Genomic DNA, 144,179 nt, shown 5'->3' with positions numbered 1-144,179 from the left:
CCTTCACTTTGTTCCCGCCTTGAGATGAGGTTTCTCGTCCCACCCACGCAGACAGTCCCATTCCCCCAGGAGAAGAGTGACACCTGTTGATACAAAGCACAGCCCTCACCTCAAAGCACATAAGAGAGGTAGTTTGTTCTGAAGCTAAAATGCGTGGCTCCAGTCTGGGAACAAGGATCCGGCCTGCTCAGAGAGCATGCTCTCCTGTGAAAGGCCTCGGCAAGTTGTTATAATTACAGAACAGAAGACAGTCATAAATCAAGGTACTTCTCAAATACACGGTGGGAACACCAGGTAGGCGGCTTACGGCAGACTGGGAATCCCTGCTGTAGGCTTCAAGATGCTATCTAATGACATTCTTAGTGTTAGGGCTCACAGGAGCAAGCAGCTGTTAAGACTTTCCAAAGGTTTCATCTGCTCGTCACAGGATGTTAGGGCAGGCAAGTCCTCAGGCAAAGGGTGGCTATTACAAAGGCCAAAGAAAGCCCAAGATAATTTTGTCTCTGCAACATTCCAACTCTGCTCAGTCCGGATGATCTAACTAACCAATCAGCCTAGTAGCATCTGTAACACAGGAGCAGCTTTTTTTCTGGACACTTCAAGTCATACATTTTACTTCACCCACGTTATATTTGTAATTTACAGCTTGGCTAAGTTTCCCATCTGTTCTCATCATTGGTTCCCAAACAATTAGAAGTAGTGAAACCAGGTATTTTATAGAGATCTATTTTTATTATTTTTCAAATGTGTGTGTACGCTTCTATCTGTATGGATATGTACACATGCGTGCAGTGTCTGCAGAGGCCAGAAGAGGGCGTCAGATCCTTTGGCGTTACAAGCAGCTGTGCGCTGCTCTCCTCAGGTGCTGGAAAGTGAACTCTTCTTCACAGGCACGCTTAACTGCTGAGCCGTCTTTCCTGGTTCTGGAACCAGATATTCATCTTCCTTTTTAAACCAGGAAGTAATTATCTCATGGACATACTTTTAGCGGATGATCGTATTAGGACTTAAACCTTCAGCTTCCTTCTTAGGCTCAACTCTGATAGTGCCAAAATTGTATAAGTTTCAGGGGTTATAAAAATTTCCTCTTGTTCTACTAGTCTGAATGAACTGCATATTTAGAATAGACTGTTTGCTTTGGTAATCTTTGAATGAGGCCTAATCTCTGCAGAGAAAGAGAAAGGCCACACACCTTCCTGGATCGCATTTCCCTGTGTACAGACGCCAAGGTGAGGATTTAGTGATAAACTACAACACTTTGTTTGGGACATGGTACTAGAAGGATCTGGAATGGGGATGTGAGACAGAAGAGATGGAAACTCATACAGGGTGTAGTGGTTTAAAAGAAAATGGCCCCAAAGGGCACTATTAGGAGGTGCGGCTTTGTTGGAGTAGGTGTGGCTTTGTTGGAGGAAGTGTGCCACTGTGGAGGCGGGCATAGAGGTCTCATACATGCTCAAGCCACACCCAGTATCTAAGACCACTTCCTGTCGCCTGCAAAAGACGTAGAACTCTCAGCTACTTCTCCAGCACCATGTCTGCCTGCATGCCACCATGTCCCACCATGATGATATGGACTGAACCTTTGAACTGTAAGTGAGCCACCACAGTTAAATGTTGTCCTTTATCAGAGTTTGCCATGGTCATGGTGTCTCTTCCTAGCAATAGAAACCTCGAATAAGACACAGAGTGAATCAGTTAGTAAACTACCATCATGCGAACCCTCGCCAGGACTGTGGAGCTCCAGCAAGTTGTGGAGGGAGCTCCAGGGCTGCAGTTTCCTGAATCATCCCATCCTAGAGTGCAGCTTTTCTGTGACAGAGCTGAAGTGATTCCATCCAAATCTAGATTGCTGGACCATTGTGTTTGCCGGAGTTACTTGTGGGATCACCATGGAGAAGTCCCATCCGCAGGTGATGGGTCAGAGAAGCTATATCACTGGAGTGTCCACCTTGGTCAACCGTCTGTCTAGTCTCTCCCAGCACCCTCAAGACCGTGTAAACCCAGAACATGATTACATGCAGGCCTGATGGTCTTCTCTCTTCTCTCCCTTCTAACATGACGGGGTGTTAGGATGTCTGTAGGAAAATTGGAACATTTTGTAGCAGTTCTGTAATTAAATTTTTAGAAAAATCTTTATTCTGTGATTTTGCTAATTAGATTGTGGTTATCAAAAATAACACCTTATCTTAACATAATGAAATATTTAGGTGGCAATGGAAGCATTTTGTGTGGAATTTACTTTCAAATAGAGAAATGTTTTATATATATATTATAAAATAGAAAGATTAATAATGACTCAAATAATATAAACCATGACAAAATTCTACCATTTGATAATATTATCACTTTGATATCATTGTGAAAGAGTTTTAGAATTTACCTTTACAACTTTCAAGCAAGTCAAATTGCTTCAAAATTAAAAAGAAGAGATTGTTCAGGGTGTAGAGAGAGATGTGCTTAGAGAGAGGACCAAAGCGTATACGTGTAGTTATTTTGCAGGCAGTATAGCCATCCGAGAAAATACTACTGATAACTTGTTTGGTGACAACAGCCATGGAGACAAGTGACGGATCAAGAATTATCCAGGACATGAAATAGAGGTTGAGTGAAGGTGGGCAATGGTGATGCCACTCACTGACTAGGAGAGCAGTGATTCAGGCTGACAGGGACAGTCATTGAGTTTAATTTGGTATGAAGTATGTAAGCTGCTGTCAACTGTTTAAGTTGCTGAAGTGGACTATATTTGTAGTTCCCAAGCATAAGGATGTACATGTGAGGCCCTTGAGTACATATTTGATAGCTGAAGCCTTCAGTCAGTTCAGATGCAGTCTCTTAAGAAAACACAGGAAACAGCGAAAAGAATAAGAAAGCTCAATTTTTTAAGTTTTTGTAGGAAAGAAAAACAGTATGAAGGATAAAAATGGAGAAGCAACTATGGGGATGCATGTAGTAAAAATGTCTATAACAGGATAGTCTGTGTAGTTTCATGACACGATGGAACATGCGAAAGAAACACATGCATTAATTTCCTCATTGCTGATCAAATACCTGACAAGAAGCAACTTAAGGGAGAGATGGTATGACAGACGTCCCCACAGTCTCAGGCACTTAAGGGAGAGATGGTTGGAATGACAAACGTCCCCACAGTCTCAGGCACTTAAGGGAGAGATGGTTAGAATGGCAGACGTGCCCACAGTCTCAGGCACTTAAGGGAGAGAAGGTTGGAATGACAAACGACCCCACAGTCTCAGGCACCTAAGCTCCTGGTCTCCAGTTGGAGGCGCTGTTTAGGGGTGGTTTAGGTGGTGCAGCCTTGCTGGAGGAAGTTCCTCACTGGGGCCTGATTCTGAGAGTAAAAAGCCTCCAATTTGCTCTTTCTTCTTCATGCTTGTGTTTGAGGGTGAGAGTTCTCAGCTTCTTGCTCCAGCTACCATACCTATTGGGCATTGCCATGATGGACTCTCACCCTCTGGAACCGTAAACCCAAATAAACTCCTGTAAGTTGTCTTGGTTATGGTGTTTTATCACAGCAACAGAGAAGTAACTAATATGGGAGGAAAGATGTATTTTGGCTCACCATGACAGAGAAAGCATGGTGGGGATATCAGCTCTTAGCGAAGGTAAAGGATGCCGGGCTGCTTGCTCAAACTCAGACAATCAGTAAGTAGAGAAAACCATTTGTTTATTTAACCTTAGACTCCAGTCCACTGAGCGGTGTTTTAGTTTGATTTCTGTTGCTGAAATCACTCTAAAACACTCTGACCAAAAGCAATTTAGGGGACAAAAGTGTTTATTGGTTCAGATGTGCAGGTCACAGTCTACTGTGATCTATGGAGTAGGGACTGACCCAACTGGATGATGGGGAATGAGAAATCAGCAGACACAGAGGCAGGGAAGCTGGGATCCAGTGGGCTGGGTGGGTTTTGTCATCTGTTGGAGATGTACCAGCAGCAGCTTGGGAACTCCAGGCATTTGTTACATACAACAGTAACAGCAGAAGGTGGGCGAGCTAATCTCAGTAGGGCATCTTCGTAGGGAGCAGTCTCAGGCTGCAGTGCTCTGGGATGAGAGGCCGCACCTGATGCTTTCTCCACACACATTCTCTCAACATTCATCCTCTGGCCTGGCTTTGCCATTCCTCCGAGCCCTACCCCGGGAAGGCCTTGGCATTCCCATGAGTGTGAGGCACTGGACTCCTTGACATGGCCATGCTCATGTCAGTAAAACACATCCCATCGGGACTTCATCTGCTCCCCACAACAGTCCATCACTGAGGAAAGTCATGGAAGAAATTCAAGCAAGAATTTGAAGAAGAAAACACAGAGGAATGTTGATTGCTGGTTCTCTTTCAGCTTCACGCATCTTTTAAAAATATTTATTTTTATTATTTTATTTATGTGTATGTGTCAGTGAAGGCCATATGTGTGTGTGTGTGTGTGTGTGTGTGTGTGTGTTTACACCATTACATGCCATTTTGATTATTGTAGCTCTGTAGAATATTTTGAAGTCAGAAAGTGTGATGTCTCTGGTTGTTTTATTTTTATTTTTTTTAAGATTACTTTACATATTTTTGAAGTACTTGGGAGGCAGGGAAGGTGGATCTCTGTGAGTTTGGGGCCAGCTTGGTCTAGAATGAGTTCCAGGACAGCTAGGACTGTTACATGGAGAAACCCTGTCTTGAAAAAACTATCTATCTATCTATCTATCTATCTATCTATCTATCTATATATATATGTATATATATATACGTATATATATGTATATATATGTGTGTGTGTGTGTGTGTGTGCATTTCAAATGAATGATATAATTTTCTTTTTCTATTTCTACAGGAAATGTCATTGAATTTCCTTAGTAATTTATAGGTCATGTTGGATACTATGAACATTTGAATATTATTTCTTTCAATTGATGAATATGGAATATCTTTGTTTGATTTTATCTTAGATTTTTCTTACAAGTGTTTTATAGTTTTCAGCATGCAAGCCTTTCAATTCCTGAGTTAAACTTTTATTTACTGTTTATTTATTTATATTATTATTATTATTATTATTATTATTATTATTATTATTATTATTGGTTTTTGAGACAGGGTTTCTCTGTGTAGCTTTGCGCCTTTCCTGGAACTCGCTTTTTAGACCAGGCTGGCCTCGCATTCACAGAGATCCACCTGCCTCTGCCTCCCGAGTGCTGGGATTAAAGGCATGTGCCACCACTGCCTGGTTATTTATATTATTTTTAATTACATGAAGGTGTGTGTGTCTTTGTGTGGGTATGTGCATGTGAGTGCAGGTACTGTCAGGGGCCAGAGGCATTGGCTCCCCATAGAGCTGGAATTATAGGTGGCTGTGAGCTGACTGGTAAGGGTGCTGGGAACTTCACTAGGATCTGCCAGAGCAGTACATACTCTTAACCTCTGAGCCATCTCTTCAGCCCCATCCCCGCCCCAAGTTAAATTTATTTCTAAGCATTCTGAACATTTTATCTTTTACAGTTGCTGTTACTAATGGGTTTGTTTCCTTGATCAGTTTCTCAAAAAACATCTTTGTGTGCATGTGTGTGGACATGCTGCTGATTTTGTGTGCTGTTATAACTTGACAACTTTATTGAATTGTTTATTATAACAATAACAGGCTGTTCTGTAGTGTCTTTAAGAGTCTCTAAATTTAAATGTATATTGTTCATTAAAGGAACACTTTATCCTCTCCATTTCCCATTGGGGACTATTGATTTCCTTCTCTTGGTTAATTGCTCTGGCTAAGACTTCCAGTTCTGTACTGAATAGAACAGGCAAGGGTGGGTATCTGCCTGGCGAGGGACAAAAGCAAAGGAGTGTATTAGTCAGCAGTCTCCAGAGAAACAGAAGCCACTGGAGATACAAACAAATATAACCAATTGTGTGGGTATAGATGTGTCTACAGATGACTTACACCATTTCTACTCCACGGAGACTGGGAAGTCCCAGGCTCACAATTCACAAGCTGGAGATCCAGGAGAACCCATGGTGAGAGTTCTACATGAGTCCAAGCTGAAAGTATGAGAAGACAGAAGTCCAGTGAAGACCCCAGGGAAGAAGGGAGGGAGAGAGACAGAGTGGGAGAGATATAGATACGGATACAGACAGATAGATGATAGATGATGGATAGGTAGATAGATAGAAGATAGATAGATAGATAGATAGATAGATAGATAGATAGATAGATAGGTAGATAGATAGATAGATAGATAGATAGATAGATAGATGATAGATAGATAGAAGATAGAGATCCTACATAGTCTTCTATTCAGACCCTCAAGGGACTGTAGGAGGCCCCCCACAGTCTGTTTCTCCCATTTTTCATATTGAAGGGTTAATCCTATCTAGAAACACTTCACAGACTCACTCAGAATACTGTTACTCAAATGTCTGGACATCCTATGGGCCAGTCAAATTGACCTTAAATTTGACGAGAAACCTGTCTAACCAGAGACATTTTCCAGGGCCAGCAAGATGGCTCAGATAAACATGCTCACCACCAAGGCTGAGGACCTGAGTTTGATCCCCTCATGGTGAAAGGAGAGAGTTGACACCCATAAGTTGTCCTTTGGCCTCCACACACATGTTATGGCGTGTGTGCACTTGTGGACACACACACACACACACACACACACACACACACACACACACTTAAAATTTAATTTTTTTTAAAGCAAGAGAGATTGTCCTAAAGGAGACAGAGTATGAGCTAAGGGACTTGTTGACTTGATCAGGTGGGGTTCAATAATCATTTTTTCCACCCCACTAATTGCTGAGAGATTATGAAAGGGTATAGATGGGAATTGATTATAAAAATGTACATTTTCAGTGCACATTTAGCTATCGGAAAAGCCACACTGTGTAGGAACATATTGCGCTTGTTCTGTGATCTGCCTTTGTGACCACACAAACACACATCACAGATAGCTTTCTAGATCAGTAAGTCCATGAAAATTGTTTAAAATATCAGCTTGGTAGCCATTGTACATGAAGTTAGACACCCAGAGTCCTTTTACAGCACATTGGGTTGTTTCTAAGTTTTCATTCTTAAGCTGATTCTGTGACTTTCCACACAGGAAAGTTAAATACCTATAATTCATTCACCTCAAAAAGATGTCAGAGAGTCCCAGTTGTACATCTTTTTTTCTTTTTTTCTTTTTTTTTTGGTCCTCTTTTTTTTTCTGGGAAAGAAATTATATTATTTTATTTTTTTATAATTTGATTTAATATTACCTATCAGCCACGGATTCCCCTGTCCTCCCTCCTCCCGCGTCCCCCCCCCAGCCCTCCCCCCAGCCCACCCCCGATTCCCATCTCCTCCAGGGCAAGGACTGCCTTGGGGATTCAGCTCAACCTGGTAGATTCAGTCCAGGCAGGTCCAGTCCCCTCCTCCTAGGCTGAGCAAAGTGTCCCTGCATAGGCCCCAGGTTCCAAACAGCCAGCTCATGCACTAAGGACAGGTCCTGGGTGCCTCCCAAACAGTTCAAGCTGAACAACTGTCTCACTTATCCAGAGGGCCTGATCCAGTTGGGGGCTCCTCAGCTATTGGTTCATAGTTCATGTGTTTCCACTAGTTTGGCTGTTCGTCCCTGTGCTTTTTCCAATCATGGTCTCAACAATTCTCGCTCATACAATCCCTCCTCTTTCTCACTGATTGGACTCCAGAGCTCCACCTGGGGCCTGGCCCTGGATCTCTGCATCTGCTTCCATCAGTCATTGGTTGAGATTTCTAGCATGACAGTTAAGGTGTTTGGCCATCCTATCACCAGAGTAGGTCAGTTTGGGCTTTCTCTTCAACCATTGCTAGCAGTCTATTGCGGAGGTATCGTTTTGCTCTAATACAGGGAAAAATAATTTCTATTTATTCTTTGGACACAGGAGTGTGATGAATAACATGGGAAGAGATTAAGATTTGTGCAAGAAGAGGGAATGGGGCCTGCATGTCCACGCAGATCCTGTGATGTCACTGCCTAGCCAGGCAGAGGTGGCAAGATAGCAGAGCAAGGAAACAATTGTTCATGCCTCTTAGCAAATTCTTTTCACTTGCCAAGTGGGGCTTTCCGTGGGCCTTTGCCATCACAGACTTGCCTGGGGTCTGTGGAAGAGAGAAAGCTGGGCAGAAGGCGTGCTTCTGCTTCCTGCCAAGATAATGAGCTAGAGGAGACAGGAGAAGCAGAAAGAGAGCCTGCAGCCCAGTGGTCCAGTGCTTGGGGAGATGTGGATGAGCTATGTTTATCCAGAGCTGCATGCTGTTCATTGCAAGCTACTGTACAGCTTCAATTAGTCTTTTTGACTGATGGTCAGTTTAATGAGCCAGTTTACAGAGGGCCATCCAATGTAGCCATTACACCTGTAATCCACGTGCAGCAGGACTCAAATAACCTGCTGCACATAGCCCTGCAGAAACCACAACCAGGTTAATTAGTGTCCCCACCATATGGAAGCAGCTTCTGTTGGTGTGAGTGCTTCTTGCTCCTCTCTGCAGCCCCCTGTGAGTGACAGGGGTGTTCAGGGAAGGTAAGACCAGTAGTCATGTGACTATTACTCCGAAGCTCATAGTTTTCCTTCCATGCTGCTGTTATTTTTCTCCTGTTCCTGTTTGATTGATGTTTCAGGGCAGTGTCATGTATGGGGGACAAAATTCAATTAATCAGATATGAAATATTTATAACCCCGCTGCATGTGACCATCAGAAAAGAGCTTTATGGATCTTCTCATTAGTACAGACTGGTGACTCATTTCTCTACTTTTACAGCCATTCAGAGTTAAAATTCAATTAATCTAATATCCCTGTGAATGTTATTAAATTATTGGACAAACTGCATTCAGGAGTTAGGGTGAGGGGAAGGAGCAGGCCTTGTGGGTTCTCCTTTATTCTTTGCAAAGCACTCACCACCAGAGGGACCATTAGCCCCTCTTCATTTGGATGCTCAGCTCTAGGTTTGGGGCCCATGTCTATGAAGCACAGTGTTGTGAACGGGGTGGGGGTGGGGGTGGGGTAAGGGTAGGGGAACACTCAGCTGTTGGTGTTTCAGTGGCCAAAGTTGATAATTCAGCAGCAGAGGCAATGATAACAATTCCAGAACACTGGATTCTAAAATGCCCAAAGCATTTTCCAAATGCAGAAATGCAGTATAGGAGAAGGATAAGACTTGCAGTGTTCTAAGTAGCCCTGAAGAGAATGTCTTTAATGTGGAGCAACGACTGTCCCATGGGCGAAGGATGTAGCTCTGACCTGTGTTCAGTGCATGAAGAAGACATGGATTTGATTCCAGCACCACACACAATCAAGAGTGATAGCTCACATAGTAATCCCAGTACTTGGGAGCTGGAGTCAGGAAGATCAGAAGTTCAATGTCATCCACATCTATATAGCAAATTTGAGGTCAGCCTGGGCTAAGGGAGAGCTTATTTCAAAACCAACCAAATAGAAAGAATAAGAACTGATTTGGAAATTCCCAAGTTCCATAAGGTTTTAGAATATTGCAGTCTTAGGATTTTCTAATCTATGTGCCCAGTAAAAAAAAGTTAGAACAAACAGTCTATGATATAGAGGTGAGGGATAGGACAAAATGGCAAAGATTCCTTGTGTGTCTGGAAAATGAACCAGTGCTAACATTGGTCTGTTTTTGTTTTGTTTTTCTTGAAAAGCTAGTCACCTAACTCAGAGCCTTGTATAGACAGCTTTGCATTCTGCTACTGATGACACTCAGCCTGCTAGCGTGATCAGTGAACTTTTATTTCATTGGCCACTTTGGCCAATGGTTCCTGGAAGCACTTGAACTGTTTGTATTTTGGGGAAAGAGGTAGACAATAAAGATGCTGTGCCAGTACTGAGCAGTGCCCTGAACTTCTTCCAACTGACTGATATGATGACGAGTTGGACCATTATTTGGAAGTGAGTACCTCAAAACATATCATGACTGACATAAGCATTCTAAAAACTGTGGCTCCCACTGCTGTACCAACACTGACTGCATTCCTTCTCTGCCCAGTGCTGCGCCAGGTTATGGAACCACTAGTTATGTATATTAAAACTCCTGCCTAATGAGGGCTCCTCAACTTAAGGTGGTTTCACTTCTGATATTTTGACTTTATGGTGGTGAGCAATTGATAACTATTTGATCTTGCATCCTGATCTTCTCCTGGGTTAGAGATGTGTAACACAGTCCTCTCTCAGGACACTGGATGGCAGCAACGGGCTGCAGCTTACCTCAAACCCAGCACACTCAAGAAGGAAACAGCTGCTAACTCCACAGTGAGGCTGCCGGCTACCTCAGGATGCATGCTGGTTAAATGTACTAAACACACTAGACATTTTATTTATTTGTTTGTTTACGTGTGTGTGTGTGTGTGTGTGTGTGTGTGTGTGTGTGTGTGTGTGATGGGATTGTGTTCCTGTACTGAATTAGACTCTTTCTCACCTCCTTACTTCAGCTCTGGCTGCAATAGTGTCACACAAATGCTGCACTGTGCATAATCTTCCGAGAGGACCCTGGTCTTAGCATGGGACCTTTGAGAGTGCCCCAAGCTCCGTGTCTCAGTACGTCTTTCCTTTTGATTTAGGGAGTACTTAATTCCTTATGTGACTGTTCCTGAGTTTGGATTTTCATTGACTGGTTGAACATTTGTGTTTTCCCCTCATCTGGGTAGTTGTGAATGCAGCTGCTATAAATACACATGTAGATGTTTTTGTAAGAATATGTTTTCATTTCTGGAAGGCACGTATCTAGATGTCTTGCTGGGCTGTATAGCAAATATATTTTCCTGGTTTCATTCTGTTGCTGTGATAAACAACCCGACCAAAGAAACTAAGGGGGAAAGGCGTTATTTTCCACAGCTCCATCATTGTGGGGAAATCAAGGCAGCAGGTACTTGAAGCATCTGGTCACATCACATCTGCGATCCAGCTCAGAGAGGGGACGAATGTGCTGATCTTTTCTCTCTGTTCCTGATTGTGGCTGTGATGTGACTACCCCCTTAGACTTCTTTCTACCTCTGACTCCCTTGCTGTGAGAGACTGAGACCTGGGACTGTGAGCCAATATCAGCCCTTTCGCCCCAAAGTTGCTTCTGTCAGGGGATTGTGTCACAGCAATTGTAAACCAAACTAGGACATGTATGTGTTAGAAGACATCGACAAAGTGTCTTCTAAAGTGGTGCTCTGTTTTCATTGCTCTCATGTCCGAGCTCTCTGGTTGCCTCACATCCCTGTCAGCATTCGATGTTGGCAACATCTTAAATTTTAGCCATTCTGACTTGCTATTCATCATTTTCATTTGAATTTCCCTGATGGTCTATGATGCCTGTTTCCCATCTACAGATGCTATGTGTCTGTTTTTTTCCCCTGGTTTTTTGAGACAGGGTTTCTTTGTGTGTAGCCCTACCTGTCCTGGAACTTGCTTTTTAGACCAGCCTGGCCTTGAACTCACAGAGATCTACCTGCCTTTGCCTCCTGAGTGCTGAGATTAAAGGCATGCACCCCACCACATGGCTAGTGTCTATCTTTTTATAGCATAGATCGAATTAATGTTACAAATGTATATGCACAATATATGACACATATGTTAAATAGGTTTTGGATAATGTGAATTATTACTTATTTAAAATTACTATTTAAATATAGCTGCATTGTCCCCAATGTGCCAGGCACTATTTCCCTTTTCTGTAAAGGAGGTGGGCACAGGAATCATATAATACCTTAGTTTTCTCCACTTTGAAAATAAAGATAATTTTTTTTTTCATTTGCCTTGTGTTAGTTCTCATGGGAAAGGTGAGTGACATGGAGACACGTGTCCCCATGTTGCTTGGCTGAAGAGCTAATGTGGAAATCATGAGATCTCATCTTCTCAGACAATGCCAGGCGAAGGTCCCTGTGAGTGTGCTCACTGCTGGCTATGGTTCAAATACACTCAGTAGCTGGAGGAACTTTCATCTGGATCTACAAAGCGGTTATTTTGCCTACGAATTCCCCGAGTGACAAATTCGCAGTTGTCAAAGGCTTGTGTAAACAAATGAATCTCACAATTTGCACGGTGATTAGTGATTGGAAATGATCCCTTGCAGAGGCATTTTTCTTTTATTTTACTGGTCAGAGCCTGGGGTCCTGTTTGTCATAACTCTCCTTGACAGGAAAACTTGTCAGTTACTCAAGTTGGAGAAAATGAACTCACAGCCTCCCAGTGGCTCAGCATCAATTTAATTCACATCAGCAAACGTTTTGAACTCTGATGATATGCATGGCCTATGTTAGCAACACCAAAATAGACTCTGGTTTCAAGGACTCTTCTGCAACAGAATGCTACTCACTATGAAGAGCAAAAAAGCCAGCTCATGCACTAGGCACAGGTCCCGATCCCACTGCCTGGGGGCCCCCTAAACAGTTCGAGCTAAACAACTGTCTCGCTTATCCAGAGGGCCTAGTCCAGTACCATGGGGGCTCCTCAGCTATTGGTTCATAGTTCATGTGTTTCTACTAGTTCTGAATTGACTCTTAATATCTTTAAATTATAAACCACAGGTTCCTCCTATCAGAGCTAGAAATCAAACCTGTGTGAACTGGCTAAGGAGTTTCCTACAGACTTGCATAAATGTATGACTTATTATTTAACATAAAGTGTAATTGTTTTTATATGTATGGATGTTTAGCTTGCATGCATGTCTATGCACCACACATTTGCCTGGTGCCTGCAGAGAATAAAAGCCAGTGTCAGATTTCCTAGGACTGGAGTTATGGATAGTTGAGAGATGCCATGTGGGTGCTAGGAAGTTGAACCCAGGTCCTCTAGAAAAGCAGCCAGTGCTTTTAACTGATGACCCATCTCTCCAGCCCTTGTATCTTTTCAACATTGTGAAACCACATTATAATTTACAAAACTCATACTCAAGAACTGAGCAATCAAATGTTCAAAAATTTAAAAAGAAATCTGACAATGTTTCAAGTAAGTTTGTTATTTTGTGTTGGGTCTCATTTGCACCTATCCTGGTTGTATGTGGCTTACATTTCTTATTGTATATGAACATGCCATTATCAAATAGGAAAGAAATGAACATAACCTCCTTCTTTGTCTCCTTGAGAGAAGTAAGTTTAATATGTTTCTTGGATTGTATGCATTGTAGTGTGGTTGTGTTATGTTGATGTGAAAGTAACATCATATAGTAGTCAGCTCTTGGAAATGAAGATAGACACAGATGTTCTAGCTTCCATAAAAATTTCTTATTCACTCTTCTGGTCCCAACCCACTTGCTACCAGAGTCTTTTTTAGCAAGCATACATGGTGAAGGTGAAAAGACCCAGGTAGGCTGCCTGCTCTCCCCCTCCCTGACCCCTTCCAGTGAGTTGCCTAAGCCCCAATCCTAAGTCTACTGCTTGACAAGGAAGACCTGCTGTGGGATGTCTTTCTGTATGCTGTGAATATGTGTTGCTCTGCTTGGTTGATAAATAAAGCTGTTTGACCAATGGCAAGGCAGAATAAGAGTAGGTGGTACAGTTGAACTAAAGAAAGAGAAGAGGAAAGGAGAGTGGGAGAGACACCAGCCGCCTCCCAATGAGCAACAAGATGCCAACAGACCGGTAACGCCACAGCCACATGGCAACATAGAGATTAATAGGAATGGGTTAATTTAAGTTGTAAGAGCTACTTAGCAAACAGACTGAGCCAATAGGCCATAGAATTGGTAATTAATATAATCCTCTGTGTAATTATTTTATAAGTGGCTGTGGGACCGGGCCAACACAGGAAAACTTCAGACTACAAAGACCACCTCCTTTCTTCCATTCTTCCTTCCTCTGGGCCTTGCTGGATCCAACCTACTCATTACTTGGGACTCTCTAGCCTGCATAAATGGTGCAGAGACCCAGGTAGGATACCTGCTCTTCATCTCCCAATTGCCTTCATTTGGGTTGCCCAAACTCCACAGCTACTTGCTAGGGACTGCCACTTCCTCTCAGCCCATCTCCCTCTCTTTAGGATTTTCCTAATCCTACTATGTTACTAGGGACTCTCTAGTAGGCACATGTCCCACATGGACACAGAGATTCTCCAGGTACTACAGGTGACTTGAAAACTCAGAGCCATACCAGCTGGCAGGTTAATGCTTTCTAGTTGCCCTATAATGACTTAAGACACAGGACAGTCTACACAGCCAGGGGAAATTTGTTCCAAGTTCCAATCTGAAGGCACCAGACTGTTTTGTAATAGAATCTTCTAGTCTGTGCCTTTTTATCGAGGGCATTGAGACCATTAACATCCAGAGTTATTGTTGAAAGTGTGTATTAATTCCTCTTTTGTTTCCTTAGGCTTGATTTTTATATTTTCATGGTGGCCTCTTAGTTGTATTTGTCTTTCCCTTAAAAATGAAGCATTCCTTCCAATATCCTCTGTAGAATTCATTTGCTGGTCCTATATTCCTTTAATCTGCTTTTAGCATGGAAAATTTTTTTCCTTCTTCAATTTTAATAGATTTTTTCTGAATAAAACAGTCTGCATTGACTGATGACATTTCAGAACTTGGAATACATTTTCCCCATGCCCTTATGGCTTTAAAGATTTCTGTTTAAAAAAATCAGGTGTTATTTTAATAGGCCTGCCTTTAAAGCAGCTGACCTGTCTCCCTTCAGCTTTAACCTGTGTTCTGTTTTCTTCTTTTTTAATATTCTGTTCTCTTAGTATTTTGAGTATGTTGTGGGAACTCTCTCTCTTACTCCATCCCTCACCTCTCTCTCTTTCTCTTCTTTCCTTTCTTTTCTTCTCTTCTCCCTTTCTCTCTCCTCTTCTCTTTCTCTTTCTTTCTAACTGTATTTCTTTCCCATCTAACTATATTTCTGCAGAAAGAGTGTTCCCCTTGCTCTGCATCCTCTCCAGCATAAGCTGTCATTAGTGTTTTTGATCTTAGCCATTTTGACAGGTATAATATGGAATCTCAGAGTCATTTTGATTTGCATTTCCCTGATGGGTAAAGATGTTGAACATTTCTTTAAGTGTATTGTGGCCATTTGAGATTCTTCCATTAAGGATTCTCTGTTCAGATTCGTACCCATTTTTAAATTGGGTTATTTGGTTTTTTAATGTCTAGTTTCTTGACTTCTTTATATATTTTGGAGATCAGCCTTCTGTCAGATGTGGAGTTGGTTGTTGTCGCCCATTAGGTTTCCTAGTGGCTGTACCTAGCAGGACTGCATAAGAGGTTGATTGGACTACGGGCCTGAGTATCAGGTGTTTGTAAGGGTCTACATTTAACTGTAACTGGCAAGGGGGAGGTCTTTTGCTCCAGCCCTTGGCATTGTTATAAATAGACCTTTGGAATAAAGCTCTGGGCTGGTGGATAAGGATTCAGGCTCACCCGAGTCTATCCTGTGTTTTCTCTTCCTCTTTTTCTAACTAAGTCTCTTATCCCTCATTCCTCAAGAGTCCCTGGGGTAAATAAATGTGGTGGCTGGTCCTCCACAGTTGGTGAAGATCTTTTCCCACTCTGTAGGCTGCCATTTTGTCCTATTGACAGTGTCCTTTGCCTTACAGAAGCGTTTCAGTTTCATGAGGTCCCATTTATTAATTATTGATCTTAGTGTCTGTGCTATTGGTGTTCTATTTAGGACCAATGTGCTCAAGGGTATTCCCCACTTTCTCTTCTATCAGGTTCAGTGTATCTGGATTTATATTGAGGCCTTTTATTCACTTGAGTTTTATGCAGAATGATAGATATGGATCTATTTGCATTCTTCTACACACTGACATTCAGTTATAACAGCATCATTTGTTGAAATATTTTCTTTTCTCCGTTGTATAATTTTGGCTTCTTTGTAAAAAAAAATCAGGTGTCCATAGGTATATGAATTTATGTCTGGGTCTTCTATTAGATTCCATTGATCCATTTATCTGTTTTTATGCCAATACTATGTGGTTTTTATTACTATAGCTCTGTAGTGGAGCTTGAAATCAGGGATGGTAATACCTTCAGGAGTTCTCTCATTATATATGATTGTTTTTTAGCTATCCTGGGTTTTTTGTTTTTCCATGTGAAGTTGAGTATTGTTCTTTCAAAGCCTGTAAAGAATTGTGTTGGGATTTTGATGGGGATTGCATTGAATCTGTAGATTCCTTTTGGTAAGATGGCCATTTTTACTATGTTAATCCTACCAACCCATGAGCATGGGAAATCTTTCCATCTCTTGATATCTTCTTCAATTTCTTTCTTCAAAGACTTGAAGTTCTTGTCATACAGGTCTTTCACTTGTTTGGTTAGAGTTACCCCAAGATATTTTATATTATTTGTGGCTATTGTGAAAGGTGTTGTTTCCCTGATTTCTTTCTCAGCCTGTTTATCATTAGGGGGCTACTGATTTTTTTTAGTTTACTTGCATCCAGCCACATTACTGAAGGTGTTTATCAGCTGTAGGGGTTCCCTGGTAGAACTTTTAGGGTCACTTATGTATACTATCATATCATCTGCAAATAGTAATACTTTGACTTATTCCTTTTCAATTTATATCCCCTTGATCTCCTTTTGTTGTCTTATTGCTCTAGCTAGAACTTCAAGTATTATATTGAATAGGTATGGAGACAGTAGACAGACTTGACTTGTTCCTGATTTTAGTGGAATTGCTTTGAGTTTTTCTCCATTTAATTTGATATTGGCTATCGGCTTGCTATATATTTCTTTTATTATGTTTAGGTATGTTCCTTGTATCCCTGATCTCTCCAAGACTTTTATCATAAAAGGGTTGTTGGATTTTGTCAAAGGCTTTTTCAGCATCTAATGAGATGATCATGTGGTTTTTTTTCTCCAGTTTTTTTATATGGTGGATTACATTGACAGATTTTTGTATGTTCAACCATCCTTGCATCTCTGGAATGAAGCCTACTTGATCATGGTGGATGATCTTTTTGATGTGTTCTTGGATTAGGTTTGCAAGTATTTTACTGAGTATTTTTGCATCAGTGTTCATGAGGGAAGTTGGTTTTTAATTCTTTCTTTGTTGAGTCTTTGTGTGGTTTGGGTATCAGGGTGACTGTAGCCTCATAAAAAGAATTTGGCAATATTCTTTCTGTTTCTATTTTGTGAAATAATTTGAGGAGTATTGGCATTAGCTCTTCTTTGAAAGTCTGGTAGAATTTTGGGCTGAAATGCTTTGTGTTTCTCTCTGTTTAGGTTGATGTTGGCTGTGGGATTATTGTAAATGGCCTTTATTTTGTTAAAAGGTATCACTTGTATCCCTAGCTTTTTCACATCATGAAGGGATGTGAGTTTTGTCAAAGCCCCCCCCCTTTTTTCTCCATTTAACAAGATGCTCATGTGTGTTTTGTTTTTCAGTCTGTTTATGTGGTAGATTTTGTTTATTGATTACATATGATGAGCCATCCCTGTATCTCTGAGATGAATTCAAGTTGATCATGGTGGATATTTTTTTGATGTTTTTTTGAATTCAGTTTACAAGTATCTTATTGAGAGTTTTTGCATCTATGTGGGGTCTTCAAGTGAGTTAGGTATCAGAGTAATAGTGGCTTTATAAAAAGAATTTGGAAGTGTTACTTCAGGTTCAGTTTTGTGCAATAATTTGAGGAGTGTTGTTGTTAGTTCTTCTTTGAATGTCTGGTAGAATTCTGCTCTGAATTTGCCTGACCCTGGGCTTTTTTGGTTGTGAGATTTTAAATTATTGCTTTATTTTATGAGCAGTTGTGGGTCTGTTTAAATCATTAATTTCACCCTGATTTAACTTTAGTTGGTTGTACATATAATGATATCCATCAATTTCATTTTTCCAGTTTGGTGGAGTACAGATTTTTTAAAGTATAAATTTACAGTTCTCTCAATTTGCTCAGTATCTGTTGCAATGTGTCCTCTTTCATCTCTAATTTTATTAACTTGGTGCTTCTCTCCTCATCTTTTGGTTAATTTGGCTAAGGGTTTGTCAATATTGTTGGTTTTCTCCAAAAACCAACTCTTCATTCATTCATTCTTTGTATTGTTTTTGTTTGTTTGTTTCTGTTTCATTTATTTCAACTCTAAGTTTGATGAGTTCTTCCCATATACTCTTTTTGGATATTATTTCTTTTTGTTATTCTAGAACTTTAAATTGTGTCATTAAGTTATTAATATAATATTTTCCAGTTTTTTTTAATGTAGGCCCTTAGTGCTATGAACTTGTCTTTTAGAACTGTTTTCATTGTGTCCCAGAGGTTTGGGTATGTTGTGTTTTAATTTTTATTCTATTCTAAAAAATTTTTTAATTTCCTTCTTGATTTCTGTTTTGATGCAATTTTCATTCCTTAGTCATAATAAGTTGTTAAACTTCAATGAGTTTGTATACTTTCTTAGATTTTCTATTGCTGATATCCAGCTTTAGTCCATGGTGGTCAAATAGGATACAGGACATTATTTCAATTTTTAAGTATCTGTTGAGACTTGTTTTGTATCCTGATACAAGGTGAATTTTGGAGAAAGTTGGCTGAGGAGAAAGTGTATTCATTAGTTTTTGGATAGAATGTTCTGTAGATGTCTGCTAAGTTCGTTTGATTTGTGACATCTTTCTTCTTCTTCTTCTTCTTCTTCTTCTTCTTCTTCTTCTTCTTCTTCTTCTTCTTTCTTCTCCTCCTCCTCCTCTTCCTCCTCCTTTCCCTCTTCCCCCTCCTCCTTCTTCTTGTTTGTTGTTTTTTAGAGACAGGGTTTCTCTAACAGCTCTGTCTGTCCTGAGACTTGCTTTGTTGATCAGGCTGGTCTTATAGTCACAGAGATCCACCTACCTCTGCCTCCCAAGTGCTGGGATAAAAGGCATGAGCCACCACTGCTGGCAACATAGTTATCTCAACAAAGTATATCTCAATTTATGACATTATTAACTTCAGTGTTTCTCTGGTTTTGGTCTGGATGATCTAAATACTGGCAAGAATGGGGTGTTGAAGGCACTTACTAACCACTGTGTTAGAGATGTGTGATTTTAGCCGTAGTTGTTTCTTTTGTGAATATGGATTCTCCTTTGTTTGGTGAATAAATGTTTAGAGTCATCATATCCTGTTGGTGAATTTTCCCTATGTCGTGTCTTTCCCTGTGTCTTCTGACCTTCTGGTTAGTTTTGACTTGAGGTCTGGTTTTTTTTTTTTTTTTTTTTTTTGCTTTTGTCTTTGTTTTTGTGTTTAGATATTGTAATATGTACAACTGCTGACTTCTTGATTCCATTTACTTTGAATTATCTTTTTCCATCCTTTTATCCTAAGGTGGTGTCTGTCCTTGGTGATGAGATGTGTTTCTCGGATGCAGCGGAAAGATGGTTCCTATTTTCTAATCCAATTTGTTAGTCTCCAGGGATTTGAGACCATTGATATTGAAAGTTATTGAGCGATGTTTATTAATTCTTATTTTTTTGTGGTGTGGGTTTTCCTCCCTTCTTTTAACTTACTGTTCTGAGAATATTTATTCCTGTGTCCTCTTGGATGTAGTTAACCTTCTCTCAGACTGAAGTTTTCTTCATAGTGCCTTTGGTAGAGCTGGATTGGTGGATAGAAATTGATCAAATTTGTTTTTATTATGAAATGTTTTTATTTTTGTGTCAATTGTGATTGATACTTTTGCAGGGTAAATAGTCTGGGCTGACACCTGTGGTTTCTTAAAGCTTGTAGAACATTTTCCAGGCCCTTCTGGCTTTTGGAGTCTCCATTGATGGGCTGGCCTTTGTATGTACTTTGGGCTTTTTCTTTTTCTTTTTCAGCTTTTAGTAATATTTCTTTGTTCTGTACTGTGTTTTGATCATCACATATCATGAAGAATTTCTTTTCTAAATTTATTTGGTGTTCTGTATACCTTGATAGGTATCTCTTTAGTTTGGGGAAAATTTCTTCTATGATTTTGTTAAAAGTATTTTTTGCACTTTTGATGGGTTTATTCTCCTTCCTCTGTATGTATTATTTGTAGGTTTAGTGTTTTCACAGTGTCACAGATTTCCTAGATGTTTTGTCTCTGGATTTTTTTTTTTTTTAGATTTACCATTTTCTTTGACTGAGCTATTTGTTTATTCTACCTAGTCTTCAAGATCTGAAATTCCCTTTTCCATGTCTTTCATATGTTGGCAAGGCTTTACTCCTGAGGGTTCTGTTTGACATTCTGAGTCTTTCATTTACAGTGTTATTTGTTTGGGTTTTCTTTAGTAATTCTATTTCTATGTTAAATTCTACTTTCATATCTTGAATTATTTTCACTCAGCTGTTTGTATTTTTACAGTCTTCATTAAGACATTTATTCATACCCTCTTTAAGGTCTTTGAAAATATTCACAATGACTGTTTTGAAGTGCTTTTCCTGTGCTTTGGCTCAGTTCCTTTTCTCAGGGTCTAACACAATAGGGTTTCTGGCTTCTGGAGAAGGAATATTATCTTAGTTCTTCACGTTTGTATTTTTGTGCTAGGATCTAGGCATCTGGAGTTATGATGTTTGGGGTGTTTTTGTTTGTCTGTTTGTTTTTAATAGCTATGTAGTCTTGTCTTTGTTAAGCAGGTGTTCCATTCTTTGGTTTCTGTTGCCCAACCTGAGTCCTAGCCAAGTGTGGTGGCTGTGGGGTCCCTGGTAGACAGCACTTCTGGATCCTATTCAAGTATGGTAGATGTGTAGTCCCTGTTTGAGAACTGTTATGAGGATCAGTGGAAAATCACAAAGGAATGAAGATAGGCTAGAAGGAAAGGCTGAGAAGGGCAGTGTGGAAGAACTAGGGGGATCCCTATCCCTACAATCCTGAGTCGGCACCAAAAGGCCAAATCCCTAAGGGATGGAGTTGGTTGGTAGGAGGGGCTCCTGTGGTCAGGCAATAGCAGGGTTAAGGTAACTCTAGACAGACAAGATGGAAGACAGGAAGGAGGATGGAGGTATCTTATATGAGTCCTGACCCAGTGTGGCTACCTTGGGTCCCTGGTAGACAGAGATTCTGAGGAGTCACAAAGGACTGGACATGGGCTAGAAAGAAAGGTTGAAAGGGGCCAACAAGGAGAACTAGGGGGACCCTGGGTCCCCACCAAGTGGCTGAGTCCCTAGGGGATGGAGTGGGCTGGACTAATAAAGATTCTTATCACACAGTAAACATAATGTTAATAAGAACTGAGAAATGTGTGCTTATAAAACATAACATATTAAAGTTGATTAGTGATGCACTGACTTCCACAATGGAGTATAAAATGATAGCTCATTGTCAGTTCTCTCCCCTCTTCCAAGGCTGTCATGCCACCCTTATCAGATATTGAATGTTGCATATATGGACACCGTCTTAGTGAGTGTTCTGTTGCTGTGGAGAGATACCATGACTACAGCAACTCTTATAAAGGAAAACATTTAACTGGAGCTAACTTACAGTTCAGAGGTTTAGTCCATTGTTGTCATGGCGGGAAGCATGGCAGCATGCAGGCAGACATGGTGCTGGAGAGGTAGCTGGGAGTTCTACATCTGGATCTGCAGGCAGCAGGAACAGACAGTGAACCACTAGGCCTGGATTGAGCTTCTGAGACCTGAAAGCCCACCATCAGTGACACACTTCCTTCAACAAGGCCACACCTACTCCAACAAGGCCACAGCTCCTAATAGTGCCCTCCCTATAGGCCTATGTGAGCCGTTTCTCTTCAAACCACCACATTCCACTTACTGGCCCTCATAGGCTTGTAGCCATATCATAGTGCAAAATACATTTAGTCCGACTTCAAAAGTCCCCACAGTCTATAACAGTTTCAAACTTGTTTAAAAGTCCAACATCTCTTCCAAGACTCACAACAATGTCTTAACTGTAACACTTGTAAGATGAAAATGAAAAAGCAGATCACATACTTCCAACATATAATGGCACAGGGTATACATTGCCATTCCAAAAGGGAGGGAAGGGAAAATAGTGAGGAAATACTGGGACCAAAGCAAGACCAAAACCAGCTGGGTAAACTCCAAACTCTGCATCTCCATGACTAATGTCAAAGAGCTCTTCACATTTCCAACTCCTTTCAGCTTTGTTGACTGCCACACATTTTTGTCTCTTGGGCTGATTCCACTCCCTGTTAGCAGCTCTCCTTGGCAGGTATTCCAAGACTCTGGCATCTGCAACATTTTAGGATCTCCAAGGCAATCCAGGCTTCACTTTTACAGCTTCACACAATGGCCTCTCTAGGCCTTCATGCAGGGATACCTCTGACATACACCTGGCCTCAGTGTTTTTCTTAGTGGAGGAGGAAGATTCCAAAACTCCTTTCTTCTATCCTTGTCTCTAAAGCCAGAACCACGTGGCCAAAGCTGGAGTAGGAACATGACCCCCTCATTCAATTACATCTTCACAAGCTTTCTAGTTTTGATGGTTTCCTTCACTGCCTAAGCTTGGCTGTCCTGGAGCTTGCTTTGTAGATGAGACTGGCCTTGAACTCAGAGATCTGCCAGCCTTTGCCTTTTGAGTGCTGGGATTAAAGTTGTGCGGCACCATGCCCAGCCCTAAGCTTTTCTTTAATTTGTTTTCACAAATTGGAAGCTTAGCTGGGTGGGGTGTGGTGATATTGTGTTCCCCAAAATATTGTGCACCCTAATAAACTTATCTGGGGTCAGAGAACAGAACAGCCATAATATTAAACATAGAGGTTAGGCAGTGGTAGCACACCTTTAATCCTAGCATTCCAGAAGCAGAGATCTGCCTGGATCTCTGTGAGTTTAAAGCCACACTGGAAACAGTCAGGCATGGTGGCTCACACCTTTAATCCCAGGAAGTGACAGCATGGGGCAGAAAGGTATATAAGGCGTGAGGACCAGGAACTAAGGCTGGTTAAGCTTTTAGGCTTTTAGCAGCAGTCAGCTGAGATTCATTCTGGATGAGGACTCAGAGGCTTCCAGTCTGAGGAAACAGGATCAGCTGAGGAATTGGCGAGGTAAGGTGGCTGTGGCTTGTTCTGCTTCTCTGATCTTCCAGCATTCACCCCAATATCTGGCTCCAGATTTGTTTTTATTAATAAGATCTTTTAAGATTTGTGCTACAATGGGTCTTGCTCTGAGGTTACCATTCTTTTTATTCTACTTAGCATCAGGCTTTTCTAATTTGTTTACACTTCCTAGTGCCTCCTTTCTCCTCAAATGGTACATTTTGTATTTTTTCCATGCTCAACTTGCTCCTTTTCACTAATAACCAAGCAACACAGTCAATACTAGGCTGTCTGTAAATTTCCTCTATCAAAATTGATAATCATAAGTCTTCAATTTAGCCTTAGGTAGATTTTTTTTTTTGGACAAGGACAAAAACCAGCCATATTCTTTGCCAACATGTCACAAGAATGATCTCTAGGCCACATACTCACATTCTTCTCCTCTGAAAACTCTTGAGTCAGGCCCCCACAGGTCAAATCACCCTCAGCACCACTATCTTCCATGTTCCTGCTAGTATAGCCCATTAAGGCCCACTTAAAGCATTCAACTGCTTTCTAATCCAAAGTCACAAAGTCCAAATTCCTTCAAACAAAAGCATGATCTAGCCTATCACAGAAATATCCCAGTCTCTTGTACCAACTTCTTTCTTAGTTAGGGGTTCAATTGCTGAAAAGAGATGCCATGTCATGACATTTCTTCTCCATATTCTTCTCTCTTATATTACATCCTGATAGTAGTTTCTCCTCCTTTCTATCCTCTCAGCTGTAGTTGATTTTTTTTCTTTGCTCTTTGGGGGCCCACTACCCAGATCTCAAATAAATACACAGAGACTTAATCTTACTTATGAATGCCCAGCCTTAGCTTGGCTTATTGCTAGACAGCTTTTCTTAAATTATCCCATCTACCTTTTGCCTCTGGGCTTTTACCTTTCTCTATTCTATATACCTTTCTGCCCTTCTTACTCAGTGGCTGGTTGTGTGACTGGGTGGCTGGCCCCTGGTGTCCTCCTCTCCTTTTTCTTGCTCCTCCTTCTTTTCTTCCCTAGATTTCTCCTCACTTGTCCTTTCTCCTGCCTAGCTATTGGCCATTCAGTGCTGTATTAGACCAATTGGGTGTTTTAGACAGGCAAAGTAACACAGCTTTACAGAGTTAGACAAATACAACATAAAAGAATACAGCACATCTTTGTATCATTGAACAAATATTCCAGAATGTACCACATCTTAAATATTCCAGAATACTCAGTCTCCCCACCTCCCCTCTCCCCCAGATCTACTTCTTCTCCATTTCCCTTCATAAAAGGGCTGGCCTCCCAAGGGTATCAACCAAATATCACATATCAAGTTACAATAAGACTAGGCACATCCCCTCATATTAAGGCTGGATGAGGCAATCTAATATGAGGAAAAGGGTCCCGAAAGCAGGCAAAGGACTCATAGACACCCTTATTTCCACTGTTAGGAGTCCCATAAGAACACCTAGCACAGAAACTCTTATAAAGAAAAATATTTAACTGGAACTGGCTTAGAGTTCAGAGCTTTAGTCCATTGTTGTAATGGCAGGAAACATGGTGGCACACAGGCAGACATGGTGCTGGAGAGACAGCTGAGATTCTACATCTGGATCTGCAGGTAGCAGGAAGAGACAGTGAACCAGTAGGCCTGGCTTGAGCTTCTGAAATTTCAAAGCCCACACCAGTGACATATTTCCTCCAACAAGGTCACAGCTACTCCAACAAGGCCACACCTCATAAAAGTGCCACTCCCTATGGGTCTATGGGGGGCACTTTTATTCAAATCACCAGAGACACCAAGGAGAGAGGATAATATATTCATGCTAGATGAAAAAGTAATTGAGCAATAATATTTTCCTTAGACTGGAAATAGAGAACATATTCCCAGTCTTTTAAACTCTCTTTCAAAGGCTTTAACAAGCTTCTTGTCACATACTGAATTTTTCATTCATGAACACTAAAATGTGCTCTTATAAAAAATTTGTCATGCTGAGAAGAAGATGAATCACACATTACATTTGCTCACAGATTACAGAAGATGATGAATTCCTAGACTTCCATAATTATCTCTTCTGAAATTTCTTGTCACATAGCTACTTTTCCATTTATGAATACTGGAATATATACTCATAAAGCAGAATGTGTTCATGATGGGTGAAGGATGCCCCACACTAGCTTCTCTCATGTAATAGAAACAGGTGGCACATCTCAATGTTCTGTAAAGATCTCTTCCAAATCTCTAACAGGTTCTTGTCACATGGTGAATATATTATAAAACATAATCTCTTCCTGATGGCTATGAAATATATATACAGTGTGTCCAGAATCTCCTCGTGAAATGCAATATGGCACATTTACATTGTTCTATAAAAAGTCTCTAAGAACATTTTTATAGAGATATATTTTAGATAGATGGGTGGTCTTCAAACACTTCAGAGATCTACAGAATATGGCATTTAAGATTTTTTAGTAACATAAGGCTTTTTATGACAGTGAGCACCAGTCTACTTCAGAGAAGATGATGGGCTTTGAAGAACCTCCATATGGAGTTTGCTTTCATTTGTGGCAACCTTAGCCACTAGGCAAGAAACTGCCCTTGCCTTGACTGCTGACAGTATGTAGACAAATTTCTAAATGGTCATATTAAATGAAAAAACACAGAGCCAGATAAAAGGGTGAAAACCTAAGAGACCAGGGAAATAGGGAAAGCTACAGCTAACCTTACCTCACCAACTCTGCAGCTTCCAAAAGCAAGCTACTTCCTGTCTATCTATGCCTATATGCCTTACTGTTCTGCCATCTAATTTGTTCTCTCTGTCCAGTGACATCACTTCCTCTTCCTGCCCAGCTCTGTCACTTCCTGTCTGTCTGTACAGACTTCCAGACCTCCATGGTTAACTAGTGTTGGAATTTAAGGCATGTGCCGCCATGCCTGGCTCTGTTCCCAGTGTGGCCTTGACCTCACAGAGATCCAGACAGATCCCTGCCTGTGAAGTGATAGGATTAAAGGTGTGTGCTACCATTGCTTAACTTCTATATAGTGGCTAGCTTTTTCCTCTAATCTACAGGCAAATTTTACTGGGAGACACAGTATATTGAGGGGCATAATACATCATCACAACAGTATGCTGTCCAAATTGGACAAGCAGGATGCAAAAGAGAGTGACTGCCAAACTTTGTCAAGACAATGTAGGCCAGTCCTTCAGAATTCCTGCTTCATAGAAAACTCTGTCAGATATTCTAGGCCTATAGGCTGAAGATGGATGCCCCAATGTTGCAGAGGAAACTTGGGTGACTGTCCAGGGAGCCAGCTGTCTCTGTCATTTCTATAGTTTTGGAAGTTGCTTGCTCTGTACTTCCTATTTACTCAGGTGAAAATTTATCCTTTTTGGGTCTCTTATGGGGGTTGAAGACTAGATAGTTATACCGTTTTCCTTGTTGCCAAATTCAGAAAAGAAACTCACAAAAGAGATGTAAAGTTCACAAGGTTGAGAGACATAAAAGAAGTATTTTCATCTAAGGAAATGTATTAAAGTATAAAAGGATATTTTAGGCTGATAATACAAGTTATGATGGAAAATGATTTAAGTACAAAACTTTGGATTCACCAAGATAGGATAGATAATAGAGTATTTTTCTGAATTTGCAAAATACTAATGGACTAGACATTATGACTGTAATTCTTACTTGATAATTATTCTTATTGTATATAGTTTTACTTTGTTAAAAACCTTTCCTTTTTATTTAGACAAAAAAGGGGGAATGTTGTGGGATATTTGATCACACTGTGACACTCTGAGACTGTGTTAATAAAGTTAAGCTTGGATCAGGGTGTGGAGCCAGTGACTGGTTGACAAGAATTGACCATAGAGGTTTCAGAGGACCCAGGATATGATAGAGGGGCACAGGAAAGAGTATGGAAGGGCTTGGAAAGACTTGCAGCCTTTTTTGATCTGGGAAGTGTGGAGAAAAGATCACCTGGTCATTCCTCCACAACTTCTTTGATATTAGGTTTTTACCCTAATATCTGACTCTCAAATTGTTATTGGTATTAAAACAACTTAGATAAACTCAACACTTGGCCACAGGCCAATCTGATGGAGGTAATTTCTCAGTTGAGATTCCCTTTTTTAGGGTATATCTAGACTTGGTCAAGTTAAAAAAAATAACCAGCACACTCATTCTCAGTACCTCCCATTTCTTGGGAACTGGGCACATTTATCCCATACTAGATTGATAGGTTGATTTCTATGAGGAATCTGTGTCTCTTCCTGTCTTCCTTCTCTGCTACTTTTGAGACCAGTAGTCTGAGAGTGTATGTTCTATGGGGTATTGACTGAGGTTTGCATCTGGGTAGGAAAGCATTCTACACTGGCAGGTGCCAAGAGGACTAGCTTTTTCAGATGGCTGGACCTGGAAGGCCAAATGAACCTGTATGGCAAAGTCTAGGGGAAGTACAGATTCAGTCTGTGGCCCCAAAGAATAGATTGTACTACTAGCAAGAAGGTGGCCAACAGAGTGGCAGAGACAGCCCTGCTCTGTTGGTGATTACAGTGGCTAGAGCAGCACCTAGGATGTGTTGGTGGTAACCTGAGTGATGAGAGACAAGATGCTGTTCAGATGCTTCCAGTCCTGGTTTTCTCTGGCTGACACAGAATGTTCTTTCTGCCCTCCCACCTCAATATTGCTAACCATTGCACCTTGGATACACTTGTGTTTGCTTTTGCTTTCCAGCTTCTGTGACATGGACAAACTAAGGAGAAAGAACACTGACATTGTCTATCTTTTCAAGTTCTTTTAGATGCCATTGTCACCTGTGTTCCATATTCTCTAGATTAGGGGATACTTAATCTAAGACTGTGCCTGGTAAATTATAATGTGGCTTTTCTAGTCTAGGCAGCCTGACTGATAGCCCTCTTTAAAAGTGGAATTCATCCTGATAATTACCATGCTTGCCTCCTATCTAGACTGAGAAATGCAATATGGACTGAAAGATTAAGAATTTGAAGAAAGGGGTCACAGAATGTTTAAGGAGGACACTAAAAGCTCATACCACCATACTTCATACCTTATTCACTATACCTCCCTCATACCAGGGAGCCAAGACCCTTTCTGCCTCATATAATCAGTATAAATTGTCTGACTTCCATGACATGTGAGGCTTAATATGTATTCCAAAGGTTTTTGTTTTGTTTTTAGATGGTGCATCCAAAATAGGCTGGTTAAAATAAGCCAGGAAAAATGCAGAAAGAATTCACCAAGGTCAAAAAATATTAAAGAGTTGCAACAGTAAGAGTGAAATCCAGTAGGCTTTCCTTTTCCATGGTAGCTAGTGAGGAAAGAGAGAACACAGCTACCCAGTGCTGTGGGATGGTCTGTATGTCAAGTGTGTTGCTGATTGGTCAATAAATAAATCACTGATTGGCCAGTGGCCAGGCAGGAAGTATAGGCGGGACAAGGAGGAGAATAAAGCTGGGAAGTGGAAGGCTGAGTCAGAGACACTGCCAGCCGCCACGATGAGAAACAGCATGTGAAGATGCCGGTAAGCCACGAGCCACGTGGCAAGGTATAGATTTATAGAAATGGATTAATTTAAGTTGTAAGAACTAGATAGCTAGAAGCCTGAGCCATTAGGCCAAACAGTTTAAGCAATATAAGTCTCTGTGTTTACTTGGTCGGGTCTGAGTGGCTGTGGGACTGGCAGGTGAGAGAGATTTGTCCTGACTGTGGGCCAGGCAGGAAAACTCTAGCTACAACCCAGGCCCATACTATTAGAGAGAGCAAACTACCAATCCAACAGCCCTTCACCCCCTTCCCATGGCCACTCACAAGCAAAGGAATAAGAGAAGGGGGGAATTTCCAGAGGATGCTTTGCAGAGGGAGACAAAACAACCCAGAAGATTCCAATTTATCTTTTTTTTTTTTTGTTTTTGTTTTTCAGGTGGGAAGTCCTTTGTCTTCAGTGAAGGATTCTCTAGATGGTGACCTTGCCCGTCTTGATATCTTCCATTCACAGGTCTTAGGAAAAGAATACCTGATTTGTTTTCTGCACTCAAGCGTGGCCTGAATATAAACTGGAGGATGGAGAAAGACCAGTTCTGGGTCCCAGGGCAGGTATTCCTTTCAATGCAATCTTACAAGTAGAGTTGTTTTATAGAAAGAAAGGTGAATGGACCAACACTCCTTATGTGCAGGCCTCCTTTGCTTTAAGAGAGAACCCAGACTCATGTAGGGAGTGTTGTCATCTCTTGGCTGCCCTCACAACAGGGACTTCTGAGGCTGCCAAAGACCTCTGGCAGGTAAAGCAGCCCTTAGAACAGGGAAAAAACTTGGCCTTCCTGATCCCAAGGACTCAGAGCTTGTCAAGGTCCCTAGTCCTTCCTCTCAAATACATCCTTCTTTTCTGCCATTTCAGATATCCACAGGCTGGGCAGACCCACTCAGGTATATACCCCCTTTTCTTTATAAGAGCCAAGACAAAGGCTTGATCTTGGTAAGTTTTCAAAAGACCCTGACACATATATTGAGATCTTGAAGGCACTCACACAATTCTTTAAACCAGCTTGGAAGGACATGTTACTCTTAAATAAGACCCTGACCTCCACTGAAATGACTGCAGCTTTACAAGCTGCCTAAGATATAGGGACCAGATACATGCAATGAATGTAAATATAAACCTCATAATAGAAGAAGCACAAATACAAATAGAAAGCCAGTTACCACATCAGTGTGGGGATGATGGAAACAGGAGGTAGAAATGACTAGGCGGTTTAGGGTAAAAAGACCTCACAGAAAGTAACTAGTTTCTTGTCTGTAAGCTAGAAATGACTTGAGCTTTATTTTTGCTGGAAGCTAGAGATGCCTGAAGTGTCTAAGCCAAAAACATCTGGCCCTATAATGGCCAGAGATGCTGGAGATGCCATGTGGTCTGTTTTTTTTTTTTTTAATCTCTTTCCCTCAAGGGGCACCCTTTCCTAGGGAAACCATACTGAGGGTATGGTTGAAGCCATCAGAGTATGTACAACCCACTAGATTCCAACTTTTCTTTATCTGTGTCTGTGTGTCTGTCCTTTATTCATTCCCTTGTTACCCCTGGTCAAGGTTCCAAACCATGCAGGACACAGTATCTACCTCTACCTAGTAAAGCCTTATAAACTCCAAGGCAGTGAGGCTTAACAGTATCCTACTCTTTCTTCTTCTATACAGGAGCTCTAACTTCTTTATCTCTCTTAAGCTCTAGTGCTGGTTAGTTTTTGGTAACCTGACATTAGCTAGAGTCACCATGGTAGAAGGAACCTCAACAGAAGAAGTGCCTCCATCAGATTGGACTGTGGAGTCAGTTCTTGATTAATGATGGATATGGGATGGCTCAGCACACTGCAGGTAGTATCACCTTGAGCTGATGGTCCTGGGTTGTATAAGAAAGCAGACTTAGCAAGCCAAGGAAGCAGCCTTTCTGCATGGTTTCTGCTTCAGTTCCTGCCTCTAGGTTCCTGCTTGAGTTCCTGCCTTGGTTACTCTCGATTATGTACCTGTATTCGAAATAATCTCTTTCCTCCCCAAGCTGGTTTTGGCTATTGCTTTATCACATCAACAAAGCAACAAACTAGAATAGCTCTCTAAAATAAAATACCTCTTTCTAAAACTCAACCTCTGAGAGCTCTGTCACACTCAAAGATATCCCAGTAGTCCTATGTCAATATTCTAATCATGTTGCAAGAGGAGAAGAAAGCTATCACTACTGTTTACGACAGGGTTTGGTCACCAAGTTAAGATTCCTTTCCATTTACGGAGGTTTGGGATGGGCTGTATTTTTCATTTGTTTTTGTGCTGGGGGAGCTAAGGAGTCTGAGCCTTTTCAATTTCCCATGGAAAATATTGCAATATTGTCTCATTTTTATTATGCAAATAAATATACACACATCATATATATGTGCTATTTATGTACAACTATATTTCAGTGATGCTTGCTAGCATTAGTTTTCTTTATTGCTATAGTTCTATTTTAACATGCACACGTCTGTGCATAAATACACTATGTTTAATTTTTCAGTCATATTTAATCCTGAAATTTATTTCTGAAATGAGTCATTTCCTTCAATTAAGTGTAAGATACACTGTTTTATGAACACTATGTTCTTGGCTACTTTTGCTAATTCACTCTCTGCAAAAATCAGTAATTTTAAACCTAGACTTAATAAAACAAAGATTTTGTTCTACAGAAGATAAAGGTAATTAGGACTTCCAGTACAGGAATAAAAGAGCCTTCATTAAACTTCATTAGTCTTTATTTGAGTGTCTAGAGCGTTAGTTCTTTGGTACAAACACATTTTGTAATGTACTTCTGCAAGCATAATATGTGTGTTTTGAGGTTTATAGCTGTAATTCCTTGGGACCAGTAATCACCTTTTAATCACCTTGCAGACTCATTCATTCATTCGTTCATTCATTTATTCACTCAGTCACTCATTTTGTGTATTTTTAATGGTGGAAAACAGTAAAAGGAGATTTATTCATTTTAAACATTGGGAAGGTGTCCAATGAGATCCAGTGACCCTCACCCCCCACCCTATCTGGGACTGAAGTTTATACAGAGGGCCAAGGATATACGTATCTAAGCAGCCCCAGTCAAGATGTTGTCCCGCCTACCACTGACTGTCATTCTTTGGGCTTCGTTCTTATCCTTTAAGATGGCCTAGCTACCTGTTAGAAATGTGTGAAATCTCCTTCCAGGAGACCAGCTCCCCTCTACCTGGCACTGTTTCCTTCTCTGTGCGTGAGATACCAGGTGAATTTCCATTTCTTTCGGGGTCCTTTATACCAATAATCTGATAGAGAGACACAAGTGTTTCTTTAGAATATCTTCATTTCTACCAGACCAGTTAAAATTCCCCACTTTTTGTTTTAATGCCTCAATCTTAGGTTAAACTCTGTCTATGTTTGAAACAAATATAACAAACAGAATGGAAGCTGGGACCAAGATTAGAAGATATTTAGTTAGTCCAGGCAGCCATTTTTCATAACATCTTGGCTTTAGTTTCTATTTGGAGAGCAGGCATAAGCAACTCCAGCTAGCTGGCTTGAGACAAGGTCTCATCGTCAAAGTCCAGTCTGGCCTCAAATTTATAATCCTCCTGTTTTGGCTTCCCAAGTGCTGGGATTACAGGTGAGCATAACCATGCCCAGCATGGCTTATTTTAATTATGTCTACTCTCTCACCCCTTGTCTCTGAACAATATTCTCTGAAGACTTCTCTGATTAACTCATGTATTGTTTTCTGTTGTCCTGCAAGACCAGGAGAAGATTCATTCTGATTGGTCTGACTTGTCTTTGAAGAGATCTGAAGTAAAGGTAAGAGTAATTAGCATTACAGTCCTAGACAGGGAATTGGGAGAAGCCAGAACAGAAGACATATTTTTTTAAAAATTCAAGACAAAGTTAATTAGAATTGCTTGATAGGTTCACAAGATCATCCATCCATTTGGCTCTACCTCGATTTTTTTCTAGACCTCCAAGGCTAGTCTTGAGAGTAATGAACTCAGGATATGTTTTCAGGCATTTTGGTAACTGTTAGAGTAGCAAATAGAGTCACAGTGTGAGGTCCCTCCCAGATGGATTCCAGAGACGGAGAGAGAAGAAATTTAAGTATCATTTGGCTGTAGGTAGGTACTGAATTATTATTATTAAATTGAGATAGCATTTTTCTTATCAAAAAGAAAATCATTAGTGAGAAATTGTTGTCTAAACATCTATGAATTGAATATCAATGTCTGGGGAGTGTGGTCCCTTACAGTGTTAAAAAATTATACTTATCATTTTAATATTTGGTTACATTTCTTGTTAGGTGTTTATGACCATGCAGCTGGCCAAAATTAGCCACTTTCTGTTTTGTTTTGTTTTTTAACCTCATCTCCAGTTTTTCCATCACCAATACCCATTAACAGAGAAGTGCCATAATCTGAGGTTTATCTCTGATGTAGGTTGGTGACATGGCAATCCATCTGTCTCAAAGATTATAATATTACAAACCTTCCCTCGATCGAAGTAGTTGTTTAGAAGATCACTCTGGTTAAGCTTGTGTGCCTTTTGAGTTCTAACTTAAAGAAAAAAATCAATAAGGTATTTTCGTTGATTTTGGATACTGATGAGAATTCCAATGCCTGTCTAGATTTTAATTCTTTTTATTGTAACATAGCAGACTAACATTATAGGAGATAAAAGTAAGTGTATAAAGGAAATATGTATTGGTGGAAGCAGTAACTATTCTTAGCTAAGCATTGTTATGCAAAGTAAGCAAAGCCATGGCAGGCTCACCCATCACTGTTATCCACGCTTGGTGCTGTAAGTTTCAGGAGACAACTTTTCTTTACCTATTATTATCTTAATAGGGATACAGGAATTCCATGGTCTGAAAAAGTCCAGAAGAGTAATAGTAACACTCCACACTTCAAGAAACTTCAGGGGAGATCTGTGAGGCATATGGCCCCTACCTCATCTTCCCAAGCCTGGACTTGAATCAAACCATCTCTTATACCCATTACTCCTGTTTGTCCTTTTGTCCTCAAGTTTCCTTCTGAGCCATGTATTCAAATTCCTACATCAATGAGACTAAGAACCAGAGAAAGGGAGCCCCAGTAACATATTTAGATATTAAAGTACATTATTTATAACACAGTATATCACCCCAGCAACTGTTTCAAAGCAACAGCCCATCTCAACATGGTCAAAGTGATGTACACTTAAAATGGACCAAGGCAAAGGTATCTGTATACAAGTCAGCCCTGAAACTAATCATTTTTAAGTGTGACCAGTGAAAGCAGTTTAGATATTTTTTGAGCACTTAATAAAAAAAAATTTTAAATCATTTTTAGGTTATTACTCCTAAATTCTGTAATCAGATTTTCTTTCAACTTGTATTTCCATAATTAACGTATGAAGGTACCAGATCCAAATTATTTTGAGAAAGCTTAAAATAATGGTTAAAAAAAAACTGAAAAAAAACCCACCAACCAACTAAGCAACCAACAAATCTTCCCCCAATTCAATTAGTATTTTACATAAGCCTGCCAGAGATGTAGCCCAGAAATAAATTTCCTTTTTTCTTAAATTTAAATTTCTGAATTCTGATTATTTTCTGAGATTTCTGTATTTATGTGTGCTTTGCCTTCACGCATGTCTGTGAACTACGTGCAGTCAGTACCTGCAGAGGCCAGCAGAGGGCACCAGGTCTCCTGGATCTGGAGTTATGGATGGTTGCAAGCCACCATGTGGGTGTTGAAATCCAATGGGAGTCTTCTGCAAGAGCAGCCCGTAGGTGTTCTTAACTATAGAATTCTCTTTCCACCTGTGGATTTTAGGTAAAAACAAAAAGACATAGAAGCAGTTTCTGTTAAAAGTCTAAAATGACCCTAACCACATCTATACACACAAACACTCACACACACATTAAAAACAAACAAACAAACAAACAAAAACAAAGACACCCCATTCATGATTTTCAGTGCTCAGTGAATTAAAAAAGGAGCGCAAAACTGAGTTTGCTTTTGAGCAGCTCCAGGGGCAGAGACTAGTTTTTGCCCCATTACTATTTTAGAAATCATCCCAAATTAAAATTTCTTGTTTTCATTTTATGTGTATGGGTTCTGTGTGTGTGTGTGTGTGTGTGTGTGTGTGTGTGTGTGTGTGTGTGTGTGTGAATTTAAATGGTGTTACCTTATATGGAACTGTAACACTTCTTCCTGATGCCATGGTTCTAAACCAGCTCAGTGTCAGTTGTGGGATACCTGCCCCCGGAGTTGTTGGTCATAGATATACCAGAGACCCTCAAAACAATACACACGATAGCTATTGCTCTTGGTCCACCGGAACGTGATGGTAAAACTCTAATGCTGAAGGTCACTCATTGGCCATAGGACATGGAAGAATCAAGCTGGTGCTGGTCAGGAAGCTTCCTCCCTGATGGCTACTATGAGCAGTACTAAAAGGTGCTATGTGGGATGCTGAGGGAAAAATGTTACCAACAGACTTACTTAGCAGTGAACCTTTGGAGTTACAACAACAATCTAGCTGGCAAGACATGCCCTTAGGTGCAATAGTGTCATGAATGATGTAGGAGTAACCAACGACTTTCAGATTGGTTTAAACCCACAGCACAAGATGAAACTCGGACCTGGCATTACAAACTTCGCAGTAAGTCCCAATCTGGGAAAATCGTAAACGACAAGTGAGAACTTGCCACGCTCTGCTAAATGAACAAACATCGAACTGCTTTCTGGCCACTCATCTCGGTTCCTACTTATTAGTGCATCCCTCAAGCCTCAGCAGAGAGGCTTCCTCTCACGTCAGATGGAGATGAACACAGAAACCCACAGCGGGTCAGAGAGCTGAGAATGGGTGCCTGTGGGGTACTCAGCTCTAAATGAGGCATCTATCACATCCCCCTTCCTACATGGCTCAGAAAGCGTTGAAGAAGAGGAGGCAGAAAGATTGTAAGAGCCAGAAGTGGGGAATGACTGCTGAAACACCGAGTGTTCAGGACATAGCAGGAGCAGTGCATTCATGAACTCACAGAGGCTCTGATTGCCTGCATAGGACTACACAAAATGAAGCCAGTGAAAAAGTCCAGCGCAGCTAAGGGAGGAGGGGCTCGCGATGCCCTGTTCCTAGCTGAGGAGTTTTAGCAGTTGAAGGTGATGGGATGGGAAGAACCAGTTTCTTCAGAGACGTTGTCCTTGGTAGCTTGCCCTGCTCCAGGGATGGCCTGACACACATGCACACGAGCACAGTATTGATTGGGTTCCGTAGATATGAAAAGCAGCCATGAAGTTGGGAGCAGGATGTGGCAAGGGGAGGTGTGAGAGGAGCCGGAGGGGGATTGGAGAGATTGGTGACCAAAACACATTGTATAAATGTATGAAATCCTCAAAGAAACTGACAAATTTTTAATTAACTGCTTAATATAAGAATAAGTAACAAAATATTGGCAAATAAATATTTTGACTTTAACATTATGCATGTATGATATAGCATATACTTCATAGCATGCAGTATACAATATTAATATGATGTTATTAAAATCTAAAAATAATCTAAATATATGTTGTATTATTAAATACAATAATACACATTAAATAACAAACTTGAGTAATAGACTTGAGTCTTGATTGGTTATCCCCCCAAACACTTTATAGTATATTTAGTAAGTTGCTGAGGAAGTTTGACTGTGCTATTCAGTTCATAGGAAGGGAAATACCCTTGTTCAACACCTCTTAAGATCTGCTTGGGTCATTGCAATGCATTCTTTTCTTCACTGAAGGAATCAAACGGGAGGGAAAAGTGTGCAAGTAATAAAATAATGAATACTTATACATTCAGACCAAGGATGGCAAATGAAAATGATGCATTGTTACTATTCTGTTACATAAAGTATTCTCACTACTGAAAAAGCATGAAAATATGACAGGATGTGAGAATTTATGACAATTCAAGTTTGGGGGCTCGAGCATTTGCCTTGGAACCAATTCACACCTTCGTCCCCACCTCCAGTACACATACATGAAAGTTAATTATGACACTAACCAATTCACACCTTTATCCCCATCTACAGTACACATCTTGAAAGTCAATTATGACACTAACCAATTCACACCTTCATCCCCACCTGTAGTACAAGAAAGTTAATTATGACACTAACTCATTCACACCTTCATCCCCACCTGTAGTACACATCCATGAAAGTTAATTATGACACTATAAAAATAGTTCAAATGCAATCTTCCTTTACTTGCAGACTCATTCATAGAATGAATGAATCTTTTTAGTGTGGTATTTAGTACTTCCAGTGCTCTTTAAGTAGGATATGTTCACTTGATTTCATTTTCAGTATTTTTGTGCTAAGTCGGTCAAGATGTGACTTCCTGGGGTAGGTAATGTAAATGATAAAAGAAGCAGAAAAAAAAAAACCCTGAATCTTTTTGAGCTGATTTATCTCTCAGATACATTCAGAGTAGAAGGAGGAAGTAATTAACATGGCATTTCATTTTGCTTTAACATAAGTAACATGTATTGCTTTATCTCTCTGTGTGTCTCTATCTCTGTGTCTCTGTGTCTGTGTCTGTGTCACACACACACGATTTTAGAAGTGAGGTCCAGCTTTCTGAGACCTGGTGTTCCTCTTCCACTATTTTGGTAGATGTTCCCTAACAGTTTACATTTTTCCATGGTTGAACCATCTGTTCTTGCATTTGGAAGACTTAGCATCAACTGAGTTTGAGGGGTTCCTTGAGGCACTCTGCAGTTGTTAAATCTACCTTTGAGCTGTTCACATGCATGTTTATGTGCATGCCATCATCTATATTTCATTACATGAAGGCTTTACTTTAAAAAGATTATTGATAAATAGAGGCTGATTATAGCATAAACTATTCATATGGTACTTAACATCATGATTATTGTCATTAATAATGAAATTATTTTCATTAATTAATTGATATTTAAGTTAATTTCATGAATTTATTTGAGACAGGGTCTCACTCTATAGCCCTGACTAGTCTAGAACTCAGATTATAGACCATGTTTACCTCCAATTCACACAGAGATCCAATTGGCTCTGCCTCCTGATTTCTGGGACTAAGGATGTGAGCCACCACACTCAACTATCTGTTTTAAATTTATTTCTTAAAATCTTAATGTTCAGTATTCTCATGTACCTGTTCCCAAGGTGTCTGGTGAATGGAATGCAACATTTTCATTGTCTCTTTGAAAGTTTTCTTTCCTTGCTTTATACCTGTATAAGTGGCCTTATTGGAACATCTTGGGCAGTAAGTGGCCTGTCAGGGCACCATTGAAAAGTTGATGGTTCTGGTGTGTTATCAGCAAGGAGACAGAAAGGGAGCAACATACATCTGAGAGGAAAATGTTAGATGGTGGTTGGGATGTGACAGCAGTGAAGGACTGTTGAAATTGCTCCATTCCTGGAGCTACAGTCCCCAGGTCTGCTGCACAGTGGGTATTTGATACACAGAGCAGAAAACACTTGACAGACTAGTACCTAATGTTCATATATATATATGTATATATATGTATATATATATACACACACACATATATATTCATATATATGACCATCCCTAGTCATAATATGAATAGCTCAAGTAACAACACACCATTCTGCTGAATTTCATTTTAACAAAACTGACTTTTCCACCCATGTATCAAATATTATTAGTGACAAGAATTAAAATAAAAGATTGGACTCATGTGACAATTCAGGGCTCTCAGGTTTTGTGGGCCTAAGCAAAATTATTTCTTCTTCTGTAAGCAGAAAGGAAATGGTGTTCTTTGGCTATATCTAACAAGAGTCAAAAGAATTTAAGTTACTCTAAGGCAGCATTAATTTACTGTAACTTTAATATTTTAACTATGTATTTTTATGAGTATGTATGTATGTGTGTATGGTTCACATGAGTGCACATGCATACACATGGCTGTTGAGGCCAGAGGTCAATCTTTAGTATTATTTCTCAAGAGCTATATGCTGTGGTAGTTTGAATGTAATTGGCCCCATAAGCTCATAGGAGTGGTACTATTAGGAGGTGTGGCTTTGTTGGAGTAGGTGTGGTCTTATTAGAGGAAGCGTGCCACTGTGGGGGTGGGCTTTGAGGTCTCATATATGCTCAAGTCATGCCCAGTTTCTCAGTTCACTTCCTGTTTCCTGCGGATCAAGATGTAGGACTCTTAGCTCCTTCCCTAGCACCATGTCTGCCTGCATGCCACTATGTCTCACCATGATGATAATGGCCTAAACCTCTAAAACTGAAAGTTTTCCTTTATAAGAGTTGCTGTGCTCATGGTGTCTCTTCACAGCAATAGAAACCCTATGACACTTATTATTATAGACCGTCTCTCATTGGCCTTAAGTTGGATAAGTAAATGTGGCTAGCTTCCCAGCCTGCCCCACGCACTTTCCTGTCTTTGACTTCCCAATGCCAGGATTGCAAGAACACACTACCACATCTGGAATTTTTATATGGGTTCTGAATCAAACTCAGGTACTTAAGCATTCTCAGCAAGTAGTTTATCGACTGAATTATTTCCCTAGCCACCCTCTCCCCAATGTTTACTATCAATAGAGACACAATGATCCTGTTCTTTGGACCAAGTTACTAATCTTCCCTGATTTCTTTTGTAGTAAAAGAATTTTACTTAGGCTCTAAGAGTTTGAATTTAAAACAGAGACAACTCAAAATCTAATTCCTCCTCAAATATTTAAATCTTTGTAAGTTTATTGAGACTTTTAAAGGTCTGAATTACATTGAATAATGAGAATATTCTTTTACAGGGGTAGTGAAAAATCTTGAATATTTTTAATCTTGAAAATTTGGTTCAAGTAAGGTTGCAGGTCCGGGTGGAAAAACAGTCACAACAGAAATATTGTGAATTATGGGCTAGGAGGACCATTCTGCTGGCAAAGTGTTTACTGTGTAAGCATGGGATCCAAGTTAGATCCCTAGAACCTGCATTAAAGGTCAGGTGTAGAGGGTCCCTGAGGCTTACAGAGCAGCTGGGCTAGCCAAATCCATGAGCCCCAGGTTCTGTGAGAGCCTGTATATCAAAACACAAGGGGAAAGTAGGCACACGTGCACACACACTCAACGATGAACATGATGAATGAAGGGATACAGTTTTGTCCTCATTTGTAGCTTCATTGAAACTGACTGGCATTATTTCTATCACTGAAGCATATAGCATTGAAAATCCAAATATCTCAGATAATTATAAAAATCCAAATATGGGAGGGTTTAAGAAATATAAAAAAGTAAGGTTTAGTAGAAATGTTATTTGAGATATTGAGTTCTGTTTATTGGTACTCAGTTTCAATGTAGCTGAAGATGGACATTACCCAACTTTTCTGAAGCTTATGGAGATGTGTTCCCAGAAGAGGATGCCATAGATATGGAGTAAGATACATTAATCACCGTTCATCTCTAGATGTTCTGCAACACAAACCTGGTAGTCCTTTGTCTGAAAGGGAGCCTTAGTTATGGTGTGTCCTCCAGTGCATAAAATCACCTTGCTCCAGACTTCCGTTCTTCCAGGCTTCTGGGGGCTATCTGAGGAAAAATTACACAATTCTGAATTTCCAGTTACCATGTTTAAAAGGCTCCTGTGGTAGTGAGTAATGTCTTCCTTGAGCAGGAGATGGCTCATATGACACGTTAATTCTTATAGGATGCCCAGTAATTATTGAGTAAAGTGATATTTAGACATTTTTCAAAAATGGTAATTAGAACAACTCATTACTAATTAGGAATTAGAAGAACTGATATGAGTGTCAGTGTCCACGGAAGCCTAGGACTCATTAGTAGACTCTGACAATTAGTGCCATCTTTTTACCTACCCACCAGGGTATAGTATTGAAGATCATACCCAAATCCCAGAAGGTCCTGCTATGATACAGGAAACACCACAGTCAAAGATTTTAGCCCCCACTTTTCAAAGACTTTTTATTGTTATTTGATTTATTTGACTGTATATGCATGAATGTTTGCTCCATGTATGTCTGTACACCTGTTGCCTGAGGAGGACAGTGTTGGATCACTTGGAACTTGAGTTGTAGATGGTGTGAGCCACCATGTAGGACTTGGGAATCAAACACAGGTCCTCTGGAAGAACAGTCAGTACTCTTCCCCACTAAGCTATCTCGCAGCTCCTAGCCACCCCCACCCTCTTTAAATACAGGAAGGACCTCCTCTCTAAGTTTTATTCAAAAAAGGGACATAGGTATCTTCTTTTGACACAGAATTGTGGAGATAATGAAGGAAGAGGCCGTGCAGGCAAGGTTAGCTGACAGTCAGGAGTTGAAGAAAGTTAGATTCTTCAGAATTTATATTTAGTTTTAAAACTGAAACTTCTGTTTATTTTTAACATACCTTTTAAAATTAGATGTAATTTCTAAAGCCTTCATTAATCTTTTGTATACTGGTAGTTTTGTAATTTTTTAGATGCCTTTTTATTCCAAATAAATTAGGTTGTTCTCTTAATGGTAGTCAATTTTGTTGATGGGGACTTGCAGTTTAGTGTGGAAAAAAATTGGAATACCAAGTGTTCCCCACTGAGGAAAACATCTAAGCCTACTTATCTTTAGTTTGATTTGCCCACTTTCCAAATTCTTCTAAGATGAATTAACACAATTATTAAACATTACACCAATTGCAGTACCAAATAGAAGTATTTCTGGAACGTTTCCTTCATTGAATCTCTTTCCATTTTCTCTGAAATAAAAAAAACAGGCTTCTTCACGGTAGCTGAGATCTGTGTTTGGATTAGATCTATATACTGTTTTGGGGAGTAATTCCCTCAGCTCTGACCAAGCTTAGTTACTCACATTGTGCCTCAGGCTTGTTCTGTAACTTCTGAGAACACAAGGAGGCACAAAGACACTGAGTGACCAACCTGTGAGTGTCTTCTTGACTGAGTCAATAAAGTTCCTTCAACCCGGGAGACAGTGTGCTTTATTGAACATCCCTGTGAGGCGATTACATCTCCATGCTGTTGGACTGGAGGCAACAAGTCCCTCTTATCTTCAACATCTTTATGATCAGGTGCTCAAAGGATTTATAAACTGAAGGCCACAGGAACGCAATAAGCAGGAAAGGTCACAGAAAATGTAAAACTGAAACTGAAGGAACGACCAGAGGGAAGGCCAAATGCTAGCCAATCAACAAACATTTTGAGAGTAGACAACCAGAGCGCTCTGAAAACTGAGTGCTCTAGAGAAAAAAAATGGATATCTCAAACTGAGTGATTGAAACAAACAAAACAGAATCCTAACAACCAGCTCAGAATAAACTGATAGATGTTGACCAAACCAAGAGAGGGCTGAGCCTTGGGAAGAACTCACCAGCTTCCACCAGGGAGGTGATGTTGAATGATGAGGTACAAGGGACCATGCTCATACCAAATACCAATCCACGTGACTCCTCCAGTGAAAGCATATCATCCCCGGGCTCCACACTGGGTGTCAAAAGCTTTAGATCAGTTCCCAATTTTCCTAATGTTGTGACCCTTTAATACAGTTTCTCAAGTTGTGGTGACCCCCAGCCATAAAATTATTTCATTGCTACTTCATAACTGTAATTTTGGTACTGTTATGAATCATAATGTAAATATCTGATGTGTAGGATATCTGATATGTGACCCCTATCGAGATTGCGACCCACAGTTTGAGAACCACAGCTTTAGCTGCACAAACACAGCTCTGATCACAAAGGGAGTAAGTTACTTCTGGAGTCAAATGTGGGTGACACAGTGGTATGTGTTTGGGTTATCTCACATGCCATATTCTAATATGATAGCAGTTTGGGGAAGTTTTCACAGCTAGCTTGATCTTACAGTTCCAACTACATTTGCAGTAGCTAGCTCTAGTTCTTAGGAAAACTTGATCTTTAATTTGTCATAACTCTTATTTGTGGAGATTGACTTGATTTGTTTTACTATACTGGCATTATACAAGATTTAACCTGGAAAAATATATGGAAAGCCACATTTTAGAAGCAGTTAGATAACAATATAGTATTCCTTTAACTTTTCTTTTAACAAGATTGTCTTTTTAGTTACCAAATACTAATAAGTGAGAGAAACAAGAGATGAGCTCCATTAGAAATCAGGATTCTACAGGCCTTGTAGGCATAACCAAATCCCCTTTTTTATTTTCATAGTTACAAATAGAAATTAGATTCTAGAAGGAATCACTGTAGTGCAGTCCATTTCCTTTTTAATTATCAAAATACAACTATTGTTTTGAAGGGACCAGGACCCGTTGCTTTTTTCCAGGAGCCAGTTTGCTGGGACCTCTCCTCATATTACCCTACCATCCTATGTTGACTCATGTCTGGCCTCAACCAGACCTTCAGGAAGTATGTCCAGTCTGGTAGCTAGTCAGGGTCCTACTCGGCCACAAGCAGGAACTATTCTTGCTATTTTCAGTCAGACAGACCCCTGACACAGCAGACAGACCCTGACACAGCAGACAGACCCCTGGCACAGCAGACAGACCCCTGGATACCACAACCACAGTTGCTGACCAGATGTCATGAGCCAATCATAAAATGATCCCTGTATCTGTAAGGGTCTATACCCAATTACTTCAAAGTACACTTAAACCACAGCTGGAATTCCCCTAAGCAGGCTTAAAAGGGGCTGCCTTATCCTCCCCAGGGATCAAAGCCATTTTGAGCAGGCCCCAGCATGCTGGTTTTTCTAGAGGATAAAGCTACTTTCTGTAATTGCCAATCAGGTGTCTTGTCATTTAGAGTGATCTAAGGACCCTATAGTTTAATTTTTAAAAAAAGATTGATTTTTATTGCTTTTAGTTATCTCTAGGGTGTATCTGCACTTGAGTGCAGGTGCCTACAGAGGCCAGAGGTGTCAGATTTCCGTGGAAGTGGAGTTACCTGCTGTGGGTGCTGGGAACCAAACTCTAATCCTCTGGAAGAACAGCAAGTGTGCTTAACCACTGAGCTGTCTTTCCAGCTCTAATTAATTTTTGTAAGTCCTGGCTAATTATATGACTCCTTAAATACTCATTTAATCAAGGAATATCAATGCTTAATGTAAAGAACATCACAACTGTTGTTATTAGATACTGATGTCTTCTGTATAATTTGGATATAAAGAATTAATGCAGAGATTTTGGTGTCTCTAGCTAGAGTAAATAAAGTGAAGGTTACTTCATTTGTTAAACATCTGAGGACATTATAATGTCTTTTACAACATTTAATGTGTTGAATCTTGACATTTTAACATCAAGAGAAACATAGTAATCTAATTGGCTGGACCCAGTATTGGCTGGACCCAGTATGTATATGTGTGTGCATGTTTGCGTGCCTGAGTGCAGGCATGTGTGTGTGTGTGTGTGTGTGTGTGTGTGTGTGTGTGTGTGTGGTGTCTTTTACTTAACAAGAAAAAGTTTATTAACTTAACTTGTGTTAAGAATTTGGATTATTTCCAAGCTGGAGTTTTTTTTGTTTTTTTTTTAAGATTTAAAATAAGTTTTTGTGAGTTTAAAAACTAGGTTTCCTTTATCCAATTTATACATAATCACAGTGAGAAAAGTATGCTTCACAAAGATTGTGAAGAAAGACATTTGAATCTTTTAAGCATGAAAATTAGATTGAAGTAAGGTGGGAGTCTGGGATAAGCAAATAGTCACAAAAGCATGATTAATGAAAGGAAATAATATCATTATCATGTATAACTTCATTAAAAACAAGATTAGCCTTATTTCATTACTTAGGAATGTGCAAGTGAAATATTAAATACCACAATTAAAATCTAAATATGAAAGAATTTAAGAAATATAAAATGTAGGAGAAATGTTCAGTTTCTTGGGGTATTTAGCTGTCAGTGATATCGAAGGCAAGTATCATCCAGCATTTTTTAATATTATGTGGATATGTGTTTTCAGATGTAGTTGGCACATGTTGGATGTGAAAAATGTGAATCTAAAAGTTTATCTCCTGGAGTTTGGTACCCAGGCATCAGTTAGAAGTACCTGGGTAGTCTAGAGTCTCTTTCCTGTAGTCAGAATGCAGGCTTCATTGTGACATCGTTTTTTACTCCTGGTTGATGGAAATATCCCAGTTTCTTTATCCCCCAAGGAAGGGCTTTGTAAACAATTCTGATTCTTAGTTACCACATTTTAAAGTCCCTTGTAGCTCTATACATTTTTATTTGATAGAGATGGTTCATTGTACTTATTTTTTATAGGATACCAAGTATTTGTTTTACAGGGAGATAATTATACTTCCCAGGAGTTAATCTTAGTAGAAAGTCAAAGCTTTAGTTCATGTTGACAGTTCATTAACATTATTGTTTGTCTAATAGGTCGAATTTTATAAACAGATTTCAGATTTGTCCATTAAAGTGAGTTTCACAATCATTATGTAATTTTAGTAGGAACGTCTCAAGTAGGAATTGTTCCTTAAACAGAATTTTTCCCACGATTAAGACAGAAACTATTCAACAAAGTAAAGACTTTGCCCTATGAGGAAATGTATAAAACAAAAAGTAAAATCTAACCACAGATTTTAAATGTCTCATTTACCAAAAGAATAAAACAAAGTCCTTATTTTTCTATGCCTCACTTTAATGGTTCTATACCAAGAATATTTATGAAAAAAGCCATATGCCTTTTATGTTAACCATGACTATTACATAAGTGAAATAAAATTTTAGTTTATATATTTTAGTTTAGAACCAGTTTTGAAAGGAAATATTATCGAAATCTATGTATATAATACATTTAATAGCTTAATGACACCTTTTTCTTATGAAGTCAGTAAATATTGTTTTATACAAACAAATAACATTTCAAGATTTTATTAAACACTTAACAGACCCAAAGATATAATTTTAATACTTTGAAGAAGCTTAGAGTAACCAAGTATGTAAGGCAGTATGTATTTATTAGTGTTCTTAATAAATCTCCATAAAGCTTGGTAGACCTGTCCCATCCACTATGGAATTAATTTTTAATTTTTGAAATTAAAATATAATTAAATAGTTTTCCCCTTTCCCTTTACTTCCTCCAACCCCTCCCATAAACTCATATGTGTGTGTGCTTACACATGCATGTGTGTATTCCTAAATATATAAATGCAACCTGCTCAGTCCATATACTGGTACTTGTATGCATATGTTTTCAGGGTTCATCATTTGCTATTGGATAACCATTTGGGTAGTCTTCCCTGGGGAATACTATTTTCTTCCATTCTCAATATTCCTTAGCTGCTTATGATTCTTTGTCCAGGGTTGATATTTCCCCTTCCATGTTATCATGTCTGTTGGTGTCCGGTCTTGTTTAGGTAGGCATGTTGTTGAAACTTTATGGGTGTAGCTTCCTTGATTTTTCTAGGAGACACAATCTCACAGCAGATATTCTGTTGCTTTGGTTCTTAGAATCTTTCTGCTTCCTCTTTTGGTGTGTTCCCTAAGCATTAGGTGCAGGAATTGTATTATAGAAGAATCAGTAGTTTAGTGTAGTTCTACCTGGTCTGGCAATGCTCCCCTAGACTATCTAATACCAGGCATGAGATGCCCCCTTATAAGTTATTGGTTATGGGAGTCCAGGAAACTCCCGGAACACTACAAGTTATTGCTGTTGCCCTTAGTGCCTCCCAGAGGTTGAAGAAATGTCCTATTGCTGAAGACATCTGCACTTCAGACACAGAACCTGGATGATATGAGCTGGATCTGACCTAAAAGCATCCTCCATGTGGGCTAGCTTTCATGGTGCCATAAAGTGCCATGCAAGCTTCCAAGGGGAGGGAACAACCAACAGTCTCAGCCAGCTATGATGCCTATGAACTACGACCACTGCCATTTCAGAATGAAACCTAAGGGTACAATGGTTGCACTCACATCTTGTTGTAACCAACGGTTCTCTAATTGAACGTAAGACCTGTTTAACCAGAGGGAAATCAGTCCCGTTATGGAAAACCTAGCCATCAAACTGGGGCTAGTGAGGTCATGGATCTTGGAGGAGAACCTGCAGTCACCACTTTGCTAAACCAGTGCAATTCCTAACTACATTCTAAATATGTATCTTTATACCTACAAATAAGTATCACTCTCACACTTCAACAAAGAAACTTCTCTTTGTAATAGATAGAGATCATTTCAGAAAACAACAAATTAAAACACAGAGAACAAGTGATCCTGTGGTGTTCAGCCCCATTTGACCCATGCTGGAATTTTAAACTTGCTGATCTTGTATTAAATACAAAAATAGAAATCTGTGCTTTTGCAATTTAAAACTACAAAGATAAGTTTAAAGTAGTCAAGGAAGCCTGAGATTGCTAAAATGAAAGGTTAACGAATCAGAAGACAATACAAAAGTGACATCTGCATATATGATTGATTGAACAATGGTTCCAGAGACCAGTGGAAAACGATTGGTTAACAAATATTGATGGAAAAAAAACAGATACGGATAAGGAAAATGTCATGATCACCTCATGATCTACACAAGATGTAACTCAAGTGAGATTGTAAATATTTTAAAACCTAAATCTATAAAACTGTTATAAATAAACAACAGAAAAATCTCCTTTTGTTTGAGGTAAGTGAAGATGTTTTAGACCAAAGTAAAAGCTATAAAAGAAAACGACAACTGCGTGTGATAGCATACACAGGTAATTCAAGCACTCAGGAAATGGAGGCAAGACTGAGAAGTCATGGCCTGCCTGAGCTCCAATAATGAGAGTTTATGTTAAAACACCGAGGGCTGGGTGTGTAGCTCAGTGGTAGAGAACCGACCTAGCATGCTCAGGTTCTGGGTGTCACTGCTAGCCCTGGAAAGAAAGAAAATAAAAGAGAAAGGAGAGGAGAGGAAGGATGGGGTAAAGAAAGGTAACGGATGAAAAGGAAACAGACAGGAGGGAAGACAGGAAAGTGGTGGAGGAAAGACGAAAAACTGATTAATTTGGCTTCTCTAATGTTCAAATTGTCTAGTCTTCTATTAAAAGAAGTTAAACTGATGGAAAATATTCACAACACACATATCTGATGAATGACCAGCATCTATATTTATAACAAAGTATTATATGAGATATACTCTGTATTTCTCTCTCTCTCTTTCTCTCTTTCTCTCTCTCTCTCTCTCTCTCTCTCTCTCTCTCTCTCTCTCTCTCTCTCTCTGTGTGTGTGTGTGTGAGTGTGTGTTTCACCAAACATATGCTTATATTTCATGTGCCATAGTCTATTCCTTTCAGGAAAACTAATTTGGTACTCAGAAATTCAAACTGAATATAAACTATAAGATGATGTGGCAAGAGTACTCTCAATGCTCTCAGTGCATAGCTGTGTGAGACTGGGATTCTCTGGGCTGGGTATCTATCTATCCCACAGTGAACTCTTACAACTACATAACATGAAATAAAAAAAGAGAAAATTGGCAAATTTGTGCATAAATGAGTTTAAAATGAGTCATTAGAGAAAATCAAATTTAAACTCCTCAGTTTGGGCTGAGGATGTAGCTTGGTTGGTAGAGTGATTGCCTAGGCTTCACGAAGCTCAGGGTTGAGCCTCAGCGCCATGGAAACTGGGGAATGTAGCACATACCCACAATACCAGTGCTCCAGAGGTGATTGTTAGAAGATGAGAGTTTAACAGTTATTTTCAGCTACCTACTGAGTTTTCAAGGCCACCTTGGGGTACATAGCAGGGGTGTCCTCTCTCTGAAAATAAAAGAAAAAATCTGATGCTACCATACAGTAATGGTAAATGACTAAATTACAAACTGATGATCCCAAAGATCGGCACCAGTGTGAAACAATATGAAATGAAGCCTAGGCTTAAGCATTCAGTTTGACCATGAGACCCAACAAATTCACCCCTGAGTGTTTTCTCAATGGAAATAAATAAATAGATACACAAGGACTGGTAGAAAAATGTTCTTGGATGTTTATTAGTAACATCTTTAAACTTAAAAAGCAATATTATATTTGAACCATATAAATCATGGTAGATCCATACAATGGAATATTTGATGGTTAATTGTATGTGTCAAACTGGTTGTATATTTGTACAAACATTAACATATATGTTTCTGTGAGGGTAATCTCTTAGATGGTGTTAACATATAACTTGTTAGATGTTGAGTAAAGTAGATAGTCTCCTATGGCAACAAACATCATTAATCAGTTTTAAAGACTGTAGAGAAAGTTTGATCTTCCCCAAGGCTTAGAGAATTCTGTGGATAGTCTTTAGCATGAGGTCTTCCTGGATTCTTTAGCCTACCAGTCTACCCTGAAGATTTGGGGACCCATTGTTTTCTGCAATTGGCTGATATAAGAACATAAGAAACCTTACAATACATTTCTTTTTCTATGTGGAAAAAGTAGATGAGTGGATAGATAGATGATAGAAACAAATAGATTATAGATAGATGAGATATATATATATATATAGATATAGATATAGATATAGATATATAGATAGATAGACAGATAGATGATGTGGTAGTTTGAATGTAATTGACCTCCATAATCTCATAGGGAGTGTCACTATTAGGAAGTGTGGCTTTATTGCAGTGGGTATGACCTTGTTAGAGGAAGTGTGTCACTGTGGCGGTGGTCTTTGAGGTTTCCTATGCTCAAAATACTGCCCACTCTGGCAGTTGACTTCCTGTTGGCTGCAAGATGTAGGAGTCTCAGCTCTAGCACCATATCTGCCTGCATGCCACCATGCTCCCCATCATAATGATAATGGACTGAAGCTCTCCATAGTAATAAAAACCCTAACTGAGACAGAAGTTGATAGATGATAGATTAGATTGATAGATGGTAGATAGACAGATAGATAGATATAAATTGGTTTTGTTTCTCCAGAGACCTCATCAATATAGAATACAGCTCAGCAACAAAAATATATGAACTACTTTTACATGCCATGCTAATCTTCTCAGTCCCATGAGTGAAACTAGTCATCTAAAAGACAATGTGTTTTAGTTCCATTATGTGAAACTCTAGGAAGGATATGATTTACCTTTACCAATAGGAATCAGGTCAGTTGTCACTTGGGGATGACCATGGGCCTGATATTCAGTAGGATGTGGCATTAGGAAACTTTTAAGAGTAATGATATCTCAGAGTATTCGATGCTTTGCTAGTAGTGATTGTTTCATGAATGTATACATCTGTTAGAATTAAGAAACTGTGCACTCTAAATTCACAGACTTTATTGAAAGAAATGAACCTTAATGTTTGGGATTGTGTCTAGCAACAAATAACTTAGATAAAAAAGAAACAATTTAGACACTTACTTATTTCACTCATACATCAGTAGTATAGAATCTAGAGGTCTTGAAATATCTAATGTTAGGTGGGACCTTTATTTCCAGCTCACCATTCCTAGAATTTATCCTCAGCCTTGGACCTAAGGGAAGCTCTAGTTATCTGTAGTGATACTTCTAGCAGCAAAACAGAGGAAGAGTGAGGCAGATGGTGAATGCCGTGCCCAGCTCTCATGGCAAAGGTGAGCTGAAGACAGCCTCACCTCCATTCACACTCTGTCAGTCACATCTCAATCACATGCCACACCCAGAGGAAGGATGTGGCTACAAGGGTAGACTGTGCTTTGCAGAGTGTCCACACAAATAGCTAATATGGAAGACTTTAATACCAAGAAGGAAAGAAGCCAAAATAAGTACTGAAGGATAATTGCAGCAATTATTATTTGAACAGGAACAACTTCATACAGAAATTCTATTCCTTCTCTTAACTCAGTTATGTTCCTGGCAGATTCTAAACACTCAATAAGTGTATGGTAAATGAGAGAATGAGTCAGCTGCCTCTAGGAGAGTAATGGTGTTGTCTTCTTTCTCACAACCATTGAGCACAAAGGATCTATTAACTTATGAACCACTGTTCCCCAGCAGTCAAAGACAGATGTAGTTCCATTTATTTCATAATATCTTCATCTCTTAAAACTTATTTTCCTGCTGTCATACTATCTCCTCCTAAATCATTGAAAAATGGTTGCTTGTACTCTTGATATTTTTACTGGGAGATGCTCAGGCCAGAGAACATCATATTCCCTTGGCTTTGCATTGGGAATGAAGTTACCATTGTCATGATTAGGGAACAAGACCAGGGAGAAAGCACACACAACTCAGCATCCTTCTACAGTCCCCACATAAGGATTTCCTACACCTGAGCTGACGTGAACATTCTGATTACACATCCTTGCAGGGCACCATTTATAACTGCATCAGAAATGAGAAAACTAATTGTAAAACAGAGGCTTCTCTAATAGATACAAAGACAGAGCCAAACAGCAGTGGGATAGGCAGGGATGAGAAGGCAATAACCTCCATGGCACTCAGTCACCCAGTGGCAGCCAGTAAGGAGTTAATTCTATGTAAAAAACCAGACAAGCATACTGAGAAATCAATGGGGAGACAGCTGGAGAAGTAGGAGAATGTTCTTTTGCAACTTTGTAGTTGTCCAACATTGTCTGAGGAAGTAAGCAGACCCCAGGGCAGGCGACTAATGGCAGTACTAGTAGGAAGTGAGAGGATTAAGACACCAGTCGTATTGAAGTCACTGATATCCAGTGGGATAATGGGAATTATTTATCCCATTTTAATGGGAAAGTTATTATTACAAATCATGCCCTTATTGGGATCCTGGCAGCAAGAGGCAGATGAACACACCAAAATTCACAGTAATAATATCTAAAAGTTTTAGGATTTACAAAGATGATTCATGAAAAATATAGCCTACTAAATAGTTGGATGTACCAAGAGAATGAAAGAAACGTGTTATAATTATTGTTATATATTGAGATACATATAAATTAGTAGGTGCGACTTTATTTGTTTTTGTTTTTGAGACAGGGTTTCCCTGTGTAGCCTTTGGAGCCTGTCCTGGAACTCCCTTGGTAGACAGGCTGGCCTTGAACTCACAGAGATCCACCTGGCTCTGCCTCCCCTGTGCTGGGATTAAAGGCGTCAGACACTGCTGCCCGGCACACAACATTATTTTTTATAGGCATATACTCTCCCGAAAATGTGAAGCATTATCATAATCTCCAGCGTGTGTGACTAGCTACAGAAGGCCTGGGATTAGATTTTATTGGGTCATCTTCTTTTACAGGTCCATCTTTGAGCCAATCATTCTGCTCTAATAGATGGCAAATGCTGCTTGGTCAGGCTTGGGTCACTTGGCTATTCTGGAGCCAGGGGATAAAGTTACTTTACTGGGACACATAGACTAAGATGGTTGTGAGCATCTCTGTTTTGTTTTTTGCTGTGCAAGTGGACATAATGGCCATCACCACAAGTCTGCATAACAACAGCAATGATAGTAATTATACAGCTTCCTTTTGTGTGTTACAGAGCCAACAATCAGCATGTATATTTCGGGTGTGACCATAGATGTCTTCAGTGTTTAAAGCTGGGATCCATTACATATTTCTGAACCTTTGTTATGGAATTATTATAACTATATAAAGACACATCTTTGGAAAAGAGACATTTCATCTGGTTAATTCAACTTAATGTTAGATTCTTTAAGTATTTTTATATCAGCTTATGAAAACTACATTAAATATTTTGAAAACATCGACTGCTGGACACGCCTTGGCCTTTTTGGTGACTGCACCATCGTTATGAATGACGTGGCTGCCTTGTTCTGTAAGGCCCATGGTCTGCACTCGGAGTCTGCATTTCTCCTTCCCGCTTTGTCTAGCAGCTGCCCCTGTCTCGCTGCCAGTCTCCTTACTTCCGATTTCTCACCTCCATTCTAATTTGTTGTTGTTTTTTAATCCTCTTTGAGCAGAAAACCAGAAAAACCGAAATGATTGTGACCTTGATTGACTCAGAAGAAATCACCTCTGATGAAAGCAGGCATGTGTGCAAGGAGGAAGAGACACTCCTGTCAATTGTCATCTGACCTCCACATTCACACTTCATGGCATGCATACACACACACACACAAAAAAAAAAAAAAAATTAGTGAGAAATCCTGGTAACCTCCTTTCCTCTACTTCAAGTGTAATTTATCATCACTCACCTAAGATGCCTGAGTTTTAACTTAAAATTGTACCCCTTCCTCCATCCATGTCAAACAAATCAGTGATCATTACAATCAGGCCACTTGCTTATGGAGAATCCGGGATGAACTGGTTCTTAGTGGTAATAACGACTGGACCACAGGAGTTCCCACTCCTCCCTTTGCTTCAGGCTCAGCTGTGTTCATGGTCCTTTCTTGAAACGGACGCCTCTGTGTATGAACATGACTGCTGTACTGAAGCCAAGTAGACAGAAGTGGGCCCCTAAACAACAAAAGAAGTGATGGTACTCTGTGGACATGTGTAAAACTGACACACTGTGTATGCTTCGCATTTTCTAGAATATTTCATACTGTTGAAAAGATATGTCCATTTTGATACAGTTCATATTAATTTTCATGTTTTTGAAGCACATACCATCATGTTACTTGCTTTATCTAAGAGAAACAGTACCTCTAAAAAAAAAAAAAAAGGAAAAGGGGGGGGGGCACGGACCTGGTGAAGAAGACAGCCGTGCCAAATCCTTGTCCTTTATAACAAATATAGAGCTACATTACCACCATCTTCAGATTTTTACACACAATCATTAAGTGACAGAGGGCTTATGGAGTGTGAAAACACATTCTCTCAGCCGGGATATGTGGTAGAACCCCCGGGGTCTAATGGACCTATCACTGTCCTCAGAGAAGGCAGAGCTCAATCCTTGTGTCATGAGGGACCCAGCTGCATGCTTCTGGTACTGCTTCATGCCGGTGTCAATACCGCATATTTTAAATCTGCCTCTTGCTGTTTTAATCAGCATTGAAAGGAAGACAGAGGTAGGAGATCCGTTAGGAGGAAAGGTAATTGAGTTCAGCGCCACTGGCTGTCAGGTGAGCCTAAAATCTTCATTCATCACTCCCATAAACCATTGGGGTTACACCACCAAAATACCTATCAGAATGTTTAAAAACACCTATTAAAATAAATCTTTCAAGACCTCCCTGCATGAAGGAAGATTGTGAAGTTTAAAAGAAATCTCTTTGCTTTAGTAATTGAACGGCACATTGTTTTATAGACCATTCTTCTCTTCTGAGAATAGGAAAATGAGAGACATTTTGAAGGGTTCTTTTTTTTTTTTTTTTAAGTGAGTTGAAAGGAAGCTACAAAATGTATCAGTTCTCTAGAAGGCACTTAATTCCCTAGCTTTCTTATTTTTAGGATAATTTAAAAATGTATACTCTCTGGTACTATTCATGTGTTCCAACTGCAGAATACTGTGATTTCTGTCATTTAATGTTGATGTACATTCATGTTGTTGATTTTGCTGGAGGAAGCAAGAATGATTAGAGGCACATATCACAAGTGTATTCACTTTGGATGCAATGTTTTCATGCACCAGTGTTGAATGATGGATGTCAAGCTGTGGCTCCTCTTTCATAGTACTTGTCCTAAGTCACACTAAAAATATATAACAGTGCCCTCTGTTATAAATGCCAGCCCATTCCTGAAATGTTTCATACAGGACTACCATTTTAAAGGTCATAGCATAAAGCTGTAGACAGTGGTTCTCAACACATGGGTCATGACCCCCCAACAAATCTCTGTTTTCAAAAATATTTACATTACAATTCATAACAGTAGTAAAATTACAGTTATGAAGTAGCGCAGCGGTAGGAAGGTTGAGGACCACTGCTGTGGACTCTGATACATTCACAATGGCAAAAGGTGGCTTTTGATTAACTGGGGTCTTGTGCCTAATATATGTAGAAATTTCTATGGTATTCAATTCCAGTTGAAACATATATTATACTTTGGAGTAACACTGTTTTTTGTGACAATGATTCAAAGTTATTGGAAAGTTCGGTTGTATATGGATTATTGCCATGTGCAGACATTCTTGTTGTACAAGACAGACGTTTAAATTCTACCTGCTTGTCATTTTGAAAAATATGAACTATCTGAATTCCATTTAAAGAGAAGTTTAAAATGGTTTCATATTCTGCAACACAAATGAGAAAGTTATCCTAGGCTTCAGTACATCAAATCACTGCCCTGATATTAGGCATGTTGTAATTATAAATCAAAAATAATAACCTCATGGTGGTAGCACATGCCTTTAATCCCAGCACACTGGAGGTAGAGGCAGGTGGATCTCTGTAAGTTCCAAGCCAGCGTGGTCTACAGAGTGAGTTCTAAGACAGCCAGGGCTACACTGAGGAGCCTTGTCTCAAAAAAGTTTTTAAAAATAGCTATAAAAATAATTTTTAAAAACTTGATGATAAAATTAAAAAAATAAAATGTACAATATAGAAATAGTCACTAGTTTCTATTTAATTTTCTTTCTTTTGTTTTCTTTATATTAATAATTCACATTTCAAAAATATAATGAGTAATTTATAAGAAGAAAGATGACAATTTAGAGACAAAAAATTTAGAGAAAAATGCATTTTTATATGCTGATTACAAGAAAAAGGAAAATTCCATTTGTGGAGGGTTGACTGAAAAATGTTCCCCAAAGGCTCCTGTATTTTAGCTTCTGGTCCTCAGTTGGTGACAATATTTGGGGAGGTGGTTGTGGTGGTTTGAATAAGAATGGCCCCTATAGACTGATATATTTGAATGCTTAGTCACCAGGGAGCACCACTACTTTAGAAGGATTAGGAGGTGTGGCCTTGCTGGAGTAGATGTGGTCTTGTTGAAGGAAGTGCATCACTGGCTTTGAGGTTTCATAAGTCCAGGCTAGGCCCAATCTCTCTCTCTCTCTCTCTCTCTCTCTCTCTCTCTCTCTCTCTCTCTCTCTCTCTTTCTCTCTCTGTTCGTAGATCAGGATATAACTCTCAGCTACTGCTCATGTATGCTGCCATGCTCCCCATTGTGATGATAATGGACTAACCCTCTGGAACTGTAAGCAAGCCCCCAATTAAATGCTTCCTTTTATAAGAGTTGCCTTGGTCATGTGTCTTTTCACAGCAATGGAACAGTGACTAAGACAAAAGGTGTAGCCCTCTTGTAGGAAGTGTTTATCTAGAGTAATCTGAGAGAGATTATAGCCTCACTCCACTTTCAGCTCTCTCTCTCTCCCTCCCTCCCTCCCTCCCTTCCTCTTTCTCTCTCTCCTTTTTGCATGTGGTTGAAGATGTGATCTCTCAGCTTTCTGTTCTGGCTGCCTACTGCCATGCCTCCCCCATCATTATAGACTCTCCCTATGGAACTCTAAGCAGAATAAACACTTCTTCTAGAAGATGCTCTGGGTCATGATGTTTTGCCACAGAAACTGGATAGTAACTAACACACTACCTGAGCTCTTTGTTTGCCATTTATATTCCTAGAATTATGGCTGACAACGATAGAAGTCACACTGGTTACTAGTAATCTTCACATCATCTATTTAATATGCACTCTAGGCATGAGTTCCTTCACATCATCTATTTAATATGCACTCTAGGCATGAGTTCCTTCACATCATCCATTTAATATGCACTCTAGGAATGAGTTCATTTTACAGTTTCTTAAAGTTCCACTTGGGTTTTCTATGCTTTTTAAAAAAGAGGTTTGGAAAGCTTAATTCATAAGCCACATGTGCCCCCACTCAAGTCTTTAGTTAAAACTGAAATCGTGCCTTCATATTCAACTCATTATTTTGTTTTACGAAGTTCTTAGAAGCTGATCCATGGACTGTCTTCTGAGTCTAGTGAGTCTCCAAATGTTGCAGTAATTGTTAGATTAATTACCTTTCTAAGCTGATGTGAGGCATAACAATATGGCAGTGACATGCATGTCCTTTTAGGCCCAATTTATACGTTTTCTGAACACTGACAGTTTAGTTTGATGTGAACAAAACTATCACAGAAAAAATATCCCAAATGGAAGACTCTGGATTCCTTCATTTTGTGTTTAGTTTGGTTTTATTTGGAATGAGATGATTGAAAAGGATATGATTAACTTATAGAAAGAACACTGACTGGAAAATCAATTAGTTATGTAGTTCTCTTCCCTTAGGAACTTTTGCAATGTTTATTTTGGACAGCACTTGATTTTTTTAAAATGATGAATCATGAGTTCTTTGCAAGAAAAATATGTCTAGTCCCCGAGCCAAAATGATTACAGCTGAAAAAAAAATGGACACTTTTCTTGAGGATGAAATTAAAAACACAGTCATCAAATCTTGCCTAGAGAGAGAGATGTGCTTCCTAAGAAGTATGAAATGTTTTCATTCGCTAGTATACAAGAGGAAACAAATAACTTGTGGTTCTCAGTTTATTGTTTATAAACCATCCTTCATTTGAGCAATAAAGTTTTGAGAGTACATTCAGATTTATTTACTAGTATCTCAGACGTTTTACTTAGACAAAATTATGAGTATGCTTTGTAGATGCCCAGGAAAAATCATGTTATTAACTTAATATTCTGCTTCAGCTTACTAAGTAACAATTAGAAAGCCTCAGGCATTGATCCTTACCTTCCACCTTGTCTGAGAAAAGAAGCTTTGCTCTTTGCTGCCTCACATTCTGGGTGAGTCAGTCCATCAGCCTGCAGGGACTCTCCCATCTTTGCCTCCCTTCTTGTCACAGGAGCACTGAGATTACAGGTGTGTGCTATCACATCAGACTTTACATGGGTTCTGGGAATCTGAATTGGGGTCCCCACGTTTGCACAGCAAGTACCTTTACCCATTGACCCATTTTCCAAGCCCCATTGATCTTACAAAAAAGTCCCCCATCATCCTGCCTCAGTCAAGTGTGGGGATTACAGACCCATTTGTATAACAATAAAACTTAGTTTTCCACCTAACTCTAAGAAAGGCTCTGGAGAGATGGCTCAGTGGCTTAGAGTCCCAGCAGACCTGGCTTTGATTCCCAGCACCCACACAGCAACTCACAAACTCCTGTATCTCTGTGTCCAGGGGATCTGATTGGCCTCACAGGCAACGCATCAACATGCTGCACAGACATACATGCAGGCGAAGCACACATAATAAAATAAAAATGATCTTAAAAAAAGATTCCATCATACCCCAATCAAAATAGCCATCATCAAGAATGCAAGTGACTAAAAGTGATGGCATGGATGTGACAAGGAGGAACTATTGTACCCTGTTGGTAGGGGTGTAAATTAGTGCCACCACTTCTGAAATCTGTCTGGAAGTTTTTCAAAAAACTAGAGATAGATTTGAAACTTGTTCCACAGGATGGAATTCATAACTGAGACTGCAGACCTAGTCAAAAGCCCATGCCGGGGGAGGTCATAGGATGACACACGATATAATCTATTGTTATTTTGCTAAATTGTCATGTTGTCAAACTGTCTTCTAAATGTATATTTTTATACCTGTAGACCTGGGCTGCTCTTGATCTTGGCCAGAAAAGCTTCTATTTTAGCAGGCCTAAGTCAGTGCAGGGATTCATAACTGGTCAAATCATTTAAAATAAGCGACTGAGTACTCAGACCTAAACAAAACATCTTTACCAACACCCCTCCCCCTATTCCTGCCAAGACTCAGAAACCATAGGAGAAGAGAAGGCAGCAAGAACATAAGAACTGGAGGGTAGCAGAGGGGTGCTGTGCAACGTTGCTGTCTGGATATTACATGGCTATAGTATTCATGAGCTCACAGCAGCTGTGGTTACCTGCATAAGACCTCAACCAGATCAAGCCAGCTAAAATTTCAACAGGGACGTGGAAGGATCTCACAAGGTCCCACCCATGATTGAGGAACTACTGGCAGTTGATAGTTGCTGGGGGAGAGGAAAACATCCTTTGTGTAAACTGTAAGTTTCCCATGCTCTAGTGCATGACCCTACACCCATGCACATATGAGAAACTCTAAGTGGAATGAATAGGTTATTTAAAAAATAAGAGACATGAAGTTGGGAGGTGGACATGTTTTGGGGAACCAAGGGGAGTCTGAGAGGAAAAATGGGTGGTGGTGGATAGGATCCTATCTCATCGTATATATGAATGGAGTTCTCAAAGATATATTTTAAAAAAGCATTCAACATGACTAAAGTGACTTCAGTCCAGAGATGTAAATATGGTTCAATAAACACTAATCAACAGAAATCACATGATCATCTCAACAGATGAAGAAAAGGCCTTTGACAAAATCCAACAACCCTTCATGACAAAGGCCTTAGAAAATATATACAGTAAGTTATTGCCTAAATCATGTTAGGTGGGTAAAAACTTGATGTAATCTCATAATCAGGAAGGAGCTCAGGCTCCCTAATGTCTCTATTCCTACTCAACACTGCACTCTAAGTCTCAGCTAGAAAATAAAAGAAAGAAAAGTATATAGCCATTCTAGCCAACCAGTGAGCTTCAGAGATCCTGTTCCTGAAAACGAGATGAAGAGCAGCTGAGGAAGACACCATGTGTTGACCTCTAGACTCCATGCACACATACATACAAGCACTCACACTTAACACAGCTGTGCACATATGAACATACACATAAACATGCATGCACATGCAATTGTGCAGTAAGTAGACAGAATAGCTGAGTACAGACACAAGGGGAACGATTCCTGCTGTCTTTGCAGACTAGACAGCACAGTCTCTCGTCTCCCCTGGATAGATAGATGCCTCACTAAATTTAAACTTCAGGCCAAATTTAATTTTAAAACACCACTACTTTCACTCCTTTGTTATTTTTGTATTGTGTCTCCTCTCAACAATCTTCAATTGTTTTGAAAGTAGACAAAAAAAAAAAAGAAAGATGGATTTTTTTTGGGGGGGGGGGTTTGAAACAAGGTTTCAGTATCTCCTCCTGCCCTGATTTGCTGTGTGTAGTGCCTCTTGGCATGCGCTGCCACAGCCAGTAAGGAACTTTAGAGATGGTTAATCTGAGCATTTCTTTAGGACAGATGAAAAATACTTTATTTCAACCAACGATAACCACCCCTAAATTTTAGGCATGTTTGTTGTTCTGTTCCCCAGTGATATTCCCCTTTCCAGAGCAGCCAATGGTTAGAAGATATAGCCATGCATACATAATTGTCTTTAAATGACATCATTAAAGCAGGTCCTTGCATGTGCCCTTAAGTGGGAATTACCTAAACAAATTGATGGAGCTAAGGGCTGTAATGAAATTTTCAGTTGAACTCTTCTGTAAGACAAGATTATTTTAGAATGGAAATGAGTTTCTCTCAGTCATCTTAGAATCTTTCTTAGAAGCATTTACATTAGGGGCCATGAGAAAGAATAAAGTGGCTTTACCCGAACCTCAAAGGAGAAATAGGAAGTAAGACAATCTGCTGTACACAGAAGCTGACACACTTCTGCTTTCCACACCATCATGCCTATTTCTCTTCCACACAAGTCCTCTACTTATTTAAAAGAACACACACACACACACACACACACACACACACACACACACACACACATCAAAGCCCTTTTTCCCCAAATGAACAAAACTGTCTTGGGGTAATGTCTTTTCCTTAAATTATTACCTAAATTTTTTTCCTCTCAAATATAAGAAAAGGCATATTATTATTTTAGCAGCCTCTTGATTATTTCTTAACCTATTTCAGAAGTGTTTGTGTTCCTTTATTCCTCACAAATCATTTTTGCTGGGTCAAGATGTAATTGATAATTTTTAGGACTCATGAATTTTCACTGGAACATAAACATTTCTCTTTAAACAAAGAAATACTCTACAACCTCCTTCCTGATTTCATATGGCCCAGGACCTTACACATTAGTAAATCATTTTTTATAATCCAAAGAATACTATTTTATGACAGATAAAACTATATGAATTCAAATAAAATGTGGTCAAAACACAGTCACTGCTCTTTTCTTGTCAATGGTGGCAGAGTTGAATAGTCACCATAATGACAGGGTAGCCATGAGATCAAATATAATTAATCCCTGGGTAGACTGGGTGGCAGGATTAGATGAGAAGGAGCCAGGGAACCTGCAGCCATGGCTTGGTAGGTGTGTCAGAGTGCCCTTTCTGGTTAAATGTCCCTGAAACTACAGACAGGTTCTCTCCCCTGTATCAAAAGTCCTTGGGACTCCCTAGTTGCTTACATATGCATACCCACCAAAGATATTCATCCTTAAACACCCTGGATTCTTTGTAACAGCATTTGCATTGTAGTTGTGATCCTTTTTGTGCACCTTTCAGGAGCTTCATAGGATGAAATGCACTAAAAGGGATATGGCTTACTATGGTTTGGAAAGTAGAGTTAGTTTACCCTACACATGTGTTTCCCAGCTCATAATTGTTCATCACAACATCTTTAAAATCTACAATGCTGCGTCCATTGGGCTAACAACACCACCTCCCATTCAGGCCAGTCTGTAGCAACCTCTCTTTAACTTTTGCTTGGCTAACTAAATTTCTGTTAAGTTGCTTACGTCTCTGACTGAATTGCCTTAGAGAAGACAAGAACCAAGGAGAGCTCTTCACCTGGTGATATAGCCAAGGTGTAAGATGAATCTTCTAGAACATTTTCAACTTCTCTTCTGGTTCTCCTTTGCTGCTGTGAGGATCAAATAAGATGTGCGAAGCACAGATGTTATCTCACTGTTCGAGTCAGTGTTAGTTTCGTCCTGTGTTGGTTTCTCTGCCTCTGCCCATTCCTTAGATATGTGTGCTCCTTAAGGGTCCACCTGCACCTCTTCATCTACTTTTATCCTCCAACCCCATTCCCTCATAGAGCCTTTGAGATGGTTGATAGTGATTGTCAACTTGAGGGGATCTAATATCGCAGAAGGAGTAAGCCCCTGGCCACATCTGTGAGGCATAATCAAGATTAATGGAAGTGGAAAGACCCACCTTAGATGTGGGTGGCACCATTCTCTGGGGTAGGATCCCAGACTGAATAAACAAGAGAAAGTGAGCTGAGCAGCAGCCCTCACTGCTCTGTTTCCTCACTGAAGACACACGACAACCAGTTAGCCCACCTCTCCTGTGACTGTGTTACCACACCTTCCCTGCCACGATGAAATGTATGCCCTCGCACTGCAAGCCAAAATAAATCTTTTGCCCTTACATATTTTCTTGTTAGGTATTTTGACACAGCAATGAGGAAAATAACTAATACAGGCCTCAGACATATTCTTGATGACAGCCATTTCCCCGAGATTCTTATCCTAGCTCAGCTTCTGCTTACTTTTGGATTTTCTCCAGTAAAATAAGCTTAGCAGGTCCAAAATTAAACTCCTTCCTTCTCTAAAACTTGTTCCTTATTTGCATTCTTAATCTCTAGGAATAGCACAGCCACCCACTGTACCACTAAGTGAACAAATGTCTTCCTTTGTACTTCCTTTTCATCCTTCCATCCAACCAATCAACAAACCCCTTCTACTATGTCTCAGGTCCTGCCATCCACATAAACATTACTCTCAGTCTTCTACACTCCCTTAGGAATATCTGATGTGATTGAAGGTGTGATGGCACACACCTTTAATGCCAGCTCTTGGGAGGCAGAGACAGGTGGAGTTTAAGGCCAACCTGTTTCACATAGTTCGTTCCATGACGGCCAGAACTACACAGTGAGACCCTGCCTCAACAAACACAAACAAACATCATGTAACCTAACTCTGTCAGAAGTCACTTTATATTTGAGTCTTTATCCTCTACTTCTTCCAAAGTAAGCTTTCATCTTCCTATCCAACAAGTGATGTCACAGGACCCTGAACACTGATTTGGTGATTCTAATTTTCCATGGGACATGGTCCAGACACTAGAATCTACCCTTTCACAATCTATTCACTCTTTCAAATAGTACTTATTGAACATGTACAATGTGACAAACTTTGAGTAGAGCAGCAAGTAAGACCAAAATATTTTGCTATTTAGGGATTCTAGCTCATGAAAAGGTATCAGTATCAAGGAAAGACTCCTTAGGTTTCTCATTCCGCCACACTGGCAAAGGCACCATTTCGTACCCAGTGGCACCTGTATGTGTAACGACCTTTGTCTGGGGTACCCTAACCTTCAAAGCATGGCTCAAGTCCTGTTTCTTCTGTTACTGGGACCTTCCCCCAACTTGCTGTTGTTAGAGTAAATTCTGACCTAATTCATCTCTGAGCCAGTCTCTATTTCTCTATTATTAAGCACAGTGGCATACATTCCTAATTTTCTTGCCTACCTGAATTGTGTTTTGGTGGTGGTGGGTGTGGTGCTGGGGATCAAATCCCGAGCCTTGTAAATACTAAGCAGGTACTCTATCACAGAGCTATAGCCTCAGCACAATTTTGAAGTTTTTTCATTTAGAGTCTATGAAATATCAATGCTGTCATGACTAACTAAAATTTTATACTTGGTATGAAGTTGTTTTGATTAATTGATTAGTCCCGTCTTTTGGTGACTAAAGTCCACAAATTGGCATATGTATATATCAGAGCAATAAGCAAAATTTTAAAAATAAAATTAGTAAAAAATGTTTAAAATTTGTAAAAGTAAATTTAAAAAATATTCAAAGAGATAATATTTTGCTTCTGAACAAGTACTGTGAAGAAAGTGCACTTCATTTGCAATATTAATCAATCACTTTTAATAATATGATTTTTTAATTTTTATTCAAGAAAAGTCGGGTGGTTTATCAAAAAAGACATGTTTGCCTACTAATGCTTAACTTTTTACAATTAAATTTGGTTTTCATTTTAGTATGTTTCAGTGCATATAAATATCTTTGCAGATAAATATTGAATGTTAATCTCACAATAAAATGTATATTTTATATGAATAATATTTCTGATTGGGAATATAATTGTGTTTATTTGTTAGTATAGAGTTGAATATTTGAATTTCTAATACCATATTGAACTATTTCATTTAGAGATTAACATGCAAGTTACGTTAATTGAAATTTTCTTCCCCAAATTTATAATGTATAGAAATTGAGAAATTTTACTGAAAATTTTTATTCATTAAAGAAATCTATGTCTGCATGGAAGACCATGTCTTTAACCCAAGCTCTCAAGAGCATGAAGTAGGCTGGTCATGAATATGACAACAGCTCAGGACAAAAGGAATTTGAAGACAGCCTGGGCTATATATTAAAACCTTGTCTCAAAAAGAGTTCCATTTCACTGACAGTGCTGAATAAGGCACTATGAATTCATTGCAATTTCTTCATGATTGCTTTTATTAAAAAATGATTTATGCCAATTGAAGACCTTGACTTTAATCTGCACACATATGAACACCTGGTTTTTGACAAAGAAGACAAGACTGTACAGTGGAAAAATTAAAGCATTTTCAACAAATGGTACTGACATAACTGGATGTCAACATTAGAAGACTGCAAGTAGATCCATATCTATCACTATGCATAAAACTCAAATCCAAGTGGATGAAAGACCTCAACATAAATCCAGTTACACTGAATTTGATAGAAGAGAAAGCAGGAGCCAGGCAGTGGTGGAGCACATCTTTAATCCTAGCACTCATGAGGCAGAGCCAGGCTGATCTCTGTGAGTTTGAGGCCAGCCTGGTCTACAGAGCGAGATCTAGGACAGGCAGCAAACCTACACAGAGAAATCCTGTCTCAAAAAACCAAAAAAAAAAAAAAAAAAGAAAAAGAAAAAGTAGGAAGTAGCCTTGAACACACTGACACAGAAGACCGCTTCCTAAATATAACACCAGTAGCACAGACACTGAGAGCAACAATTAATAAATGGGACCTCCTGAAACTGAGAAGCTTCTGTAAGGCAAAGGACAGCCTACAGAATGGAAAAAGATCTTCACCAATCCCATGTCTTACAGAGGGCTGATTTCCAAAATATAGAAAGAACTCAAGAAACTAAGCATCAAAATACTGAACAATTCAATTAAAAAATGGACTACAGAGCCAAACAGAGAATTCTCAAAGGAAGAATCTCAAATGGCCAAAAGACATTTAAGGAATTGTTCATCTTTAGTCATCAGGGAAATGCAAATCAAAATGACACTGAGATACCATCTTAGAGATCTGCCAGAATGGCTAAAATCAAAAACACTGATGACAGCTTATGTTAGAGAGGATATGGAAAAAGGGGAACACTCATCCACTGTTGGTGGGAGTGCAAACTTGTACAGCCACTTTGGAAATCAGTATGGTGGTTTCTCAGAAAACTGAGAATCAATCTACCTCAAGACCCAATGATACCACTCTTGGGCATACAGCCAAGGAATGCTCAATCATATCCCAAGTACACATGCTCAACTATGTTCATTGCAGCACTATTCATAGTAGCGAGAACCTGGAAACAACCTAGATGGCCCTTCACTGAAGAATGGATAAAGAAAATATAGTACATATACATAATGGAGTACTACTCAACAGTAAAAAACAATGATACCGTGAAATTTGCAGGCAAATGGATAGAACTAGAAAATATCTTCCTGAGTGAAGTAACCCAGACTCAGAAAGACAAACATGGTATGTACTCACTCATAAGTGGATACTAGATGTAAAGCAAAGGATAACCAGACCACAATCCATGGCTCCAGAGAAGCTAGGTAGCAAGGAGGACCCTAAGAGGGATGCATAGATCACCCTGAGAAGGGGAAATAGAAGAGATCTTCTAAGTAAACTGGGAGTGAGGGGGCAAAATAGGGGAGGGGAAGGGGGATGAGAATATAAGGGAACGAGATGGTTGACCTAGAACAGGCACTGAGTGGGAGAGCACTAAAAGAGACATCCTGATAGAGGGAGACATCATGGGGATAGAAAGAAACCTGGTGCTAGGGAAGTTCCCAGGAATCTGTAAGTATTACCCCAGCTTAGATTACTAGCAATGGAGAGGGTGCCTGAGCTGGCCTACCCTGGTAATCAGATTGGTGAATATCCTAACTGTCATCATAGAGCCTTCATCCAGCAATTGATGGAAGCAGATGCAGAGATCCACAGCCAAGCACCAAGCCAAGCTCCAGGAGTTCAGTAGAAGAGAGGGAAGAGGGATTGTATGAGCAAGGGATATCAAGATCATGATGGGGAAACCTACAGAGACAACCAAACCAAGCTAGTAGGAGCACATGAACTTTAGAAAAACAACTGTGGAGCCTGCATGGTACTGGACTAGGTCCTCTGCATAAGAGAGACAGTTGTGTAGGTTGGTCTGTTTAAGGGATCCCTGGCAGTGGGATCAGAATCTATACCTGATGCATGAGCTAGCTTTTTGGAGCCCATTACCTATGGTGGGACACCTTGCACAGCCTTGATGCAGGGGGAGGGCCTTGGACCTGCCTCAACTGAATATATCAGGCTTTGCTGACTCTCCATGGGAGGTCTTGTCTTTTTGGAGGAGAGGATGGGGGATGGGTTGGGGCGAAAGGCTGAGGGAGAGTGGGAGGAGGGATGAGGGGGGAATCTGTGGTTGGTATATAAAATGAATAAAAAATTTTTTAATAAAGAAACAAAAAACAAAAAGTGATTTATGAGCATGAATACTGAAAATCCAGATTGTCTGTAAGAACTTCCTGGTATAAAAGGACAGGTGCTACATGTTCTTGGCAAGCACAGTGTGACTGAGTCACACCTTAGCATCTTTACGTTGAAATGTGTTCTCACTTCCTAATCACTGTCATACTTGCTAAGAGGTGGGTGCAGCCATCCATAATCCTCATTCATGCAGCAGATGCTTCATTCATTACCCTCAAGTTCATATGGTTTCTAGTGTGAATCCTTGATGCAAAGTCAGCTGACACATGCCAGCATGTACTTTGGTATCACACTTGTCTGTATTATCTTTCTCTGAGGGACTTCTGATGACAGTTGAGTTTGTTTTAGACATCTTTTATGTCTTTATGGTTTAACAGTAATGTTGGTTCTGATGTCATTTAAGAATATTTCCAGGAGAAACATTTCCTATCTATCTGTCTGTCATCTATCTATCTATCTATCTATCTATCTATCTATCTATCTATGTATCTGTCTATCTATCTATCTACAAGTTCTTGCTGTGTAGCTGGCTTGGGACTCATTATGTAGATTAGACTGTCCTTAAACTTACTGAGGTCCACCTGCCTCTGTCTCTAAGTACTGGGAGTAAAGGCAGGTCCCAACACACCTGGCTTTCCCACATGTTTTGATATGGGTCTTGCTCTGTTACTAAGGCTAGCTCTAAACACCAAGTCCAGAGGAGCTCCTGCCAAAGTCATGCAAATGGCCTGTGATGAAAAGCTGTACCGGGATAAATGATTTGCCACACAAGACCTCACACTTTTATGAGTTTTATGAATAATATTTTTTTTACCTTACAGATACTCAAGTTGTAGACCATGCAGAAAATTGGCAGCGATACACAGGCTGCACAAAGAGTTAAAAATGTAATTATAACAGCAGCTATTTTGAATCTACAAAACGTGTCAAAGAGGAGACTCAGGAAATTACCTGGTAGTTAGCATCAATACCAGGGAAGGAAAGGACAAATGATGACAGGATCGATCAAGAAGTACTTAGGCAAGAACAATTTAATGAGCAAGAAGCAGCGTGAATTTGTGCAGAGAGACTGTGGAACACACACCAATTGGAAAGTACAAATCTAAGTGCTGGAGCCAAAGGAACCCAAATTTGGCAAGTTCGTGTTGAAGGAATAATCCTGTGAAAAGGTATAAATTAAAGTAATCCTATCAAAATAAAAATAAAATTAGCTTTTGAGTGGAAAATACCATCCTTTGGAAAATTTTGCTTCTTAGAAGAGCGTTTCAACCCAATCAATGCTTCCACCACTGCCACGCAGCACATAATGAGTGTTAGGGTATTAGCCCACCACCCACTAACATGTTCAAAGCTCACTAATAAGTGATCGTTAAGCCAGCCAAATGTGGGCAGTTTGTGAAGGCTGTCTTTGTGAGTAAGCCAAGGATGAAAACTAATAGAGAATACGTTCTGAAAAGATGAAAGCTTTTAGCAATCCAAGGCACTCTGGTGGATGTATTAAGCTTTACTTTGTTTCATATTTATTTTATTTGTTTATTTATTTAAAGCTGGTTGTGATTTTGTTTTGTTTTTTTTTTTTTTGAGTCATGGTTTCTCTCCATAGCCCTGGCTATGCTCCTAGAACTTGCTCTGTAGACCAGGCTAGCCTTGAAATCAGAGATCTGCTGGTTGCTGCTAACTAAATTCTGGAATCAAAGGTGTGTGCCACCACTGCTCGGCTTATTTTATTTTTTTGACGAATTTCCCACATAAGTACTGTATTTATATTGTTTACAGCCTACTCAGATGCTCTTCCAACTCCTCCTGTGCATCCCTACCACTCTTTCTCACATTCATGACATTTTCTTCATTACCGTTCATAGATGAATGCATGTGTGTGTGCGCGCGCGCGCACACACACACACACACACACACACACACAACCTGCTGAGTCCATTTGGTGTTGCTTGCATGTATATATGTTTAGGGCTTACCACTTGGGATTAGATAACCCAGCCTTATAATAGACTTTCTGTTGTGGAATAATGTTTTTGTACACTGTAAAGATGTGTTACTCGTTTTGGTTTAAAAAAGAGCTGACCGGCCAATAGCTAGGTAGGATTTCCAGGCACAGAGGATGCTGGGAAGAAGAAGGGCAGGGTTGCAAGGAGACACCAGGGACACAGAGCAAGAAGCATGGGCTTTACAAAGTAAAGGTACTTGAGCTACATAATAGAAGTAAATTTAAAGAAATAGGTTAATGTAAGTTATAGATCTGGGTAGAAACAAACCTAAGCTATTGGCCAAGCTTTCATAATTATTAAGAAGTCTCTGTGTGGTGATTTGGGAGCCTGGATGGATCACAAATCATGCAACAGGAATCGTAGTCAGAAGAAATATGTGTGTGCTACGGCCAACAGAGGGATTTTCAAGGTGGCCAGATGTCACAGAAGCTTTAGTCACGTGGACAACCTCTCTGCTGGATACATGACAGCAATCATGATGCTGTGAAGAATCTGCTTTACAGGAAAGAAAGATCCACTCTCCAAAACTGAGCCAAAGTAAGAAATATGGTAGGAAATGCTGAGATTGTATGGTGAAGTCATAATGGAAATATCGCTAAAACTGGTACTTCCTATTCTCTTTTCTTACTCAATTAAACTCAAATAGGATTTTGCAAATGTCACTCCATTTTCTGAAAATTTAAATCTGAAACTGTGTTGACTTCTTTACCCAGGGGAATTATGTATACTTACACCTTAAATCCTGCCTTATTCTTACTTTATACCTCATTTCACTGAATATGCAAGACTTTCTTTTTTAAAAGTTAATGTGTAAGCAACTATCATGGATGCAAAGTTCTTTTGTGTAGAGCATGGCATATTTATTCAATGATCATTAATGAAATGCTATTAGAACACACGAAACATTTTGCTGGTGGGAATTTTGTAGCATTTAAAAAAAATTTCCTCTTACCTATCAAAATTATTACTGGTGAATATAGTGGGTTTTTCATTTTCAGAAAATGAAATTAATTCATTCCAAAGTGGTTCATCACTCACTATATATCTTAAATCATGTCCAAAGGTAAAACACTCTTTATTTCTCTCAATTCTCTCTTTCCTCATGAATATTTAAATAATTTGGAAATACTGATCTCACAGTTAAATCAAAATAAAACTTAGATATAAACATTTTAATCCTTTAGATAACTCAAATATTGCATAATGCTTAAAGTACCCTTATATTCTGGTGTGTTATAGAACATTTCAATCGTTCAGTCTCTATTTCTATAAGTAAAGATGTTGAAAACAATAAGGGAAATCCTAATCAATATCTTTGAAGTTTTCACTTTGTATTTTAAAAATGCTACATTTGCACTAACATTTATTGTAGTTCTATTCGCTATAGAAAGCAAATGGCATCAGTCTAGAAGTATATCAACAGGTGAATGTATAATAAAAATGTGGTACATGTAAACAATAGAATTTTATTCAGTCATAAACAGAATTGAAATTATAAAAATTTTTGGAATTATCTATAATTGAAATATACTGTATTACGTGATGTAACTAAGGCTTACAAAAAAACAAATATCGCATGTTCCATCTTACACATGGACCCTAATTTCTAACCTGTATTCATGTATTATCTAGTAGTTAGTTTGTGTAGAGACCAGGGAGCTAAAAAAGGGGCCTGTGAGAGTTGGGAAAAGAGTTTTAAAAGTAGAAGGGTAAAGAGAATATTAAAACACATGTTGTAGGGAACCTAGGAGTTGGTTCAGGAGCCCCTAAGACCAAGTTATCAGCACAAAGGAGATTTATCTATCCCAGAGGGACAGAGGGCAGGGATAAGGGACAAAGGTAGAGACAGAGGAAGAGGAAGAAGGGGAAGGGAACAAGGGACAGGGAAGGAGTTTATCCTGGAGGGGCACAAATGACTGCCTCTGGATAGAGAGGAGACAGACATGGACCAAATAAAATGGCAGTTTGTAAGGGTAAAAGGAGAAACCCCATGATATTATGAGGTGTTTAATTTTAATTGGGCATGTTAATTGGGTGAGCCAAAGGGGCCTTTTGATTGCTGGACTTCAATACTTTGATAGTTGGACCCTGGTAGTCAGCCTCAGGAGGAGGAAGTGGCTAAATAAGGGAATAGACCTTGGTGGCTAGCTTTAGGAATGCAATCTAATGGTTTTTCGCTAGGCAGAGGGGATGTGGGACAAGGGCAAGCCTGTCAGAGCCATGTTTGCCATGCTTGGGCTGGCTAGAGTCTCTTCACGTGTGATATGAAAGTGGATTGCTATAAGCAGGGGTAGGGGCAGGGATATGAGAGAGAAGAGCAAGGGGAGGGGCAATCAAAACTAATATGCACAAAACTACTACTTTATAAGGTAATTAAAATTAAATTCAAAATTCATCTTAGACACCTTTTAAAATATTTATTTTTATGTGTATGATTATTACCTGTATGAATGTGTATCTCGTGCATGCCTGTTTCCTATAGAGGTCAGAAGATGTCAGCAGAACTCCTGCAACTACAGTTACAGTTGTGAGCCACCACATGGGTTCTGGGAACTGAAATCAGGTCCTCTGCAAGAGTAGCAAGTACTGAGTGACCTCTCTGCAGCTCTTTGTAAATAAATAAATGAATAAACAAATAAACACATACATTTAAGTAGTTACATTATAAAGATAGAAAGTAAAATGGTTAAAGCAGTTGTTTACCACATGTAACATCAGGCAGTACACTACACAGATAGTAGAAATAGATTCAGAAAGTCAATCATCAGAACTCAAATTGTAAAACTCTACTATGTCATTAAGACTACATGCATGCCCATCCAAGAGCATTGAGCAATGCTGTTTTTATCATTTTTCATATTTGTCTCTATGTTCTTATGAAATCACCTGAATGAAGGACATGAAATTTGGTAAAGTATACTGAATAAGATAGATTTCTGTGTTGTCCAGAGGATTTCATAGAGGGTATGTTTGAGCTATGGGCAATACACATGCATAGAATCATTAGAGCTCAGACTGAGAATAGTGGAATATTTGCCTAACATGTGTAAGGCGCTAAGTTCAATTCCCAGCACCATAAGGAAAAATAGACAGAGACGAGGAGGGAGGAAGGCAGAAATAAAGGAAGATTGGAGCTAATAAAAATAGCCAACATTTACTGATCTTAATTACAGTCAGTCACAGTAACCTACTTTTTTTTAACCTGTATTAATTAATTCATCCGATCCTCATTCACACTGAGTTAGGCTCTGTTACCAGAGACATTTCAGAGAAATTAATCTGAAGCAGTTTAAACAACTTGGCCGATTCAAACAACTAGTTTGAATGGAAATCCCTAATTATAAGTATGTTGTGGAGCAGTTTCTTCTCTCAGAGCTTAGTCTTCCATCTTGCAGGGAAGCTTTCTTAGTCATGGGATAGAAGCGAAGTAACAGGATATTTTAGGACAAGATATTTCCAAGAAGGTGAAACAACAGGATGTTCTGGGGGGAGGTGAGACCCTCCACAGTGCAGGGAAGCCCCGTTAAGACACAAAATAAACAACCCAAAATAGTTTGGGGAAGTCTCGGAAACTGGTCAAATTTACTAAGCCCATCCCTCCTCAAGAGTCTATGAGTGAAGACTACACATCACTCAGACCAGACACGCTGCAGCTTGCGTCAAGCCCAGCCTCCTGGAATACACAGACTGCAGCCAAGAAACCTCAAAGTAGACCAACCAAGCTTCCTAGAAGGAAAAAAAAAAAGAGCAGTTGAGCTGCCTGAAGGAGACTCACAGCACCTGAAAGACCAACCTGGAAAGGGCACTCTCCAGCTGGTTGAGGTTGTGCAGTGTGCTTCTGGTTCCGCTTTGTGAGCTGTTACCCATGCGGGGTGGGCTTTCATGGTGCAGCTGTCTTTGAGTCTTGTTCACACCTGCAGTAACCTCTCATCTGTAGTCCGGAAAGTAATCCCAGTAAAACCCGTTGGTTCTTCGAGTTGGAGTTTGGTGGTATCTGTCCTTTGGTCTGTCATTGGGCGCCTATCTGGGGTGAGTAGACAGTGTTCATGTCATAAGTCTATCTTACAACCAAGTGCCAGGAAACGCCTGCTGTCAACTGGCTTAGCCAAGCTTCACTGACGCCTCTTTAAATGAATGGCAGGTCTCTGGACTCCTAGTTACACTTTTCTCCACAAAATTATGCTGTCTTTCTACTTTCAAAAACAGGCATAAAATTCAAAGGAGAAAGTAGTAGCTACTGGTAGACATGAAAAGAAAATTAAAAAACTAGCATTTGATCTCAATTTTTGAGGATAGGCAAGTTTTCAAATAGCCAAGGTTAGAAGGTAGGGTACTCTAAACAATGGGTCACACAGGATAAAGATTAAAGTGGAAAGTTGGGAAAATGTGTAAAGACAGATAAGGGTAAGAGAAAATGAAATAAAATGAAGCCCGTGAGGGTTGAGAGTCAGCAATGGTCTTTCCTAGCGTTGGACCTGGCATGCTACACTACCAACTTGCCAGGCTAAATTGCCAAACTGCCTCGTAAACATTTATGTTTATACACCTAGACTAGTGATGCTAGCTCTCAGCCTTGATCAAAGATGCTTCTCTTTGTAGCAAATGGATGCTAATTCAGATACTATGGCTGGTTAACATCCTGAGAACAAATGATTGGTGGATATTCAGCCTTGAATGGAACACCCACAAAATTCCCTTCCCTAAATAACACAAGAGCAGAGAGTGGAAAGGAAGCCCATGAAATGCTGTCTTCGTGGAAAGCTGTGATTGCATGACTACGGCCCTCACCAGACTGAGCCCATAAACCTTTAGTCATAGACGGAGGAGGGGGGTAACTGGGCTTTGATCTGCCCGGTAGAACTAATGGGAGTCAAAGCTTGTGATGAAGAAGACATTATCTTCAGTGATGATATAGCCACTGGTCAGTTACTCACACTACAGCAAATAGCTTGGCACCCACGCCTACACAGTGGCCTTGGTTAATCCCAGTGGGTCAGAAAGCAAAACAAAACAAAGTAAACAAAAACAAAAGAAAAGTCATGGAACTAGAATGGGGACTTGGTGGCAGGAGGAAGGCCTAGTGGGGAAAGGATGACAAGTGATGGAGGAGGCTTGAGCATGACCAGAACGCATTATATACACACATGGAATTAAGAAAAATAAATTCATTTTAAAGATAACATATTCCTGTACCTCTTTTTAAAAATAGATTTTTAAAGTTCCTTATCTCAGCCAAGAAGAGGTAAGACCCAAGTCTGTAAATTTGGCCCTTAAAAAAATGTCCTCTGAAAACCTACTAAGAAACTTACAGATGGATTTTGAGGTTTAATAATGATCTTGGGTTTCATGATAATTATATTTTCCATTTTGCAATGTACTTGGGATGATAATTCATTTCAATGCTTTTAGCTTTAAAGAAAGAGAAAACAATTTAGGTAAAATACTGTTAAATGATTAACAGGCTTATCTATAGAGGTGCAGTTAGCTCAATGGAAAGGAGATAGGGAATAAAAACACGAACACCGGAACTCTATCTTGCTTTGGGTGCCTTATGAACCCAAATAAAAATTAAAAACCCTTGAACAGAAGTGCTTTCTATGTGCCTGTTACATAAGACTCAAATCTCCCACAGCAGAGGTCTAGGGCTGCTGGTTGACAGTTTTGTCTACATTTAGATTCAGCGTCCTGGCTTTTATTTACATATAATTAGCTTACAAAGAAAGAAATTTTATCTCATAAATTTTATCAAAACATTTATAAATTTCATTATAATAATACCAATAATAATTCAGGAATGAGCCATCATGTTAATAAGAAAGATATACAGTTTATAGATGTAAAATAAAGTTTTGATTAAAAAGTGTTAAAGAACAAGGAAATGCTTTTAGATAGGGATGTTTTTTGAACAGAGAGTTTTGTCCTGAAAGAGATGAGTGTTCCAAGATGGAAAGATGGAAAAGGACAAAACTGAATGTTGAGTGTGCCAAACTTACAGAAAGTAGACTTAGTCACAACTCAGTTAGTTGTAACACAAAAAGTCACTAAAATTGTGAAGGTCAAAATTCGATACCTGGAGGTAAAACTGAAGCTCAGTTCCTCATTCACAACAGTTGGGTTTTCCTCTCTATTGATCTGTTCTTAGCAGTGTTTACCAAAGCCTGGCTTAGAAGAACAAGAATTTTGCTTCATCCTTTTGCTAATTGAGACATTTAAACCTATCTCTCTCTAATCACTATGCTTGTGTTTTCTCATTAAATAAAATATTCATTTGGAAAAATTCTGTTAAAATGTATTTGCGCCGGGCGGTGGTGGCGCACGCCTTTAATCCCAGCACTCGGGAGGCAGAGCCAGGCGGATCTTTGTGAGTTCGAGGCCAGCCTGGTCTACAGAGCGAGATCCAGGAAAGACGCAAAGCTACACAGAGAAACCCTGTCTCGAAAAAAAAAATGTATTTGCATTTGGGGCATTTCTGGTCAATTGCATAGTGACAGAACTTATTTTAATGACACAATTCAAATTCACCAATACAATTACAGTTGTTAGACAACACTAATAACGTTTCAAAATTAACCAAAATTTTGGCTTTGTCTAAGATTCACCCCTTTTGGAAACATCAACATCTCTTTATAAAACAAGTTCTTGGTGTGTTATAAGAAGTTAAATGAAAGCCAAGCGAGCACTGACTATCATAGGGAGGCACAAATATTCAAGAGACTTTAAATGTAACAATCAAAAACTCAGAGGCAGTTGCTGTCTTTCTCTGGAGATGGAGAAACCCAGGGGAGGGAAAGGAGCCTTCCAGGTACTTCCAACCAGCTCCTCTGCTGCAGAACTTCAGGACATAAGCTCTTAATTTCTTATTTCTCACATCAAACTTGTGTCTATTTTTTTCTGAGAACATATCTACGTAGATTTCAGAAGTTCTGGGCAATAACCACCTTCAGTTGCATTGTCAGTTGAGAACCACAAGTGACTAAACATTTCTATCACTTTTATATGTTTCTTAACTCTTGTGTTTAATTTTTTATCGTGATTGATCATTCTATATGAGTGTGTGTTTGTGTGAGTGCATGTGTGTGTGTGTGCACATGTATGTCCTTGCAGAAGAACCTGAAGAAGTCAGATTCCTTTTTCTACCGTGAAGGTCCGGGGAATAGAACTCAGATTGTCAGGCAGCAAACACCTTCACTCATGAGCTACTGTGCCAGCTGAAATAATTGTATAGTTAGTAGTAAAGAAGTATTGAAGGAGGCCAGCGAGGTGGCTCAGCAAACACTTGCTACACAAATCTGACGACCTGATTGTGATCCCTAGAACCCATGTAGAGATGGAAGGAGAAGTAGATGCTACAAAGTTGTCCTCTGATACCGAGCACAACCCCTTATAATAATATAATAATAATGAATAAAAGTTTTAAAGTAAATAAATAACATGTTAAAGATAGCTAGTGTTTCACTGGTGTATTCCTAGGTGATAAAATACCATTCTTGTGTTTTTACTATTTTTAAATTGTTATGTGTATGTGTTGTCTAAGTATCTGTGTATGCAGTGCACACTCGTTCCTGGGGAGGCTAGAGGCATCCACCTTCCTTCAGCTGGAGTGACAAGTGTTTGTGAGCTTCCTGACTGACATGGCTTCTGGGAAATGAACTCAGGTCCTCTACAAGAGAAGTACCTGCTCTTAATCACTGAGCTATCTCTCCAGCTCCTCTAATCTTGTTTCTTTTATAATTTTTTAATTTTTTGAGAATTTCATATATGAGTATTTACATCATTTTTTACCCTTCTCTCTCACATCTGTAATGCCTCTCATGTCCCCTTCTTCACTTTATGTGTGTGTGTGTGTGTGTGTGTGTGTGTGTGTGTGTGTGTAACCTACTGAGTCCATCTAGCATTGCTAGTATGTATGTTGCTTAGGGATGACCACTAGAAATTGGATGACTTATCAAGGAGCTCATCCCTGGAGAAAATCGATTTTCCTGTTCTCAGTAGCCACTGAACTTTTCACTGGAGGTGGGACCTGAGGAACTTCCCCATCTATGGTGGCATGCTAATTGGAGTTGTCATTTTACAGGTCTTGCATCTCTGAGGTAATCAACCTCCTCCTGCTGAAATAGAAGCTTCTTTGATGAAGAGAAGTGTGAGCCACACCTATCTGTGTGTAAAGGATATATTTATAATACAGTTAGGAGCTATGTTAGTTTAGAAAAATGGCAGTAGTCAGTTCTCCTCTTGGGTCTATGATTTCTTCAGCCACCAGTAGTTGGCTAAGCTCCAGTACCATGCGTGAACTCACTCCTATTGAGTGGGCCTTCACTTGAATTAGACAGCTGCTGGTTACCCCCAAGACAACAGTACCACCGTAGCACCATTGGGGCTATCTTGTCGGCCATTTTGGTTCATAGGCTTTACAGCCAGGTATTACTCCTCTTCCTTGGCAACTTACCTATCACCTTCTGATGCTGAGAGCAAGTCTGTAGGCTTGCAGGTCAGTTCCAATTCAATTTCTCCAACTCCCATGGCCCAAGAGTGTGGTGTATTCAGAAATAGGGTCTAACCTTCAAGTTTTGGAAGGCAACCAAGGGCATCAGCAATAGCCCATATTGTTTTAGAAAACCCTTGTCATCTTCTGACCAACAACTCAAAAGGTTTCCCATGCTTAATACTGCAGCTATGACAAGGTAGTGTATGACTCTTGTAAACGTCATCATCAGCCCATGTGGCATAACTCAGTGTGTGTGTGTGTGTGTGTGTGTGTGTGTGTGTGTGTGTATGTACATTTTAAAAATGTAAGCTTATAAAATAATATGTTGCCCTATGGCCTTTTCAAACATTCTTTGTATTATTTCTTTCTCCTTCCCTTTCTTGCATATTACCCTTCCTCCTTTCTCTCCAGTATAGGTCTCCCTCTTTTCTCTATTATCCCCTTTGTAGCATGAGTCTCCTGTTACCCCCTTTCTAGAGCTTCTCCTCTTCTCTGCATGGTCTTTTTCTGTTTTCCTGTCTTCTTAGGACACTTTAAGTTACATCTGGGTTATTTCATTCAGTGTAGTATTTTCTAGTTCCATCCATTTACCTACAATTTCGTGATTTTACTCTTTTTATTTTTAGAGCTGAATAGTATTCCATTGTATGTATGAACCACATTTTCATCATTCATTCATTAGTTGAAGGACGTTCAAGTTGTTTTTATTTCCTAGCCATTGTGAATAGAGTGGCTATGAACACGAATGAGCAAGTATCATGGAGTAGGAGTCCTTTGAGTTTATGACAAAGAGTGTTGTAGCTGGGTCATATGCAAGATTGACTTTTAGCTTTTGGAGAATTTTCCACGCCGCTGTCCATATTGGCTGCACCAGCTTGCAATCTGACCAACAGTGCATGGGGGTCCCTTTTCCCTGCACCCTCACAATACTTGTTGCCAGCTGTTTTCTTGATCTTCACCAATCTAACTGGGGTAAGATGGACTCCCAGAGTAGTTTAATTTTCATTTCTCTCATTGCTGAGGATATTGAACATTTTATAATATATTTCTTAGCCATTTTTACTTCTTATTTAGGAAACTCTCTCTTCAGATCCAGAGGCCATTTCTTAATTGGACTGTTGGGCATTTTGATGTCTAATTTCTTGAGTTCCTTATGTATTCTGGATATCAGTCCTCTGTCAGATGTGGGGTTGGTGAAGATCTTTTCCCATTCTGTAGGCTGTCGCTTTGCCTTGTTGACCGTATCCTTTGCTCTACAAAAGCTTCTCAGTTTCAAGACGTCCCATTGATTGATTGTTTCTCTCAGTGTCTGTGCTACTGGTGTTCTATTTAGGAAGTGGTCTCCTATGCCAATGCGTTCAAGACTACTTCCTACCTTCTCTTCTAGCAGGTTCAGAGTAGCTGGATTTATGTTGAGGTCCTTGATCCACTTGGACTTAAGTTTTGTGCACGGTGATAGATATGGATCTATTTGCAGCCTTCTACGTGTTGATATCCAGTTTTGCCAGCACCATTTGTTGAAGATGCTTTCGTTGTGCCATATGTTTTCTTGACTCTATTTTTTGAGTTCCTTATATGTTCTGGATATTAACCCTCTCCCAGATGTACAGCTGGCAAAGATTCTCTCCTACTCTGTGGCTTCGACTTCACTCAATTGACTGTTCCTGTTTCTTTTGCTTTGTAGAAGATTTTTAGTTTTATGAAGTCTTATTTGTCAATTGTTGGCCTTAATTTCTGAGCAAATAAAGTCCTTCTATTCAGGAAGTACTGTCCTACACATATCTTGTAGGGCATTGCTTTTTTTTCCTTCTAGCAGTTTCACTGTTTCCGGTTTCACACTAAAAGACCACCCACATTTTTAAAAACTGAGTTCTTATGTTTACAAAGATTCAACTAACATGCTTGTGACTTTTCACAATGTCAGAATTTATTGACTAACAATAAATTCACAAGGTTTATTGACTTTGTAAGTATCAATTTGTCAAGTAGTCTCTATTTCCTTGATAACCTGACAAGGCAAATACAGATACATAGATTCTTTTATTCTAGTCTTACCTATGAATACTAACTTTTAGATTATGCATTGCACTTCACATTATATATATATATACATATATGTAGTTTACAGGTTGGCTACACAGGATTGAAGAGGCCCAAGAGGAGCTCAAGGAATTGCTAAGATGCCTGAGAAGCAGAAAGGGTAGCTAACGGTAATATGATATCCCCTGCTGGAGGTCTGCTGCTACAAAGTCAGGGTTTGAGCTGAGCCAATGGCAGAGGCAGGTCGAAACAGAGAAGTGGGCAAATGTATCCATGGCACTTTGAGGAGAACAGCCACAGTCGCAGCAGGGACAAGCCCATCTAAAGCCCCTGGGACTGTTGGGACTTCTCTGCTGCACACTGGGTGGTAAGATGAGGTCTTTTGACCACTAAAACATTAGGTCTCCTCTTCATGTGGTTCACGTGAAGGAGCGGCACCAGTCTTGTGAGTCCAGTATGTTGTTGTGGCTGCTTTCTCTGGCTTGATCTTAACATCAGCCTGTGCGGCTGTAGCTCCCATTTACTTTGGCAATTTTTTTTTTTTTAAATATATAGTGGGGCCCTTTCTGCTTTAAGGAACAAGTTGTTAATCTGTCTGTGCCTCAAGGCTGGTGCCAGACAGATGGTGTTTACATGCCCATCAAGGTGTGAACTCTACTTTTGCATTTTTTTTTTTTCTCAAAATGAAGTCAATGCTGCTTGTAAACAGAACCTCTTGCAGTCTGAAAAGCCATTGTTTCCCAGTGTGGAGTAACTCTGAGCAGGGCGCATCCTGATCTCAGTATCTTTATCTTTCACTGGATTTGAATTGCTAGCACTTCATTGAGGATTTGCTCTCCATTCACAGAAGTGGTTAGTCTGACATCTTCTTGTAATGTGTTGCCTGGGTTTGGTATCACAGTAGTTCAGGCCTCACAATGCACCGGGAAAGTATTCTCTTTTTTAAAAAAGAATTGGATTCCTTTTTGTTCTCACATATTTTATGCTATTTGTTTCTGGCAGTCTGTTTTTATTTTTAAATAAATGCAGCTCGAGCCACCTGTAAACTAGGAGGAACTGATAATCAACTCTTTCATTTTACGACTCTGAAATTAACCCATACCATCTGTGATCCACAAGGGCGTCAAATTTCGAGATAGCCACAGCAAGGACAAGGGAGTTCCCGAATTCATCCTTAAAAGTTTTCCTTTTTTTTTTTTCCCCCTTTCTGAGTGGAGCACTTTGGAGTCAATTCATGTGGCCTTACCCCAACCTCCCTCCATCTTCAACACTCAGGCTGTGATGAGGGATACAGGACCAGCCGAGCACGGATCTGGGAAGTGACAATGGGTGACTGGCAGCAGAGAAGACTCCGTCAGAATCCGGAGAGGGAGAGGGTTGGATGCAGGGTCTGGGGCGGGGCGGGGCGGGGGAGGAGTGCAAAGCAGAGGCTAGGCTAGGGACCAGCGACGCCCCCCTAGGCTATAAATACCGAGGCGCTTCGCTGCTGATCGCCAGGCAGCTGCGAGGGACTGGGTGATGCTGTGTGGCTGGAGAGGACACCGGGCGTGAGTCCTGCTCCCCGGGTGGCTCGGGTGTCTGAGGCCGGTACCAGTGCGGCGGCTCTCCCAGCTCTGGCGCTCTCCCGGGTGCGGTGAGTCCTAGCCCAGGCGTCCCGCCAGCGTGGTGATCAGGGGCTGGAGGGGTCAGTTCCTTGTCAAGGCATCTGAACCGGGAGTACTGGGAGGTGAGGACCCGGGGTACCCAGGGGAGCGAGCACATTCCCGGCCAGTGCGCAGACTGGAGCTGGCCGCCCTTGTCCAGAACAGGTTGGGAGGAAACTGCGCTCATTTGCAGCGTGCTCCGAAAGAGTCATAATGTTTTGATCAAACTCTTCGGAGTGCAGGCTAGAAATCTACAGAGATGGGAGGCAAGCAAACCAACTTCCCTCTGTGCTTTTAACTAACTGTTGTATTTTAACTGCGACCTGAATTCAACCGTGGCCTATTGACCGCGAGGCCATCCATTTGAAGTTGTGCCACTTTGAGTTTCAGAGTGTCCCCTCTCTGTTTGCCAAGGACCCCGCATTGTCCTTCTCTGCTTTCCCTCAAACCCCACGTGTGGGTCATTGCCATCAGACAGTCGGTAGGTGAGCCAAACTCCATCACTGCTGGTGTTCCCAGCGGCTCTTTGATTCCTCAGACTGGGGCTTGGAGAAGCAGGTTGCCGCACCTTAACAGGCAGACTTGGCCTAGAGTCCCTGCAGGATTTCAGTGGTCTCTTTTCAGTACTGAACCGAGAGCAGGGCTCTCCATTCTACCCATTGCCCGTTCCTTTAGCCCAGTGTCTCCGCAACCCCAAACTGCGGTGGTCTGCAGAAAACTCAAGCCGATCCTCCCTAAGGCTAGTCCTGTCTCCTTGTCTTTGGTCAAGCATAGTGTCATTGGCTACCGGTGTTTACTAATGTTTGCATTAAGCATAAAAACCCACCTCTGACTCCCAGGAGACTTTTTCGCAGGAAAGTTTGGGCACTCTATGTGCCCTGAGGTCACATTTGGAAGTTGGCAACATTAATTTCCTGTGTCATTCCAGGAAGAGAGAGCAACAGAGCAGATATCAAGCAAACTTACCCCCTTCTGTTCTCTTCAGTCAGTAACTGGCCTCTTCTTCAAGGTACTTTATTCCCAAAAACAATTTTCTTTTTTGGATAGTTACCACCATAGGGGCCGGGGGCGCCTGTATTTATTGCCCTTAGCAAAGACCTTAACCCTCCTTAAAATTTTCTATTAAAAAAAAAAAAAAAGAACCCAAAAGGAACCCAAGAGTCTTGTTTTAATGTTTCATCTCCTTGGTTTAACCACAAACAAACAAACAAACACTACCTGTGGTGTTTACCTCCTAACAGCCCACTTGGACAATCACTTCTCCATCCGGGATCATTTTCCTGCTAATTCCCAAGAACTCCTCTTGTCCTCCCACCAAATCAGCTGCATGATATTAAGAGTGTTTTGATTTGTTTAACAAGTCTGAGTCTCAGGTCACTGCCCAGAAGGTCTCCCCCAGCTATTAAAAACCCTGGATGGTTTCTGCTTCTGGCTGATTGCTGACAAAATAAAAGTCTAAAATGGTTATCTTGTTAGCCCATGCTTAGAGTCTTCAAAACTGTTTAACTTTCCTTTTGTCTTCTCTGGACACACGTTGTTTCCTAATAGCTCCACTGGTCCATCTCAAAATCATAGGTGACAATTCCTATAATGTATAATATATAATGCTTGAGGTGTAGGGAGTGACCTCAAGTTGCAAGGTCTTAACATTTACTGAATTTTCAGATTCCTCCTTCTCTTCCTGGACTCCTTGTTTTTTGTTTGTTCGTGTTTTTGTTGTTGATTTTGGTTTATTCTCCCCTTCACAAGGCCTTGGTTTCTAGTTCTGCTCGTTCTTGGTGGTAGTTGAACCGGCCTCAGTGTCCACCACCTCAGAAGAGACTAGGTTTCCTCATCCCGAGGCTCACAAAATGTCGGTCCACCACAGTGTCTGAGGCAGGCGTACTGAGCCTTCTGTCTTACTAGGGTCAGTGTGAGGACACATCTATGGATCTTTCGGCTTTGTCTCCTCTCTAGTTTGGAGGAAGAATTGTCCCTGACACTTTAGAGCTTATTTTTGCTGCCTTTGGTGGCTGTTGCTTAGGACTGTGGATACTGTGTTACTAATTAACAGTGACAGCTAATTTGGCTTGTGCCAAGGAAAGAAAAGTTTAATCTTATGCTTACTGTGAACCCCAGTGAAGTACTCAGCGGCGAAGGACTTGGAAGCTCAGTTTGAATGATGGCTGTGAGTCTTCTCTGTGCTTTCACAATGCCCTTCCAGGGCAGACAGCAGAGAGCTGCTGTATTTTGCTTTCAAATCTGTACAGGGACAGAGATGGAATTCCTCTCCCATTTGCATGTTTTTGGTGGCCAGCACAGATTCCTGTCCATTAGCCTTTTATTTATCACTGTTCCTTTCCCTGGATTTTAGGTTCTGAAAATCCACTTTTTAATGACTTGATGGCTACGGTTACTTTTACTCAGTTTTACCTAAATGGTAGAAGGTAATACTCAACTGATTTGGCAAATGACTACTATTAACCTTAAAAGCTCTAAAATACAGCATTTGCCTCCCAGAAAAGAAATCTCGAGGTACAAATTTGCCAGAAGTTTCATTAGAGTTATTACTTTAACATCAGATGGGAATACAAAACAATATATATATTTAGAACATGCATAAAAATGGCAAATGGATATTACTGTTGTGTACAGCTGTATCACCAGGAAATATTTGCTGATTTTTAATTCTTTTCATAGCAGATATTCAGAAAAGAAAGTTCCTTTGCATATAAAAAATAAAATCGTGTTTCAAATTTCTTTTATAATGAAGAGTTTCATATATGGTTTGAATGCTGTATGATTCCTTTGTTCTACTGTATTCTTATAGGTCGATTTAGAAGCACTTACTTTAAGTTTTGTTTCTGTGCTTCCTCTAAGGTCTTAAGTGGAGACAAGTGTCTAGACTGTGCTAACTACTGTTATAACTCCCATACCCAAGAGTGTTTTCGAGAGTTTCATGTTCAATTATGTTTACAACATTTAAAAGTTTGGGAAACAGGTGAGCAATGAGTCCACCCTGCTCCTAGCAGCAGCCCGTCTTTCCTAGTTCTGGATGCTTCCCGAATTTTAAATCATGTGATTAATGATCCTTTGATTTCGATCAACTGATTTCTTATTCATTTTGTATACATTGAAGACACCATGATTTCCACGGAGTGATAAAAGTCTTAGTTTAGGCCAATGACTTTTAACTATTTGTCTTGATTAACCACAGAGCAAGAACATTGGAAACACATACATGTCGTTATGTACTTGTTTGTAAAGAAACTCTATGCTTGCTAATTAACTCTGTGAGTTGCTTAGATATTTGCTCATTTTATACGAATCAAAGATAATATACTGCTTTGGAAAACGAAGAATTGTCTGTGAAATCTGTATCAGCAGTAGGGGGTTCTTGCAAAGGCAATAGTATGGAGCAGAGTGACATTCAGCCTTTGAGGACATGTCACAGTACAAAAATGGTCTTTGGCCTGCAGCGTTGGTCAGGCTAAGGGTATGCTGAGAAAGAGAGACATTTGAAAAGCATTCTTCCTCTTGTCTTGGTGTTTAGGTGAGATGGGTGTCTGGTGTGGCTGCACTGTTCATTTCCCCCACTTCTCCAATAATGGCAGCCCCTTCCATTCCTCCCTGAGACTCCCTTAATATTATGGATCACATTTGTGCACCCTCAGAGTCTCTTACCAAGCACTGTGCATGTACATTGTATTTGAGGAAAAGTGTGACAGTGCAACTACCTTTCCAACCTACCTAGTGTTTCATCTCATCATCCACAATAAAAAGGCTTGACAATCTCACCGGGAAATAGACAGTAAAACCATTTTCAATCTAAATAAATATTGCCAAGGAAAGAGTAAAACTGATGAAAAAATTAAATTAAAGGCGATGAAAGGTTTTGAATGTGTTGAGGCAAGTCAAGCTCTGTCTGCATTCAGACTTACCACATTTCAATTAGAAGCAAGCATCCAGTCACCGAAGGTGCGGTAGTATATAGACTAGCTTCCTGAGAATCATCTAAGAATTTATGGAAATGTGAAATCTCAGACTTCTTGAATAAGAATCTTCATTTTCACAAGATGTCTGGGTGGTTCAAATACATTAAAGACAGAAAAGCCTTGATACTCATGCCTTCCTTAAAGTGATTATCTTAGATGTTATTTTCTTGACCTTTGTATAAGATAATGTTTTAAAACTGGGAGGTAGTTGAGCATGCTTTTAGTCCCAGAATTCAGGAGGCAGAGGTAAGGAATCTCTGGGTTTCCAGGTCAGTCTGCTATACAGAGCGAGTTCCAGAACAGCTACACAGAGAAACCTCCCACCCCCAATAAAATTTTTTTAATAAAGCTAAAATTTATCCATCATATATCATATGCCGCATTGTGTTCATTTTGTAAATGTTCTTCATTTGACCTTCAGAAAACTCTATGACATAGTCTCTATGTATCTTCATGTTACCAGTCAGAATACTAAGAAATAATGGAAATAAAAAGATGACCAAATGTGGTAACACTTAGGATTTAAACATGGTAATCCATACCCCAAAGCCATGGTCTTTGCCACATTGTCCTACACTAGGCAACCTTCTTTTTATTGAAAGCTGATGGTTTAAGAATTTATTTAGTTACAATTTGAAATCAAAGAAGAGGAACACTAAGAACAACTCTTTTATTTATAATATCTGACTTAAAAGTGCACTAATAAGAAATCTAGAAATTTCAGCTATCAGCTGGAAGAACTACTAAAAGTATGGCTATGCATCACTTAGTGTGCACGTGAAGGGTGGAGCCTGGGTAGCATTTGTTCCTCAGTCAAGCTTTCTAAAAATGTAGCTGGGCACAGTATAGTCTATAGTCATTACTGCTTGGAAAATTGAGGTAGGAGGTGCCATTGAATCAGGAGTTCAAGAGCAGCCTGAAAAATATACAAAGATGGTTCTTACGAGATGGAGGAAAAATGTGCTGGGTGTTTAAAATTAACTTTCTGGGGGCTGGGAGTTTAACCTGGTTGGTAGAGTCTTTGCCTAGCATGTATGTTTCTTCCCCAGGACCACATGAACTGGGAGTGGTGGTTCATGTCTAGATGCCAACTTAAATCACATCTTACCTTCAGCTTTCAGTATATGCTCTTACTTAGCTAAGGTATGGTTTAAAAACACTGTAGTAGATTCTAGCTATAAAGTGGTCAGGCTCCAAGTAAGTGGTGATTTCTTTTAAGCCAGTGACTCTCCAAATACTTTAGTTCCTGAAGGATTCCTCCCAATGCCTGAAGATTTCTGACCCTTGTTAGAGAGACCCAGCCAAATGCTTTTTGCTTTGCCAGAAGTTCACTGAAGTTGGCTGAAAGACTGAGCCAAGCCTGGATTCCCTGGGGTCGTGTCTGAGAATCATGTCCCACTACCAGGACAGTTGTCACAATTTTCTCAGTGATGAATTTTACCTGCTGCTTGGATCTAGAACTTTAGCATACAGGCAGATTTAGCAGTACAGAATTTAACATTTATGGGAAAGACTTGGGGCAAAACTCAACTCAGAGACATCAGCATACCATACAGTGGACATGGGAGAGGTAGTATAGTACATAGAAGATGTGAACAGGCAGCAGGTGGAGTTAGTTTCTCAATGCTAACAAGCGAGGCAGTATCAATGACCTCCCTCACCAGCTTTACCGAGCCCACCCTGTGAGTGTAGACAACTTACATTAGTTTCTTTTTTCTTCCAAACAGATTAAATCATTCTGTACTACTTCCTCCAACAAATGTCATATGCTTACAATTTTATCAGAATTTTCTCTACTCTTTGACCCACATTTTCTTGGTGTTCAATCAATTACATTTCTTCATGACTCTAAATTTATATGTAATTCTTCTTGAATGAGAATGTTCCATTAAGTCAGGTTTAATGGCTAACTTTCCATTCAGATGATGTCACTTTAGATAAAAGACATTGTACTGTGAATAAAGCACACCGCACCGTGATGTTTCCCATCCGTTCCCTGCCCACAGTTCATTGCTGTCACTTTATCTGTAATAGAAGAGAATCTGAAGTGTTTTCTATGTATTGAGTTCTTAAATACTCTTTGAAATTTAACCTGAAGAGAAGAGGTTCGCCAACAGTACCAAGCAGCCACAATTTTAAGCAATATGGTCGAGAAGTATAAAGTCAAAATGTATGTATCTTATATTTTAATAACATTTAATGGTAACGTATTCATAAGCAACTTATAAAACACAACTCACAAGTACAATTCTGTGAGCACAAGGCTTTATGTATGCTTGTCAAAATACTGTTAAAGCCGGACGTAGGTTCTTGGTGGGCTAATGAAAGGAATATAGTTTTATTATTACTGATTTGTGAGTAAAATCATTTATTTTTATTAATGCCAGAAAATTCATAAAGCAGAACTACAACAAAAAGATCAATAAAAATGTACAACAGATCTGGAAAGCCCTAGAGGGTTACTAATTCAAGATTCATTCTTTTTATCTTTGCGTGTGTGTATTCTAAACTTCCTTAGTGAGTCTCTGCTAGTTTCCCATTTCCACTTTGTGTGTGCCGTGGGCCTTCTCTTACTTTCCCCAGAACTCCCTCGGACTTCTTGCCTTAGCCACCACCGCTGACACTCTGAAGAGTGCTACCGTAAAACTGATGATTTCCTTAATTCTCTTCCTTTAGTGCAGTCTTACAGAAAGCCCACAGCTTTTACATCACTATAGTACTTTAAGTGAAAAATCTTCTTATGAAAATGAAAATGTATTTGATAATGATGATAATGCCCCAAATCCTTCTGTTATGACACTATGACTAAGATGATCTTCATATTGGGTTTTCTGTGTCACCTGTATGCAGTCCCTTTAGGTAACTGAGCAGCTTAAAACAATCTTTGTAGAATCTTCCAAATCCATAATAGAAACTACCGATGAATCTAGCTACCTAAAAATAAATAAATAAGTAAATAAACAAATAAATGGCTAGATAATAAACAGCATGATAAACAAACTCCAGAGATAAACTGCAAATCTGTGAAAGCTGTTTGCCACACATGACATGTAAAATGTTAGCTTCTATAACTAATATTCATCCTTTAATATGAGAAACTATGAATGGCTAAGTGAAATAGTAGAAAAACTCCTAAAATTTACAAGTTGAAAAATTCAGTTTCATCCACAGGTACTGAAATGCCAATCCAAACCACACATAAAGAAGGTTTTTATGAAAAATTTTGGCATCAGACTTTTATTACAAACTTTATAAGTGGTATTTTTTTTTTTTGTTTGGTTTGGTTTTTCGAGACAGGGTTTCTCTGTGTAGCTGTGCGCCTTTCCTGGAACTCGCTTTGGAGACCAGGCTGGCCTCGAACTCACAGAGATCCGCCTGCATCTGCCTCCCGAGTGCTGGGATTAAAGGCGTGCGCCACCACCGCCCGGCTAAGTGGTATTTTATAACTATCCATCAAAATGTTAACAAATATACAAACAGTTTAGTTCAATAATTCTACTTTGGATTTGTGCTATTGATGTTCACTAAGTATAAATACATCTATGTATGAATATGAGCATTGAAATGTTTTATAGCAGCCAAAAGGGAAGCTGGATAAAAGAGATTTAAGGTCTTAAGAATAGGCTGGCCAAATAAATTATCAATGAATAACATTGCTTTACGTGTGCTGACAAAGGAAATATGGCTAAATAAAACGAAAAGATTAATGACAGCAGTGAGCAGAGAAGTAAAATCTTAGTTAAGAGAGCATGAATGTGCACAACTGTGTGCACGTATGTATACTTTGAGTTCTAGAGGGATAAAGAAGAAAAGTATCTATCTCTGGGAAGTAAACTCAGAGACAAAATTAGAGTAAGATATTTACATTATTGTGTAACAACATTTATATGACATGTGGGTCTTATATGACAAAGTCAAATAGAAAACAGTCTTTCAGAATGAGATTTTCAAACTATAGTATAATAACACTTGCTTAAACCTCATAATAAAAAGAGAATATTAGCAAAGTTTAACTCCAGATTCATAAGTAAAAGCCCAATCCATTGTCATAGTTTGCATCTAAGAGTATGTCTTCAGAGTCAGTTTCACCAAGTCTGGTCCTCCTTGCTAAGTGTCTGTAAAACACTGGGAAGGATTGTTAATCACCGTCAGGAAGAAGATAGGATACAAGACAGCCTAACTCCATACTAGGGAAAATACGTTCTCAGTGTGAAACAGATGGCTTCATTTTCTCCTCAAACAGTCTTAATAAGCAGTATTAATAATTATTTAATTAAAAAATAAAAATATGACCACCTTTGTGAATCACTTTAATATTTTTCTCTTTCAGACTTAACATAAGATAGATTGGTAGAAAATGGCTGGTACTTTATCCAGATAAGTCACTGCAACCCTCCCTGGAAGTCATCACCAGGTAAGGGTCTCATATCTACAAAATTGTATCTGTCGTCAGTTTTCCCTAATAGTCAATGGTGGGAAAAGTAGGGAAGGGTAAAATTCCACCTTTACTCTATTTGCTTGATGCATGGATTAAGAATGTGTTTTCCATAACGTTAAATACAAACACTATCATAGTAACCATGTATGATATGATGACAGTAAACCATGCGGGACAGCTGCAAGCTTTTGGCGAAGGGCCCTCCAGCCTTTGGTGGTTGCCCTGTGCTGCATTCTCGTTGTGCGAGGGGTGAAAAGGCTAGCCAGGAAGTGATTGTGGTCTCATCAGCATCCAGGTTTGGTATGCATTCACTCACTGTCAGGAGTCTAAAGACTAAGACCTTAAAATTAGACCTGCTCACTTTCAGAATGCCGGTATGTCTCAGTCTCCCCTTGCAAACCTCTCCCTACTCTAATGATAATGCGGGGGTAATATTAGTCAGGGACAGAGGTCCTGTAAACCCGTGAGAGACACTGAGTCACAGGGTAGGACACTGGTCCCTTAGAGAGTAACACAGTGGTCTGATACTGTTTTGGAGATCCTCTTCTGTAGTGGACCTGATATTTTTCATGAAGGGGGTACTTCGTTAATTCAACTAGTAGGGAAAGGAAACTTCAGCAGCTTCCCTGTTCTATTTAGAGGGATGAAAAAGCCGTGAGTGCCACTGGGAACACACCGTGATTCCATTCTGCTAAAGCAAAAGCTAGATGGGTGCTAGGTGGACACACAAATGTTACAAGTGACTTTGTTCTTTTTCTCGCTGGCACGTAGGAGAATCTTTCTGGAAGGCACCCCAGGGTGGTGGTGTGAGGAAACTATTTAGGACTACTTTAATCTTGAAGATAAAAATAGTCACATTCTACAGAGTTGTCACTGCGTATCTTTGGAGTTTGTGGTGTGTGTGTGTGTGTGTGTGTGTGTGTAGAGAAACTTAGGAGTCTGGGCAAGGCATGTTATGAAATTTAAAAAGTCAGCTTTGGAAACAAATGCAACAAACTATATCAAATATTTCTTCCAGTTTGAAAGATAGTAAGACAATATACAAGTTTTTTCAGTACTGGGGATTGAACTTCGGCCCTTATACATGATGTGCTACTGAGTCACATCCCAGCCTTTAAAAAAGAAACAAACAAATATAAGAACAAGAACAAAACAAAATAAATCCCAAAACTTTTATATTTTGAGACTGAGTATTAATTCTTAAGTTACGCAGGCAAACTTTGTGTTTTTGATTCTCCTGTGTCAGCTTCTGTCCCAGGAACTGAGGCTTATGGGACTATAACCCCCAGGCCCAGTTGACATGATGTATTTTGAAGTGCTCTTGTGCTTTTTTTATTTATTTGTTTGTTTGTTTATTTATTTTTGTCTACTTCACTTAAACCTAGACTTAAACCTGGGAAGAAGGGCTATTAATTGAGAAAATGCATCCAAAACACTGGCCTGTAGGCAAGTCTGTAGGGCATTTTCTAAATTAGTGATTGTGGGATGGCCCAGCCCACTGTGGGCAGTGTCCTGGGTGGTGGTCCTGGGTTCTATAAGAAAGCAGGCTGAGCAAGTCATGAGCAGCAAGCCAGGAAGCAGCACCCCTCCATGGCCTCTGCATCAGCTCCTGCCTCCAGGGTCGTGCCTTGAGTCCCTACTTTGACTTCCCAGGATGATGGACTGGCTACAAACTGTGAGAGGAAAGAAACCCTTTCCTCCTGAAGTTGTTTTTGGCCATGGTGTGCTAGCACCATGATAGAAACCCTGACTACAACAGCACTGAAGAGGAAGGAGCTCATTCTCTGTCATTTCCCATCAGCCCCAGGTGGAAGAAGCCAGGCAGCCAATCCAGAGTGCTCCTTCCGGAAGAGGTTCTAGTCTTGACTCTGACTCCCTTCCCAACATGTCCAAAGACATCCCATTCCCAACATTCACATTTGCAAGAAAAATTCTCAAATAACTGTGACACCTTGCTTAAGAATAGCGAACACAGAAGATACATTATACATTTCTTTTTTGAACATTTCAGTTTAAGGCTAACAGAACCAACATTCTTCATTCTAAGGAGCCATTTTTGTTGCTTCTAAAGAGCTGATGGTCTTCCAGTCCTCTTAACTAGCAACAGTGCCCTGGTTTCCTGCCAACTAGACCCAAAGGCCCTGTTTCCAGCTGTAGGCACTATGCTGAAATCCAGACGGTGTTTGTTTACAGAAGGACCTTGTGAACTCGGTAATATCCCTTTAAAATTTTTTACCAACTTACAACTAAGGAACTCTGATCTCTTATTGATTGAAATGTGTAAACAGCATTTTAGAGTTTGTTTTACAGGTCCAAAGTGTTTATGATAAAACCAACTTTTACAAGTAGGGAAGCCTGACTAGTACATTTAAAAGAATAGAAAACAGCTTAGTGATACAAAAATCTGTGGACATGCACTGTCCAATACAACAGCCATTGGCCAGGTGTGGGTCCTGAGATTTAAATATCAATTAATTTGACTACAAAAAGTAGAAATTTGGTCTCTTAGTTCCTACTAAGCATCTCAACTGTTTAGTGGACATGTAGTTGATGGACAACACAGATGTAGAAAGTTTCAGTTCTCACAGACAGTTCTGTTTGACAGGCTGTGATAAGCACAGTTTTAAACAAGGCTGTGGACATTCATTGCTGGTTAAAGGCATGTTTTATGCTCCTTTCTTAACTTGGAAATTTTAAAGCATTTTGATATTCAAATTTTCTTAGTTCCCGTTGTGTGGGATGCAGCTATCACAGGCCTCTTTATGCGTTTCCTGTTAGTTTTTATACTTGAATATTTAATATGTTAGTCTAGTTTTATATTCTTAATTTCTTCAAAAGTTGTGAGTAGGTACCTATCTCACCTCTTGAGCTAAGGACTAACATGTGACACTTGGCTTATTTACTTATGCTTGTCATCCTTCTTTCTGTAATGTCTCAATTTTCTTGCAGTAAGCGATGTGTCTCATTTGTTTTAACATAAACCTTATTGATGTGTTTTGTTTATAAAGAATTTGATGAGCCAAACAAAACCAGTTATAGAACACTTGTGCTTTTGACATCTCTAGTTTTATTTGACTTACACATGTCACATATAGTAGTAATTTGATTTTATTTGTAATGAGTACAATGAATCCCTGGTGTAATATGTTCTTGAAGTTCTTGTTCCTTCTGTTTCTCCATGTTCCATTAACATAATGTCAGTCTTAAACACATTCCAGCCATTATCCTTAGCAATGCAGTTATATTTATTTCCTGGAATAACACAGTTGCACAAGACCAAACATTAAAAACAAATTGCCTTTACTGTCGAAGCTCAGGATTTGAAGGCAGCTGTCAACCTATCTTTGAGAAAGGGATGTCATACCTGCCTGTCTTCCAACTACACGTTCAATGATGTCACTTTTCAACCACAGCACAAGTAATAGAAGCCTGGAGCCACCTTAGACTTTTAAAATACAAATTCCAGAGTGTTTCCAATGGGGGGAAATTTTAGCCAGTGTGTGTCGTGTGTGTGTGTGTGTGTGTGTGTGTGTGTGTGTGTGTGTGTGTGTGTGTGTTTAAATAAGCTAAAATGTAATTTGGTTTATAAAGTAAATTATGTAATAGTCAGTTTATCAATGGTAACTTGATTCCTTTGTTAACTAGTATGGCCAGTGGAACTCTGCTCATGGACATGCTGCTTTACACTGGTTAAGGGCGATGCTGTAACATCTTAATTTTTTGTATTTCATCTTTTTCCCTCTGGTTCTGTAGAGTTACCATCAATATAATATAAAATAATATAATATATATTCAAGAGAAAGTATTTCTGCAATTTTTCTAAGTGATTCATTCTATCAATTAAAATTCTTAATCTAAAAAGAAAAATTAACTTCATGGGAAACTTTTATTCAATATATGTAATTAGTTTTCATTAATCTTATTAATGCAAGGTTGCAAGCCAGCTAGGTTTACAGTCATCTAATGCTGAAGATTAAAGAGGGGTTGTACCTTTACAAGAAGATGCCATTTAGTTGGGAAGCAAACATGATCAGTTTAGAGCAGTTGAGTATTGTTGCCTTGATGTGGAGTCAGGCATATACTTAGGCTGGATTATATACTGAGAACAGGTAAGAAAAACAGTATGGGTTCACGAATGTGGTCTTGGATCTATTGACCATTGGCGGTTGAAGGTAGCCTTTGAAGACAATCAGGTTTCATTTAAACAGGGCTGCTATAAATTCTTTTGTCAAAACTGAATTCTTTTACAGTGGGACAGTAACAGTGGGAGAGTCTATTGATTCTCTACTTGTCACAGGCCCCACCGTCCTTGGCACCCATGCCCCACACATTTACTCAACTGTCTAAGTCCCTGTGGTCTTTCAGTTTTCAACCATCATGGTAGAAGATAGTCACCAAGCAGGTATGAGGTAACTGTAAAGTTCCTTTCCTCTAGCTACGAAGTTAAAAGGCATTGTTAACAGTAAAATATCTGCCTTCTCAGACACAATGTGCTTAAGTCCTGGGATATTACCAAATTCAAAATATTTTCAAGGACTTTTTATTCCATTTAAATTACTTTATCTTCAAGCTCAATAAGAAAATTCAAAATATGTATGTATGTATGCATTATGTGTCTGTGCCCATCCATACCCATATAAGAAGGAATAAAAGTATTTAATGGAAAAATCAAATCTACTCACTTTGAAATTATACAGATGACTTGAGAACAAACAACTCTGATATTGTTTATTTTTTAATTGGTGTTGTGTTTCATAATCTTTATGCCTTCCCCTGCTCTGCTATCATTCAAGACTTCTAATGAGTAGGGAGCAAATGTATTTAGCAATCTGTGTTTAAAGGATGGAAACAAGAACATGAAGATTAACGGTATCATTCTTGTTAATTTGATTTTTTACAGCTTAAGTAAAGGTCTTTGTTACTATTTCTAGCAAATGGGCCTGAGGAGAAAACACATACATAGTGTCATGCCTCTCCCAAGAGTCTGCTGACGTACAGGCTTGAACTAGAGAATTCCTCAATAGTAGAAAATGGTAAGAAAAGGAAAACTCTCTTCATTGAAAGAAGTAATAACAGCTCGATGATTGGGTGTTCTGGGATCTAAGAGATTTGGAAAGCAGTATGATTTCTGATAAAGATAAGAAAACTAATTCCATTAGTATTACTTTTCAAAGAAAATTTTCCTTAATGTTTTTGTGAAGTAAGTACCTTTTAAATAGTTCTAAACCAAAAATTAAATATTATTAGGAAACAGTTTAACAGAAAATTATACCATTTAAAAAGCTTATTTCATAATATATATTCTTCCCACTAAAATGATATTTAATAAGAAACTATGATTTTGATGGTCCCTTACAAATGATAACTTGTTTTATTTGGTGTGCATGCATTTCTGAGCCTTGGACAGTCATTTGGACAACTTTCAAACAACTAATATCGACATATTCATAGCTTTTTATTATTTTACTTTTGAAACAGAGCCTTGTTATATAGCTCAGGCTGACTTAGAACTCTCTGCCTTCTCGCAGGGATTATGAGTGTACACCATATTCCCAGAGCCCAGAATGTCCTTAAGAACTGGGTCACCTTGTACACTTAACCACTGTACAGAAGAGGCTGTATCGTATAAAAATATCGTTCCAGTAAATTGAACCAGAGATCCAGCTTGTCTACGTCAGGGAGAGGGTAGAATGGCATTTAGCAGGGTCCACGTCCCCTTTCACAGCTTTCTGCCCCAAGCCCTGATTCCCTTCTCTAGAGGGGAATTAGTGCCCTCTACCTTCTCCCTTAACCTCCCAATGGAATCAAGCTTAACTGGTCTCACAGAACTTTAGGCTGAGCTAGAGATAAGCTTGTGCTGATGTCAAAAAGATGTGGGAATCAGTTCTGTCCTGTCGATGTGTGGCTTCTAAACTGAAATATGAGCCTCAAAGAATACCTGTGGTAGAATCCCAGACTAGTAAGTACTCAAATCCCAGTCAGTCATTGACAGATAGGCAAAGATTTGCTTCCCAGTGTCACTCCAGTTATGAACACAAAAGGCAGCCATATTTGGAAGCAGCACACTTGAGAACATACAATACATAACCTCACACGAGTTCTTCCTTTCTCAAACAAAAACATGAAAAAGGACCTTGTTCAGACTGTTTTCAACTTCTCTGCCAGGGCCTGGGTGCTGTTCCTCACTTCAGGAGACAAATACCTGTTTTGTAACTCCAGCGTGTCCTTTCAAATTGCTCATAAAACTGCCCAAGTCTAGCGCCTCTTCTCTGAATTAAACCTTTCTAGTTATATATCAGCATCTGGTCATGGTTCTCAATGTTCACTGCAAAATAAGGCGTTTCTAATTGTGAGTCCCAGCAGCTCAGGGATGACCAGGCAAACTAAGAGGATGCCTGTAATTTCACCACCATTCCATCCCAAATTAGAAGATTTGCATTCCATCACCATGGGCTTCTTGTCTGGAAAAACAATACCACCACCCGCTGTCTCCCCCAACCCCCTGCAAAAAAGAAAACCAAACCAACAGCATTTGAGAATTACAGCTCTCAGTGACAACCTATGCAACAGTGAAAGGGTTAACACAGTGCCTAAGGACGCTAATAATTTTTCCTTTTAGTTCATTGAATTTGAACAGATTTTTAACCTCACTCTTTACTCTGCCAAGTGTTCCAAAAATGGTTTGTGTCTAGTTGATTCTTACTTCTCTTAAAAAAATGATTTACTTTTTTATTTTATGTGCATTGATGTTTTGGCTGCATGTATGTCAGTGTGAGGGAGTCAGATCCCTTGGAAGTGGAGTTACAGACAGTTGTGAACTGCCATGTGGAACCAGGGAATTGGACCTGGGTCCTCTGGATGAGCAGCCAATGCTCTTAACTGCTGAACCATCTCTCCAGCTGATAATTAATTTCTAGCCACTATTTTGTCTAGTAGAGCCCCAAACATAAATCGTCATCCAATCAGATAAAAAAGATATTTAAAAGAATTTAAATGTTACAGTCTTCTCAATTCAAAATAAAAACTAAAGATTAAAATATTGCCAGTCCAGGAATGATTCATCTTTAAAATTGTCTGAACTTGTGATCCAGTTTTAAAGGTGAAGATGGTAGGGTGTTGTGGGATGTTCTCTATGCTGTGAATGTGTTGCTCTGATTGATTGATAAATAAAACGCTGATTGGCCAGTAGCCAGGCAGGAAGTATAGGATAGGCAGGACAAAGAGAGAGGAGAATTGTGGGGAGTGGAAGGCTAAGGCAGGGAGATATTGCCAGCCACCATGATGAGAAGCAATGTGTTAAGATACTGGTAAGCCACAAGCCACGTGGCAACTTATAGATTAATAGAAATGGGTTAATTTAAGATATAAGAACAGCTAGCAAGAAACCTGAGCCATTAGGCCATACAGTTTGTAAGTAATATAAATCTCTGTGTGTTTGCTTAGGTCTGAGGGCCACAGGAGCTGGGCAGGAACAGGATAACTTCAGCTACAGTTGGGTGAGCAGCTGGTAATAAGGAGTGATCTTGTCTTTCACTCACCATACTTTGAGGTCACCATGTTATTGATAATATTTTATATTGCCACTTTATAAATGATAACAGAAAGAATCAGAAAATGATTATTATAAAGTGAACATTATTAAGTGGACACTCCCTGATAACTAGACAATGTGTCCACCACTTCATTTTATTATTTTTTAAATCTAACAACAGTTTTTAAAATGTATAGTCTGATTTCTCTTACTGTGTCTACTTTTTGACACAGCTGAGCCTGTTGTACACATTGTTAAACAATGTAAGAGCCAGGATCCAAATCTGGGACTTGGTCCAGTAGCTTGTCTTTGTTAAGGTTTATATTGCTGTGAAGAGATGCCATGACTATGACAACTCTTATAAATAAAAACATTTAATTGTGGTGGCTTACAGTTCCAGTTTTTAGTCTGTTTTCATCATGGCAGGACATGGCAGCAAACAGGCTGACATGGTGCTGGAGAAGGAGCTGAGAGTTCTACATCTTGATCCACAGGCAACAGGAAGTGAAATGTGTCACTGGGTATAGCTTGAGCACAAGAGACCTCAAAGACCACCCCCACAGTGACACACTTCCTCCAACAAGGCCACACCCACTCCAAGGCCATACCCACTCCAACAAAGCCACACCTCCCAATAGTGCCACTCCCTATGAGCTTATGGGAGCCAATTACATCCAAACTACCACAGCTAGCTTCCAGCCACTTCTCTCCCAAGCCACAGGCCACCAAATATGCAGCACCTAAGATCTTGCTGATATTTTTCACTGCTACTGTTGGCAGCATTTTTTCATATAAGTGAACATTGTGCTAATATCTAATTACAGTTTATACTGATACCATGTCCAAGTATATACTAACATTTGAATGATAGAGTGAGAGGCTCTAGAAAGTGTGTTCAGTGTAAAACAGGTACTATGCCACATTTCAGCGAGGAAAATTATTATTAACTTATTTGCCAACAACAACAGGTCCAAGTGCAAAAGAAAACCAAGAAACACTTACCTCCTTTAAATAATGTATTCTGTAGGACAAATTATTGCACTGTGAATCTGTTTCTTTGGCTGTAGAGCTGGTCATTTGGGATGTGTAGAAATTGCTAAAATTATTCTTGAATTCTAGCTTAGAGATCTGTATAAAACATTAGGCAATTTGTCTGATGATATATGGAGGACACTTTAAAAATATTTTATTTTAAATTATGTTTATGTGCGTACACACACACACACACACACACACACACACACACACGCATACACCCACACAAGTGTATGTGTCCCTGGAAGCCAGAAGAGGGTGTCAGATACCCTAGAGTTGAAGTTACAGTTAGTTTCGAGGCACCCTTCATGGGTTCTGCAACCATACTCGGGTCCTCAGTTAATAGTTCTATGCATATTTCCACTTCATAGATTATTGAAAATGATTATCTGCTTAAATTGAGGTATAAATGAAAAATATTTTTTATTGCTCAAAACTACATAGACTCTGTTGTTTGTACCATATCCTGTGTTGCTGTACCCTCTCTGAGATATTTTGCATAAATTTAATGTCCTTTGAGTTCTGGGTGGAGGCATGTTGTTGACTGACCTATAAGCCCTGTAGCAGCAGGTGTCATGGTGAAAAACGAGGCAATCTGTTAGCAATAGGGTCCAAAACCAAAGCAATGGGCTCTGCTTGGACAGGAGAAAAGGCCTCATGTGACTCTGCCAAGGAGAACAAAGATTCTGTGAACGTAGCCGTTTGTATGTGGATGTGAGTGCATGTGTACATTGTTATGTGTGTGCATGTGCAGGTGGAGGACAGAAATCTCTCTTACTAGCTCTCCACCTGAGGTTTTCAAGCAGGGTCTTTCACTGAGCCTGGAAATCAGCAACTTGGCTAGACTGGATAGCCAGTGAGCTCCACTTGTCTCCATCTGTAGACAAATTTCTAAATGGTCTTATTGAATAAGAAACACAAAGCCAAATATAGGTGTGAAAGCCTGAGAGATCAGGGAAATAGTGAAAGCCACCATCTAACCTTAACTCACCATGCTGCTATAGCTTCCCAAGAGAGCTACTTCCTGTCTACCCAGGCTTTTATTGCCTTGCTGTTCTGCCCTCTCATTGGCTCTTAGCCTAGCTACCTCACTTCCTTGTTACCGCCTGTCTGTACAGACCTCCAGATCTCTATGGTTTGTACTGGGATTAAAGGCGTGTGTCACCATTCTTGACTGTTCCTTAGTGTATCCTTGAATACACAGAGACCCTGCCTGCCACATGATGGGATTAAGGGCATATGCCTACCACTGCCTGACTTTTGTGTTAATGGCTTGCTATTCCTCTGATCTCCAGGCAAACTTTATTTATTAACATACAAATAAAATATCACCACATTTCAGCACAAATAAAATATCACCACATCCATCTTCCCAGGGCTGGGGATATAGAAGTCCACCACTACACCAGCTTCTACATTGGTACTATGGATCCAAACTCATGTCCTTGTGTGACATATTAGTTACTTTTCTGTTGCTGTGATAAAACACCATGACCAAAGGCAGCTTTAGGAAGAGAGTTTATTTTGGCTTGTGGTTTTAGAGTTAAGAGTTCATTATGGTGGCAAGGCATGGCAGCAATCAGCAGGCTTGGGTGTAGAGACAGGAAGCTGAGGGCTTAACATTCAAATGCAAGCATGAAGTAGGGAGAGCATACTGAAGTAGGGAGGCTTTTTAATCTCGTAGCCTACCCCTAGTGATGAACTTCCTCCAGCAAGGCTCTACCACCTAAACCTCCTCAAATGGTGACATCTACTGGATACTAAGTGTTCAGATATCTGAGACTGTGGGGAGCATTCCTCACTTAAACCACTACAAATAGTAATCTCCACACTAAGTGAGCCGTCTTCCAGCTCCGTAGTCCTTTTGGAAAAAATTCACTATGAACAGTTATTCATTTGCATAACCATATAGATTATGAAATATTTCCCATATAGACCTGCATTTGCAAATCATTGCAGTATTACCCTACTGCAAAGGTGGGAAATAAGTCCAAGGCTTAGAGGTTCTTCCAAGACCAAATAGCAGGCTTAGGACTCACTCTTAGACATCTTCTTCCAGACAAAGTGGAGCAGCAGGGACCAGAGTTACAGCCGCACCGGAAACAAGGCAACATCTGGACACACTGGTAAAACTGTGGTTTTCAAGACAGTGGTCCTTATATGACAGAGAACCATAATCCTGAGGGATCCCAGGGAAGCAAATAAAGAGTTCCCTAAGATTGCCCAAGTTTGTTGACTGTCTGTGTTTCAAGGATGGACAATCCTTGCCTGGGAAGGCAAATCCAGGCAAAGTCTTTCTAAATTAAAGAGCTTGAATTAAGAAAAGCCAAAGAGGCTCGAGTCCACAAGATAATCTCAGAGAGGGACAGCTATACCGAGAACTGGCCTTGAGATTGGCAAAGGGCCATTCTGTGTTTCATTGCATGTGAATGAGTAAGTTCCTAAAGTGGTCTGAAGAAATAAGACCCAGAGAATGCTTCCCTTCTCCTTCCCAGAGTGTCACCAGATGCCCATGAATGGTGGGATGTCCTTTTCCCGCTGGTGGGAACAGCAGCTGCTGTCTGCAGAAAGCTGCTCCCATACTTACCACTGCTCTGATTACACCCGACAAAATTGAAAAACTAGACCCCAAAGAGTTAAACTGTGTGTATCCCAAATGCTTCATAGAATACCCAGGGTATTACTACTTTCTTGTGGAAGAATGCCTGATTCCCAACAAAGTCAACTCACTGTTTAACACTCAGCAGGGAACTGCCAGGCATGCAAAGAAGCAGGAAACTGGAATCAACAGAAAGAAAAATAGTCCACAGAGACAGACCCATCAATGACGCCTGTAATGGAATTACTGCACAAGGACTTTAAATGGTTGTTGTTATAACTGTATTCCATTCAAGAACCTGGATGAAAGCCTGGGCATTTTAAACAGAGACTAGGCAAATGTAAATGATTGACATTGTGCTTCTGGAGATGAAAAAACACCATGTCCGGGGAACTTTTGATGCTTTGATCAGGATCCTCTCAGTGTCCTTACCATAGTCTATAGTTTTCTGTCCTAGAGGCTGTTTGATCCCTCTTGGACCAAACTTTCTTTTCAGGACAGGGTTAGCCACGATATTTAGCTCTAGCTCATATAGACCCTCTTGCCTGGTCCTGGCTCACAGAGCAGCTTCCATCGTCTTCCAAAGGGCTGGCATTCCTTCACACCAGATTGACACTCCACAACAAAGTAGCCATCAACAGGTTTTTTTTTTGTTGTTGTTGTTTTTGTTTTTTTAATCGAGTCAAGGTTTCTCTGTATAACAACAGTCCTGGCTGTCCTGGAACTCAGTCTACAGACCAGGCTGGCCTCAAAGTCACAGAGATCTGCCTGCCTCTGCCTCCCGAGTTCTGATTAAAGACGTGCACCACCACCGTCTGGCCCATCAACAATTTTCAACATGGCACCTTCTGAGTCAGCTGGAAGAAAGTTCACATGCCCAGATGACCATTTTTTGCCTGAGATGTCCATTTTACTATGGAAACTCTGTTTGGACAGAGACTAAAACACCTGCTCTTTATACGGAATACAATTTACCCAGAGGTCAGCACTTTTGCAGAGTCCAACCAATCCCGTCCAAGATACCATGCATAAAACCATGAACTGCCCTCTTTCAGCTTCTAAGCAGTTAACCAAAATATACATGTTATTCCTTAATGGAACTAAAAATTGCTCCTGAGTTAAACTATATTTTTCTAATAAAGCAAAAAAAGAAAACCCAACTGATGTGTTAAGGAAGTTTTATGTAAGCTAGATTGGCAAGCAGTATGATTGCTCATCCAGTCAGAAAGGTGACATATCCATCCTTACCTCGTGGGACTCTTCATTCAAATCTGCATAATCAATAGAATGAACTTAGGAAATCAGCTGGCATTGAAACCACAATGTACCCTTGTCACACGAACATTTAGATCATTTCCTGCTTGCAATGTACACCTCAGAAACACCTGACGGAAAACAAGCAAACAAAAAAAAAAATCCCAAACCAAATATTTCTGGCTCTCAGTAAGATATTTCAAATGTAATCTTTTTATCAGTTATATGACAGGGGGACAATAAATCAACGTGGCATCAGTCTGTTCAAACTTCATGTGCTAGGTGACATTCGTTTCACAGATGTTAAAACAGGCACAAATATCCAAATACCATGGATTCCTTGCTGCATTCACACACCTGAAGGTGGCGCATCACTGAAAATCCATACAAGCGTGTTTTCATAGGGTAGATAATAAGTTTCCGTGTGGAACAGCAAGAGAGATGGCAGCGGAGTGGGGCACAGGCTGCCATCCGGGGTGGTTCTCAGGCTGAGTCAGGCTTGTGCCGGACGCATGCAGACAGGGCAGCCTGGCTGTCTAAGAGCCGCAGTGGACCGTCCATCACAGCACACCTCGGTGGGCTTCCAGCAGCCTCCATTTCCTGGATTTCTGTTGAACGTAGAAATGAGAAAGGTCTGTCTAGCAACCACAGGCATTTTTGCTTCAAGTAGTTAACATCACGTAGAAACAATGGATTGGTGTCTGTAACATCCCGCCAGGGCTTCAAGGCTGTTTTCTCAGTTGTCAAATTAGGTGGTTGGCGGAGTCAGCTGGCAGCTATGGGACCAGATCTGCTCTGTAAAAGAGCTCTGTCCAGTTCCACGGTGTTGTGTTTTCATTTGCTCCAGTGAAAATATTTCCAAATAAGACATCTCACATAAAATTTGAAATTCCCAGCTTATCTTTAAAAATCCCCCTCCCATTCCCAATTCCCACAGTTGGCTGAAAAGTAAATCCCCCGTCTTCCTCCAAGACAGAGGTGGGCCTTTGCTTCGCATCTGCTTACCCCTTGCTTACTCCTTCCTGAAGTATGTGAGCACAGAAACCATGGCACTCGCAATTTCTAGGGATCATTCCAGAAACAAAATGGCAGGAATTTCTGATTTAAATTGTTTCAAGGGAAACAAAAGACTGTGAAGAATGGTTCAAATATACTAAAGGCTTAAAATACACTTTTTGCTTAGATAATGTAACAATCAAATCTCCTCTGACAATTACCATAGTATTGTGTTTGTTTACAGAAACAAAAGGCATGTGTATGTACGTATGTATGTATGTATGTATGTATGTATGTATGTATGTATGTATGTGTTTCTCTAAAAAAAATGCAAGAAGTTTGACTTACAGATCTCCTGCTTTTGCAGAAAATTCTATGACTTTTAAAACCATATCCAAACAAAGCTGTTCTCCAAGCCTGGATCAACAGTTGGAGAGTTGGACTATGTAAACAGAATATCTTTGGTTTGGTTACAACATGAAGCCAGACTATTTACCTAGAGTGGAGTGAAAGTTGAATGTTGCCTTGTGGGTACAACTGGTGCTGTTGGAGCAGGCCGGCTTCTAAAACATAGTTTTTGTAAATTGGAACCTCTTCATATCAAGTTATCCAAAATTATTAGTAATTCTGACATTCTTACAAAATTCTAATGAAATTCATAACTCTGCCTGCCCTCTGATGAGCAAAATAAAAGATTCAGAGTTATTTGTCTTTCCACTATTTTATACAGTAAAAAAGTAATACTGAAAATGTTACTATAACAACTGGTAGAGTATTATGTAATTATTAAAAGGTGGAACCATGAAATCATGTTAAAGAACAACAATTACAAATGTTAAGCCAGATAACCCAAGAAAGAAGTCACATGAATATAAGAGGAGCTGTAAGCAAATAGTTTTGGACTCTGAACACTGCATTTTTAAGATCTTTTTAAAAACATACTTTTATATGACATTCTGTTTTGGTTTTTCGAGACAGGGTTTCTCTGTGTAGCTTTGCGCCTTTTCCTGGAACTCACTTGGTAGTCCAGGCTGGCCTCGAACTCACAGAGATCCGCTGGCTCTGCCTCCCGAGTGCTGGGATTAAAGGCGTGCGCCACCACCGCCCGGCTTATATGACATTCTGAACACACTTTCCCTTCCTCCATTTCCTCCCAATTCCTCCTCACCTCCTTGCCCACCCAACTCCATGCCTTTTTTCTCTCTCAAACAAACAAACAAACAAGAAACATGCAAAGACTCACAAAAACACAAAATCAGAAAACAAAACATGCAGGCCAAAGATGAATAAAACAAGACAAACAACAACAAAAGCCCAAACAAATCGACAGGAGGCAAAAAGTCTACAAAACCACCATGGAGCTTGTTCTGCATTGGCCAACTACTCCTGGGCACGGGGGCAGACCCTGGAGTGTGGTTAATATATCCACTGAGACTCCATTGGCTAGAGCTGTTGTTTCCTTTGGAAGGGGCTACAAAGTGCAGAAGACTTCTTGGTTAGGGGTGAGATCCTGTATCTGCTCCCCATCTCAGCACTGGGACCTGGTTGGGCTCAAACTTGTGCAGACCTTGAAGGGTGTTTTTGTCATTTAATTATCCAAGTATAATTTGCCAGCCAAAAGTGTGTATGCTGCTTAGTGAGATGGTTTTGTTCCCTTGATTTAATCTTGAAATCACCTGCACTTTAAATGTTCATTGTTATTTTATTTTTGTAGTTGACTCTTTACCTTGGCCTTATTGAGTGAGTACCATTATATAATCACATGATATTAGATTAAGGGAGCTTCTGTCATCATTTCAATTTCTTGGCTTAATTAAGAATGTGATGAAGTGTGTGAAATGTAAAATTTTATTGAATAGTTTAGTATAGGTGTAAGGAATAGGAATATATTGGGAATAATGGTATAGTAATATATCATTATAGTGATTATATATATATATATATATATATAATGATATAATGATAGTAACAGTAGATAGCATTTGATGGTAGCTGGAGAAATGGCTCAGTGGTTAAAAAGCACTTGTTGCTATTGCAGAGGACCCGTGTTTGGTTCCCAGCATCCACATGATGACTCACAGTTGTCTGTAACTCTAGCTGCTATGGCTCTGATGCTCTCTTCTATCAATTGCAGGCAGCAGACATTCCAGCAATGCACAGACACACTGACAGGCATAACACTCAGAAGCATAAAACAGAATAAGTAAATCTTCTAAAAAATAGCGTTTGAGCATGTAATATTACAATTTTCCCTTTCATTTGATTTAACCTTCATGTTAAGAGTACATGGTTGATTTTAATTTTATTTTAAACGTAAGTCTATGAAAGCACAAAGAGGATAAGTAAATTCCCCAATTACATGATTACTCAGAGATGTAGTGGGTATTTTAACCCTACCCAAACCTTTTGGGTTGTTTGTTTCCAGTCAATAGACTCTAACCGTCAATTAAATTAATATTTCTACATGTTGTACACAGATCTTAGTCTATAAGTGGGCTTTCCATTTCAGTGATGTACTGAACTTATTTTTATTTTGATCTAGTCTATCTACACTGAATATATATGTATATACACACACATTATATTGCTTTTTTTACTCATCAATTCTAGTTTCATGTACTAAGATGCAGCAGCCACAGTCACCATACCTTTTTATTCCTAATTTTGGGTGCATCTCTCTGTCTGATTTCCTGTTCATTTCTGTACTGATTTCCTGTTCATTTCTGTATGTAGTGGGCTTTTCCTCCATTTCTATTTTATCCTTTGTTCAAGAGAGGCTATTTTGATATTTAATGAAAAGAATTTGCAGTTGATGGTGTTTATCTCCCAGGAATTGTATATCCTGACCTCAAATGCCTCATCAAAATGTTACCTATTCGACTTCAGCATACAGAGAGCATCTGTGGTAGGCAGTTCCTTGTTGTTTCTATAGTGAGAAAACAGAGTTCTTAATAGGGTGGGATGAGGGTAAAATGTCCTCTGATTTAGCTGGCCTTTCAAACTTCCTGGTACTTTTCTTCTTCAGCTAGTCTACAAGAAGTTTGAAGGAAATGTTTGAGGGCAATGAACTGTTAAAATTGTGGTCTCAGAATTTTGTTTACAGACGTCTGTTGATAACTACTATTTAGAAAGGTTTTTTTCTCAAATATTCATTAGTTGTGAAAACAACTTTGTAATGGGAAATCAATTCTTGCAGTTCCCATATAATGTGTCATTTGTCCCTAGCTGTGTGTATCCTCTCTCCCCAACTTCTCCAGTTGGTATAATTCTCTTGAGTGCTTCAGTGCATTCCTATTTAATGCCCTGCTCCACAGTGAAGATCTTAGAGTGAATGCAAAGCTCAATTTATATTCAAACATTTACAGTCAGTTTGGACCCTAAAGGGTAATGGCCCTCAAGTCCATCCACTGTCTATGGACATAATGCCACCAGAGGGCAGACTTTGACTTCCAGACTTGGTGGCTTCTGCCCTCTAGTGGAGACTTGTGGGCCACTTCAACAGGCCTCAGTTGTCTTCTCCTTGAGGGCTCTTCAAATCCTTGAGTCCCAGAAAATGCTTTGAGAGAGTACTTTCTAAAATGATCTCATGATCGGATGTTAGGCAATTCCCAGTCCTGAGCCAACGTGCACCCAAAACTAGCTTGGTCTTTTGAAGGGTTACTCAACAGAATTGTGTCTTTTGTGAAATCTATGAGTATATAAATGCAGAATATAGTTAATTTATTGCTTTAAAGGTGAAAAACTGTAAGTTATCAAAGTTAAAGAAAAGAAGTAATGAAGAAAAAGGAAATGAAACAAAAGGAAAGGAGAGAGCAGGGAGGGGAGGGAAAAGAAGGGATAGACCAGGGCTAGTCATTTGCAGCACTGTTGACTTCCGGTCCGGGTAGTTGTATATTAGGGTCCATCCCTTGTATTGTAAAATAACTAGCACTCTCAGTGGTCTCAATGCACCAGACTCTAGAAGCCTTCCTCCCATTGTTTGGTCTGTTTTAAAAAATGAAATTTGCCCATATATTGTGTCCTTGAAGGGCACAATGGCCTCTGATTAAGAAGCATTGGATCAGATGCCACAGGAGTGCAGAGTCAAGTCACTGGGTAGTAAGTTTAATCGGGCACTACTTGCTTGTTGCTTTGAGCTACTTATGTAGTTGACAAGATTAACTTGTCATTTCCCCCCTTGACATTGTAATCATCTCAAGGCAGCTATGTCTTCCTTTATTTGAGGTTCAAAGGACAGGAAATTCAAAGGATGCTTCCTTAGCATCCAGTGAACACCCAGTGCTCCAGAAGTAAATGTAAATGTTTGGCAGGCTCTCCCTGCAGATAAGTTCCCTGTCCACACTGCTCAACGAGGAGGGTTGGACATGACAACCCAACTCTCTTAATTTGATTTGTAAGTTTCACATGGTGTTTCAGAGATAAGCAGCAAAATTAATTGGGGAGAAAAAATAAACAAATGATCCCAAGTAGTCATTATATTCAGATGGAATTGCTTCCTGCAAAGAAACTAGAGCATCAGGACCTTAGTCAAAAATATTTGTTTGTAAAAATTAGAATGTTGGGGCTGGAGAGATGGCTTAGCCATTAAAGAGTACTCTCACAACCAAACAAGAAAAGATTAGAAAGTGGGGCTGGTTCAGTGGTTCAGTGGGGAATGACATTTGCCATCAAGCCTAATGACCTGAATTCTGTCCTTGGGGTCCACATGTATACTATGGTATGCGTGTCTCTGACAAAAATAAATTAAAACAAATTTAAAAACTAGAAAGTTTTAGTTATTTCTATCAACTCAGCTTGTTAGTTTCTTCTGATTTAAGGGAAATTATGCTTTTCTATTTCTTCTATTGGGCTCCCCCAGTGGGCTGGGCTATCTGAAAGAGCAAGGGGTCTCTCTTTACCTGGTGGAGACAAGGAAGGCCTGTAAGCTTGTTGCTACAGCGGAGTTCGGGCAACGTGGAGCTAATGCCGAGAGACACTGGTTTGGAGAGCTTTGTGGGTGGGAAATAAAAGCAGAAACCACTGGGTGAATGCAAGGGTGAGAAAGGGGGAATCCACAGTGGGAGAGTGGACAGAGAGGTGATGGTTGTGGTGTATGGTGAATGTCCTGAGCGGCTGGTGCACTGTGCACCACCTGCCACCTCACTGACACAGCCCGCCTACACAGACAAGTTGGTTCTACTTTACAAACCAAGAGAGGAGTTTTAGTCACATTAGAAGAGGAACGAATGATCATGAGGCAAAATGGTGCATGATTGCATGCCTTACTCTTGGAAAGAGTTCCTGTTTGACTCCTGTTTGGAATGTACATGAATACTAGAAGTGTATTTTAATTTCAAGTTGATGTGTGACATCTGGTTACTTATTAAATGCGAATGAAGTTGTCACAGGAAGCCAAGGTCACCAACAGCAACCAGCTGACTTTAATTTTTGAGTGGCAGAGTGCTTTGCCTTTTATCCCACCCCTCTTGCCTCTCATCACAGGCTGTTTATTAGAAAGTGGAAGTAACCCAGTGTCGAAAGGAGCTGAGTGGCAAATAACAGTGGGTAAAATGAACTACGCATTATTGTTTTAACTACAGTCAATGGTGTAGTATCTACTTTTTAAAAATTATATACAATTCAAGAGGAATTATCAAGGCTGGCAGAGGGGTCCAGCCGATGCATATTTTTATCAGTGTCTTTCAGCTCCTTGCTCCCAAGTCTAGCCCTTGTTGGTGCTGTAGTGTCTTTTGTTTCAAGTACTGTGTGCGGCACCCCAGTCTTGCTGTTACAATTTGCTTGTGGTGAAAGTGATTAGTTATTTACATCATCATATCAGTTTAAGAACACCAACAGAAGTCCTGAAATAGGTCTGTCTGACCTTTGACTTCACAGCACTCCATAACAAAGTTCATTCTTGAGAACCACATGATTGAGTTCTTAAAATAACCTCAAGCTTTGAGTTAGTTTACAGGTTTGTATTTGACTACATTCATAGCTGCCCTCATGCAGCCCATAAGCCACAGGTCGGACAGGCCTGCTAGGACTGCCTAGCTTCTGAGTTTCTGTTGCCAGTGGCATCATAAGTCAGAGTAGACATGTTTACCACTTTAGCATCATCCATCACAAACAGCATTGTCATCATTTTCCAAGAGAAGAAAATGAGTCCCACATTAGGTGAAAATCCCAACTCCTGAAACTTATAAAGTTAATCATATCTATAAGCCCAGCACTGGAAAGAAGGCTGAGCCAGTCTGTGCTACATGACTTTGAGGGTAGCCTGGGCTACAGAACAAGAGCTCCCAACCTCAAAAAATGTAAATTATAGTTGGTTGTATCCATCTCTCGTTTCCATCACCACATCCTTCCCACTCCCTGACCCACTCTGCACTCTCCTATCCCTATCTTCTTAGGTAGAACTATTTTTTTTAGTTCCAATAGTGTCACAGAAGAGGACAGCCCAGTCTACACAAATTAGATAGGTTTCATATACCTGTGAGCAGATGGAAGAAGTGTTTTAGGAGACAGTGCTATGCTAGGTGGTTCACCCCAGTCCTGAATGTAGGAGAGACACACAGAATTCCATAAGCAATTCTTCGTCTGGCTTCAGCAGTTTTTCGGGCTTCCATTTTTGACACCTAATAGAGGCCAAATGAAACGACATCAGTGGACAGTGCGGCTGCTCACTGGACTTGGCTTGTCAGCCATGATTATCAGCATTAAGTCACATTTGCCAGCTCAGGTGCCTCAAACTGGATCCATGTGTTTTGATTCTCATCATGGGCTCTTCCCATTCCCTTGTGTAACTCTGACCTGGTGAAATGTGCCGCTGTAGTGAGAAGTCTGGGAGTGGAGGAAGTGGGTGCTTGCACATCCAGGCTTCCTTTCAAGTCAGTCTTCCTGGTCCTTTCCTCCTACTCTCTGGAACTCTCAAATGACTCTTCGCACTTAAAATGATAAGACTATTTCCCCGCTAACAGCAGCATGGCAACAGGAGATTTTTAAAGTGTGTTGATTAGTCCTAATCACATATCTTTCATCCCAATTTTTCTATACTATTTGAAATAAAGAGACAATAACATAAACAGTCAAGGGTTTGGGATAATGGGCTAAGAGGAGGAGTTTAGGGACATTTCTCAAAACTGAATTTTGGGGCTTAGGAGATGGTCCAAGCATGAGGACCGGAGTTGGGATCCCCAGAACCCAGGTAAAACTGAGCTCTGGGCACATGCCTGACACTTCAGCCCTGGAGGGAGGGACAGACAGGACTGGGAGGGGGTGATATCCAGCCAGCTGAGTTAAAATGGTGACTGCTGGGGTTACAGAGAGACCCGTCTCAAAAAATGACATCCCAGTGTCACCCTCTAATTCCCCCCCACACACACACACCTGCATGGCAAGCTGACCAGTGGACACATGCACACATTCATGTACCACACACATATACACACAGGACTGAGTTGTTGAAGCCATGGTTATTAAGTAGGGATTCTTAGAGTGGATAAAATTTTAATTGTAGCTTAGTCTCCCATCAGTAGGTTCTTACCTTAAATAGCTTCTGAGAAATAGAGGTATGAGGGTGATGTTTAAATGTCATCATCCAAGATTGAGAGGAATATCTGAATTTCCTCTCATAATCCTCATTGGGTTTGCGTTATTTTAAGTAAACAAGGGGAAGGCTAATTAGTGATGATAGCGCACTTAGCTGCTCTCACCACAGTTGATTGTAATTGATATGCAGGATTGAGAATGCTGAGTGTCTTGTGACCAGTTCCGTGAGGTCAGACTACAGTAGATGATACTAATGGGACAAGGATTATAAACTGTTGTTACCACTTAGACATACCATATAGTCAGTCATTATTTAGCAGAGATTGGGTCTTAAATAATTTATATGCTTCAATATTTATAGAAAAATATATATTTTTTTAACTGAGGGAAATAGTCACCCAGGAATTGCAAATGGAAGGGTAAACAAAATTATCTCCAAGGAAGAAGTTACACAAGGAAGTTAGTTGCCATCTAAGAACGTGGTTACCCCCTGTGCGTCTGTCTTAAAGTCAACTCTAGATATTTGCTTCTCAGCGTCAGATGCTCTACCACGCTACTGTAGTCATGGCTGCCAAGATGACCAGGGTGGAAGTGAAGCCTGGATAATTCAACAGAGGGCCTGCTTATTACCCAATGCTTAAGTATGTCTGTAACTTGTAGTTAAGATGCAGGCAATGGTCTAATCATACACGGGAAGTCTCCTAGGTCATAACGCAGTCCAAGAGGTAAAGGTGTGGTCAACAAAGGATTAACAGTGGATACATGGTTGAGGTAAAGTTCCAATGACTTTATCTGTCCGGAAATCAGGGCCACTAGACTCACACACTGAAGACAATGGGAATTGTGTTTCGTTGTTAATTAAGGCCAGGAACTAGAAAATTTAGCTTATTTGTGACCAAAGAATAGGCTTTCTGCCCCTTTTCTTAGTTAGGGTTTCTATTGCTGGAGTGAAACACCATGACCAAAAAACAAGTTGGGAAGGAAAGGGTTTATTTGACTTCCCTTCCACTGTTCATCATCAAGGGAAGTCTGGACAGGAACTCAATCAGGACAGGCACCTGGAGGCAGTAACCTGATGCAGAGGCCATGGAGGGGTGCTGTTTACTGGCTTGCTCCACATGGCTTGTTCACCCCACAATGGGCTGGGCCCTCCCCCATCAATCACTAATTAAGAAAATGCTCTACAGGCCCGCCCACAGCCTGATTGTCTGGAGGCATTTTCTCAATTGAGGTTCCTTCCTCTTAGATGACTGTGGTTTGTATCAAGTTGTCATAAATGTAGCCAGTATCTAGCCTCCTTGAAGCTGAAAGGAGGCTATTTTGGTGAAAAGCTGGATGAGGGAGATGAGATACTAGAAACGCTGATACCATGTATCCCAAAAAGCAGTTCTTTGGGTTACATTCTGCTCTGACTAGAGTATTTAAGTTGGGTTGGAGAGATTACTCATCCATTAAAGGCTAGACTCACAACCAGAATGTCACTAGAACATTAGGTACCCCCAAACCAATCTAATTAAATTGTTCCATACAAGCTGCTTTATAAATGAGCTCACAGTCTAAAGAAGAAAGATCTCATAGTATCCTAATAGACAGGAAATGACCAAGCCATTATATTTTCAATGATTTTCTTCATATTTCAAATGAGTAGGCCAGTATAAGTTCACAGTTTGGGACAACTCAATAAACCATCCGATTCAAATAAACTATTTTTATTACATATTTTATAACTCTTTTTAAAAAGATTTATGTTTTCATTATGTATACATCTGTGTGAGCATATGGCACATGTGTGCAGGTGTCCACGGGGGGCCAGCCAGGGTCCTGCATCCCCTGGCGTTAAAGTTGCAGGAAGTTTGAGCTGTCTGGCCTGGGTGCTTGGAACTGAGCTCCTGATTCTTGGAAAAGCAGGCAGCAGCTCTTGACTGCTGAGCTATCACTCCAGCCCCCTCTATTCTGTAATTCTGACTTTGGAAAGCAATAATCTTCCTGTGTGTCCCTCCACCCTAGCAATGCTTTGGGGAACAGCTCTTGCTGAGCATTTGCCATCAATCCATTGGCTTATAGAAATCAGCACTAAGAAATTTACAGTTTCTATTTAAAAATCCTCCCATACTTTTTTCTTAATATCCTATTTGATGGACTCTGCATTTCCCTTATTTCCTTAAGCACTTTGAATGCTTGGGAAAAATCTGCACTGAGTTGTGCCATGCTTTCCAGGTCCTCAGCTAGAAACTGTATCTGTTTTGGAATTTGTAAACTGTGTCTTTCTTGGAATTTGCCTTCATTTAGGTTCTGTAATGTTTTCAGTTCAGCCCTGCGAAGGGGAACATCCTTTGGAGGCTTCAATGTCTGGATGTGAACTTCTGCTTGGTCATAGGACACTCATTCAATGTGGGAGAGTTTTTAAACCCAGTTCAGAGGTTCACTTTTCAACTTGTCCCCTTATCTGTAGACACACTGGCTTGGGTCCCCCCACTCAGACTTCGGCTGGTCTAAATCATTGTACAAATGCTTATCAATACATCACTGTTGTTTCCAAGGATGCTCTCTTGGCTTCCCTGAACAATCTTTCACATATTTAATGTTAGTCCGTGTGGACCGGTGGAGCTGAAGGAGAGGCTGACCTCAGCTTGCAAAGAAGTTGGATTTGAAAAATCTGCTTGGAAATTGATCCGCTAGAACGCAAACTGTTCCCAGTTCATTTCAGTGTGAATGCTGTTGATGGTTTCTGGGGAGCCAGTACAATTTTAGACACTCTAAACATGGGATTAATGGAACCAACTGATTTGTGTGATGTCAAAGTAGGGTCAATAGAGCAAAGAGGGAGGAGAGGACCATTTCCTCCTAGCCCTGGCAGCTAGGGCTCCCCAGAGACTTGTATGCATTAAATAAATCCCTTCCTGCTGGTTTTTAGTGTCTTTTTTTTTTTAAAACACACTCTCATGTACCTCAGGCTGGCCTCTAGTGACGCTGAGGTAGGCTGTGGACTTCTTATCTTCTTGCCTCCACCTCCTGAGTGCTAGGATTATACTGTAACACTGTGCAAGAAGAGCAAAGAGGTAAACTGATTAATCCTTGTTAAGATATGAATGACTGCTAGCCAAAACAATTTTTATGCAGTAATTAACTTTCATAAAGAATTATCTAGAAATTATACTGCTACGCAGGCATAAGTTCAAAAAGTATAATAAGATTAGTGGAAAAGTCAATAAAACATAAGGAAGTCCTTCTGAGAAAAAAAAAATAGCTCTCCCCCAAAGCAGAGCCCTAGGTCGTACATGTTAATCCTTCTTTTAACTGTTGACTGTCCTCTAAGCCCATTTCTAGAGCTTTCTGCCTGCTTTGTTTTCTTGCCCAAAAGTTTGGTTTGACCCTGGTGTTTTCTGTGAGTGAGGAGCAGGGTGACTTGATTCCATGAGCCTGCCAGAAATCAGTATGCATGCCTTAGACTCAGCCACCTACTCACATACTATCCACTTGTTCAGTAGCTAGGAAGACATTACCACGCTTAGAGTAGTGGAGGAAGATGGCATCTTTTTTGAAACCAGCTTTGGGTTGTACTTTCCATGTCTCTGTAACACACTGGTTCAAAGGATGGCAAGGGGACAGCATAGCTGCCTGTCCTGAAGATTTAAAACAGCATATGAACAAGAGGAAGGTGGAGGTGGTGGGTTCGTGGAAGCCTCTTAAGTGAAAGCTATTTCTTCACAGTAAGCATAACTATTCCATAGATTTAGTTTTTAAAGTTTTCTTAAATTCTTTGTAATACACAGTTTAGCTTAGTCTCAAGAATGGATCAGGGTTGAACCTCCGGCTCTGGGTGGGGAGGCAGGACTTTCTAAGCTGTCCAAAAGACTGTATAAAGACACAGCATCACCTCTCCCATGAGCTAACAAAAATGGGCCTAATTATCTGGACAGGAAAACATCCCTCAAAAATCTGTCTGTTCCAGTACTCTACTCCCTGGGGACTCTGCCCACCCAAATGGCTGACCCAACTTTTCTCCTTCCTGTGGACCTTCTCAGCACCCACTTCTAGCCCATTTGCATTCCCTTGTGTTAGTTGCCAATACCTGGTGGCGTCCTTTACCTGTGAACCAGCTGGCCATGCCAGCCTGGGAATCACGTAGGTGATCCACATTCTCCTTCCCATCCTCCACTGCAGATTCCTCAGTCTCATCCCCAGCCCTGTAGCAGACCATCTCCTGGGCCTGTCCTCCCTCTCTGCCTCTATTCCCTAAAGATATCACCAAACATCAAGGCAGACTCAGCTTTCCTACTGCCCGTGGACCCTCTCAGCACCCCCTTCTAGCCCATTCCAGCTCCTCTGTGTCAGCTGCCAATAGCTAAAAACACTGTCTCCCTGGAAACTCAATAGCCACACTGGTTTAGAAACCAGTTAGGTGATCTTCACTCTCCTTCTGAGCCTCCACTGCAGATTCCCCAGTCCCATTCAGAGCCCTGTAGGAGGCCACTTGCAGAGACCTGTCTTCCCTCTCTACCAGTGTTCCTGGGGACTCTGCCAAACCTTGCAGTGGACCCAGCTTTCCTCCTCCCTGTGGGCTCTCCCATTCCTCCTTCTAGCCCATTCCCATTTCTTTGAATCATCTAAGGATACCTAGAAACATAATCTACATGGGACTCCCAGTGGCCATACCCAGCAGGGAGTCAGAAGCACTCTCTACCAGGCAACCCATAGCCACAACACTTTCCTAAGATCCAGAGAGGGCAACAGAAACCACGGAACCAAACCTCACCCAATAAAGACAAGACCAGATAGCAACACCCCAAATCACCTCAATCGTCCCAACCCTAGATGCCTAAACATCAACCCCCAAACCAGAATCATTAACCCGAGACTGTCTCCACCAGTACCCAGCAACCCTATTGCAGTAGGTCCAGAGAAATGTGATATAGCTGAGGCACAAGGACTTCAAAATAGCAACTATAAAAATGTACAATGATCTTAAAAAGGATGTTAATAAATACCTTAATGAAATCTATGAGAACACAGTCAAACAAAATGAAAAACAAAAACAAAAACACAGTTCAAAACTTGAAAGTAGAAATAGACTCACTAAAGAAAACCCAAACTGAGGTAAAACTGGAAATGAAAAGTTTAGGAAGTCAAACATAAACCTCATAGGTAAGCCTCCAACAGAGTGCAAGACACCGAAGAGAGGATGTCAGGCGTTGAAGACAAGATAGAAGAAACGGATGCCTTGGCCAAAGAAACATCCAGGAAATCTGGGACGCTATGAATAGACCAAATCTAAGAATACCAGGAATAGAGGAAGAAGAAAAGACCAGGGTCAAAGACACAGAAAATATTTTCAACAAAATCATAGAAGAAACTTTCCCTAACCCAAAGGAGCTGCCTATCAAGGTACAAGAAGCAAGCAGAACACCAAATAGACTCTACCAGAAGAGAAGAGCCTGTGTGTTTCAGAATCCCAAAGAAACACAATACACCTGAAGACATGCTAAGATGAGTGGAAAAATTACCCCTGAATGAAGTGTGCAGCTCAGAAGCCCCTCCTCTGGGAGGGCAGACTCTCCCTGCTAAACCCACACACCGAGGTTTAACTTGAACTCATAGTGTTCCCATTTTCCTCTTTCTGGCTCCTGTTTCAGACACTAGTCACAGCCCTACTACGATGCTCGCCTGGCTCTTCTGTGTATTCTTTCTCTAATGCCCTTCACTCCAGGAAGCTCTCCCAGATTCCCTTGCTGGTCCTTCCTGCTTCTTTTGACTCCATCTCAACAAACAACGTTCCATCCTTGTCTCTCTAGGTTCCCTCTTCCAGAAGCTTCCAAGGTCCCTAGCTTGTCTGCGCAGTAGTTTTTCTCTCACATTCTAATAAAATTGCCGTCTAGGTTCCTTCTCAGTCTGTTTTTAAATTTGAGAGTAAGAACCTGCAGAGGGGACGCTGTGTTCCCTGATAACACGCTCTCATTCAGGAGTCATTTATCATCTGCCCCCTGGAATACTGCAGGGCTTACAGTAGTAAACAAGATGACTCAGAACAGGCCTCTCCTCAAGCAGCTGGCAGACCAGTGGGGAAAGCAAATATGTCAAGATGATTAAAGTGTCAAGATCTACATCCAAAGTTCCACAGCTACTAGAGCAGTTGGGAAGGCGTCACAGAGAATGTGACATGCAGAGCAGACCATGTTTGTGCGTGGACTCCAAGGAAAGGGTTTAGGGTGCCTAAGCTCGGTGAAAGGGACAAGGAAATGAAAGGAGAATGCTGGGCCGTCTTTTAGGACAAAGGAGTCTTTCTTGGAAGCCAGTGTCCTGGAAATTTGATGGCCACCAAATGCTGCCCTGAGCCAGTGGGGTTCTTGTTCTGTGAACTGGAAGAAAGAAACTCCCAGATGACACAGGATGAGTTTTAGAGAGTTTATTATAGATCCCCAGATGGGGGTGTGTTGGAATATTCCTATATTCCTAGTATCGGGCAAAGAGACACAGGCACAAGGTGGAAGTAACTAGGCAAGGCACTTTACTTTTGAAAAAGTTCTTAACAACCCAAAGCAAGTGATGGAGCACACGGGGTGGGGGCGGGAGTGGGAATGGAGTGGTTTACTTGGTGTTTATCCCATCACAGGGTGGTGACTCTGTGTCACCCCCTTGGTGGGAGCTTGACCTAATAAACTGACACAATTGGATAACTCAGAACTGGAGCAAAGGGGAAGGGTGGGAGAGAGTCAAGTCTCAGGAATGCCTGGTATCCAGGGCTTGGGCAAACAGACAAATACACAAGAATCTCTCAAGATGGGAGAGGTGGACAGAGAATAGGAGCCCTTGGTGGGCTAGCCATCTTTAATAGGAAAAACAAAACAAAACCCCTCACATTTCTCACAAGTTGTTACTGGACTTAGGGGTCACAGTCTGTGCCTCAGCGAGCCAAGTTCAGCCATTTTCCTCAATGAGTCCATTTAAGGAGCCAATTTATAAGTAAAGCAGCAAAAAAGATTCATTTAATGTGGCCACAGAGACAAAGAGATCCGGCGGCCCTTCTTCAGGGTCCTGACTGGAAGGAAGAAGTTAATAGAAAAAATGGGATATGTTTATGTCAAGGTATGGTCCCATGCCCACCACTGTCTCAGCTCCAGGTCTCTCCCGTGAGGTCTCTGACCAGTCATAAGTTTCTCTCCAGGACAAGAGTTCCTTTCAGGGCTTCAGCTATTTCCTCTCACAGCAGGAGATTCCTGAGAGAAATTGTCATTTCTTCAACTCCATTTTTGCAATAGTCTGATAGCCAAAGAGGGAAGCATAAAGCACCTCTTTGGAATACATTCATTCCTACCAGGAAGGCCAGTTCCAGGAGCTGAGGAAGGAGGAGAGGGCACGGCTGTTTGAATGAGCGTGGAGGTCAGCCACGTGACAGACAAATCATTCTGTGTTGAAAGTGGAAAGAGGGGCCTTCAGAGAAAGGCTAAGGAAGTCCTGAGCACTGGGTAAAGTTTACTTGAGTTCTGGCTAGCATCCAAAAGAAAGAAGAGCAGAAAAAGCAAAATTCTGCCTCTGAGTCAGGGCCCAGAAAGATAGGCAGATCTAACAGAACCCCAGGACTCTCCTGGGCTGCTCGGGGGGGTGGGGGGGAGTGGGGGGGTGGAGGGCATCCTGGGAAGAAAACTTACATTCTCTCATTAAGGGATAAAAGTTCCTCCTGTGTCTTATGGCTTCCAGTGGATCTGCGTTCCTAAGGGTGGTCCTGCTTTCTGGATTTAACAAGATGACTGGCCTGCCCTGCCCACTCTTTTGTTTTGATACAGCTTGGAATGCTAGGCCTCTACCAGGCCAGGGAAACCACTATCCCTAATTGGCTTCCACAGGGCCCTAACCAAGGCTACTGTTAACAATAATGAGGATGGAAACTAAATCTTCAGATAGGGACTTTACCTACGGAGGAAGGCAAAAGGCCCACTTAAAAACCTGTCTTTGATTTTTCCTGGAGAAATGTGAACAGATACCTATGCTACTTGGACATCAATAACAGATCGAGTTCATCATGGTGGACCAATGATCTTGTTGGGCTTAGTACAGGAGTGTGGGTCACAGGTTGCTGACAGGAGCACGGTGACCCCCAAACAGCTGTGCCATTGCTGTGTGAGTGATGAGGTCATGAAAGTGGCACCATGAAGCCCCGTTGTCATTAACTGCCACTACTCAGGGACCTTCCACAGTGGGACAGGCAGGAGAAAGCAGTGGCGGAGTACCAGATGAGGGTCCTGGTATCCTTTTCTTTTCCTGTCATGGAGTCCTAACACCATTGCTGTGCTGTAGTCTCAGCCATCGCTGAGTCACTGTACTGTTCTGCTTGGTCCATTGCCATGACTACTGGGGCAGAGGTTCTCTCTGTGCCAAGACAGTTTTGAGATGTCTGTTTCATGCATCAGGGAAAAAGCCACAGTGTAATAGGAATCTTTCCTGTCTCATATTCATTCTCTCTCTCTCTCTCTCTCTCTGAAATTTTTCTGATGAGCTGATAGGAAAAAAGTATACATTTTCAGAATCATGTAAGTGAACAGTTGAGTAATTATGTAAAACCTAGGAGGGAATATTTTCAGGAATCTCTACAGAATTCCTTCCCAAGCACCCGGTCATTCTTGAAATCCCAAAGAATCATTTTTAGCTCCAGCACTCTGTAAAGATAATTGTGTCTTGTTGGTAAACCATGCCTACTTTCTGCATTTGGCATTCTTACTCTACAAATGGTTACCTGTAGCTAAAGTTTTTCTGGTTCTGTTCAGCTCCTGTGGCCCTGAGGCAGGCCACTTGGACCCAAGTAACCACACAGAGACTTATATTACTTATAAACTGTATGGCCGTGGGAGGCTTCTTGCTATCTAGTTCTTATATCTCAAATTTACCCATTTCTATAAATCTATACCTTGCCAGTGGCTCATGGCTTACCAGTATCTTACATCTTGTTTCTCCTGGCGGCGGCTGGCTGCATCTCCTGACTCAGCCTTCCACTCCCTAGAATCCTCCTCTTTGCTTATCCCGCCTATACTTCCTGCCTGGCTACTGGCCAATCCGCATTTTATTTATCAATCAATCAGAGCAACACATTCACAACATACAGAAAGACATCCCCAGCAGTTACCTCATAGGTAAACCTTGAATGATCTAGTGGAAATCAACATCCAGACAGCTGAAAGTTAAATAATAAACAGTTTTACCCTAAATATGGTGAAGAGCCATAGAAAGAACACTGTCCCCCATGACCTCAGAGGATAATGGGATGTGGGTGCCACTTGTGCGTGGATTCAAGTTTGTGTGTCCCTGAACAAGTGATTGGACAGAGTCACATGAATAGTAGTAAACTAAGTGAGAGACACTATTGGAAGGTTGTAATTCCAAAGGAACAAGTGAGCAGGGTCAGAGAAAGAGTTTAGAAGCTCAGTGGTCATGCTGTATAGAAGATAGGGACTTTTTTTTTTGTCAAATTTCATGGGCATTTTGGCTCATGGACATAGCTTGGGTTTTTTCTCCCATGCTCTCTGTAACATGTAGCTCTATGCACAACTTCCAAACAGTCTCCTTTGCTTCTTCTCCATCAGGGGTATGCATTTTACTATTGTAATGAGTCATAGATCACCTTCAGACACTCTAGTGCAATAGTTCTCAACCTGTGGGTTGTGCCCCCTTTGGAAGGTCAAATGACCCTTTCACACGGATTGTCTAAGACCATTGGAAAACACAGATAATTACATCACAGTATGAACACAAATATCCATAACAGTAGTAAAATTACAGTTATGAATTAGCAATGAAAATAATTTTATGGTTTTAAATCACCACAACATGAAGAACTGTATTAAAGGATCTCAGCATTAAGAAGGTTGAGAACCCATTCTCTAGTGTGTCTCTGGAGAGCTTCTGCCTGCTCCAGCAGCTCCAGCTAGATCTAGTAGCTGAAGGGATGAACATGTTCACTCTTCCTCTTTCCTAATAGATTGTTCTTGAATGCTAATTTCGGAGCTTTTGTGCAAAGCCTTCAAGATCTTATTCTCTGTCCCGCTCTTACCTTACCTGCTGGTCATATTGAACATTCCTTCCTACCCTATCTTAAGTCTACTGATACAATAAGCAAAAGGCAGCTATTTTGACTATTACTAAGGGAGGATACTAATAATTTTTATCCCCAAGATTGTGAAATTAAATAAATTGTTTAATGAATAAGATCCAGATGTGACATTCCTGTGAGGTTAAAGATTAATTAATTGAGTTACATTGGAAACAACTTTCAAGCTACTCTGAGTAATTAATGTCATGCTTTATTTAACTTAGTAGCAATATTTTCTGAAATTGAGTTTCTTTACCTGCAGACGTACTCACACAGACCCATACTTCTTCTCACTGTAACTGGGGAACACATACATGGTCTTTTTTTTTTTAGGTTCTTAGTTTCATAGATGAAGCATTTATTTATAGTGTTCTATTATTAATTAAAAACGGGAAAGTCAGATATTGAGGTAAAAACCTGATTGATCCAAAAAGTGGTGGAGGAACGATCAGCTGATCCTGCCTCTCCATTCTTTCCAGATCAAAAAGACTGAATCTTTCCGAGCCCCTCCCTATATCTTTCTGTGCCCCGTATCTGGGTCCTTCAAAACCTCTATGGTTAATTCTGGTCAGCTAATCACTGACTCTGCCCTCTTATTCAAGGTACACTTAAAGCAAACAAATATCCAACAACATTTCCCCCTTTTTGTCTAGATAAAAAGGAAAGGTTTTAACTCTAACGTAGTAAAATGATACACACTAAGAACAGTTATCAGGTATATTCTAAATAAAAAAGAAAGGTTTTAACTTTAACAAAGTAAAACTATATACAATAAGAACAATTGTCAAGAAAGAATTACATTCACAATATGCAGTCCGTTTATATTTGGCAATTTTGGAGAAAATACTCTATTATCTATCCTATCTTGGTGAGTGCAAAGTCTTGTACCTAATTCACTTTGTATCATAACTTGTATTACCAACCTAGAAATATATTTTAAGACCTTAAAACATCTTCGTAACAAACAACTTAAGCTTTTATGTCTCTCAACCTTATACATTTTACATCTCTTTTGTGAGTTTCTTTTCTGAATTTGGTAACTAGGAAAACTGTAACTATAGCTATCTAGTCTTCAACTCTTTCATAGAGCTGAGAAGGATATATTACCTGAGTAAACAGGAAGTACAGAGCAAACAACTTCCAAAACTATAGAAACAACAGAGACAGCTGGCTGCCTGAACAGTTACCCAAGATTCCTCTGCAACACTGGGGAATCCATCTTTGGTATACAGGCCTAGAATATCTGACAGACTTTTCTGTGAAGCAGAAATTTTTGGAGGACCATCCTACCTTGTCTTTGCAAAGTTCAGTAGTCATCTTCTTTTGTGTCCTGCTTGTCTAATTTGGATAGCTTACTGTCAGCAGTTAAGGCAAGAGCAGTTTCTTGACCAGTGGTTAACTTTGCCACAATGAAAGCAGACTCCATATGAAGGTTCTTCAATGCCCATCATCCCTTTTTGAAGTAAATTGGTGCTGCCAGGAGCAGACATGTCTCACTGTCATAAAAAGCCTTATGCTATTAAAACATCTTAAATACCATATTCTGTAGGTCTCTGAAGTGTTTGAAGACCATCTATCTAAAAATGTATATCTTTATTTGACCTTGAAAACCTATCTAACATGGTCACAAATTTGGTTGTTTTAGATGACTAAATACTAACCTACATTTCTTTTCTTTTCTTTTTGGTATTTTAAGACAAGCTTTCTCTGTGTAGTTTTGGTGCCTGTCCTGTATCTCATTCCGTAGAACAGGCTGGCCTCAAACTCACAGAGATCTTCCTGGCTCTGCCTCCTGAGTGCTGGGATTAAAGGCATGCACCACCATGCCTGGCTAGGTGTCATGTTCTTAAAATTACTTCCTGTTGTCTGGAGGTGATGGCATCTGAGGAAACTCTGAGAAAATTGAGATAATGGTCAAGTCCTGGGAGAGATAGCTGTTGTTCAGTCTCTGTGTGATGGGAAACTGCAGAACATATCTGAAATCCTGACTGACATAGTCTATGAGGCTGGATCATCTTAGCTAACCACTCTGAGGTTGTCCTGAACAGTTTGTAGTCCAGAGTTGATCTTTGGGTGGTGTTTGTCAGGTTAGTGCATTACTACAATCCAGGTGGATTCATCATTGTAGGCCTCCAACATCCTTTTGGAGACTTCAAAGGTCACTGTTAGGAATGGTCATGGTTCACTGCAGAAAACTTAAATATTTTAAATATCACATGCAGCAGATCTCTGAGATGTTAAAGGACTATAATTTGTTAAGTACATCTAGTGACACAAACTTAGTTCCCAGTACCTGCTTCAGAATAAGCTCAAAATCACATACAGGAAGCTAAATGAAGCTTATTTCTAGAATTAGTTAGTACTCTATATGACCATTAATACCACATCAAAAAATTTAAATATATATTATAATCTTCAATATTTTGAGATAATATTTATACCTTAAGAAAAGTTTAAAGCATCAAAATAAAACCAGAGGATTATGAGATTAGTGGCAATAGAATAGTCCCTTAATTTTAGTTTTACTTCTGTCTCATACCAGGTCACTCTTCTGACATGAAACAGAGATTTTGGATTTTCTTTAACAAGAATGCTTGGGTTTATAGAAGGAAAGAGCCACATTCCAGCTCCAAAGCCTGATTTAACTTTTAATTGAATTGGAACTAGAAAGAGACCATTTGCTTTATATGTCTGTAAAGAACATCAGAAACAAACGTTTGGGAAGGTTTAAATTTTATCCTATTTGAAGTGTGCTTTACCATTAATCTAATTTACTCTTTTTCTTTGGACATTTTCTCTGGATGATTCTCCCTTATTCTTGAGATGTCTCACTTGTCCAGTGGTCTTCAGATTCCTTAATTGGATGCTTTTATTCTTCTGGAAAGACAAAAACAAAACTCTGCCCCAACCCTAACTTTGGGAGTTCCCCACTCCATTTTTTTTTTTTGGCAGGTTATATCTGATCAAATGAAAGTCATTTCTTAGTCTTATAAGTTAGTTTAGAATGAATGGCCATGCTTTTTTGATGAACTAACACCTCTCCTAATCAAGATGTCTGTCCTATTTGAATCTAATCTTTATCAATATTGATCACATCCAAAGCTTTTCTTCTCCTGTGGAAGCAAAATCAAAACCTCTTCCCCATTGTTACACATATTCTGCTTTCTATTCTGAGGTCAACACATCTTTAAAATATATTAGTTGATTTAATTCAGTAGTTTTGTTTTTTTACTATCCAGTCTCTCTCCACAGCTATCATTTCTATCTCATTAGTATTTAAAAAATTTAAAGTTAATAAAACATTGTGTAATCTGTCTATGGGGGTTTTTATTATCCCTTTCTGTTTATTAAACATACATTTTAGAGTGAGAATAGATCTTTCTATAACTATTTGTCCTATAAGATTGTGTGGTATACCTATAATATGCTTTATGTTGTAATATGCAAAAAAAAACCCTGTCTCATTTTACTAGAGACATATGCTGGAGCATTGTCAATCTTAATTTGTAGTTATTCCCATAATGGCCATAACTTCTAATAAATGCATAATTACAGAATCAGCCTTGTCAGAACTTAAGGAAGTTGCCCATTAAAATTCTGAATATGTATCTATGGTATGGTGCACTTACTTCAATTTTCAAACTCAACAAAATCAAACACATTTATTTTCCAAATTTCATTTCTTTAAGTACCCTTAGGGTTACTTCCTGCAGGTAGTGGAGTGTGTTTATACAAAGAACAAGTAGGACATTTCATTATAATTTCCTTGGCTTGTTGCCAAGTGGCAGAAAAATCTTTCTTCAAACCTTTGCTATTAACATGGTGTTTCTTATGAAATTCTGAGGCTTCTAGCACATTTACTATCAATAAATGATCAATTTCATCATTACGTTGTACTAGAGGGCCTGGTAGACCTATATAGGATCTGATATGTGTTGTATATGAGGGATAATTTCTATTTCTGATTATTTATTGTAATTGAATAAGTAACAAAGTTAATTCTGAATCATCTGGAATAAGTTTAGTAATTTCAATATGGAAAACAACTCTTTCTGCATATTGAGAGTCAGTAACTATTTTAAGAGATTCTGGAAAATCTAATAATACCATGAGAATAGCATATAATTCTGACTTTTGAGGGGATCATAAGGGGTTTAAGGCACTTTACTCGTTTTTCCTGACTTAAAACCTGCCTTTCCTGATTTATTTACATCAGTATAGAATCTAGCGGCTCTAGAAACTGGTGTTCTTTATACAATGTGAAGAAGTATCCAATTAGTTCTTTTTATAAACTGAAGTCTCTTGCTTTGGGGTTATTTGTTGCTAATCTTTCCCAAGAAATTACTGCAAGCTCTTTGCCAATGTTAATTTTCTGCTCATAATGAGGTAAATTCAGCATTAGTAAAGGGTACCACAATTTCTGCTGGGTCTAATACTGTTAATTGTTGAAGTCTCAATTTTCCTTTTGTAATCCATTCAGGAACTTTTCTATATAGGTCTTTAATTTTTCACTCTGTTTGTGTGGTAAAAATATCCATTTTGGTGAGTCTATATCCTATCAAGTTAACAATTTGTATCAAGAATCAAAGGGTTAATTATGGTTATGGTTATGAAGAAGAGGTCTGTCATTCTATGACCTTCAAGCTTTCTGTCTAATTGGCCACTTAACACTACCTAAGCATACACTCTAGAAATTAAGTGGACTATCATAGACTTTATCAATTCATGGGGTTTCTTCAGAAAATATGATCTAATATCTTTTCCAAAGAGTTAAGTTTTACAACTATATTTGTGGTTGAGAATGAAAATTGCTTATTTACAACTGGAACTTAACTTAACTTTTTATGTTCTTTGGATTTTTGTTTTCTCCAGGAGCATTTTGAATAGTGTCTGAGAAAGCAACTCAGAAAAGCAAAATGATCCTCAACTCTTCTACTGAAGATGGTATTAAAAGAATCCAAGATGACTGCCCCAAGGCTGGCAGGCACAATTACATATTTGTCATGATCCCTACTCTCTACAGCATCATCTTTGTGGTTGGAATATTTGGAAACAGCTTGGTGGTGATTGTCATTTACTTTTACATGAAGCTGAAGACGGTGGCCAGTGTTTTTCTTCTGAATCTCGCCCTGGCTGACTTATGCTTTTTGCTGACTTTGCCACTGTGGGCTGTCTATACCGCTATGGAATACCGCTGGCCCTTTGGCAATCACCTTTGTAAGATCGCATCAGCCAGTGTCAGTTTCAACCTTTATGCCAGCGTGTTCCTGCTCACCTGTCTCAGCATCGATCGCTACCTGGCCATTGTCCACCCAATGAAGTCTCGCCTCCGCCGCACAATGCTGGTGGCCAAAGTCACCTGCATCATCATCTGGCTGCTGGCTGGCTTGGCCAGTTTGCCAGCTGTTATCCACCGAAATGTGTATTTCATCGAGAACACCAATATCACAGTTTGTGCTTTTCATTATGAATCTCAGAACTCAACCCTCCCCATAGGGCTGGGCCTGACTAAGAACATTCTGGGCTTCATGTTCCCTTTTCTGATCATTCTCACCAGCTATACTCTAATTTGGAAAGCCCTAAAGAAGGCTTATGAAATCCAGAAGAACAAGCCAAGAAATGACGACATTTTTAGGATAATTATGGCGATTGTGCTTTTCTTTTTCTTTTCCTGGGTTCCCCACCAAATATTCACTTTTCTGGATGTCCTGATTCAGCTGGGTGTCATCCGCGACTGTAAAATCTCTGACATCGTGGACACTGCCATGCCCATCACTATCTGCATAGCTTATTTTAACAACTGCCTGAACCCTCTGTTTTATGGCTTTCTGGGGAAAAAATTTAAGAAGTATTTTCTCCAGCTCCTGAAATACATTCCCCCAAAGGCCAAGTCCCACTCAAGCCTGTCTACAAAAATGAGCACTCTTTCCTACCGCCCTTCGGATAACATGAGCTCATCGGCCAAAAAGCCTGCGTCCTGTTTCGAGGTGGAGTGACAGGTCCAGAGTCTGCTGGTGAATTAGTGTCCTGACAGAAGCCAGGGCAGCATCCAACAAGACAGCACACCACCAAAGGAACATTCACCCCTGCCTCAGGATCTAAGCAGAAGATGCATTGAGTGGACTGCAGATGTGTTCTAGAACTGTGAAAGAAAGGTTTGACAAGAAACCAAGCAGAGCCACTCCTTGCCACGTCTTGCATTAATAGATGATGGCTGCCCAAAGGAAGAGTCAGGAACTGGACGGATTTGTGGGTCTGGAAAACATTTTCTGGCAGAAATGCAGTCTCCTCCATCCCCTCTTGCTATGTTCCTTCTGATTTCCACATGAAGGTATGCAGAACATGTTAAATATTTAGACAAGTAACAAGAGGCGAGAGGTCAAGACTATTTGTTCTGCTCAGTTTCCAAAGGGCCAAGAACCTTTTTTTGTCCCTTTGGTCATTAGTAATGGCAATCCACTTGTCCCTGTTACTACACATATTGTGCAAAGATTTGCTAAGCTGGAGTCATCAAGTTTCAGGACCCCTTTGTAAAATTCAGCTAGTGTCTTACAAATGTCCACTGCCCCCAAACAATGCCAGCTAGTGGTGTATTTATGTAGCAGTGTTACTAAAGTCGCACATCAAAGTCAAACTGCTTGTAGTAACCATGACTTCCTAGGTACATCAGCTTTATTTCACATTTAAAAATTGTATACAGTTGGTGGTGAATAGACTATATATCATAAAATCTGCCTTGCTCTCTAAAAAAGTATATATTCTCTACATATATGTACACCTATATCTCTAAACTGTCATTTGATGAAAATCTGGCGATGTCGTTTACCTCAAAATAAAGTAATTTTATTGTAATGTATCTGATTTTCATTATTTAAAATAGAAGCTCATCTATTTTTACAATGACATGGATGTGAGTATAAATGTATTTTTTATTTTGTTTGATCTGATTGATGGTTTAATATGGTAAATATAGGTTTTATATCCCACTGTTAAAAAGATCAAGAAGGAACCGTTTGTTCTGCTGAGCAGTGTGGGACAGATACACCATTTTGAATTTTTTGAAGTTTTTCATACAACAACAAAAAATTTTTATTGCTTATAACATTAAATTAATACATTGTTTTACTCATAAGTTTTTGAATAATCGGATGCCTCTAGTTATCTGCATGGTCATTGCAGGAAATTTAGAAGCTCTAGAAAGCACAAAATAATAGTCATATTTAGTTCTTCAATACAAAAAAGTTCATTTCATTATTTTAGGCCTCATACATCTATGGTTTTACTCATCATATATACATACATATGTAAATTATGATGTTGGAGTCATAATGTAGATGCAATCCTGCATACAGGTTTGTTCCTCATTGTCATTGCATAGTAATTAATATCCCATTAACTATATTTCCTCAGACTTTTATACTGTTTTAATATATTTTAATACTATTTTTAATGTTAATATTAATGTTAATGTTTAATAATATTTTAATACTGTTACAAGATGCAAGCACACCTCATATAATCAGGGCATTACCAAATTGGAATGTTTACCATTTTTCTAAAAAAAAAATTGTTGGTGTCAAAAATTGCATTGCACTGATTATTCAGGTACTTGAATCTGATGAACCCCTCACACTCCAAGAGGTAGTAGAACCAAGAATCAGTTGTAAATATTTTTCATATTTTTCCCAGTGTATGTGGCCAAACATTTTCCAGAAAACATAACACAATTTATATACCACCAGCTTTGTTTGGCTGTAGTTCATGACAGCCTCAGCAGAAAGGAGTTTACTTACTATAAGAATCCAGGTACCTTATACAAGGGGAGGGAATAAACTAGGCTAGAATGTTCCCAAGGGCAGCTAGCTCACTCTTTACCCTAGAAGCATTCACTGTTCCTACCCCAGGCATGCTGGGGTGTCCATTCTGGTCCAATAAACTGTGCAAATGATTGGGTAATATTTAGATTAGTTGATGATAATCGATAATATAATAATAATTAGAGTAGCTGATAGATGCTCTGGGTAAGGAGGTCATTCAGAGACATATTGGTGGACAGGGCAGAACCTCTACCACAATCATCTCAGTCATATTCTTGGAAATAAATGTGGTTACATGTGCTTCATATTAATCTTTTCCTTGTTTTATTTTAAATTTCATTAATACATTGCTGGCCACTTATTTCAATTTTCTTTTTTTTTAATTTTATTAAGAAATGTTTTATTCATTCTACATACCAACCACAGATTCCCCCTCATCCCTCCTCCCGCTCCCCACCAGCCTTCTTCCCCAGCTTACCCCCATCCCCTCCTCTGAAAAGGTAGGGCCTCCCATAGGGAGTCAGCAAAGTCTGGCACATTCAGCTGAGGCAGGCCCAAGCCCCTCCCCCTGCATCAACGCTGTGCAGTGTCCCACCATAGGCAATGGGCTCCAAAAAGTCAATTCATGCACCAGGGATAGGTCCTATTCCCACTGTCAGGGTCCCCTTAAACAGAACAAGCTACACAACTATCTTGCCCATGCAAAGGGCCCAGTCCAGTCCCATGCAGGCTGCACAGCTGTCGGTCCAAAGTTCATGAGTTCCCACTGGCTTGGTTCAGTTTTATCTGTAAATTTCCCCATCATGGTCTTGATGCTCCTTGCTCACAGAATACCTCTTCCCTCTCTTTGACTGGAATTCTGGAGCTTGGCCTCATGCTTGGCCGTGGCTCTCTGCATCTGTTTCCATCAGTTACTGGATGAAGACTCTATGATGACAGTGAGGGCATTCACCAATCTCATCACTGGGGTAGCTTAAAGCTCTAGAACAAAAAAGAAGCAAACTCACCCAGGAGGAATAGACGCCAGGAAATAATCAAATTGAGAGCTGAAATCAATAAAATAGAAATAAAAAGAACAATATAAAGAATCAATGAAACAAAGAGTTGGTTCTTCGAGAAAATCAACAAGATAGATAAGCCCTTATCCAAACTAACCAAAAGGCAAAGAGAGAACATCTAAATTAACAAAATCAGAAATGAATAGGGAGACACAACAACAGACAATGAGGAAATCCAGAGAATCATCGGGTCATACTTCAAAAACCTATACTCCACAAAATTGGAAAATCTAAAAGAAATGGACAATTTTCTGGATAGATAACACATACCAAAGTTAAATCAAGACCATATAAATAATTTAAATAGATCTATAACCCCTAAGGAAATCGAAACAGTCATTAAAAGTCTCCCCCCCCCCAAAAAAAAAAAGCCCAGGCTCAGATGGTTTCAGCACAGAATTCTACCAGAATTTCAAAGAAGAGCTAATTCCAAGACTCTTCAAACTGTTCCGCACAATCGAAACAGGAGGAACACTGCCAAACTCTTTCTTTTCAAAAGGATTGTGTGGTAGTTCGAATGAGATGTTCCCCATAAGTCTCAGACATTTGAATACTTGGTCCCCAGTTGGTGGCTGTCTGGGTGGGAGTGGGGTGGGGGTTGGGTGGAGGGATTAGGAGGTGTGGCCTTGCTGAAACAAGTATTGTCACTAGGAGTGGGCTTTGAGGTTTTGGAGTCATTTCAAATCACTCTCTCTGCTTTCTATTTGTGGATGGAGATGTGAGCTCTCTGCTGCTGCTCCAGAAATACGCTTGCCTGCCTGCTACCATGATCCTCACCAAGATGGTTATGGGCTCTTATATCATAAGCCCCCAAGTAAACCCTCTCTTCTATAAACGGTCTTGGTCATAGTGTTTTATCATAGCAATAGAAGAGTAGCTAATTCAGATTTCCCCCAAACATTAAATTCTACTTGATCTCAAATAAGATACCATGATTTATCTTTTTCATGAACATATTTAAAGTAAGTGTACTACTTGTTTTTTGGAATATCCTTTAAATAGGCAAAATCCAAAATACAACATAAAGATTCCAGGTGCTCCATGAAATGCAGGAGCTACATATACTAAGTCTTATTCCTCCATAAACAAATCTATTTTTTTTGTTAAAAATTTATTTATTCATCAATTCAGTAAATGTTTTATGTGTACTTAGTCTGGGTTGGGACTAGAGAGTTGTATAAGCCACAGCTTATAGTGCATAATAGGCCCTTCCATAGTTTGTAAGGTAGGCAGGTAAGAGGTAGCTGGATTAACAAGCCGTGGTAAAGTTCAGGGTTTTAATGCAATGTATTTCAATTTCATAACTTTATACACCACTGTATTTTCCCTGCTAATACACACCCACCTAAGGATCAAAAGAAGAGAAAGCAGGACCAGGTAGGTCAAAAGAGAAGTAAAAGAAAATGAGCCCAGGGAATTCCAGATATGTGTATGAAGGAGAAGCTCCTTGGAGGTAGAAAACAAAGTAAATCAGGAGAAAGACAGAGGAGGTGATAGGAGGTTGGAGACAAGCATGCACTGCTTCAGACCATGGTACAGACCTCATAGGAGGACCACACACAGATGTCTGGGACCGTGAGGCCATGTTATATTTAGGCCTAGACCAACAGGAGGAAGAGGAAGCCAAAATGTCAGGGATCCGTGCAAGCTATAAACAATGGTGTGGTCATGACTCAGCTGTGCAGATTTTACAGATTATAGACTGCACAATAGGAAAACAGCCCTTTAATGCAGAAGGCACTAAGGAGATGAAAGAATAAGTGCAAAGGGACTGAGGAAATGGTAAGGGTGGTTAGGATACTCAAGCCAATGACCAGAGAGTTGGATTTTCAAAATTGAGACTTTTTACTGAGTCAGGTCCAATATGCATTTGCTGGCAAGAGGTCTAGCCTAGTGGTAGAATGTTTGGTTAGCAGTCATAAGGCCCCTATTTCTTTCATGATCGGAATAAAAAAACCCAAACAAACAAACAATCAAAAGTCTCTGTAATTGTGTCCACTTTTGTATATTTGTGCAGTAAACTTCTGTGGAATTACTTGTAGTGCCCTGTCCTCCTTGAATGGAAAATTTTCATGTCATCTGAGAACAGGACCACTTTAGAATGAGCCATTTTTCTACCTAACTCCATTTCTAGGCTACAAAAATGGGTGCAGGTTTGACATGGCCCATTAATAGTTTCATAAAGATAAGGTAGAGCAGAACAAAGTCACCCCACTCAGGCTCCTCCTTCTGCAACCTGAACATGCACCCAAGGAAGCCATAGACATTATTCAGTGAAACATCCATGCTTATAGAATGAATATGGCAAACTTTCTAGATAGTTTCTAGAGACCTGAATATATTTACAGGACTCAATATATCCATATAAACTATATCTACATACGTAACATTAATTATGGTAGATAGCGGATCCTGAAACACTTTAGCCTAAGCAAGGCAGTTGAATCAAGGTTTCCACACGTGTGGCGTATTTTCCTCATTGGCCTTCCTGATAAATGCTCAGATGAGACGTGACAATTATGAAAGTATCTTTTGAAAAAGATGAACAGCTCAAACCTGGCTCTTCATCAGTTTCTTGCAAAAGTCTGAGTCTGACTCAGAATGTAGGTGTGTATCTAGGACTAGCTGTGCTTATTTCAAAGTAATACTCTTAGTACTCTGGTCTACAAATTTGGAAGAACTGAAGAAATCTGGAAATGAGATCATTTTTTATGTCTCATTTGCTTTGTGTGACTTACTTGTAGATAAGTTTTTATCTCTCAAAATAATTTGCAAATTGTCAAATGCAATAGATTGTACATTAGGAAAGCATAGAAATGTTTGCATTTGTGAGATGCAACTTTGGACAATTTCTCCCATTCATGAGAGTGATGTTAACAGAGTTGACAAGAGAGCTAAGGTCACACCGGAGTCCTTGATTCCATCTATCTCTGACTCCCACTGTGTCTTTAGGGATGGCAAATGATACATCCAACTTTCATTTTTTTATTACATTTTTTACTTACTGTGTGTCTATGTGTTTGCCACAGTGCATGTGTGGAGGTCAAAGGATAACTTGTAATAATCAGTTATCTCCTTCAGCTGTATAGGTTCCTGGGTTTTGAACTCAGATCTTAGGCTTGATGGCAAACATCTTTATCCATTGCACTATCTCCCCAGCCCAACATCCAAGAGACTGGAATTCAAAGATCTGTGACTAAGATCTACAAGTGTGGTCGGGATTGATAAGTGTTTCCTTTTCTAGTGTCTATCACATCATTCATTGGACACCTAACAAGAGTTCTATCATCCAAGTTCCACAACTCCTTGGTTTACATATAAATGAAGGTGGACTAACATCTTTCCTATGTCACCCTGGGAGACAGTGAGGGCCTAGCTATCCAAGAGTATGTGTGTTAATGGGACCTTTAACTACATGGGACTGAGAATCTGACAATACCTGCTATTATACATTATTGTAGCTGAAACCTGTCTTCTGACGTGGCATGGTAACAAAATATTGACTATAATAAATTCAGTTTGAAGCATGGGATCACAAGGAAGGAAATGAGCAGCCACACCACCTGATAGTCCAAACAGATGGCCTTCGTAGTGCTAGGCCTCCCCACTAGACCAGTAGCCGATTGGTCCTCTTGATCTCATAGAAATAGCAAACACAACATTCTTCCTAGCCCAAGTCCAGGAGAAAATAATCTTCATCAAACTAACTCATCCTGCTTGAGAAATCATATAGTGAGGTCAAGAAGTGAATTTCCAGGATCAGAAAGAGCCAGAATTAGTAACTTAGAATGAGCTTGTACAGCTTTAACAAGATTTAATTATGTCATTCACATGCAAAACAAATTTCTATGAGCTGAAAAATCCTAAGATTTACCCTTCATCATTATGATAAGAAATTATTTATCTATTAGAATAAGATGTAAATTTAAATGATAAATTATGTGAATTTTGTGACTATTTAAAGCAGGCTTTTTATTGCAATGACTTAGTTTCAAGAATTCTAATGGCAATGAGTCATATATGCCCCTGGGCATAGTTCTTGATTCTTTCTATGTCTATAAAGTTTCTTTCAAAAAACTAAACAGGATGAGAAAATAAATTCTGAGCAAACCTACTTGTGAATTGGGTTAGAGCTCACAGAAACACTTTTCCAAGCCCAATGAAGTTTTGTTGGGTCATATGGGTACATATAGTTACCAAATGATAATTTTCCATAAATAAACAAATAGGCTTTCAACCTCCAACCAGCAGATATAAAAGCAGTCTGTTGTTGCCTGCACCAAGAAACTCTGCCAGGATTCATCGAAGAGGAGAGAGATACCTGGACAGATGTGCTGTGCCTTAGCCGGCTCCATGTGCAGGACACTGGAAGCCCCAGTGTGGACCCATTCTCACAGTGGCCTTCTCCCAGATGGACACTGCAGGGACACTTCCAAGCAGTGATGGCTTCACTCAAAGCAGTGTGTTATTCTGGAGATTCACAGTCAATTCTCCCAACAAGCAGCTGGTACTCTCCTTCACTTGTGTAGTAAGTGGATGATGGGAAAGAGACCTTGCTACTATGTTGCCTGTATAGCTACACCTTGAACTCCTAAAGACTCTATCTCCGGCATCCCATTAGATCACTCACTGAGTGTAGACTCTGGCTAGTGCTCTGCCCCTTCCCAACCTTAAGTAAATTGGTCCATTCTCTTCTCCTGGCTCTAGAGGCATGCACATGTGATCTCAGTGTTGCCCAATAAGAACAAATTGCTGAATTTTGCCAGAAGAAGCTACCAAGGCAAAATATTGGTTTTTCTCCCCATTACACAAAATCTAAATGAACTTGAAATGCTATTCCTTCCAAGGGATATGTGGGAATTTCCAGGAACTTTTACAGAAAGAGTAAGACTATTGGCAGCATAATGAAAGACTGGACAAAATCTTCAGGACATCACTTGAGAATTTCCAGGAGCTACTACCACCCTTTAGATTCCTAGTTGCTTTTTATTTTTTTTCTCCAGCCAGTTGAGGATGGAGAAAATTATACACTAAGACCCAACTCTCTGTGAAACCATGGTAACCACCATGAGGTTCTCACTGGAGTCTGGTGGAGGATGCTCAGTTCATATGCACCACACTCAACTCTCTGTGAAACCATAGTAATCACCATGAGGTTCTCTCTGGAGTCTGGTGGAGGACACTCAGTTCATATGCACTGCACTCAACTCTATGTGAAACCATAGTAACCATCGTGAAGTTCTTCCTGGAGTCTGGTGGAGGATGCTCAGTTCATATGCACCACACTCAACTCTATGTGAAACCATAGTAACCATCATGAAGAAGTTCTTCCTGGAGTCTGGTGGAGGATGCTCAGTTCGTATGTACTGCATTATCCAGTCACCACAACAGTTAGTCATGTCACTGCCCTTATTACCCAATGAGACATAGAGAAGCTTAGAGATCTGCATAACCAATGCTACAACATTCCTCGTCGATGCTGGTCATGGAGTGTGAACCTGTGCACACTCATTCTAGAATCTGCTCTTTAGCTGCTTTTCCCCCATGCCTTACCTCTAAAGGGGCATCACACATTCTGAATCATGGAGATACTTTCTAAAAATAATTTCCGGCGACTAATTCAAAACCAACATAATACTTTGTTTTGTCTTAGGCCACATTTACTGAATTTCATCTAGAATTTGTCCTGGAAAAGTGGGCTCACTAATGGGAGGGACTGGCTGACCTTACAGTAGACTGCTGGATTTTATGTTTATTTTCATTGGATTTGAGCTGAGCATGTATTTCATCCAACAAACAAGCAGGACACAACTGTTAACTGCCTCAGTAACGAAATGTTCTGGTTCTTTTGGTAGCTGAGAATTTAGATAGTATTTACTAAATGAGATGAGAAAGGAAATTCTCAAATTAGCTTTAATGGCAAAGTTTTACCTTTTACAACCTAATAAAATGATGCTCTTTGGGAAATACTAAGAAGAGACTATATTATATTCTGGAAAAGAATTCCTGTTGAGGCATACAGTTCAGATCTGACTTAGATGAAAAAATTAACCCAGAGTGAGAAACGCCCAAACTGTTTATTTATTTCAATTGTACATGGAAAACCAGGGGACAAAAAGATCCCAGATGTGGATCCTGAGGTCAGTTCTAGTAGTGTCACTGAAAATAACCTAAAAAAAAAAAAATGCCGTTCAGAACATGGGACCAGGAAGAGAGCGGCAACATGACAGACTTCCTCTTGACTTTGCCATTTGCTCCTGGAGCTACCACGGGCAGAAAGGGAGCGATTGCTCGTGAAACATTTAAAAATGAAGCAATTTAGCCTCAAGCTGGGGGGATGACAAACTTGGCAATCCCTACTGAGGAAGAGTAAGGAAGGAGCCACAATTAAATTCTATGGATTAGCTGCAAAGCCTTGTGGTAAATAATGTGTGAGTATCCTGATTTTTACAGTTTATAATGTGTTTCTTCACCCTGGTTTTCCTGTTCTCCCATGCAATGTCTCAAATTGCATCACATGTGAACTTCAGCTACAAAAACCTATTTTATGGGAAAACTGTGCTGAGATTAATGGAGTTTCTTGAGTAAGTAAGCAAGTCTACTAAGTCAGTACCCAAAGCAGTGTGTTTTAAAGTCACTGAAGAATGTTAGAGACAAAGGCAGGTATAGTAGGTGGTGTGATGAAACCTCAAATTGTTAAGCTCCTGCTTCCACGGACAGAAAGGAACACAGGGTTCCCACCAAGCAGCTAATCCTCAGAGAAGACACCAAGTGCAGACATGAAATGTCAACATGAGATGCTACTGGTGGCTGTGAGGGACACATGCACGTTAGCCTCTGAAGTGATGCTAATGAAAACTTTTATTGAACGAATCCAAAAGTGTATTTTTTATTCTAAATATTTTCATAGAAGAATTGAGTAGTTTCCAATGAAGAACACACTAAAACAAGATAATAATGATAGGAAGTCAGAGAGTGGAACCACACAAAGACAGAAGCGAAATCACTGATGGTGTTGTCTGAGAAAAACACTGGGCTCAGAACTGCTTGTACCCAGGGTGAAAGGATGACATCACTAAATCTCGGGCTCCTTTCCTCAACTCAAGAGTAGACTGCACCCTTACATGGAGCAATTTCCTTGACGTTGAATTCCTAAGTGACTGCTTATGTAGGGTAATGGATGGTTTTATTTTATTTTTATTTCCGTGTGTTTCTGTGTGTGTGTGTGTGTGTGTGTACACACACGTGTGTGTGTGTGTGTGTGTGTGTGTGTGTGTGTGTGTGTGTGTGTGCTTGTGCATGCCCAAATCTAGGCTGCACATGTGTAGGTCAGAGGGCAGTTTGCAGGAGTCAGTACTCTCCTTCCACCATGTGGGGTCAGCGTATCTTCCTTGGGCTGCAAGGGTCTTTACCCACTTATTGCTTTTGCTGGCCCAGTGGATAATTTAAAGGGAACATTTTCCATTTCACTGGCTTATTCAAATGTGGTTTTTTTGCAATGTTCTTCTATAAAAGACAAGAGCAAGGGCTAGATGTAGTGGCAAATACCTGTAGTTCTAGCACTCAGGAGGCAAGTTCTAGACCAGCTTGATCTACACAGTACATCACAGGCCAGCCAGGGCTGTAGAGCAAGATCTCCTCAAAATAAAGTTCCTAGAACATGACACTGATTTAATGAGCATTGGTGACAGAGGGATAAGATATGACTCAGCCAATGGTGTACTTCTTAGACTAATGAGGACATTTTGGTGTCAGTGGGAACTTCTGAGTCCACTGAAACCTTAGATGAAATCAGCTCACATTCCCAGAGAGAGTCTGAGCTCTCTAGAAATTTCTGCAGAATCCTAGAGAGTTTTGCATTTCTCTGCTCTCATGAACTTCTAATCATTTGCCTTCCCCACTTCCATTTACCAATCATTTTACTATTCCAGACACACTTTAAGATACTTTACTCCATGTGATATAGGCATGAAAAAGTTTCTGTCTAAAGAGGGGAACACAGAGGTCACACGGCACATTGACATTCTGTATCATTAGGGTGACACCACAGATTCAAAAAGTCCTCTGGTCCCTCTGGGAATTTCTCTTCTATACATCACCCAAGGTCAAATTTCAGCTCTTCTCACACATCTAATCCCCCGCCCCAACACTTTCTTTTTCACCATCTCCCTTGGGAGAGCAAAGCCCATATCTAGTTTCTCACAGGAAACAGTTTAGATATTTATCTCATTAGCTACTCATTCAATGTCAGACATGCCGTCCTTTGGATGGGAATTCATTGTTCCTAACCAGACTGTCAGGATCTGTCCTTAGAGAAATCCCACCCCAAACTAGGATGGAAACACTGTTTGCACCATCACTGGCAATCCAGTGGTTATTAAAAAGTAGGTCCCAGTACTGATAAGCAGAATAACTCCTTATGAAAGGAGCATCTATCAATTCTCATGTCTTCCTACCAATCAGATATGTCCCTTCATGAGGTCCTTCTTGCCTGAGACTACTCAATGCTTTCTCTATATCCAAGGTCGTTTGCTGTGTGTGAGCATCCACTCAAGGGCTTAGGCAATAGATGTTTAAGCTGAACTACTTTCTTACCCCCTCCACTTATATGAATTTATCAGTTCCCTTATATGCATCTATCATTGGGCTTATTTTTTACAAAGTGCTCACATTCCATAGTTATTTGCTAAATTTAAATAACATCATTTCATTCTAATATTTTTACTAACTGCCTGCAGGGCAGTTTGTTCTAGAGATGTGCATGTCATCTTACACTCAACTTGTCCAAACCCATCCTTGAAAACAGACAAGATATGAAAATGAGGCCTCCTCTCTCCCCAATGAAAAGTGTTTCAAGGACATTGCTGCTGCCATTGGCAAACTCATACACTGGTTCTGTACAAACCATCTGCCTGTATATATATTTCTTTCTCTACACCAGCCTCTGGCCTCACTGCCATCATGGAGACTGAGGTGGAGAATGGATGGGAACCCCAGAAAGAATTCCACCCCCACCGGCTGGCATGTTTGCAAAATAAAATCTATGTTCAGTTGCTGGGAAGCCGGAAAATAACAAATGAACTCTATCAAAATAAAACCATTTATTACTGAGAAGCAAAAGACAAGGAGAGAATGCTGTTGAGCAGAACCCATTCCAGACACAACTGAGAAGTCGCTATCGCTGCTGGGGGTGTGTTCATGGTCAGTCCCATGTGCAGAACTGCCAGAGCGTCCTCCCTACAGCCCCTGGGCCTACATTACCGAGTCTCTTCATCGACCAGACCAAAATTGTAGCCCTGGGCTAAGCTGTTGGTTTCCATGTAACTTACTTGTATGACTTTTTCCTTCCCCTTATCAAGCCATACCTCAGTTCTGTCAGGAAGGCTGTAATAAAGCTTCCTGTGTCTGGGGACATGACTCACTAGGTAAGGGCACTTACGGTCCAGGCATTAGGACCTGCCTGTGGATCCCTCAAACCCACATAAAAGCTAGATGTAGCAATATGCACCTGTGACTCCAGCTCTGGGGAGCAGAGACGGAAGGATTGCAGAGGCCTGCTAGCCTGTCAGCCTAGCAAAGCACCAACAAACAAACACACAACAGCCTGATGAGCTCCTAGCCTAATAGGAGACCCCGTCTTGAAAAAATGAAATGCAGAACAATAGAGCAGCATGCCCAATGTCCTTCTCTGGCATCTATACACAAGTACACAGGCATGCCCACCCATGTGTGCCCACATGCATAAAACACTTTCTCTTCTCTTCTTCTCTTTTCTTCTCTCTGTCTCCCTCCACACACACACACACACACACACACACACACACACACACAGAGAGAGAGAGAGAGAGAGAGAGAGAGAGAGAGAGAGAGAGAGAGAGAGAGAGGAAAGGAAACATTCTTGGAGTCAGTATTCCTCAGCTCCCCTGTTTTACAGATTTCATGGCGGGATCTGTGATTCAACACAGGACAAAGCTGTACAAGGAATGAAATGTTGGAAGTGCAATCCCAGAGGGAATGCAGCTTTGGAACAGAGGTTTCCAGGGTTCTTCAAATCACACCAAATGTCAGCCCTAAGATCCGGAAAAGGAAATGAGAAGGAAAGAAGGATCAGCCCCTGGGGATCTGGAAAAGGGGAGAAAGGGAAGGCTGGTTTTCAGGGGATTAGAGAGCAGAAGGCTGGAATTTCATTTTATGTGTAAACTGCGGGGGTGGGGGGATGGGGGGGTGCCCATGGCAATCAGGAGCAGCTTGTCCTCTTTAGTTCTTCCCAATGACAGCTTTCACTCATTCCCAGGTTCACACCTCAGCTGAACAGATACCATACAGCCAAGCACAGTGGCAAGAGTCTAGTCCCGTTTTAGAGTCCCGCCTCTGTCCTGTCTCCCCCCACCCCCATTGCTGGAGATTGTTCCCCGAAACTTCACAGGTTTAGATCACTTCTCCTGGATCCACGGCAGGGGTAGGCTGCAATTCCTAACGCTGCGAGCCGGTGTCAGATCCCAAGAGTCTGCTTGTCTTAACAAGCTCCCAGAGAATCCTTTTGACCCTCCAGGGTAGACCACACTCTGGGTAGTGAGGATCAGCTGAAGCGGGAGACTCAAATCTCCCAGTTATCTGCATAGAAGGTGGCGATCTCTCACTTCTCATACTCACATTTCCTCATGGGAGAGTTGTACTCAAATACAACTTGGGGAGCTTCCTCTCGAAAGATGTTTGTTGCTTTTGGCACAGAAACTATTTTAAAAATATTATTTAAGCTGTTTGAGAATAATAACAGAAATTCAAAGCACTGAAAGCATCTGGAGCAGGAGGCGCTTCCAAACCACAAACCAAGATTCCTGTGGTGATGTTAGCACTGACTTGGGGACTTCTGTGAGACTGAATCATCCTGCATGCCTGAAGGGCCCACGGCTCTGCCCATGCCACTGAAGTTGGCACTACTTTAAGGAACGAGTTGCAGTTTCTTCGTTACTAAAAAGAGCACACTCAGCGTCAATTCTAAGATTCCATCGTTTTAGCCATGCACAAACCCGGACAGACCACGTGGAAGGATGGATGGAGCACCATTGTTCTTTCTCGGGTCTGTCTTCCCTGAAGGGCACGTCTGTGTGCAGCAAGCAAGCAAGCAAGCAGAAACAATGACTCCCCTGGTCACTGAATGTCCAGCAGCGTGCTTCTCGGTCCAAACCATCACAAACACAATTGTGTAAGTGCCCTAAACCCGACTCACTTCATAGCTATTCAGGGAACTACATGATCATTAAATGTATTGAATCACTGATAAATACAGACAGCTGAGGTCTAACTATTCTTTTTAAATATGTGTAAGTAAAAGATTTTATTCATTTTTACATTTTTTTTGAGACAGGATTTCACTATAACCTCAGCTGTCCTAGAACTCGCTTTGTAGGCTAGGATGGCCTTCAATTCAGAGATCGACCTGCCTCTGCCCTCTGAGTGCTGGGATTAAAGGCCTGTGCCACCATGTTGGGTTCAAAAATATTTTATTTAATATTCATACATGCATATAATGTGTTTAGATCAAATCCACCCCCATTCCTCCCTCTCATCCCACTCTCCAAACAGTTTCCCTTCCAACTTCTTGTGTTATCTTTCTATTGCTTTCCAGTTCAGTAAAGAGAAGGAGGGATAGAGACAGAGGATCTGGAGCTTGGTGACTACCAGCCTAGTGCTAGGTACAGTGAGAGACTATATCCCACAAGAATGAGGTGGTGAATAAGATCTCAACACCCAAGTCTTCCTCTGGCCTCCCTACTTGCACACACACACACACACACACACACACACTCGCGCGTGTGCGCGGGAAATCAAACGGATTTCACGACATAGCTGATGCAGGACACAGCAGCCACCGTCACACACAGGCTGTTGGTGGTTAGCATTCAGGAGACATTGCGATTTCTGACAGCTCCAAAGCTGTTTCTGTTCATTTTAAGGAAGAAACATCAAATCTTTCTGGGATTTACAATCTAACTGACCCTGTTGACCAAAACTGGCTCCCAGTGAACTAGCCAGAGACTAGAGGGTAGCCTTTGTGTAGCTCCATTGTGTAACATAAAGGAAGAAATGTCACCCAGAAATGGCACAACTCATCCAGGAAGAACATTTTTAAGACGAAAACCAAAAGCTGGAAAAACATTTGTACTTGTGATAGCAAATATGTCAAGGATCAAATATCTCTTTTTGGAACTAAGCTATTTTAATGGGTTTATAAAAGATAGAATTTTAGAGAATCATAGAATAATATGTTTCAGTGTATGTATGTATTATATAATGTTTATTTCAGGAAAAATGTATGTATTTGTTCATTTTTCCATTTCTTTATGGTAAAAAAGCCTTTTGAGCCATGCAGAACCTTGTTGTTCCACAGGGTCACCCCACTCTGCTATACAGTAGCACACTACTGTCCCCATGTGCATATAACCAGGTACCCATTCATCAAGGTAAGGGACCACTGCAAAAGCACTCCAATCCAGGCAGGTACGCGTTCATCAAGGTAAGGGGCTATCACAAAAGAGCTCCAATGTTACAGTTATTGAAGTGAAAAATCAAAATATATTTGTCGGAGTGCCCAGGAGAAGTTGTGTTTATACTGAATCCAAGATAACTTATTAAGTAGTAACCCCTAAACAGGTTCCTAACAACACAGGTTGTGGGAATAACTTACCACATCCTGATACACACACACAAATACAGGAAAATGAATGAGTGTGTCACCAACAGGAGACTGAGGTAGTTCTTTTTCTCTGGCAAACATATTTCTATGAGAAGATTCACCAGCGTGGAAAGCTCGAGAAAACTAAGAAATAAATGCTCTGCCTTCTATAAATGTACCATTATTCTACCTCTGGCTTAAACAAAAACTGCTAACAGAAAGCTAATAGGCATTAAAAAAAAAATGCTGAGAAACATAGGCTTGTCTACTCAGGCTTACCTTTCTGTAATTCTGTGGCTGAGCTTCCTGGAGTACATTCCTGCAAATTCTAATGTACTTTCTGTGAGCCTCATAATGTCCGCCCACAGGGCAGAGGGGGAGAATCACTGCCCTTAAGTTTTCCTCTGACCTCCACAACACACATAGCTTAACAAAACAAACACATCATGATAGGAAATAGCGAACAGAAGCAAAAGAGCCCGAGAAATTCACAAGAAATAGATATAGACTCAGAGACCCACTCGTTTACACACTCAGGAATCCCATAAAAAAACACAAAACTGAGCATCACACTATATATGCAAAGGAATTGTAAAAAAAAAGGGGGGGAGAGAGAGAAGGAGGGAGAGAGGGGGAGGGAGGGAGGGAGAGAGAGAGAGGCCTGAGACAACATTATGGGACAAAAACCAAACTAAACAAACAAAAACTTTCTCCAAATTATGTCCTTGAGTTAATTTTCTGTTGGCTGTCTACTGCTGGGCATGCAGCCTACCCTTAGGAGTAGTTTGTTTTCCCAATGAGACTTCTTTGGAGGAAACTAAATTTTCATTAGCAAGTGGTTATCAATTGGAGACTGCTTCTGGATAAGGGATAGGGGCATGTGTCCACTTCTCCATTCAGCTCTAGGGCCCCATCTGGTGCATACCCCTGCAGGCCTTGTGAGGGCTATCTCAGTCTCTGTAAATTCCTATGAGCACCAGTTCTGCTGTGGTTAGAACATGCTGTTTTCTTATTGTCCTCTACCCCCTCTGACTCTTACGCTCTTTCTGCCTCCCCTTCACCAGGATTCTCTGAGCGCTGAGGGGAAGGATTTAATAGAGACATCCTGTTTAGGGGTGAATGTTCCAAAACCTCCCAGTCTGTGGATCTCTGGATTTGTCCCCATCTGCTACAGGAGGAAGCTTCTCTGATGATGGCTGAATGAGGCATGGATCTATAGCAGAATGTCATTAGGAGTCTTTTTGTTTTCCCCTAGGTCCATGGGCTATCTAGTCTCAGGTTCTTGGTCATCCAAGCAGTGTCAGGTATGGGTTCTATCTCATGGAGTGGGCCTTAAGTCAAATCGGGTATTGGTTGGTTACTTACACAAGATTTATACCACCATTGCTCTGGCATAACCTGCAGGTGGTACACCACTTTAGATCAAAGGGTTTGGGGCTGGGTTGGTGTTTACATTTCTCTTTTGGTAGCATGCAGAATACTTTCCTATAACAAAGATGCTAGAATGTAGGAGTAAAGGACCTGTGTAGCACCAGCTCCACCACTCCATGTTTAATGCACTGTGTAGGTGTCGTCTTCAGCAACAGGGCTTTTCAGTGAGTTTATGGAGAGCAACCTACAGTCTAGGCAATAGCCTGGGTTGTTTGAAGTTTAACATGTGACCCTCTGGCCAACAACTCAATTAGATGTAACCCAATCTCAGTATTGGAAGCTTCATTTGATGACAAGAAATGGCCAGCTGGAGGTCTGTCTCTCCCATTTTTTTGGTCAATTTTATTTAGATTGCCCTCATATATGTATATATTTTACAAAGCTTTTACTATATTGTTTCCATACTACTCCTCATATGCCCCTTAATTTTAGCTATCTCTTCCCGTATTCCCTTCCTCATCTCCTCTTCCCTCCCTTTCCCTGCTTGATCCTCCCATTACAATCCCCTGCCCCGAGTCCATCCATAACTATCTATTCTATTTCCTTTTCCTAGGGAGATCTATCTGTGGCCAACCCCCAGTCCCTTACTTTTACTAAACCTGACCTCTGTGGTTCTATGGATTTTAGCTTGGTTACCTTTGACTTATAGCTGATATCCACATATAAGAGAATACATACCACATTTGTCTTTTTGGGTCTGATTACCTCACTCAGGATGATTTTTTTTCTAGTTCCATCCATTTCCCTGTGCATTTAATGATTTCATTTTTTTAAGCAGCTGAGTAATATACCATTCTATAAATGCACCACATTTTGTTTATCCATTCTTCGGTTGTGGAAAATCTAGGTTGTTTCGAATGAATAGAGCAGAAACAAATATGGTTTAGCAAATGTCTCTGTAGTAGGAGGAAATGTTCCATGAGTTTTTAAACTTTCTGTTATTTCTATTGTTGATTTCCAGCTTTAATATGTGGTGATCTTATAGGATGCAGGGAGTTATTTCAATTTTCGTGTATTGAGACTTGCCTTGTGTCTGAGTGTATGAGGTTTTGGATAAAGTTCCCTGAGCTGCTGAAAAAAAGGTATATTCTTTTGTGTTTGGGTGAAACATTCTGTAAATACCTGCTAGGTCCATTTGACTTACGATGTCATCTAGCCCCCGCTCCCCTTGTCTCTGCCCCTCTCCCCCACCCTGCATTTCTTTTTTAGTGTTTGTCTGGATGACCTGTCTATTGGCAAGAGTGGTGTGGTAGTTTGAAAGAAAATGGCACCCATAGAGAGTGCCACTATTAGGAGGTGTGGCTTTGTTGGAGTAGGTGTGGCCTTGTTGGAGGAAGTATGTCACTATGGAGGCAGGCTTTGATGTGTCCTATGTTCAAGCTATGCCAAGTGTGGAAAACAGTTCACTTCCTGTTGCCTACCTACAGATCAAGATGTAGAACTCTCAGCTCCTTCTCCAGCACCATGTCTGCCTGTATGCCACTATGGAAATAATGAACTAAACCTCTGAAACTGTAAGCCAGTCAGAATTAAATGTATTCCTTTATAAGAGTTGCTGTAGTCATGGTGTCTCTTCACAGCAATAGAAACCCCAACTAACACAAGTGGGGTATTGAAGTCACCACTATCAGTGTGGGGGGGTCATATGTGTCTTAAGATGTAGTAGTATTTCTTTTATGAACTTGGGTGCTTTTGTGTTTGGTACATAGATGTTGAGAATTGCAATGTTGAGCTGGGCGGTGGTGGCACATGCCTTTAATCCCAGCA

General features: G+C 40.2%; 1 protein-coding gene across 1 annotated transcript; it reads left to right on the top strand.

Moving 5' to 3' along the window:
• The first annotated feature begins 79,824 nt into the window (after positions 1-79,824).
• LOC131910409 (type-1 angiotensin II receptor A) lies at positions 79,825-126,286 on the top strand. Its single transcript, XM_059262339.1, has 3 exons — positions 79,825-79,985; positions 88,300-88,383; positions 124,303-126,286. Exon 3 carries the CDS (start codon positions 124,347-124,349, stop codon positions 125,424-125,426), a length of 1,080 nt encoding a protein of 359 aa, XP_059118322.1. The 5' UTR covers positions 79,825-79,985; positions 88,300-88,383; positions 124,303-124,346; the 3' UTR covers positions 125,427-126,286.
• Positions 126,287-144,179: the final 17,893 nt, after the last annotated feature.

The sequence above is a fragment of the Peromyscus eremicus genome, chromosome 5 (genome assembly GCF_949786415.1).
Source record: "Peromyscus eremicus chromosome 5, PerEre_H2_v1, whole genome shotgun sequence".
Classification (NCBI taxonomy): domain Eukaryota; kingdom Metazoa; phylum Chordata; class Mammalia; order Rodentia; family Cricetidae; genus Peromyscus; species Peromyscus eremicus.
This window is presented reverse-complemented; position numbering and strand designations above follow the sequence as displayed.

What these genes read in the sequence shown, in the direction of transcription:
- LOC131910409 (XM_059262339.1), top strand. Translation starts at nt 124,347, where the DNA reads ATGATCCTCAACTCTTCTACTGAAGATGGTATTAAAAGAATCCAAGAT.